General features: G+C 53.5%; 5 protein-coding genes across 25 annotated transcripts; 2 read left to right on the top strand and 3 right to left on the bottom strand.

Annotated features, from left to right (window-relative positions):
* Positions 1–3,161: 3,161 nt before the first annotated feature.
* Positions 3,162–36,620, bottom strand: LLGL2 (LLGL scribble cell polarity complex component 2). Of its 4 annotated transcripts, none has more exons than XM_055329499.1 (26): positions 36,478–36,620; positions 24,705–24,799; positions 16,315–16,412; positions 14,984–15,065; positions 14,574–14,689; positions 14,048–14,206; positions 12,193–12,355; positions 11,914–12,046; positions 11,172–11,226; positions 10,251–10,405; positions 8,827–9,044; positions 8,687–8,754; positions 8,387–8,540; positions 8,193–8,297; positions 7,514–7,806; positions 7,258–7,408; positions 6,778–6,928; positions 6,039–6,155; positions 5,756–5,922; positions 5,091–5,355; positions 4,738–4,891; positions 4,449–4,477; positions 4,160–4,207; positions 3,921–3,963; positions 3,732–3,793; positions 3,162–3,525 (listed from the first exon to the last, which is right to left on the bottom strand). In XM_055329499.1, exons 2-26 carry the CDS (start codon positions 24,777–24,779, stop codon positions 3,518–3,520), a joined length of 3,069 nt encoding a protein of 1,022 aa, XP_055185474.1. In that variant the 5' UTR covers positions 24,780–24,799; positions 36,478–36,620; the 3' UTR covers positions 3,162–3,517. The 4 variants fall into 4 exon arrangements, with proteins under 4 accessions (XP_055185474.1, XP_055185479.1, XP_055185476.1 ...); XM_055329504.1 differs by having other exon boundaries at positions 3,162–3,522; XM_055329501.1 differs by lacking the exon at positions 36,478–36,620 and adding an exon at positions 36,237–36,340.
* A 270-nt stretch (positions 36,621–36,890) lies between these two features.
* Positions 36,891–44,051, top strand: LOC129516023 (uncharacterized). 3 transcript variants are annotated; one of them, XM_055335343.1, is made up of 4 exons: positions 36,891–37,484; positions 39,054–39,206; positions 42,448–42,511; positions 43,799–44,051. In XM_055335343.1, the coding sequence occupies exons 1-4, from the start codon at positions 36,913–36,915 to the stop codon at positions 43,808–43,810; spliced, it is 801 nt and encodes a 266-aa protein (XP_055191318.1). In that variant the 5' UTR covers positions 36,891–36,912; the 3' UTR covers positions 43,811–44,051. The 3 variants fall into 3 exon arrangements, with proteins under 3 accessions (XP_055191318.1, XP_055191309.1, XP_055191325.1); XM_055335334.1 differs by lacking the exon at positions 43,799–44,051 and having other exon boundaries at positions 42,448–42,586; XM_055335350.1 differs by lacking the exons at positions 39,054–39,206; positions 43,799–44,051 and having other exon boundaries at positions 42,448–42,586.
* TSEN54 (tRNA splicing endonuclease subunit 54) lies at positions 37,492–45,644 on the bottom strand. The gene is made up of 11 exons (XM_055335324.1): positions 44,682–45,644; positions 44,402–44,566; positions 44,230–44,293; positions 44,063–44,146; positions 43,657–43,755; positions 42,599–42,651; positions 40,751–40,852; positions 39,888–40,531; positions 39,187–39,247; positions 38,713–38,829; positions 37,492–38,211 (listed from the first exon to the last, which is right to left on the bottom strand). The coding sequence occupies exons 1-11, from the start codon at positions 44,735–44,737 to the stop codon at positions 38,061–38,063; spliced, it is 1,596 nt and encodes a 531-aa protein (XP_055191299.1). The 5' UTR covers positions 44,738–45,644; the 3' UTR covers positions 37,492–38,060.
* Positions 45,645–45,904: 260 nt separating this feature from the next.
* On the top strand, positions 45,905–59,774 carry CASKIN2 (CASK interacting protein 2). 3 transcript variants are annotated; one of them, XM_055321717.1, is made up of 20 exons: positions 45,905–45,990; positions 47,135–47,679; positions 51,803–51,854; positions 52,382–52,479; positions 52,883–53,028; positions 53,130–53,225; positions 53,321–53,451; positions 53,636–53,744; positions 54,064–54,172; positions 54,407–54,501; positions 54,967–55,228; positions 55,348–55,469; positions 55,560–55,620; positions 55,700–55,791; positions 55,973–56,083; positions 56,162–56,263; positions 56,376–56,514; positions 56,679–58,154; positions 58,242–58,464; positions 58,903–59,774. In XM_055321717.1, the coding sequence occupies exons 2-20, from the start codon at positions 47,586–47,588 to the stop codon at positions 58,991–58,993; spliced, it is 3,609 nt and encodes a 1,202-aa protein (XP_055177692.1). In that variant the 5' UTR covers positions 45,905–45,990; positions 47,135–47,585; the 3' UTR covers positions 58,994–59,774. The 3 variants fall into 3 exon arrangements, with proteins under 3 accessions (XP_055177692.1, XP_055177709.1, XP_055177698.1); XM_055321734.1 differs by having other exon boundaries at positions 45,917–45,990; positions 47,566–47,679; XM_055321723.1 differs by having other exon boundaries at positions 45,932–45,990; positions 47,176–47,679.
* Positions 59,775–59,964: 190 nt separating this feature from the next.
* Positions 59,965–96,801, bottom strand: TMEM94 (transmembrane protein 94). 14 transcript variants are annotated; one of them, XM_055321645.1, is made up of 33 exons: positions 95,248–96,801; positions 91,902–92,010; positions 83,663–83,792; positions 73,682–73,801; positions 73,213–73,340; positions 72,803–72,939; positions 71,112–71,314; positions 70,588–70,739; positions 70,052–70,223; positions 69,809–69,895; positions 69,422–69,538; positions 69,021–69,077; positions 68,657–68,761; positions 68,351–68,515; positions 67,917–68,126; positions 67,077–67,386; positions 66,622–66,795; positions 66,163–66,265; positions 65,820–66,037; positions 64,910–65,091; positions 64,682–64,820; positions 64,099–64,214; positions 63,881–63,980; positions 63,448–63,556; positions 63,068–63,257; positions 62,760–62,837; positions 62,424–62,509; positions 62,079–62,160; positions 61,689–61,837; positions 61,503–61,597; positions 61,299–61,392; positions 60,944–61,114; positions 59,965–60,784 (listed from the first exon to the last, which is right to left on the bottom strand). In XM_055321645.1, exons 3-33 carry the CDS (start codon positions 83,684–83,686, stop codon positions 60,712–60,714), a joined length of 4,146 nt encoding a protein of 1,381 aa, XP_055177620.1. In that variant the 5' UTR covers positions 83,687–83,792; positions 91,902–92,010; positions 95,248–96,801; the 3' UTR covers positions 59,965–60,711. The 14 variants fall into 14 exon arrangements, with proteins under 14 accessions (XP_055177620.1, XP_055177616.1, XP_055177657.1 ...); XM_055321641.1 differs by lacking the exon at positions 91,902–92,010; XM_055321682.1 differs by lacking the exon at positions 91,902–92,010 and having other exon boundaries at positions 68,363–68,515; positions 70,121–70,223; positions 95,248–96,800.
* Positions 96,802–124,668: the final 27,867 nt, after the last annotated feature.

Below are 124,668 nucleotides of genomic sequence, written 5' to 3'. Positions count from 1 at the left end.
GTAGGCTCTATGATTATGCTCTGTTTTATAGATGAATAAAACCATAACACAAGAGTGATGTCATCTACCCAAGGTCACACAGTGGGTCACAGGCAAAGTGACACAGTGTTTGGGGACTGGGTCTACCTGCCTGACTTCCAAGTCTAAGTAAGCACTAAGTGTCCCACCTGTCAGTGCGGAAGACCCTCAGATCCCAGTCTCCAGACCACGTGTCCAGCTGCCCTTGGAACACCAGCAAGGCCTTGGAGTCAGCAGTGATCTCTGTCACTCACTCACCTTCTCCATCTGGCAGAGGTCCTTGTCACCTCTACTCTTGGTATCCCCACCTGCTGCTACCATCACCCCTCCCTGGACAGAAGCTGCAAGGACCTCCAGCTTCTCTCTGTGCCAGCCCAGCTTCCATTAATCCACTTTCTAGACAGTGCCAAACCCTTCCGTTTGTGCATGCCTATCAATAAAAATTGGTGATCTCATACTCCTGATAGGGGAAGGTTTTTCTTTTTTTTTTAATTTTTTTTAAATTTTTTTTAAATTTATTTATTTATGATAGTCACAGAGAGAGAGAGAGAGAGGCAGAGACATAGGCAGAGGGATAAGCAGGCTCCATGCACCGGGAGCCCGATATGGGATTCGATCCCGGGTCTCCAGGATCGCGCCCTGAGCCAAAGGCAGGCGCCAAACCGCTGCACCACCCAGGGATCCCGGGGAAGGTTTTTCTAGAACTGAAATAGGTGAGCCACCGACAGTAGCTGATACTTCACAGCACAAAGTACTTAAGGCAAAGCTCAGCCTCAGTGAGCATGGATGTAAATCCATGTTCAGAGTGGATATTTTCAGGTGTGTGTGTGGGGGGGGGCGCTGGGTGGCTTCTGTTCAGTGGAGCTGGATCATTGCTGTGGCTATGAGGCTCTCTGTGCCATGGAAGTGTTTGGGTCTGTTGTTTTCTGACATGTTGGTGCTTGTGTTATTACCATGGTCTTCAATTCTTGGTTTCTTTGGGAGGAAACTTCGTGTCACTTGTCCACTTGTGTGAGTTAATTTAGCTAACTGGACAAAAACAAGCAGTAAGCCCTTCTAAACCAGTAGTCAGAAAAGCACATGAGTCTCCTTAGACTGTGTGTGTGTGTCTGTGTGGCTGTCCAGCTCTCTGGGGTGTCATGTTCTAATTCCCTCCTTGGCACCCACTTTTGGAGCATAACCCTCTGACCTCCAGACTGAGGACCCAGTGCCAACTCTATAAGGTGTAAACAGCAGAGTTTAATTTCTTTTATGATAAAAATAAAGATCCTGTGCAGGGAAGCGGTAACATGCTCTCTCTGACCCTGACAGAGGGTCATGAACCCATGAACCTCGTGGACTCCCTTGAACCTCACAACGGGTCCTGAGCAGGTACTATCATTCCATTCCCCAGAAGCTGGGATGCACAGCAGGTAGGCAATTTGCCTGAGGTCATACGAGTGGAACTCGCTGGGATTTATGCCACGGTGGTCTTTGGAAGCATAAATTTCACAAGGGAAATTCCCTGCTTAAGGGAAGCATCTGAGATGCTTCCAGAGTCTCAGAATCAAGTCCAGACTGTCTGGCTGGGTGTGTAGCAGTCCCCTCCTGTCTGTAGCTTTGTCTCTGTATCTACCCAGAATCCCTTCTCCACTACTTCTGGGACCATGGTCTGGGCCCCTCTTCCTTTTGAGGGACTGTTCCTCCTCATTCCTTGTGGCTTTTGGGACTCAGGAAGCGCCACCCCCACTTCCAAGGAGAACAGGGGGCACTGGAGTGGCCCAAGTTAAACAGCCCAGAGACTTTTGAGCTGCACATGCTTGGCTGGAGGGTGCTGGGGAGGACGTTCCCACAGCGCATCCATCCTGGGACCTGGACCTTGGCTCCTCCTCTGCCTTGTGCACCAATCCATGTCCTTTCTAACAGCCCCAGAGGTGGGCTCCTGTGCCACACAGCAGTGCCCCTGCCCTCACCAGGCTCCGGCGGGGGGTGTGTGTGTGTGTCCCAATCTGGCCCCAGTCACATGGTAGTCTTGTTTTCAGAACACTTCCTGCCCACCCCCTTCAGTTTTTTTTTTTAAAGATTTTATTTATTCATGAGAGACACAGAGAGGCAGAGACACAGGCAGAGGGAGAAGCAGGCTCCATGCAAGGAGCCTGATGTAGGACTTGATGCCAGACCAGGAATCATGCCCTGAGCTTTGGGGCTCAACTGCTGAGCCACCCAGGTGTTCCCACCCCCTACCCCTGCCAGCTCTTGACCGACCAGCTCCCAAGGCAAGCTGTTGGCTCCTCTGTCTTCTGTGGAGCATCCTCTGGTCATGTTCCTGCCCCAGCTTACTGTCACCCCCGGACTGCCTGCATCTTAAGACTTCCTGCCCTTGTTAGGACGGTGAGCCCCACAAGGCAGGGACCCCATGTGCCTGGCGTATAGTAGATGCTCACCAAAGACAGGTAAATGAAGTAGAATCAAGTAGACCAACCCCCGGGGCAGCCCGGATGGCTCAGTGGTTTAGCGCCACCTTCAGCCCAGGGTGTGATCCTGGAGATCCGGGATCAAGTCCCACATTGGGCTCCCTGCATGGAGCCTGCTTCTCCCTCTGCCTGTGTCTCTGCCTCTCTCTCTCTCTCTCTCTCTCTCTCTCATGAATAAAAAAAAAATACATATATATATATATATATATATATATATATATATATAAAAGTAGACCAACCCCCCTGGTTTATAAGGACCAGAACAGCTATCTGATCCAGCTGTTCATCTGAGGGTAAGACCTTTCATCTCTGGGCAGTCTCTGACCTCAGCAGCAGCTCCCAGCCCTTCCCTGAAGTCTGGAAGAAGGCAACAGGTCTGAAAATACGGTGCGAGTCTTCCCCTTCTGACAGCAAGGAAAGGCCAGTCAAACCCTTCTGCCTCGACCCAGGGATGCACAGTCATGCAGACTCGCGATGGTTAACTCTTGCCATTCATTCCCAAACACAGAAGTGTAGTGTCCAGACACAACCAAGCTCAGTTTGCTCTGACTCAAATGTCTTAAAAAAGAGATTCTCTGGAGTACTGGTCTGGTCCAGTAACTGCACCCCAGGGGCAGAGGCAAGGGACTGGCTAACCATTGTTTCCGTAGAAAATTTCTGCATAATTAAAAGAATTAGTCATTGGACCAGTCTGGTGAAGAGGTAATGTGTTTATTAAAAATTATTTTTCCACCCAGAGGCAGTTAAAATTTATAATTTAAAACCCAGCCCACTACAAAACGGGGAGGGAGTAAAAACTGTGCAACATTGACAAAAGAATCAACAGAGACAAGGCCCAGGAGGGGCAGCCCTGTGGCCCTGGGCTCCCGCCTCTCCCGAGGCCAAGAGCAGCAGCAGGAGGGTGGACATGGGGCTCCGCTCCAGCCCTGGGCATGGCCCGGTGTCCAGTCCTCCCTGGGGTGGGGGTGGGGTTTAGGGGAGGGCAGGGCCCCAGGGAGAGCCCTCAGTAGTGTGTGTTCACGGTATAGCTTGGACTCACAACCTGTTCACTCTGCTGTGGAAGGAGATAGAACAATGACAACTCAGGAGTCTCTTGGGTGGGCCCAGAGGCCTCGGTCACCCACCCTGAGCCTAGACACACAGCTTTTCAGGACCCCCGGGGGCATGTGTGGGCTCTTCCTCCTACCCCCTCTCACCCCAGGCCAGCAGGCACACCCTCCCAGTTGCCCCCAGCCCTGTAGTAGTGCCCAGAGCCCCTACCTCCCCCATTGCTGAGGCTGTACCCCACGGTCACTCGCTGAGAACGCCAATCGCCATAGCTCCTGAAGGGCAAAGACAGGGCAGTCACCATCCATGGGGACCACTGGGAGGCCAGACGAGGCCCGTCATATTTCCTGAGATCTCTTGGAGCCCCCGGACCCAGCCCTGCAGGCCCCAGCAGTAACTCACCCTCGGTCTCCCTCCAGCGTGCTCTGGATTTCCTTCAGGACCCCTGCAGGGTTGGGGAACAGAGGCGCTGTGAAGCCCACAGACGCTGAGCCGGACACGAATGTTTCGCCCCCTTTAACTGGCAGGGTGTTGGGCAGGTCTGCCTCCCACAGGGTAAGGGCCCTCAGTTCCACCCTGGCCTTCCAAGCCTCCCTTGGAACATTCCTCAAGCCAGCCCACCAACTCCTGCCCCAACTCACTCTCGTCATTGAGCAGGGCGTGCTCCATCACTGGACCAGGCCTTTTCTCTGAAAGGCAGAGGCTGAGTCAAGCGAGCCTTGGGGCCCCTTCGGCCCCAGCTCCCTCTTTACTGAAGTGGGAGTGCTGGAGCCCAGGGCTCAGGACTGGAGGGGATGCCGTTTCTACGCTTAGCTCGAACACATCTGCAGGCCTGGGGTTCCTTTCCTTCCCCTTCGGTCTGGGTCTGGGCCCAAGTCTCACACTGCCTCTGTCCCCCCACACCCCTGGCCACAGGGAAGCCTGTCTTACCCTCTCCATCACTCTGGCTCCCTGAGTTCCTGTGGGGAGAGAGATGGTGAGGACTGGGGTGAGGGGGGCAGCTAGGCTCCCCCTCCCCCATTCCAGCTCAGAAAGCTCTGATCCCATGAAGAATGAAGTCAACTGACCGGGCCCACCCTGAGCCAACAGCCTGCGGGATGGCAGCTTGCATGGGAGGGGCCTACGAAGGGGGGTAGTGAGCCAGAGCCAGGAGGGTGGGGAGCTCACAGGAGAGGGGGTCTCAGCCAGGCACCCTCAGGCCACCCGCCTTTTTACCAACCTGGCTCGGCCCAAGGCCTTCTCTGGGCCTGATCCGTTGCGGGGGCGGCTGTGGCTCTTGGCTTCTGCTGACTCCACCAGGCAGCGGGGCTCAACCAGCCACTTGGTGGAGAGAGAGAAGCGCTCAAACTCTGAGGGTGAGATCAAGTAGAAACCTGGGGGGAGGAGAGGCCCGGCAGGTGAGGCCAGTCCGCGGCTCCTGGGCCCGGCTGCCGACAGGACTTCCCTCCCAGGAGGAATGGGGGGGCCGGGGCCTCCCTCCAAGTTCTCGGCTGAGGTCAGTCCAGCCTGGCCCTGGCTGCGACAGCCCTGGCCGTCATCGCTGCGGCCCCGCCATGCCTGCCCGGTGCCCACCTTGGCCGTATTTGGTGAAGACGCAGGAGGCGATGCCGCTGACATCTTCCCGGCGGATGCAGCTGTACCGCACCTGGGGCTTGAGCAGGGGCAGCGAGACCACCTGCACGTCGCCCAGGTTGGTGAGGACGGCCAGGTGATGCTCCCCGTAGTCCTCAGCTCGACAGCTGCTGAAGTGGGCCACGCTGACCCGCCGCACCCGCGAGCCCTCCAGAGCGGTCAGCTTCAACTTCAGCCTGGCACTCACCTTGGGCAGCGTGAACACCTGAGGGCACAGGACGGCTTGAACCCTGGCCAGACCACAGCGCCCTGCTTCCCAGCAGATGCCCCTGCCCTGCCCCGATTCCCAGCAAAGTCTGCTCAAGCTCTTTGCCTCTCTCTGCCCAGTGCTCAGCCTCGCACCTGGACTGCGAGGAGGCCTGGGTTACTTCTTTCCATGTCTGTGTTTCTGTCCCTCCTATGGACACGGGTCCTGCTTCAGTTCCTCTGTGCTGACCCCGGGGCCCCGGACTCTACCCCTCTCCCTTTCTGTGCCTTGGTGACATCTCACATCAACTGCAGATCCAACCTCAAGTGGACCCCAGCCACTGTCATTGTGCCCAGGATCTGAGCCCCCCAGATGTCCCCTGGACTCCCCAAGGTTCCTGCCTCTACCCAAGCAACACCTTGAATTGCTCTTCTGACACCACAAGCAGCTGGTGGCTTCCCTGCATGTCGGGGCTCTTTGACAGGTCATGCGCCACCTCCAGGGGCTCAGGAAGGGGCACGCTATGTCCGTCCAGCACCAGGATGCCCACCACGGGTGCTCGGTGCATCAGCTGGATCTCCTTGGCTACAGGGCAAGAGGCAGATGGTGAGTGATAGTCAGGGGGCAAGGCCAGAGATACCACCCCAGCCTGAGCCTCAGCAGATGAACACCCTCTGCTCTCCCCACTGCCCAGCACTCACCCTGCTCTGCCCGCACGGGCTCATCCATTCTCCGCTCGGCGGGGGGCACGCGTAGGGCAAAGGCGTAGACAGTACCCCCATTGGTGCCAGCCCACAGAGAGGGGCAGTGGCGGGAGCCTGCCAGGAGGCAAAAGTTTATATCTAACCCAAGGCTCTGGGGGTCAGGTGGAGCCAGGTGACCTGAGCTTGCATCCTGGCCTCTCCACTCACTACCTGGGTGACTCCGAGGTCAAGCCTCTGTTTCCTCTTCTGTAAGACAGAATGGCTGTGGATCCTGCCTACCCCCCTGGGGTGTAGACAGAAGCCAGGAGGGCTGTCTGACAACCAAGGGCCCCAGGCACAGATGAGCTCAAACCCAGGATAGCTCAACCCTCAAGACACAGCAGTGGATATCCCCACGCCACCCTTGCCCTGGTGGGAGGCCAGCAGGGGAGCTTCTGCAGGGCCCGCTGGATGCCAGCAGGCATTTTGCAGGGGCAGAAGCTGAGACCCAGGTTAAGGGACGTGTCTAAGGTCGCACTTCCAGAGAGTGGGGCAGCCTGAGTATGTAGCTGGGGCAAGCTCCCTTAGAGACCCAGGCAGGGGAAAGAAAGAGGCAGGCGGAGGATCTGGTCTCCCCATGCTCCCAAGCAGAAACCTCTCTTATGGTCCTTTTAGCCAGGCCAGGTGGCAGCCCCCAATATGACCTCAGGCCAAGGAGTGCTCTCCTGGGGCCCCCCACCTCAGGCTGGCCACTCACTGTCCCTCAGATAGGTGTCGGCGAAGTAGAGGGTCCGGACAAAGCCCGTGAAGGAGTCCTCTGCTGAGCGAGCTTCAATTTTCCGCTGCACGGGCGCCAGCTCCATATTCTGTACACCTACCCGCTCGGCCCTGGCGCTCCCCTCCTGCACCTGCAGTGGGTCGGGTGGGGCCTGAGTGGGAGGGGTACTCTGGCCTCCCCTTCCTGGGGATATCAGATTGCCCCACACCAATCCTTCTAGGAGATGATGACAGGCCACTGCCCGTGCCACCACCTGTCCGATGACATTTACTGAAGACTTAACCCTTTACATTTGGGCAAGATGAGGCATAGGTCACTTGGCTGGTGGGCAGTGAGGCAGGACACAAAGCTACTTGGTGGGGCCCAGAGCCTGTCCTGGCAGCCAAAGCAGGTGGGGGATGGAGGCCTAGTCTGGAGCTGCTGCTGGCTGCTCTGAGCTCTCCCCAGGCTCAGCCTCACCTCTCCAGGGGGACCAGCTGGCCGCCGCTTCCGGCTGGACACTCGGCTCCGACGAATCCGGCGGAAGGACTGGCGCAGGGATTTCTTTAGGGACTTCACTCGGGACAGCGGGCCCTCCAAAGCTAGCTGGTCACTGGGGTGCAGCGTGCATCTGGGGGGGGGGCGCATCAGGGCATCAGTGCTGCCAGGGCCCAGGGGTCATCGCCCACTGGCAACCCTAGGTTCAGGCCTCGGCCACCCCGGGCGCGCTGCTTACTTGACAAAGACTTGCCGCCTCTGCTGGTGGTCAAAGAGGCCAAAACCATGGCTTGTGCCGAAGGCCACAAGCCGCCACTCAGAGTGCAAGGCCAAGGAGGTGACCACAGCCGGGGGCTGGCACTGCACCAACACAAAGGGCTGGAAGCCAGGCTCGAAATGCACGGGCCCTGGGCGGGCACACAGGCGCTCGTGCCCCTTCCAGCGGTAGCCCTCCTGGTCCTGCAGCAGGTCGGCCTCCACCTGCTCCACAGCATGCTCTGCTTCCTCGTCATTCAGCTCCAGCACCAGCACCTGGGGGAGACGGCAGGTGGGCTGAGCAACCCCAGCACCAAGGGACAGCAGGACTGCAGGGACCCTGTGCGTGGACAGTAAAGGACCTGGGACCCATGCCAAGTCCCAGGGCCCAAGGAGAGCCAGAAGGCCTCTGCCCCACCCCTGGCCCTTGATCTTGGTTTTTGGAGGAGAAACAATCACCCCACAGGTCTCAGGGGACCAGGCAACCTCTATCCATTGGGAAAAGCCCAGAGCCCACAGGAGCAGGTGATGGTCTGGTGACACCATCAGTGGGTGCTCAGGAGATGGGCCCCTGTCCTTCCTGCTCTACAACCCTGGGCCGCTACCCAAAGTCACCTGACCATTCCTCCTAGCAGCCCCCCCAGCCCAGCCCAGCCTGCTACCTGCCCCGCCGTGCCTGCCACAGCCAGGTAGCCACTGTATTTGCAGAGGAAAATCTTCTGGATGCCCAGCCTGGGATCATCACTGTAGGGGTCGAAGGAGCCCACCTGCCAACGGAGAGGAGGTCCATGGGGGGCTGTAAGTGCCAGATCCAGCCTGTCCTAGCCCATCCTAGTTTCCAGGCTCTTGGCCTTACCTTGCGGAGTGGGGGCCACTCATCCTCACCCTGGGCATTGAGGTTATCGTTGGGGTCTGTGTCGGTGAGGAACACCCGGACCGTGCTCAGTTTGTACAGCAGTCGTAAGCAGACACCAGAGGCGTCCCAGAACCGCACTGTGCCATCCTCGTGCCTGTGGACAGAGTCCACCTGCCAGTCATGAGAGATGCCAGGCCAGGGGTGCCCGAGAGGCCCCGGGCTGGCATGCACCCCTCTGGGCTCTGCTCCCACCCCGTGTATTCTACTCAGCAGAAGGAGAGTGCTGTGAGAGTCGCCTACCCTGTAAGCAGCAGGTCCCTCTGGGGAGGGGCTGGGGCCAGACTGGTGCCACCATCAATGGGCCACTCCTAAAGAATGAGACCAAGAAGTCCATGGGAGAGCTTGGCCCGAGGTGGGGCCAGGGCTGGTGCCGGACCTACCATGGTGGAGAAGTGTGTCTGCTGCTGGTTGCCCGCAGCAACAATCCGCTCCCACAGCTTCAGGGGGATGTTGGAGACGTGGTGGGAGCAGGTGATGGCGGAGCAGTGCAGGGAGGCCAGGTAGGGAGGCTGGACTGGTGGCCAACCAGCCGTCTGCAGGTCGATCACCACCAGCTCCTCCTCGGCCAGCACCACCAGGGCATAGGGGTTGTCAAAGGCTGGGGGGACAGACAGGCAGAGGGTCAGGGGCTGCAGGAGCCACAGTCTGCCCTAGCCCAACCCTGCGGAATCTGAAGCCCTGAGGCTGCAGTCAGGGAACGTGCATCTTAAAAACAAGCTCCAAATCCAGCAATGAACAGAGAAAATTATACACCACGACCAAGCGAGATTTATCCCAGGCGGGTAAGGCTGCCTCAGCATGTGAAAATCAGTTCATGGAACCCAGCACATCAATAGGCTGAAGAAAAGTACGTGATCATATCGATATAGGCAAAGTATTTAACAAAACCTAACACCATTTATGATAAAGGGAAAAAACCCTCAATAAACTAGGAAGAGGAGAACTTCCTCAACTTGGTAAAGACCATGAAGAAGCCACAGCTTGTGTAACTTAACAGTGAGAAATGCGAAGCTTTCCCACTAAGATCAAGAATAAGGCAGGTGCCCCCTCTCTCTGCTTCCTTTTACAAGTCCTGGCTGATGCAGTAAGACAAGGAAATAAAAGGTTTAGATCAGGAAAGAAGAAAGAGCACGGTCTTTGTTCACAGATGATGTGATCAGCTCTGCAGAAAACCTGAAAGTCGATCCTACTCCCAGCATCCTGCATCAGGTGTGAGGAGGGAAGGGGCTGAGACAGGAGGCAAAGCGGGTTTGGAGTCTCCCTCCAAGAGGCCTGTGGTGGTGAGGCTGGGAGAACATGGCCCAGCGTGTCCTGAGCAGGCCCAGCTCGTGTGGAGGGGAGGCCCGCCCTTCTGGAAATCTGCCAGGCCTCCTCTCCAGGTTTCGACATCAGCCCTTTCTGGTCTCGCCTGTCACCAATTTATGAGGCTGACTCAGGGCTTTGCTGTCCTGGCCGGGCTCCAGGAGGCTGGCTCAGAGCCGCCCATGTTGCACCCCCTGCCCCACCCCACAGATGGGAGGGCTTTCCGTGTCCAAGCCCAGACCTCCTTGCCTCAGCTGGTGGCTGTGAAACCCAGATCAGCCCAGGTCTGCCCTCTTTGGGCGATGGCCTATCAGACCTGGGCAAGGAAGAGAGAGCTCAGCGCTGGCGGGAGGTGTGGCCAGCAAAGAAGACACAGGCCGGCAGGGGGAGGACAAGGCACCAAGAGGGGTGCAGTGGGGCGGAGGGACTCAGGCAGTGGCAGGGCTGGGAACAGACTGGGAACAGACGGGCGCATCCCCACAACTCCCCGAAGCCCACCTACCCGCCGCAGGGTCCGCCTCAGTGAGGACCGTGAAGTCGATGATGCGGGAGGTGAAGTCAAAGGCCGTCTGCTGGCCATCGTGGACCACCGAGATGCAGTGGCGGTCCCCGTAGCTGGCCCGTGGCATGCCCCCCTGGAAGATGGTGAAGGGCAACCTGGCAGGCACAGGAGAGCCGTGGGGTGGGCTGGGGCTCCCATCAGAGAACCCCGGGGCTGAGCCAGCAGCTGGGACTTTCCTGTGACCAATGTGGCAGGACCCAGGAGGGAGGCCAGGCTCAGGGTGAGCACCAACTCAAGGCCCCTGGGAGGACGGGGTGGACTGCTCTCACTTCCTAACTGGGGTAACCCAGGAGAACCTGGGGGTGAGGTAGGGGCTCACAGGCTGCGGTTCCTCAGCCTTGGCAGCTACTCCCCTGTGGTGCCCCCACCCGCTCCCACTGCTGCTTGTGAGTTGGGTCTCCCCGTATGCTTCTGTTTGAAGAAACAGGTCTCCTGCTGCAACAAAGTTTGAAACCTGCTGACCACGGGGCACCTGGGTGGCTCAGTAGGTTGAGAGTCTGCCTTTGGCTTAGGTCATGATCCCAGGGTCCTGGGATCGAGCCCCACATCAGGCTTTCTACTCAGCGGGGACTCTGCTTCTCCCTCTCCCTCGGCCCCTCCCTACCCCTCGTTCTTGCTCTCTCTCTCTCTCAAATAAATAAAACATTAAAAAAGAGAAAGTACTCTGCTAATCTGAATCATCTCTCTGAGATGGTGGAGGGAAAGGTCAAGAATGGTCACTTAGGAATTAGCCGTGACAGGTATGAATAGCCCGCTCGCCCTTCACTGGTGTCTAAGACACCGATGGACGGAAAGGCACTCACTCCCCAGACACCCCGGGAAGGCTGTAGCGTGGGGATAGGACAGAGCATGGATACCTACCCCTGCCTGGTGGTCAGCCAGAAGATTTTGGTAATAGCTTTGCAAGGAAAAGGACCTACAAGAAAAGGAACCAGGTTGCAGAAGCTTTTTATAAAGAATCTCAGATTGAACTTTTTTTTTTTTTTAAAGTAGGCCCCAGGATGCCTGAGTGGCTCAGTGGTTGAGCATCTGCCTTCGGTTCAGGGCGTGGTCCCAGAGTCCCGGCATCGAGTCCCGCATCGGGCTCCTTGCATGAAGCCCTGCTTCTCCTGTCTCTGCCTCTCTGTGTCTCTCATGAATAAATAAATATTTTTTAAAAATAAATAAAGTAGGTCCCATACTGAAGCCCAACATGGGGCTTGAACTCACGACCCTGAGATCAAGACCTGAGCTAAGTTGTATGCATAACTGAGCCACCCAGGTGTCTCCCCAAAAAGGAAGCAGCTTGAAGGGGGCCTCCACTCCTGTGTCCACAGGGCACAGACCCCTCACACCCACACCTGCACAGCAGACCTATGCTCAGGAGTCCTGCTCTGAGCAGTCCCCGGAGACAGCCACGACCAGTGTCGAAACCTGCTGCATGGCTTTGGACAAAGCCTTTCACTTCTCGGGGCCCCAGTTTTGCTGCTAGGAGTCGGGCACTTACACCCAAATTTGGGAAAGACAAGACTGGGGACAGAGGACCTTGCTTTGCAAGCGAAAAGGTGGTTCCAAGCAACAGGGCAGGGCCAGGCCCCCCCCGCGAGGCAGGTGGAGAACTGACCGTAAGGCACACAGTTGCGCAGGGGCTCCGGTTGCTGGGCGTCGCTGGACACAGGCCACTGGCAGTAACTGCCGTCGGAATGGCAGCTGACAATTAGGCGGCCGTCCCGCTGCCAGCAGACATTCTCCAGTTGCTTCAGAGGAGGAGAGGCAGAGTGTGCAGGCTGGGATCAGGGTGCTGGTCCTATCACCCGCACCCTCATGTCCCAGCACAGGGGCTGTATGACATGGGAGCTTGGGAGAGCCCTGTGGCACCTGCCACACTCCCGGCATAGCCTACCTGGTTGCTGAGGAAATGGCAGAGTGCGCGGCTGCCCTGCAGGTCCCAGATGACGATGAGGCCCCGGCTGTAGCCGATGAGGATCTGGTTGGGGTCACGGGGGTGCTCCTGCAGAGCTTCCACCATCTCAAACACCCGCCGGTGGCGGGCCTCCTCGGGCAACCTGGCCAAAGGAAGCACTATGAGGCCAGGCTGCCGCCGCCGCCAGGACAGAACAGAGCACCAGGCACAGGCACGCCCGTGGGTGGGGATGTGCCAGGGTGGGAAGATCGCGGGGACACACCGCCAAGGGGGGAGAGAAGCTGTGCGCAGAACAGAATAGTGATATATAGGAACCTAAGGATGCAAACACAGCTGGTGCCACTACAAGGGAAGGCAAGGAAGTGACTTCCAGAAGTTGACGTGGTGGTTATCTCCGGGGAGGGAGAGGGTCGTGACTGGGGAGGGCACGTGGAGGCTCACTTTATAAGAATCCACTAAACTGTACATTTGTATTTAGTGCATTTCTGTATAGAAGTGATATTTCTTAATAAAAACGTTTTTAAAACCCACTAAACAAAGCTCTCTCTGTGAGTTGGCCTGGCCCTGAGCTTTGACCCCCTCCCCCTTCTCTGGGCCTGGAATGCTGATGTGAAGTCTGGAGGTGCTGCAGCCAACAGAGAATGAGGTGGCAGGCGCAGGACCCACAGCCAGCGCCACAGGAGAGTAGGTTATGCAAACAGCCTGGACCTCAGGACACTTCTAGGCACCCAACCAAGTCAAATCTTTCTTTATTTAGAGAGAGGATTTACATAGGTAGGAGGGGGCTCCCAGGACACTCAGGCTGGGGGAGGCCCCCCAACTGGACTCCCATCAGCAGAGTGAGGTGGCACTGGCATGGCCACATGTGAGGAGCAGGTCCTCCCACTGCCCTGCCCACAAACTGGGCGCCCAGGCTGAGAAGCGGCCGAGCCTGCTGACCTACAAACAGCAAACAGTCCTGCTCTGACCATGGCCGCGCTGCCCTGACTCTATCCTGCCGAGCAGGAAAGAGGGAGGCGGTTGTGCTCAGAGGGACCCAGCCCCAAGCAGGAATCCTCTCGACCCAGCTCTGGACAGCGGGCCTGACGGAGTGAGTGCATTGGAAGGTTGGTCCTTTCAGGAACAGTGTCCCACCGGCTAGAGAAGCAGCTCCCGTCCAAGGACCCTGGCCTCCTCTCCAGCCCGTGAAACCCTGGAATATCCCACCACAACTAATTCTTCAGCTCCCCCTCCCTGGGACCCTAGTACCCTCTCTCCACATCCAGTCCTGACCTGACCTATTCTCTGTCACAGACTATCATGGGGCAAAGCCTCCAGAATGATCTGAAGAAGCCTAGAGGGTCGTGGCTGTCCAGGAGTTTGGGCCATGGGGCATGCATGCAAATGAAAACTCAGCAGACTCCAAAGCATAAACCTCCCCAGCATAAACCTCCCCAGAAGTTTGGGGAGAGGTTTGGGCCCCATGTGCCCCACTGCAGAGCCCGGGGGCTGGGAAATTTGTGGTGACAGTGCAAAGGACAGTAGACTAAGAACTGATGACAGTGCAAAATCATTTTGAGTCTCATTTTTCTCACCTTTAAATGAAATGACAAGTTACCCCCAAGACCATTTGAGTGCTATGATGTTAAACACATCATGGGGTCAGAGTCTCTGCTTAGGGGACAGGTGGGGAGCTGAGAATCTCTCCTCCCTATAGATAGATATAGTCTATAGTCCCTATAGACTCCCCAGGAGAGAAATTAGAAGCTCCTGAGGTATTACTGAGACAGACGGGAGGAAGCCAGGCCCAGCTGGAGGGGGTGGCTCCCCGACCGCCAGGGGTCTGCAGGCTCACCACTGCAGCACAGCGTCCGAGCTGATGGTCTGGTCCTCCAGCATGTGGAAGCCCGGCAGCTGCACCACGAAAACGTTGCCGCTCTCAGTGCCCAGGTAGAGGAGCTCGTGGGAGGAATGTGGCAGGACCACGGTGATCTGTGTGGCGCTGGGGGCAGCCCTGAGGATGGGAGTGGCTGCCTGTGAGCTGGCTGCCACCGGGCAGGGAGGCCCCTGGGCTAGGGGCCCCTCGCCAGCCCCAGGAAAGGCCTCGTCCAGGGAAAGCAGACCCATGAGGTCCTTTAATGGGGTCCAATGGGGTAAATACAGGGATTACTTTCTGCCAAGACAGAAGCCAGATGGTGGAGGGCGAGGGCTTGGACGGGGCAGCAGAACCCCTGCCCCCTTTCAGAGCCTCCTATGTAGACGCTGTGTGGGGATGGAAGGAGGCAGAGCCACCAAGGGTTCCACAGGACCTTCCTGATCGACACCCGGAGCTGGGTGTGCATGTCAGGCCGGCTGGGAGACGACGGGCACCAAGTCCTTACCCTGGGGGGCCACGCAGTGTGAAACTCTCATCTTCCTGCAGCTCCGACACACCACCTTTGACTGTCAGTCTCCACAGGTGCAGGCTGTTGTCATCTAGCAGGGTGACCAGCTGGCACTAGGAGGGGAATGGCACCAAAAGCAGGCGGGTGCCGTCTTATTCACTAGGGAGGGTCAGCATTCACTGTGGCCTCTCCCACTGGGGTGGCCCACCCCATGTCATTTGATTTGGGGAGGCCCAGAAGCAAATCCCTGGCTACACTCGGGGTGGCCCATGAACCCAAAGCCAAGGGAAAGGAGTCCCAGGGCCCTCCTATCAGAACCAAACCCAGGGCCGCCAGATGCCCGCCTTACCGTACGTACACCCCTTCTGGGTGGCATGAGAGCAAGAGGGTGTGGAGGGGCCCCTCACCTGGCCAGGTAGGAAATGGATCTGCACCACAGCATTGTTCTCTCGGTGGAGCCCCATGAACTCCACCCCTGGCGCACCATAGCTACGGGCAGCAGGCTCAGGAAAAGCTGCAGAAGGCAGGACACCACCCCCTCCCGCTAAAGGGTCAGGACCTCTAGGCCCACGTGGCAAGAAATATAAGTACCTCATCGACAGGCTCACCCTCCTCCCAGATGGGGCCTGGGGTTGGGAGGAGGCAGCAGTGGCCCTGGCCCGACAACACTTGGCCAGGGGTGATGTGACCCTGAGGGGGAGCCCACTCCAACCAGGGATAGCTTTTCCCAACCAGGCAGGTGGGGTGTCACCCTAGGAGGGTGGAGCCTTATCCTGGCAACTGCGGACTGCTTGCTGCACCCTCACCATGACCCTAGCACCTAAGCTGCAACAGACCCATGAGCTACCACAAGGTGGCACCTGAGAAGAGATAAGGGCACCGCCCCCAGCAGCTATGGCCAGGAGTCTTGGCACGGAGGATTGGTAACCAGGATATGGCCCTGGCCTGGCAATGATTAACCAGCTGAGGGAGTGCTATCCCTCCAGCATAGTCCAGCCTGCTGGAGGCACCCCCACCTCCCCTGTCCATGCTGCAGCAGAGGATTGGGAGGGAGTCACAGCTTCACCGGGTGTGTGTGTGTGTGTGTGTGTGTGTGTGTGTGTGTGTGTTCCAGCTGGGCTCTCCATGGGTGATCTCCATTGGAGCTGAGGGACCACCTTCCAATCCTCCCAGGAGCCACCCTGGCTCACTCTAGGGGCTCAGGTGGGACTTGGGGTTGGGGGAGCTTCTAGACTTGTAGTCCAGGCCAGCCAGAGGACCCAAGCAGTGATCCTCCATCCTGGAACCTGTGGGCTTGCCTCTGAAATAGCCCAGAACCAATGCTCTGGATAGAGGATGACCCTACTGGACCATGTCCAGCCTCTGGCCAGGGAAGGCTATCCATGCCAACCAGGAGCCCATTCTACTTCTGGTGTGCCTGTGTATACGCGGGGGGTATGCGTGCTGGGACAGAATCTGGAAGCTTAGCACTGCTCCTCTGACCCAAGGCCACCCTGCTTTGGATAGCAGCCTGGGACCAGTCTACTAACTGGGAGAAAGGAATTAAAAAAACAACCCCAACCTGCCTCTACTTCCTACATTCAAGGCCAATTCCCAAGAGGATATATAGAACATCCCAGGAACAGGAGGGGTCATCTACAACTTGCCTCAGTTTGGATCCCAACCGTGCCAGGGCTCCCACCCATTCCAGTCCCCCAACCCCCCACCCCGGTGGAAGCTGGGGTAATGGAAAGGATACAGCTTGACGGCTCCAGAGCGGGTGCCAATGGCCAGGATGCGCAGAGACAGGCTGTAGCCAAGGGCGCTGGGCTGGTGTGGGAAGCCATGCTCCACCGTCTGCAATGAGAACCATGTGGGCACAGACCTGCTGACATGTCCCCTCTGCCACGCCACAGCTGGGGAGCCAGTGCCGGACAGAGGAGCTGCAGGACAGAGCCACCCCCAGCAGGAAGGAGCAAGTGAGTCATGTTCAGGTTCCTACCCAGATAGCTGAGTGTGGAGCCGATCCCAGACCCATTTCTGGCCCAGTCCTTGGCCCTGTGGCCATCCCTGGGAGGGAGCACGTTCTCCTTTGACACTACATTGGCCACTTGACGCTCTCCAGGAACTCTACCACCCACACTATGGGTGACCGACCCAGTCCTCCTGCGAGGGTGCAGGGGCAAAGGAAGCTGTGGGGGGCTGGCACAGTGGAGGACCAGATGGCTCAGGAAGCCTGGATGTACCACAGCTCTGGGCCAGTCCCTTGAGGCTGGACAGAACCTGTAGCAGCCTCTCCCGGTTCTGAGCCGTCCAAGGCTCCTCCAGCTCTGAATATCTGTGCCTTTGTTACGGCGAGTTTTCCAGAGAAGCTTCGGGAGTTTTGTTCCAGACACATATTTCTGCTCATTTCTTTCTTATTTTATTCATTCATTCATTCATGACAGACACACACAGAGAGAGGCAGAGGGAGAAGCAGGCTCTTTGCTGGGAGCCTGATGTGGGACTCGATCCAGGGTCTCCGGGATCACACCCTGGGCCGAAGGCAGATGCTCAACCGCTGAGCCACTCAGCGAGCCTCTGCTCATTTCTTATTACAGAAGTAATACACGTTGTAGAAAACTTGGAACATATGAAAGAGTTTGAAAAACAAAACAAAAATCACCTGTACTCCCACAACTAGCGTGATCCTTGCTAACATCTTGGTCAGTCTTTCTCGTGTTGTGATTGTATACTTGTGTGCCTACACGTAACAGAGACCTGACTGAGGTCATGCCACACGGCTATGTGCATACACACATAGCTTTGTAGCCTGTTTGCCCACCTGCAGCCAGCCCAAGTTGTCCAAAGTACTAAAGTGACTTTAAAATGGCTAAGGAGGGGTTCCCCGGTGGCTCAGTCGGTTAAGCATAAACTGATAATATAAGCTCAGGTCATGATCTCAGGATTGTGAGACTGAACCCCACGTCGGGCTCTGCACTCAGAGGGGAGTCAGCTTGGGATTCTCTCCCTATGCCTCTGCCCCCCAATCCCCCCATGTGTGTGAGGGTGCATGCGTGCTCTCTCTCACCCTCTCAAATCTATTTTTTTTAAATAAATAAATCTTTTGGGGATCCCTGGGTGGCTCAGCAGTTTAGCACACCTGCCTTCGGCCCAGGGCGTGATCCTGGAGTCCCAGGATCGAGTCCCGCATCAGGCTCCCTGTGTGGAGCCTGCTTCTCTCTCTGCCTGTGTCTCTGCTTTCTCTCTCTGTCTCTCATAAATAAATAAATAAAAAATCTTAAATGGATATTAAAAAATAAATAAATCTTAAAAAAAAATAAACAGCTAAGAAATGTTCTCTGTGTCAAGGCACCCAAACTTGCCAGGCTTTTGTTGGTGAACATTTTCTGTTTCTACAGGGTTTACAATTGCCAATTGCACTGATGACCTTCCTTGGACTCCTATCTTTGCCTACAACTCAGTATTTCCTTAGGCAGATGTCCCAGTGGTGGAATTACAGGCTTAAAAGGTATGGAAGTAAACACTACAGACTTGAATTGATAAACCATCTCTGGGAAGGTTTTTGGTTGTTTCTTAATCAGTGCTCCCCACCCCCTACCACCCACCCCAGGGGATACCGAACCTGTAGAGCTAGATCACAGCAGGTCAAAAGATACCAGCCTGCTGGTTTACATTTTTTTTTTTTTTTAAAGCAATGTAGACTCTCCTGGCAGAAAAAGATTGCACCAATGAAGCACCTCTCCTTAGGCTCAGGGCTCTCCTCTGGGCTAACCTTGGCTGTCCCTTTAACAAACCCAACTGCTGGCAGCTAGCCTGTCCTGTCCAGTCTAGTGGTTCACGGAAGGAGGTCCTGAGGTGGGTTCAGCCAGAGAGGAGAGCTCCAAAGAATGCTATTCTGGGGACACATAGGTATAAGCCCCCCTAACCCCCCAACCCAGCTTTTTGCCAGGAACTAGTCTGCCCTACAAATGGCTATACCTGGAAGGGACAGCCTGGAGAGCACAAGTGACCCGCAGGAGCCCCCCTGGCCAGACCAGGTCCCTGTTCAGCTATGTAAAAAATGCAGTGCCTGGAAAAGCCTTGGGGAGATAGCACAGTGTCTGGAATGTAAACACTTCCCAGGAAAAGGAGGGCAGGACACGTGATGGTGTGTGCGGGGACCAGCTCCTCCAGGGCTCCTGGTAGGGCTCAGCCAGCCTCAGGTTGCTGGGGCCTCAGGAAGTCAGCAGCCAGGGCCGGAGAAAAGGTTCCTGGGACGGTAGCATTTTCCTATCATCCCGGTCAGCAGCAGCACAGGGCCAAAGCCTCTGGAATTTGGAGGCATCTGGGGAAAGGTCCTGCGGGAAGGAGTCGCATGCCCTGGGTTCCTCAGTGTGACAGCCATGAGCGGTGCAGAGATATCAAGCACTTGCAATGTAGCTGGTGCCACCAAGGACCAGAAATTTTAATTTAAATTTAAGAATGAGGGCTCTGTTCAGTCACTGGAAGACTTTCCAGGTATGCTCTTGAGTTCCAAAGGAACAGGGGGCTGGCAGGCCAGGCTATGAATATCCCTTTTTAGCTACACACCTTTCAAACTACAGATTACGTAGCCCCAGAGAAAATTTTGTGTCTGAATTGAAATATGCTCTAAGTGTAAAATACACTTGGGGGGGGCGGGGCTCCTGGGTGGCTTAGTGGTTGGTTGAGTGTCTGCCTTTGGCTTGGGTCACGATCCCAGGGTCCTGAGATCGAGTCCCACATCAGGCTCCCCAAAGGGAGCCTGTTTCTCCCTCTGCCTGTATCTCTGCCTCTCTCTGTGTCTCTCATGAATAAAAATCTTAAAAAAAAAAATGACATGAAATGAAATCAAACGAAATGAAATAAAATAAAATAAAATGCTTTCGGACTTGGGTGAGCTCCTTTCATATCTGATCAGTGGGATAATACCAAGGACGGCACTGAGTAGGGCCACCCTCAGCTTGAATGTGACCTTCCAGAAGACCACCAGACGGTGGCTGGAATGCTCAGCTCACCCCTCAGAGCACACAGGCCTTGCCCCATGCAGCCTGCCTTCTCAAGTTCTCCATCATTCCCTTGGACTCCTCAGGGCATCTCTCCAGGGGACCATGGCTCCCTCAAGAATGAAATGAGGAGAGGAAATGTCATGGTGCCCTTACCCAGCCAGGGGCCCACAGAGTGGGTACAAATGTAATTAGTGTGAGAACAGGGGATCCCCCAAGTCTAGGGAAGGGTGGGAAGGGGAGGTGGACACGCAAATAACGCCCACAAATCCTCAAATGAGGTGATTATAATCCAATAGGAGGCCACAAACCTCCCTGCAGGCTGAGGGAGGAGGTGTGGGGGCCCCAGGCCAGTTGTGAGAGGCCCGGGGGTCTGGCTGGGAACGGGAAGAAAGGGATTTGGATTTGGGAAGAGGAGAGTGGTCAACAGGGCAGAGCTAGAAACCCAGAGCAGCCTGAGGAAGCGGGAAGGTTCTGCAAGGCACCTCTGTTCTGTGCTTCGGCTGTTCCCCCAACCTCAGACGCCCTCCCCATTCCTTGGCTGTCCCATCCCACAGCTTCTAACAGCCTCTAAAGATTTGGCCTCGACTGCAGTCCCAGGTCCATGTGGGGCACAAGAAGTGCCCCAGGGGCGCCTGCTATGGAACTTCCCAGGCACACAGCAGCCCCGAATCATCATCGCTCCACCCAGGACAGGGGGTGGGACGGGGGCTCAGCCTAGGACGGCAGAGCCTCCAGCTCAGAGGCAAGCTAGGAGGTTGCCCAAGGCCTGACAACCAACCACTGGGACCAACCTCCCCTACCTCCAGAGCTCAGCATCCAGCATCCCTGGCCCTGCCCCCACCATGTTACCTGGCCCAGGTGACCTCTGCCAAGGGAGGAGAGAACAATGAACGCTTTTGACAGGAACTGAGAAAGGAGAGATTTGTAGGAGCCGCCAAACTGCAACATTAGCCTGGTGCGGGAAAGAAAGCCCTGTCTGTCTCACGCTGGTTCCTGGACCCCATTTCAGGTTCTCAGAAGGGAGAGAGCAAAGGTTGTTTGGTCAGAGACAGTGGGGGCCCTTCATCCTGCTCTCAGGGAGGGAGGATGCCAGCCAAGATCCAGGGCTGAGGAGTCCCTAGCCTTCGTTGGGGGGCTGGAAGGCGGCCTGCCTGGGGCCAGAGGGGCCACGCCCAGCCGCTAGGCTGGGTGGCACTGCCCTATACTGGGTGTGGTCAGCTCAGATTCCTGGTGGTGGCAGCAACCTGGCCCTCACTGTGTGCCCGTCACCTGACACCAGGGGCCCAGCCACAAAAAAGCCAAGACAAAACAACCTGGTCCTGGATAGGGGTGGCCAGTCAGGAACGCACTGTTTGCTCGGGGCTTGGGGGGGTGGGGAACATGGGCAGGCCGGACAGGAAGGGCCAGGGACCTTATCAACTGGCTGGTTTCACCAGGGAGGGAGCAGCCGCAAGGGACTTCCAAGGAAGGAGCTTTACTGTGGCAGGAGTTTCTGCCCCTTGAAATCACTCCCTCTCCACTGAGATGGCCAGTGGGTTCCACAGGCCCCTCATCTGGTTCTCACTGGCTCAGAAGACTAGTTCACAGGCAAAGACACTGAGGCTTGGGGGTTGAGGTTACCACCCTCAGACGGGACCGGAAGACCCTGCTCCAGCCACCATATGCTCAGGCTGTGCAAGCCTCAGCGACCTCAGTTTTCCCCATCTGCAGAATGGGAACGCCACCTGGGCGTGAGGCGCCATGGGGACAAGGTGAGGCACCAACTGTGTGTGCCAGGTGCCATTCAAATTTAAGTTTGCCTAGCACACCCACCTGGACATTGATACTATTAGGATGCCCACTTCACAGAGGAGGCAACTGAGGAGTGGAGAGGTTCAATAACTTACTCAGTGAGAAAGCCACAGAGCTGGCATCTAGCTCCTGTGTCCCTATCCCTAACCACGGGACCATCTGGCCCCTTTGCTGTTTGGTGGGGGGGGTTCAGAGAATATGTCTACACACTCAGCTCCTTCCCAGGTACCACAGGTTTGGCCTGGACACCTCTTGCTTCACCAGCTGCGGGCACCCTTCAGAGGGCTGCCCTTCACCTCTGTGTGAATGACACCTACAGACGGGCCAGCAGAGGCTCAGAGCTCCAGCTCTGAATATCCCACAGTCTGCGAGGACCAAGGGTTCCAAGGTTCTCCAAACTCAAATTTGAGGCCCACAGAGCTGTGCTCTGAATCTGTGGCCACCAGCCATGCACTGCCTTTCAACTTAGACCTTAACTCACGTGATCCTCTCACCAACTCTCTGGGGTAGCTCGTATCATCTTATGGAAATGCGTGACTTGCCCAAGGTCACCTCGCTGGTGAACCTTGGCAGTCCTGGGCTTGGCACCACTAACCAACTTCTGGGCCCAACTGCCTCTTGATAAATGATCATCATTGTTGCTGTTCTGTCCAAATCAAGTGCATCACTTTCCCTTTCACCTGCTCCTCACCTCCTTGGGCTTCCCTGCTCCCCAGTACGTGGCACCATTACCTGCTTCGAATGGAGCCCCCCCCCCCAGTCGTGCTGGACAACTATCTCCCTTCCCTGCCCCCTTACTCCTACATCCCCATCTAGCACCAGGCCATATGCCCTAAATAGTTCTTTAATCCAGTGTGGTCCTCAGCCAGGGGCCAGTGGGCAGCATTTGGAAACATTTCTAGTTGGACATGTTGGGGAGGCAGGGTCAGGGATGCTGCTAAACATCCTCACCACAGGGCCAGCCCCAAATGTCAACAGTGAAAAGATTGAGAAGCCCTGTTCTATTCAAGCCCTGCACCCCACCCTACTGCCCCGGGACAGGCCTTGTTCAATAATTGCAATCCTTCCCTTAAAAAAAAAAAAAAAAGTTCTTTTCCAAACTAAATGGGATCACTTACTCCCCTGCTCAAAAGCCACCACAGCTATAGTGTGTCAGGCCCCAGACCCCCAGGTTCCAGGGAAGCCTGGGGTGGGGGAGTAGTTGGCATGGGTGGGACCACCCAGGTTTCGGGCCTCATCTTTCAATCCCAACCCTGCAGGCTGCACATTCACTCAGTGAATCAAGAGATCAAGTGAGATCAAGCAGGCCCACCTCCCTTCCCCTGTCCCCTTCCTCCTTTCTATTCCCAGGAAGTGGCATTTCAGACCATCAGTCCCTTCCCTCCTTCCAGGCTATAAAATGCCTGGAGGGCAAAGATCTTATCAAGATCCCACAGCCCCAGGCCCCGGTTTTCTTTGCAATAGATTATCTATTTATTTATTTATTTACAATAGTCATACAGAGAGGAGAGAGAGGCAGAGACACAGGCAGAGGGAGAAGCAGGCTCCATGCACCGGGAGCCTGACATGGGATTCGATCCCGAGTCTCCAGGATCACGCCCTGGGCCAAAGGCAGGCGCCAAACCGCTGCGCCACCCAGGGATCCCATGCAATAGATGCTTAATGCACGTTTCTAGCAAGTGAATGGAAAGAGGAAGGAATTTCAGGAGCCTCCCCTCCTCCTTTCCCCAGCCAGCCCTGGGGGTGGGGCAGCCGAGTTTGGGGGCGGGGCAGCCGAGTTTGGGGGCGGGGCAGCCGAGTTTGGGGGCCTCCGGTTGTGAGGCATGGTTAGGGGGGAGATATGATTCCTCTGCCCCACCCCGCCCCACCCCACTGCACAGCTGGAACTTGGGGCAGGGGTTCCTCCCTCTGCTGAGCCTGTCTATCCGGTTTCTACTAGAATTGGTGATCTTTTTGGGGTGTGAGATATCTCGGTGTCATCAGGTGCAACGGAGGCACACGGGGTTCACCTAATTCTCCAGGTGGGTGCTGAGGCTCTGAGACTGGCACCCATGGGTCACTTCCCTTGGAACCAAGGTTGTCAGACACCCAGGGGCCTCGAGATCTCCCATTCCCAACACCTGTACCCCATTTCCCGAGGCCCAAAACCGCCCACAGCTTCCTTCTGCCAGTAGAAAGAGGTGCTCATTCAGGGAAGCCCTTGTCCCACAGGTGAGTGGCCTCAGCAAAGCTCCATCACCACACCTGCCACAGGTCAAGAAAATGGCAGGGCACCCCCACCCACCTCAGACAAGCCCCTGGAACTGTCTCTCCCTGGGAGGCAGCTCCTGAGAACAGCAGCTAGAGCTCCTGGACTACAAATCAGCTAACTCCATACAACCCTCAGAACAAGCCTATGTTGGGGGTGACAGGCACAGGGTCACCCAACTTCTAAGTGGCCAAGCTGGATTTGAAGCCCTGTCCATCAGCATGTCCCGGAGGGGGCCCCAGGCCCGAGGAGCAGAGCATCATGATGCTCCATTTCCTGCAGTCCACCTTCTGGGGCAGGAGGAAGCTAGGGCATGCAGGCCATGGGCCTAGATCAAAGCAAATGTGAGAGAGGCTAATTACCCCCGAAACGGCAGCAGATTGCTAGGTGGCTGCAGACCTAATAAACCACATTGTGCTTCTCCTGTTTACAGGCCAGCTCTGGCCTTCTCGGGCACCAGAAGGGCACCACTGTGAGGAAGTTCTGTGGCGCTTCTGGGACCCTCTCTGTGATCTTGGGTGACAGGTTGCTCTGGCTTCAGGAGCCCGAGGAACAGGTTTGGGGCTAGGGTAGCCGAATGCCACCCTTGGCACACTGACCCACTCAGCCGGGCCTAGAGCCTGCCGCAAGGATGCCACAGGAATCAGTGCGTTCTGACTGGAGGGAAAACTGCGTTCTCCTGTGGGGGCAATGTGGGGAGCAAGGGAACAGTGGCCACTGCCCCAGGGACCTGGCATCACTGGAACGTTGCTACCCCTGGCAGGGGTCGGCCCCCTTTCACCTCTCCTGCCCCTGAGCCTCCTCCATGGCCCTGTGAGGAGGTAGGCTGTGCCAGCCTTATTTTACAAGCGGGGAAACTGAGGCTGGAAGAGGGAGTGTTTTTTGCAGGGGTCACACAGCAGGGAGACTCAAGAGAGGGAGTCCTGACGCCTGGAGCTCCCGCTGCCCTTTCCTGAGAAAGCTCGCCAACCAGACCCAAATTCCAAAGTCAAGGGCCGGGAGGCAGGGCCGGCAGCGCCAAGTCGGTAGTTTAACCCAGGTGACGGCCATCGGAGAGCCCCGGCCCGCGGAGGGTGGACGACACAGTGCGGCCCCTCTTACCTTGTTAAACTGGAAGAGGTCCCGCTTGAGCCTCTCCCGCGCAGGGTCATGCCCTGGCCTCAGGAACCGCCGCATGGTGCTGAGTGTGGAGCCCCCTGGAGAAAGAGGAGAAGTCGCGGACCGCCAGCGCCAGGCGGCCGTGCAGCCCCCCAGCGCCCACGCTGGCTCCCAGGCACCTGTCCAGCCGCTCTCCCCGGGTCCAGCAGTGGCTGGTCCTGGCCCAGGCCCTCGGCGGCGTCCCCGCCCACCCTCCTGCGCACCCTCGCCCCATCTGCCAAGTACAGGTGAGGAACCCAGGGACTTCTGTACCTGCAGGCCCGGGGCTGGCGGAAGCTCTAAGCCTTGTTCCAGGCCCCCGTGGCCTTATAAAGCCAGCGGGAGAAGCTGGGGGAGGAAGCCATTTCACCTGGCTTTATAGGAACGGAGGCCCCGAGGTTAATGAGCTTAATTGTTAACCTGTTTTCTGAAAAACCATAAAACCCCGGCTAAACAGAAAGGGAAACTTCACAAGCCTCTTCCCCCAGAGCCGGTTGGGAGGTAGAGATACAAAGCCTCCACCCGGCAGTCCAAGTCCACCGGGGCTCCCAGACCAGAACCCCGACGGGGGAGGGGAAGAGGCCTGGTCTCTGGGCTCAGCACACCCAGGCCCATTCTTCCTGCTGACTGCGGGGAGGGCGCTCCCACCATGGCTGTCAGGAGCCTGAGCGGGTGAGGAGCAGGGTGCAGGGCCAGGGGGTGCTGGCCCTGGGTCCTATGCTGGTACTGGGTCCACCCCATGAGGCTGCTGGGCTTTCTGGAGCTGCAGCTCTGGCCCTGGGTAGCCCCTGCTCTTCTCTGTCTATTCTGGTCCCCGCTCCCCCAGGCTCTGATGGGGTGCGCTGGAGAGACTCCCTTTCCCATGGGCCCAAGTGGAGCCTTATCGAGAGAAGAAATCTGCTCCCAATAAAGAAATCAGCTCAAGGCCCAAAACCTATCCGTCCAAACCATCTGAATGTAGAAAGCTTTCCCAATCCAAGGGGAACTATTTCTGGATCATCCTTGGGGGAAGGGAGGAGGATCATCTTCACTTCAGTTTCCGGCTTCCAGCAGCACAGCCTCCCACTGACCACAGGACACCAAGGCCTGCCCTCAGGAACACAGGCGCTCAGGCCTAGCCAGGCACTATAAAGAGACTAAAGAGACCTGGTCCCCGCCCCAGAGGAGCTTCCTGTGGGCAAGGGCAGAGCGCCCTGCCAGGGAGGCACCAGGCCAGGGTGCGGATTTGGGGAAGCACCTGGTCCAGACGTGCTGGATGTCTGATGGGAGAAGAAGGTATCTGAGACCTGAAAGATGCCCTTCAGTTTCTGGCTTCTAGTGAAGTGACAAAAATTAACCATCAGGCCAGTGCTCTGCATATGAAAGGACTCTGTGTGGTCTAAGACTTGGGGGCTCCCTCTAAGGCATGTGGATGGCAGAAGGGGGGCCATGGTGGCGATGGTCTCTGGCAGAGGGACCAAGGGCTGGCCATGCTGAGAGGGGTGACCCCACTTGGCAGAGACACATATGCTGGGGCAATCCGGATACCATCTCTGCTAGAACAGGTGGAGACTGGCCCTCAGAGTACCATCACCTTCTGGGGGCACTGAAAAGAACCCCCACTTGCAGGAGGGGTGGATGCAAGAGATTTGTGCCTTCACATTTTGGGGGAGCCAGAGCAGATCGGGGGGGGCCCACTTCCCTAAAAGGAATGGCAGGTAGTCGGGAAACTCCTAGGTGCCCACCTGACCCGAGGTCCTGAAGCGGGTCAGGGAAGGAAACCCAGGGAAGTCCTGGAGGCTCCGGTGGACTGTGAGTGAAAACACCCCCTGGGCCTGCTGCAGTGACCTGGGGCTCCCAGACAAACAGCTGAGCCATGGCTCACATTCCAGCTGTGGGGGAGGGCAGCACAGGCCCAAGCTCATAAATCGGCAGCTCCGCTCCGGGCTCCCGGGGGCGTCCACTCTCCCTTCCTGGGCCTAGGTCACTGGGTCAGAAGTCAGAGGAAGCTGGGAGTGGTGCCCTGGAGGAGCAGAGGGGCCTGCAGACTCCCAGGAGAGGGTGATCTGGGCTCTCCCCTGAAGGACCCCCCCACAGGCCGTGGGGTGGGGACAAGCGGGCACAGGGCCATCCTTGCTAAGGACCCACATGGGCTCGAGGGTGACATGGCATAGCCCCCGGGGGAGGAGCTGCAGGCAGGCGGGAGGCAGACCGGACAGACGTGGAGATGGGTGGGAGAAGGGAGGCACTCCATCCACCCACATGCCCCTCAGAGCATCTATAGGCACTATACCAGACCCCTACGTGTTATGTTTACTACTTTTAAAACATTTTGCTGGAGTAAGAATCTCTGCTCACTGTAAAAACAAAACGAAAGAAGAAAAGAAAGAAAGAAAGAAAGAAAGAAAGAAAGAAAGAAAGAAAGAAAGAAAGAAAGAAAGAAAGAAAGAAAGAACAATCCTGAGGAGAAAATCCTCCCTAAATCCCACCACTCGGGAGTAGGCACAGCGGCATGTCGGGACACATCCTGACCCCTCCTCCTTCCCACTCCTGTACAAGGTACACCTAAACCCCGTCCCGGATGTTTGTTCACCCTCCACGAGCCTCCCTGGAAGTTGAGTGGAATATCTCCACTTGGCAGACAAGGAAACGAAGACCACAGAGGCTGGGTAACTTGTCCAAGGTCACTGAGGAGAAACCAGCAGAACTTGGATTCGCCCCCAGGTCTGGTGAACTCCAGATCTAAGGACTCTGGGTGGTGGGGAAGGATGGCCAGGACAGGACCGAGGGTGCCTAATCACACCCTGCAAATAAAAGGCGCGGGCTGGGGCGCACGTGGGCACACAGGCTCCCACAGGCCTTCAGCGCAGGGTCGACCGAGCAGCTCAGGGCCTGGGGTCCGGCCTCTGTCGGCGCGGTGCTGGCAAAGTGCCACTTCCTCCACAGGAGGTGGGGACCTCACGGCCACAGGGTGAGGAAACCACAGCATTGGTTCCTCACCCCCCACCAACCCCTCAGTGTTGCTCCCAATGCTGAAATAACTGCCCAGGTCAAGGTGCAAAAAGTGCCACCCCTTCTTGAAGGGGAACAGATCTGGGAGTGGCTACACAAACCTCTAGGCAAACCCTTAGCTCCACTGACCCCAGGTAAGGGGGTCCTACAGAGAAGCTTCAGGAAGCCAGACGTGGAGCTTCCTGGTATGGAATAGATCCTACCTACTCAACCCACCCCTGAAGGTAGGAAATGAGGCGCGGGGGTCGTAAGGGAAAGAGCCTGGGCTCAGCCACCACAGCTCAGCTCCTCCAAGCTGGGGGGCCTCCCAAGGTAGCTCCCAGAGGCCCAGCGAGCTCGCTTGTAAAGGGCGATGCCCCGGTCCGCTGGCAGGAGTGGGAGCGACGCCAGGTGTCCGGCGTGGAGTAGGCGCTGTCCTAGGACCGGGGACACAACGGTGGAGAAAGACAAGATCCTTTCTTTCACCAAGCTGGCATCTTTGCAGGGGGGTGCGTGATGACTCACGAGGACACAGATCAGTCAGCGGGATGGTTTCAGAGAGACAGCAGGGCCAGCAAGGAAACGAAAGAGGAGGCCAGGGTGTGGTTGGATGGTCTTGGCGAACATTCCCGTGCCTGGGTCCGCGGGCTTGCTGGTCCTTTGCCTGGGATGCTTTTCCTCCAGGTCCCCACCTGCACTCTCTCACCCACCTCTACTCAAATGTCCCTTCTCGGACCTTCTCTTTCCGAACTACTTCCCAGCTTTGCTTTGCTCCTTAGCACTTGGTCACGTTACCCGTGAACCCTTCCCAAGGATGAGCCTTCTCAGTCTTACTCGGGACTGTTACCGCCTTCCTCACTGAGGCACCTGCTGAATGAATGAACACAGGGCAGAAATGTCTCCACCCAGACCTGAATGATAGGAAGTGGTCAGGCGCTAAGATTCAGGGGCAGGGCGTGGCAGGGGAAACGGAACAAGCTTGCGTCTTCCAGCAGGACGAAGACAAGCACAGGGGCCCAGTGCAGGCAACAGGAGCGACGGAATGGGCCAGAAAGGGCGGCCTGGGGGATCCCTGGGTGGCGCAGCAGTTTAGCGCCTGCCTTTGGCCCAGGGCGTGATCCTGGAGACCCGGGATCGAGTCCCACGTCGGGCTCCTGGTGCATGGAGCCTGCTTCTCCCTCTGCCTATGTCTCTGCCTCTCTCTCTCTGTGTGTGACTATCATAAATAAATAAAAATTAAAAAAAAAAAAAAGAAAAAAAAGAAAGGGCGGCCTGTCGGGCCACAGCAGACAGCTTCAGCCCAGGTCCACTGGGAGCACCCCCCTCATACCCCCCGACAGTCCTGACAGGGCCTGCCTTAGTCTGCCCTCTCCTCCCCCACCCCATGTCCCCTGTCTGCTTGGCCGGGTGTTGGCCGGCCCATCTGCAGGGTCCCCACCCCAGGCCCCTTCTACTCCGGTCTCTGCACTTTTATCTGAAATAACCTTCTTGCCCTTCATGCAATACCATCAAAAATCGTCTTCTAGAAAGCAATCTCTTTCTGAACCTAGCCTGACCACTCTCCCCCTTTCCCTCAGGGCTTGACCACACCTTATACTGAAACCACTGCAGACAACAGCACCCATCTAGCTCCTGGAATGTTCTCCCCCGCCTTGTTGTGCAGGTCACCAGGCTATCAGGGAAGATCAGAAGCAACCCAAGTGGCCAACAACAGGGAGCAGGGGAAGGGAGCTCAGTGTTATGATCGAAGGCGTACAGTCATTAGAAGGGCAGAAGACGATGGATCCTGAAGTCAGCGACACTCTATTAAAAATATTTACGTAAGTAGACACCACACTGGCAGGGTTATGGGATTAGTAGAGATTTTTTTTCTTCTTTTGGTTTATCTGCCTCCCAGGCGGGTAGATAAGAGGATCGCATGGGAGAGGGGGTGAAGGCCCAGGCAGCGGCCAGGTATGAAAGTGGCCCCATGCTCAGGGGAGGCAGTCCTGGCGGTGGCATCCCTTCTGCTCTCCTGGGGACTGGGTTCCTCTCCAGCCATGTTAACGTGAATAGGAGAAAAGCCTGCCCCCTGGACACCAAAAGGGCGCAGAGGGAGGAAAGACACAGGTGGGGAGACCGGCTGCATGACCTCGGGCATCAGGGTCCCAGGACCTGGGCGTAAAGGACACTACTACTTTACAGGCCGTGCCTGGGGGGATGCCAAGGAGAGTCTGAGGCAAAGTCACTGGAGAGGTCTAAGAAGCTCTGGGGGGTTCTGGCTTCCTGCACTGGGCAGGCCACCTGGCCAGAGCAAGTCACCTGGCCAGAGCATGACCCCCAAGAGGGGGCTTCCTTGGAAGAAACAGCTTCATCCCCTGAATTCCTAAAGATGGCCCGACGTCAGTCTCAAGCTCCTGCCCACCACACCCTCCGTCCTTGACAGCACCAAACTCCGAGCAGCCCTCCCTGCTCTGCCCTCTGTTCCCTTGGGTGTGGGCACGTGAGACTTGCTGACCAACGGCTGATCTGTGTGGATGTGTGTGGGCAGGGGCGGAGGTAGGAGCTGATTCTTACTGATCTTCCACACAGGTCTGTGCCTTGAGTGTGAAACTAGCCTGTGCGTTCCCTGGAGGCATCTGACCACCCCCACCCCTTGCTGCACCCATCACCCAACACTGCCACCAGCCACCACCCAACACTCTCATGCCACGGGCTAAGACTGGTCTCCCCACACCCTGATGCCCACCCTGGAAAAGAACAGGAGAGCTGCCTGGTTGACAAATTCATGCCCTGGCTTCCCTTCCCATCCCTCTGTGCAGATCCCACCTCGAGAGACGTGCATAGGCCCTGCCCCCCTGCATCTTAGGACCTCAGTAAAGAGACCAGTAGAGGCGGACACCTGACTTGGCTCTCTTTCTTCTCTGAGAAGCAGATCTGATGGTGCTGTGGGGAGGACAAAGGCGGGTCCCAGCCCGGGCTGCTCATCCCACACAGATACTGTTTGTCCCTGACACAGAGGCTCGGCCATGCTGAGCCCGTCTGTCCTGGAGGTGTGTGATGTCTGTCCTGGAGGTGTGTGATGGGCCAGCCACCGAGAATGCTGCTTGATAACCCAGTCAGCCCTGTTGATCTGCCCAGAGAGGGTATGCTTAGTGGCAGGGCTCTAGGCATCTTGGGCCCCACCACACAGCACCTGGCTGGAATCCCGATCTCCAGGAGCATAAACAGCATGAACCAGAGTCCCAAGCTGTCCTCTCCTCTCCCCTGTTTGTGCTCCCCACAGCCCCCTGCTGCTGCAGAGGCTGCCCTCCCTTCCCAACATCCTGTGTGAGGCCTGTGTGTGGCTGTGTCCTTCCGTCTGAGGGGTTTGAGTTCACCCCTGAACCTCCAGAGGAGGGGAGCAGTGGGGCTGGGCTCTCACGGGTGGGGGCAGCCGTGGACCCCTCTGGTATCTGTCTGTGCCAACTCATGATGCTCGAGGTTGCTTTGCAAGCGCCTGTGTGATCCCGGTGAACCCAATCTCCCAGAGGCAGGGGACAGGGCCCTGGCCAGCTGCTTAGCAACCAAACTGTGGCTAAGAGGGCGTGGAGCTGGGTGGGAGGTGGGACCACAAGAAACAGCCAGAGAGGGGGCAGGAACCAGAGGGTTGTCCCTGCTGTCGTTAGGTAATAAAAAGGATTGAGACCAAACTGTGACCAGATGCCACCTGAAGCACTTTCCCCACAGCATCTCATGTAGTTTTATTACTTATGAAATAACCAATTCAGAGAGCTACCAAACCCAAGCTGTTCAGAGTCTGAGCCCCAATCTGAACTCCAAGCTGATTGCAGAGCCCTCTGTCTGCCCAGTGCAGGCCTCTCTCCCAGGACAAAGGGGCTGGCCAGCAGCGGCCTGGATGGGACAACCTGGGTCAGCAGCCAGAGGCTGACTTCACCCTCCCCGGCTGGGCCCAGACCAGAGGCCCCCATCCTAAGGAGCCACAAGCCAGCCCCACAACCCTGGGAGGACCCTACTGCAGGGTTTCCTCCCAAGGCCCCAGAGGATGGAGGGGAGGGGCAGGGAAGGGAGGAGACATGCATGCATTCCCTGAACACATCTCCATTCTGGGGGCCTCAGTCCCCTTTCTGCAGCCCAACTTCAGACTCTCTAGGCAAGTGACAGACTGGATATGGCCAAGTCCAAAGAGCAAAGTCATCCTGGGGAGGAGGTTGGACAACTTGCCTGGGGTGGGAGTGGTGGGTGGCCTGGCCTATCCTATCAGGCCCATTCCACAGCCTCTTACTTGGCTCAACACCTGAAAACCTGACCCAAGGAACTTCCAAAAGATGTCAGTTGGGGGGGGGGGCAGGGGAAAGGGGGAGTACCTGTCCTGTCCATGGTTGTACCCACAGCAGTTAATACCCTGACACATGAGACACACTCGTGTCCGTTGAGGAACCCCGTCACTTCCTGCACGTCTGTACTCAGATGCAGCCTTATCCTTGAGGCCACCCTTCTCAAGCTGCAAATTGCTCCCCACCCCAGGGTCCCCAGCCCCTACTTTGTTTTTATTCTGTGCACCTCGAATCACCTTTTAACACTTTGATTTTATTACTTCCGCTGGTTTCCTGTTACTCACGCTCCCCACTCTTTAGAATGTGAGTCCTGGGGTGACAGAGCTCTGCTTTGTGTAAGGATTTTGCCTAAACCTCGCTGGGCATGTGGAGGCACCAGTAGATACTTTTCGCACGAATGAGTGAACAGCAAGGACTGAATAGAGATCAAGGAGGTAAAGGTCTTCTCTAGTTGGGAACCACTGACCCCGAGGACCCCCGGGCTGGGGCCACTCAGGGAACTTCCTCACCCCCCATCCTCAAGTCTCCAGCCAAGGCCAGGTCATGGAGACATCATGCCTGGCATCCTGCTGGGGATACCTCTGTGGGCCCTGCCTCAGACCAAGGCTCCTGGACACCCTGCTCCTCAGCAAGAAGGATCCAAGAATAATATTATTGACTAGAGTCAAACAGTCCTGTGCCCAGGTGTCCCTCTCAACAAACCCTGGGAACACTGAGTCAGGTGTCTTGAGAGAAGACTCTAGTCTCTGCTGAATTCCTTAGGGGTAGAGTCAGGTACCTAGCAGCTTCCCTGTCCCCACGCCCTGAGGAGCCTCTCCTAGCTCAAGAATTCACTGTGGTTCCTGGGAAGGGGAAGGAGCAGGGTGACTCTTTAAAGTACCAGTTTCCTCTGAGAGGCAGGGCGAGGAGGGAAGGTCACCTCAAAGGGAGCTGGGCAAGGCCCCGTGGTGCCACGGCACTGGGAGGGGAGGGTGTCCCGGGGAACCGGGAGCCAAGGCTGAAGAAGAGCCAGCAGTACCCATGGCCCCACTGGGGGACGCCCCTCTCCTGCCCCATACCCAGCTTCTCCCTGAAAACTGCTCCTAGGTAGGGGAAAACAGCTGCCAAACAGACCTGGCATGCCTCAACCCAGGAGGAGCCCTGAGAGTGATAGAGCCTGAGTGAGATAAGAAGCCTTCTCTGAGCTGAGTACTCAGGATAAGGGAGTCCAGGCGGCCAGCGCTGCTCAAAGCAGCCAGCCCAGCAGTGGGGGCAATGGGCCCCTTGGGCCTCCACTCAGGTGTCTTGATAGCTGCCCCTGATGCTTCTAGAAAGTTGAGGAATCCTTCAGGAAACCCCATAGTGCTCCTGGAGACTCTTGCCCGGGATGCTCAATGTCGCCAATGGGTAGACAAGGGGTCACAGACTGATGGTAGAGGCTCCGGAATTTCCAGCTCCTTGTACCACTTCCCTGGGGTGGGGGGATGGGGAGGGGACACAGGTGCCTGGGGCCAGGAAGTCCTGGCAGGGGAGGATACCTCTTCCCTAAATAAGGTTGAAAAAAAGCACTATGGAGTTCCCAGAAAAGCTCCTTAATGGTAGCAGAGCAGCACAAGAATGTGATCCCCTCCACCCCCAACAGGGTACAGAATGTATACAGCCAAGCCCTCTGCTGAGCAAAAAGCTGAGCGGATTAGATTGTACACCCCCTTCTTCCCAGAAAAGGCCCCCAGCTGGGGTCTGGCCATCAGGACTCACTCCTGGCTCCGCCAAGGAACAAGGCAAGTACCAAGGGCCAAGGGAACAAAAGTGAGGCTGCAAGACGCCACTGTCCTCTACCTCTGCCTCCCTAGTTTCAAGGAACAATATTCACATTTTAAAAGGTCTGACCTCCAGAGGCTTTCAAAAATCAGGACCTCTACGCTAACTTCTGGACAAAGAAGCCAAATTCCCTCATGACCCAGCAAGCATGTCCAAAAGACTCAGGTGTCTGCCCACGGGCCCACAAACGACACTTTTTATGCTTTATGGAGCACGTTAGGCAGCTCACCCACCCCAATGCCTGCTCTATGCCAGGCCACGCGTGTTCATGACATTTTTTCATTCTCCTATCAACAAGGCTCGCTGAGGCTTCGCATGATTAGGTGACTGAGCCAAGGTTATGCAGCAAGAAATCAGCAAGGCATGATTGAAAACTACACCTGATATCTGGAAAGACACTAAAAAACTGAAGAACACCATGTTTAAGGAAAAAGTCTGAGGGGCAAGAGGGAGTCTTGCCTCTATACTTTCTAAAACATTTCACTTTCGCCACTATGGGCGCTTATCACCTTTTTAATTTTTTAAACCAACAAGTCAGTTGGAATTATGGGCCTTTTTCTTCCTTTTTTTTTTTTTAAAGATTTTATTTATTTATTCATGAAAGACACAGAGGGAGAAGCAGAGACATAGAGGGAGAAGCAGGCTCCTCACAGGGAACCCGATGTGGAGACTCAATCCCCAGACCGGGGATCAGGCCCTGAGCCAAAGGCAGAGAGATGTCCAACCGCTGAGCTACCTAGGCATCCCCCCTCTTCTTCTTTTAACGAAACTATTTTAAAAGTTGCTAAGTGCTAAATTATTAAGTAATTAAAATTATATTATTCGGCCACCAAAGAGGCACTCCATTGACTTAAGGAACAGTAGGGATAGCAGACTGGCCTCAGACACTGGAAACACTGTCCAGTGGGCCCCAGAGATTGACCTCTAACTTTGGAGAAGAGGAGTAGTAGTGGTCAGAGCCCCCAGAGCTAGGTTTGCCTCTTGAGTGCCACCAGTGAACACTGTGGGCAGACCACTTAAGAAAACCAAATCTGGGGATACCTGGGTGGATCATGGGATGCCTGGATGGCTCAGTGGTTGAGCATCTGCCTTTGGCTCAGGTTGTGATCCCGGGGTCCTGGGATCGAGTCCCACATCGGGCTCCTCGTGAGGCACCTGTTTCTCTGCCTTTCTCTGTGTGTCTCTCATGAATAAATAAATAACATTTAAAAAAAAGAAGAAAACCAAATCTGGGGTGTCTGAGTGACTCAGTCGGTTGAGCGTCAGACACTTGATTTTGGCTCAGGTCATGATCTCAGGGTCCTAGGATGGAGCTCAGGGTCAGGCTCTGCACCTGAGCTGTGAGTCTGCTTGAGGATTTCTCTTCCTCTGCCCCTCCCACTCCTGCTCATGCCCACACTCTCCCTCTCTCTCTCAAATCCATAAATAACCTCATCATAAAAGAAAATAAAAGAAAACCAAATCTGAGTGCTCGGTGCATAAGATAAGTAGGACCATCTCTCCCGGGACCCTTCCCATGCTTCAGCTCTGGAAGACACAGACTGTCTTCCTCAAAAGCCCTTCTGACCCTGGCTTTCCCCGGGCTAGGCCACAGACAGCTATTCCTACCGCTGCTCTGTTCTTCCCACCTGGGGCTTTTGTCTCCCTAACAGTATCATCCCTCCCAGCTCAGCTCCCAGCTGGCAATCCCCTCTGCAGCCTGACAGAGGACTTTGAGTTGTAAACTCTGCAGAGGATCGATCCCCAGAGCCCACATTAAGACGCCCCGCATCTGGCACATGGATCCCCAGGGGAAGGGGCACGGAGTCTAAGCCCTGCCCCCTCACCCAGAGTTCACCTTGTCTCAGGTGAGAGCCCGAGGCCGCCACACCGCGGTTCTCCTGGTTACAGTCGGGTCCCCCCACAGCTAAAGCTCAGCGCGCCTACAAACTGCCCGGCGAGGGCGAACCAGGGGCAAGCGTTGCACACTTAGTTCAGCAAGACGGTATTTTCCTCTTCTCACCAAGTCCCACCGTATCACAGCGCGACCCCACCCCCGTCGTCGTGGAAAACATACCGGATCTCCATGCCTTCCCTTAAAGGTGTCCAAGGCCGCCCCAGGCGGAGAAAGGCCCAGAGACCGAAGTCCCTCCCGCGGGCTTCCTGCGTCCGGGGATTAGGAGGCACAAAGGGCCGGCAGGGAGCGGGCCCAGATGGCAGGGGCAGGGTCTAAGCCGGCGAGGTAACGCGCTGCGGCCGCCGCTCGCGGAGAGCCGGATACCTGAGCCGCGCGTCGCCAGCACTCGGGCCAGGCGCCCTGCACGTGGGCCCACGGTCCCGGGATCCCACCCCCGCCCGCGGTGACCTCCTGCACTCAGCCAGGCCGGGCACTTGTTTCCCCGTTTCCCCAAACCAACAGTACTAGGCAAACCTGGAGCTCGAATTCAGTAAACGCGGACGGATCTGGCAGGGAAAAGTTCCCAGCCGCGCTTCCTACAGGTGTCTTTCGCCGGGACGAACGGAGCCCCGGGATCCAGGGCGACGCGCGGACCAGCCCTCCCCGCCCCGCCCGGGCAAAGCAGGGGTCCCGGCCCTCTCCCGCCTTCCCGCCCCGAGCGGAGGGCGCTCCGAGGGGGCGGACCCGGCTCGGTGTTTCCGGGCCCGCGCCTCACCTGGAGCCCCAGGCCGGCCCCCGCCCGAGGCCTCGGCGTTCCACGGCCCCCGCCGCCGGCTCCGCTCTCTCCGCAGCCGGGCCACGGGCTGCTGGGCGGCAGACTCCTTCCTGCTCACCTCCGGCGCGGCGAGCAGGGGGCGGAGCCGCCGCTATTTACATAAAGGGCGAGCCGGACGGGCTCGCGGAGCCCCGAGCGCCGGGCCCCAGCGGCCCCGCCCCCGGGCCTGGCCCCGCCTCCCGCAGCTCGGAGCCGACGGGGCGGGCGCGCAGCGAGGGCGCCCTCGGGGGGCGGGCGGCGGCCGCTCTCGGGCCAATCCGCGGTCCCGGGGAGCGCGGGGGCGGGGCCGCGGCCGCCTGAATATGCACGAGGCGCCTAGGGCCCGCCCCTGTCTCACCTGAGCACACCTGGACTCAGGGCGGCGCGCCGCGCCCAATGTCCTGCCGCGTCCGGGAAGAAATAGTCCCTGGGACGCGCGGCAGCCTGGCCCGCCTCCCAGGCCGGACCGCGGAGGGGAGCCGTCCCTCCCCCGCCGGCCCCGAGCGGCCGAGGGAGGGACGTAGCCGGGCCTGCTCTTCCCGAAGACGCACAACCCAATCAGAGCGGGTGACCGGCGGCCACTGGGCCCGGTTTCGGGACCCCACGGCGGGGTGGCTTGGGGACGGGGGCGTTGCCTCCAGGCGCCTCCCCTCGGGGCGGGCCCCGAGCCCTGACCCCAGTCCGCCAAGTTGCTGCGGAGTCAAGAAGGCGCCCGAGGCCCCAAAGGACAACAGTGACCAGTTTTTAGCACAACTGCGGAGCGAGGTGGAGCGACGAGAGGCGGGAGCGGAAGAGGCGCGGAGGCCAGGGGTGCGAATGGCGCGCTCCGAAGCCGCTAGCGTTCAAGCTACGCCGACATGGCGCCTCTCCGCCGCCCTTCTACCCCGAAGCGGGGGAGTTCAGGGAAGGCCCGATGGAGCGCCAGCCTCCTCCCCGTGGACGACCATTGAGAAAGCCAAGCTGATTAGGTCTGTGATTTCCTGTCCCCTGGGCGCAGGGCCTGAGGAAAGTGCGGGGTCGCGTTCTTGCCCTCGCGGGGACCTGGCTCCCGCACCAGAGAAAGCACGGTCTGCGGGTTGGCAAAGGAGGGGTGAGGGCCTGGAGCCTGCTCCACGGACATCGGGACTTGAGGGGTGGTGGCCTGAGGCTCGGGCCGGGGAATTTTGCACCATCTCCAGCCACTGCATTAGAGCGATCTATTTTTTAATGGCTTTGGCTTTATCGCACGAAGCAGGCACCCTCTCGATTAAAGGCACAGAGTCCTCTCTTCTGCCCCACCCCGCTGGGTCTCTGAAATCTAGTCCTGAGTTCCAAAGCATCACAGCAAGACAGCAATCTCAGGCCTGGGACTATGGAAGCCAGGTGGGGGGAGGGGAGGGGCATGGCTTCGTTCTCCTGCAAGCATCAGACACTCAGGGCCAAGGCCCAGACTAGCCCCTGAAGCTACAGGTGAGTCTGGGTATAGGAGGCAGCTGAGATGGTCCCTGAGAATAGACAGTCCAGGTCCCCCAGAGCAGGTCCCATGCCCTGCCAGAGCAGTGTCATTAGTGTTCCAGATCTCTGGGCAGCGTGAAGTCCCTGAAGCTGTAGAAGGAGATGTCGCCATGATCCACCAGGGCAAAGATCAGAGGAACATCCCCACTCTGGTAGGACAGCCGCTTGAGGGTACAGAGGTCTGGAACTGGCTCATCAAATCTGCAGGGATAAAGTTAGACAGAAACGTAGGCATAGGCCGCCCATAAGCTCTGAGACCCCAGCCCTCTCAGGCTACCAGGGAGGGGGGAATTAGACAAGAGTTGGGGGTGCAAGAACCCAAATGGCCTCTGGACTCTCCTGTCTGCAAACTGCATGGTTCTAGTAAGTTCTCCAAGAGTGACCAGAGCCTTGGTTGAGTACCAGGGCTAGGAAGAGTGAGGTTCTTACCACTCATAGCCTGTGAATCCCTCTGATTCCCAACCCTTCTGCTGGGTGAGCCCTGCAGTAAATTGGCACAGGAGAGAGACGCCAGAAATTAGGGCTTAGGACTTGGTATGGTTCCTATAAGTACTGACTGGCTGCGTGGCCTGCATCAATGACAGCTCTCTGGACCTCTGGTTCCTCTCAGATTGGCAAACTGGCTAGGGGTGGGGAGGAGAGGTCCACTTGGTTTACAAGAGAACTGGCAGCAGCCTGGGGGCAGGATCACTGGTCTCGTACCCACTAATGCACATCCGGGCGTAGGGTTTGCCGGGGTTATTTTTTCGGAATGTGGCCACGGCATCGGCCTGATAAATGTCAAAGCTGATCTCCAAGCCCCCAGACTTTTCCAGCAGCCTGTGGACAGAGGAAGAAACTTTAAGAAACAGGGATCTTTCTCCTCCTCTCCCTTTTCTTTCATGCCCCGCTCTTTCCCTCCCACAGTTCCAGGAAGCAGCCTCATCCACAGGGATGCAGGTCCTGCTGTGAGGTGCCACTTGGGCAGGGGGAGGTTTGGCTGCCTACCTCAGAATCCTCAGGCTTAGTCCACCTCTTGCCTCTCATCCCTCCCTCTCCCCTAGACACATGAGTATCAGCCAGGCTGAAGGCTCTGGAATGATCCCCCAGCTCGTGCCCAACTTCAGGAGTCAAGTCCCAGCTGCCAACTGCTGGCAGCCAAGGTACTATGGAGACAGGCACTACCTGGAAACTCACCGGGCACCTCCATCAGCAAGGTGTGTGGTCTGCAGCACAGAGATACGCTGAAGGGCTATGGCTACAAGGACAGTGAAAATAAGGTGTTGGGGAGGGAAGTCAACCATCTGCAGACTCCTCTGATGTTTCTGAACCTGCCATCTAGTTTAGGGTTGCCAGACTTAGCAGGTTAAAAAAAAGTTATAGGTATGTCCCATGCAATATTTGGAATATACTTATGGTGACATCTCCCGTGTTCTCATAAGGATTATAAAGAATCCTAAAACTGTTAATACCAATCTTGCCCTATTAGTTCCATTCTTAAACACACAGGGCATACAGTAAGCCTTCCTTTGATTTGGCCAGGATGACCTCTTGCTCCCCTCTCACAGAGCTACGAGAACAGGGGACCACAGCTAGTCGGTGGCAGAGCTATCCACATGTATCTTGTTTTTATTTTAAGGATGTAGTTGTAGTTTCGTTCCCCCTCGCCTCTCCCTGGACACTGACTTGCCATTTCCACGCCTTCCCACATGGGTCCTTTTGCTGCTTTCCAGGAGAACAGACTGTCCTTATGGGTTCCACTCCCCCGGATAGCTCTCTCTGCCCCATCTTTCTTAAGCCTCAATTGGTTATGGCCAATCCATGCCCCTTTCAAAATCTTTTGATTCCTCAGCTGTCAGGGGCCTGTGGGGTTTTGGCTGGGTGAGGGGGGCGGGTACCTGGGGAGTCTGCCTGGCCAGGACTCAGCAAGGGTCTGACAGGTTGTTCCCACAGGTGCGGGGGGCGGCTCTGGCTCTTCTGCAGACACCTCCTCTGCAGCAGCTGCTTGTACTCCTGCCAGTTGGAGCAGCACTGCACCTCGGGATCTGAATTTACACCCTCCCGGAAGCGCTGGGCCTCTGCTTGTTGCTCCCGTTCCCGCCTCGAGAGCTTCTCCTTCCTTTGGTTCAGCTTCTGGCACCAGGATTCAGCATCTGTCTCCCGCCCAGCGACATTGGCTGGGAGCAGCTCTGGGGCTGGGGCAAGCAGAAGGGTGTGGCGGCTATCTGAAGCCATGTTGGGGAAGGAGATCTGTTCAAAGTTCCAGCGTGGCTTACAAAACCCCTTGACCCTGTTCTCTACTTTGCCACTCTCCGGGCTGCACCCCACCCCCTCGTTAGCCAGGCCAGGCCAGGGCTCCAGGGCTCCCAGAAGCTGAGATGGGCCCATTGGGCCCTTTACAGGGCTTGACTCCTGAGGTTTCTCCTCTGGGCATCGGCTGTTCTGGTTGCAGGGAGGTGGGCTGGAGGCTGTCAGGCTCTCAGGTGTCTCATCCACCCCCTGTGGGGGATTCTCCAGGGCCTTGGCCTTCTTATTAATAGACCTGAGGGACGTGAGGAGGAAATGCAGCACGTCTGCTCTTGATTGCTGAAGTGCACATGTCCCACACATATTATACTGCCTCCAGGATCCTACAAGGGAGCTGCCCAAGCCCAGCTCTTAAGCCAATGAATTCTCCAAGGTCCCCAAACCAGCACTCCCTCAACAGCTCTGCTCCCCAGAACTCCCAGGGGGCAGCGGGTGGCCATGTGGGGAACATTACCGAAAGCTGGAGCTCCTCCTCTTCCTTTTGCCATTCTGATCCTCTAGGCACTGGGCACTGCCATCCAAGTTCAGCTGTCTCTCATAAGGGGACAGGATGGAGCTGTGGAGTGAGAATTGGGTGGGCAACAGACCATCTCCTCAGCCTGGAGTTCCCAGGGGGAATTTGTGAGGGACTGGCCCAGAGGATAAGTTAGGGGGCCAGAGTCAAAGCCAAACCCAAGGGCTAAGTCCCTGGGCAGACCTGCAAGCAGGGTAAATGGGGGCAACCACAGGGGCCTGCCTGCTCATATGTCTCTGCCCAGGCCTCTGGGATCCACCAGTGGCCCCTTTGAACAGAGATTTACTGGAACCGGGGCTCCCACACAGCCAGCAGTAAATGATTAATCATGGGTGAGAAAAATCAAGAGAAACGGACACTTGGAAAATAAGAAAAATAAAAATACTCACTGTAACACTTTTAGTTCTTATAAACACATCCTGTCTCCGTATTTTTTTTTTTCTATCAAAAATGGTATTGTACTGGGGCACCTGGGTGGCTCATTCGGTTAAGCGTCTGCCTTCAGCTCAGGTCATGATCCCAGGGTCTTGGGATCAAACCCCACATCAGGCTCCCTGCTCAGCAGGGAGTCTGCTTCTCCTTCTCCCTCTATACCCCCTTCCAAATTCCTGTACTCCCCCCCACAAATAAATAAAATCTAAAAAAAGAAAAGACATTGTCCTAATATACAACGGTTTAATCTTTTCTTACTCTCGATAATATATTATGGACATAGCCCTTTCTCACTATAGCATTCTTCCCTACCATGATTTTTTTACGATGCTAAGGCTGCACTGTCCAAATGGTATCCACTAAACAGAAGGGGCTATTAAGGTTAAATTTAAACCCATTAAGATTAAACAAAAATTCAGTCTCACAGTTGCACAAGCCACATATATTGGACAGCAGAGGCCTGGAACGTTTTTATCACTGCAGAAAGTTCTACAGGACAGTGCTGGTCTAAGGGATAAACTCTAATTTGTGTGACCATCCCTTCCCCATTGAACTCACAGGATGTTTTCGAGTTTGCCAATTTTGCAAAGTGATGTTTTGTGTAAGCTCCCCACTAAATGCAAGTTCTATAGGGGCAGTGATTTTGCTCTTTGCTATTCCTCAGCAATGAGCACAGTGCCTGGCACCCAGTAAGGGATCAACAGATATTAATGAATGAATGAACATTCTCACAGGTGAACTTATGCATACTTCTGTGACTATTTCCTGAGTATATATCCCACTTTTAGGAACTAAAAGACATACCTGTTCTAGAGCTTTCGTGACATGCTGGGAAACAGTAAAGAGTATACCAGTTTCCACTCTTTAGCTGATGGTCTCTGTGGCTCTTAGCAATGCTGGGCTACTAAGGTGATCATCTTTAGAGGCCCCAGAAGGAAAGAACATCTAACTTAGCAAAAGGAATGTGAGACCCTACTCAACTATTAATTCCTCACTTGGCCCTTCATTCATGCATGCACTTATGAATCTGCTTACACACCTACTAAGGCATCGTCCTGGCACTACAGCTATGTGCCAGTGCACTGTCCTGAGCTGTAAGTGCTCGACTGTTATCTGCGGAGGGAGTGGGCTGAAGATGGGGCTCAATTTGATAACCCAGGATGAGCTGAAATGACTGAGACTTGTCCCAACGTGTCTCTCAATAGGGCACTTCCAACAAAGGCCCCCAGCCCATGCCCAGGAAGCTGCAGCTCCACCGAAGGATTCCAGGTAATGAGAGGCCATTTTCCAATTTGGGGCTAGTCTACCAGGTCCCAGGACTGGAACAAATGGGAGGAAAATGGGATCGGGATTTACCTTGGTTGGAATCGTCGAACCACATAGCCCAGTCTCTTCAGGTGGCTGAAGACCTCAAAGAGAAAAAGTAAAGATCAGAGGTCCACCTTTGAAAATACCAAATAATCCCTCCAAACAGGAGCCACTCCCCACACGCCCCCCCCCCCCCCCCGCTCCTCCTGCACACCCCAATTCCACGCCCTGGGACTGGCTGGACTATATTCTGTTATAAACACCCTCTCCAAACTAAGGTCTGTTTCTGAATTCCTGTCACTTGCCCACCTTACTATGGGCACAAATGACACTGAACAGTTTCTTGATTTAAACGCAAAATCTCAAAAACGCTGATACATGATGAATCAGGAAAAGAACTAGGTGCTAGCATGTTATGATACCAAAGCTGTCGAGAGTGAAGCTCCTGACCACAACATGAACAAGAAAGTGGCAAAAGGTGATAACACACCCCCTGCCCGTGCTACTCCACCCTACACCTCCAGACACAGGCAGGGTAGGAGTGGTCTTTGGTAAAGAACCTGTCCATCCTTGTGTTCTGATACCCACATCAGAGAGATGTAAGCAGGAATGCCCCCATCCTGTTTGATCTCTCAGCAGCCTTCAACACAGCTGACAACTTCCTTCTCTTGGCTCTGTGATACCACCTCTCCTGGTTTTTGTCCAGCGTTGTCAGACGCTCCTTGGTCCCTGTTTCTGGCTCCTTATCTTCTCCCGTACCTCCTCACAACTGAAATGCTCCAGGTCTCAGACACAACCCTCTACTCTGCCCTGTGGTTTTAAACACCATCCATGTGCTCATGATGTCCACATTTATATCTCTAGCCTTATGCTCCTCCCCGGCTTTGTTTTCTTCCCAGCCCTCAGTTCTGTGAAGTCAACCATTCAGTTGGTGCTCACTTATTCCCAATTGCCACCACTAGGATGCAAGCACCATGACAGCAGAGCCCTTGGCTGTCTTGTCCTGGCACATAGCTCTGCGTCCAGCACCTCACGGGTACTCACTGGTGTCTAGCACCTGATTCAATGGATGGGTGGCTCCTCTCCTGGGAGAGGGTGGCAGATACCTGGTACTGCAGAAAAGTCACAGCGTCCTCAGTCAGCAGTAGCTGGTAGGCCTCCTGAATAGACAGTGGCAGGTCTTGGTGGAAAAGTTGGATGGAGCCCTGGAAGTGGGGCCAACCACTCAGCTTGTGTTCCCTCCTGCAGTGGCTCAACTAAAGGAACAACTTCCAGGCGGTGATATATGGGCGCCCCCCCCCCCATCGCCAGCGTCACAACAAGAATGTGGCCAACCACAAAAGGAGGGCACCACCCCCTCATTTGAAGGGAATCCCGGCTCTCTGCACGGTATTCTTGTCTCCCCAGTTGTAGAATCCGGGTTACAAGCTTCTTGAATTTTTCTCCAGTTAAAACACGTCCTTTCAGGTCCTTGCTCCCAACCCTTCCTCACGCTCCAGGGGCCCCACTCACACACTCCAGCAGGTACAAGGCCTCTTCGGGGTGAAGCCGCTGGCGGCCCTGTTCCGAGAAGCCCATGGTCTGCCAGAATTTACCCTGTGCAGGACCCACAGCAAATGTCACCAAGGAGCCTGCAAGGCGGAGAAGGCGGGTCCCCCTCCCTGCGCCCCGCCGCTTACCGCTGGAGACTTCAATTCCACGAAGCCCTCTTCCGGCCTCCACTCGGCAGCCACCAAACTGCCCCTGGCCAAGAGCGGGGAGAGGGTCGGTGTGAGTGTCCCCCCGCCCAGGGGCCGCGGTCCGGCCGCCCCCGCCCCCCCCCCCCGGCCCGCCCCGGCCCGGCCCCCTCACAGGCGCTCCACGCGCTCCTCCGCCAGCAGCTGCCAGAGCTCCTCGCGGCACACGCGCAGCCGCTCCGCCTGGGAGGCCGAGCCGTCGGGGAGGAAGTCCTTGGGCCCATGCGAGCGCTGAGGCAGCTTCTGGGACCGCGAGCGGGCGGCGAGAAGCTCCCGGGCGCTGCGGAAGGAAGGGACGCGGGGTCAGCGCGGCGCCCTGGGGCGCGTCCGGGGTCCCCGCGCCCTCCCCCCACGCCCTCTCCGCGGGCCCCGCGCCTCCGCGGGCCGGACCGCACCTGAGCACGCGCCCGGCGGGAACCTCCACCGCGCCGGGCTCGAGCTCGGGCTCCATCGGGCCGCCGTCTGCGGCTGCGCGCGCACCGCCCCCGGCCCGCCCACCGCCGGAACTCCGCGTGGCCCTAGCGCCCGCGGATCCTCCCGCCGCGCCACGAGCCCCCGGCTCCACCAGCCGGCTTTCCACGACTCCCTGGCCGTCCTAAGCGCCTGCCAACAAGTTTGCGCCGCGATTCCGGGGGCAGAGAGACTGCAGGTGTCTGGATTTGTAGGAGCTCGCCTCTCCTCCCAAGCCCTCCTCCGGGATCCTCTCTAGTAAAAGTCGAGGAGCCCGGCGTCTCAGAGCGGAGTGTGGACACTCAAATGCGTGACCGGCCCCTCCGCAGCCCTGGGCCGCTTAGTCCTCACCACTCAGGCCGGACAAGGGGGAAAGAGGGAGGCTTTAGAGGAGGGAGAGTCATGGGTTCCCGCATTCCAGCTTCGCAGACTGGCCACCGGGGAGTGTCAGATACGGTCTGGGTGGATTCAGACGTCCTCTGGGGCTTCCGCTGGGTTCCTTCCTAGGGGCTCGGAAGCCAGGTTTCGCGGGCCGGGGGGGCGGGAGGAGCTGTCCGGCCCACGATGGTGCTGAAGCGCCACTCCAGCCAGTCACCAGCACCTCCTCGAGGCTGGGGTCCCCGCCGCCGCCACCGTGGGCCGCTCCGACCTGGCCCGCTAGGTGGCACCATTGCTCCAACCAGCGGCTGGTGGCGGCGCCTGTGGCCGCGAGCGGAGGTCGATGTGGGCGTCCCAGGAGGGGCGAGGGGCGAAGAGGAAAGGGGGCTTCCCGAGTGGGGTCCCCAGGTCTCGGCTTCCAGACCCCTTCACATCACGTCTTCTCTCCCACTCAGTCATCAACAGGGCATCTCGCCCTTGGGTCTGAACTCCAGGGCCTCAGGTCCCGGCCGCTCCGCCACTGGGATGCTGGGCGCGCACTCCCGGCCCCACCGCGCCGGTTCACCTGGGCGCATGCGCTGACCCGGCCAGCGTGCCGGGTCCGGACGGACGCAGCGGGGGCGGGGTCTGGTACGGGCAGGGGCGGGGCCGCGGGCGCTGACTGACAGCCCGACTGCGAGGCCGGGACGGTCCCTCCGCTCGCGATCCGGCGGGAGGGAGGGGGGAGGGGCGGGATTTCCTGCGGGAGGCGCCGAGCCGGCCTTGGAAAAGGAGGAGAGGGAGGAGAAAGGGGTAAGGGGGGCAGTGGGAGCCACCGTCCAGAGTGCCAGGGACCGGGCAGGGCCAGCCAGACCCCCGGCGGGGCGGCGGGGAAAGGTGAGACCGCGGGGGCTGCGCGGGGGGTCAGCACCTTTGAGGGCGGGCGCCAACTAACTTTTCTTTCGGGATCGGCGGGCGCCCTCGTCTCTCTGCTCCTTCCGTCCTTCTCGCGCCCCCGTTCCGTCCTCCCGCATCAGTCCCGCCCGCGCTGGGCTCTCCCGGTCGCTCCCGCCGCTTTGTTCCCTGGTCGGCCTGGGTTGGGCTGGGTTGGGGGATTGCGCGGCGCTGGACGGGCATTCCGGGGGGCGGGGGAGCCAGCCCGACCCCAAGCACTGCCGGGGGCGTCCTCCTCCTGTGTTGGCTGCGGGCGAGAGCAGGAGTCCCATCCGTGTCGGGCTTGGGACGTTCTGGGAGTAAGGAGACCCCAGCCAGGGCCCCAGGCCTGCATGGGTCTCATGCCACGGGGCTCGGGCAACAAATTCCTGGCCCCTGAGAACTGACGTAAGCTTTTCTGCAGCGAAGTCGGGGCTCCGGGCCTCAGGTTCAGGCTTGGGGGGCCCCGCAGCCCAGTCTCTCAGCAGTGCCCCCAGCTCCTGTCTCTTCTCTGCCCAGCTGCTTTCCTCTCCCGCGCAAGGGGTGAGGATGGGTCAGCAACAGGTGCTATAAAGCCTCCCTGTCCAGCACTCAGACACCCGCCAGAAATGGGGAGCTGTAAGCTCCCCACTCCACCCTCTGAATTCGTACAGAGCCTGGGGCTAGGGCATCCAGCTATTACAGTAAAGCTTAGATTGGGAGGAGTGTGGGGGCAGGTACTTTCCACAGGGAGTGACCGCTGTGTGTCTGCCTGTGCCTGACCCTTCCAGGCCTCACCTCCTGGCCCACCAGTTGTCTGTGGGTGTCAGAGCCCCGGGCTGTGGAGAACAGGCTGCTGGGCCCAGCCTGCCCCAGTGTGTCGTGTTGCCAGCTGCCCCTCCTGCCTCAGGTTGAGGTGCTGCCAGGTGCCCTGGGGCCTCCATGACTCAGCCTCCCTCTCCCAGAAAGTCACCGCCTCCCCCCAAATACTCCTCTCATGCCTGGCAGCTGTCTCCCTGCTTTGAGTGGCTTGGCCCTTCCTTGACTCAGAAGGGCAGCTAGGGTGGTTTGGGGGCTCCGTGGAAGCCCTGTCCTACTCTTCTGAGCCCCGCTTCTGGGACCCTTTCAGGCCTGGCCCAGCCTTCAGCAGAGGCACTACACCTTTTCCAGACCCCTGAGACTTGTCCACTGCTGCTTCCCGAGGCCCGAGGGAATGCTGACTGCTCTCTGGGTGGGCATTGGTGCTCCTGAGCCACGCTGGGAAGATTGGCGTGCCCAGTCCCAGCCCATCCCTGGGCCGTCAGCCGCGGCAAGCAGCTATCTGTCCGGGTTTCCACACGGCCTCCACCCCCTCAGAGATCGGTTTTCCTGCTTGTGGTGGCTGCTCATGAAACATTTTGAGGGAGTACCCGTCAGTGCGTAACAAGAAGCCCCCTGCTGGGACACCAGACACGCTCCCCCAGGAGACACCTGGCCCTCCAGAGGTCCAAGGCATGGCACCCTGACGCCTTGGCTTAGACCTAAAGTTTTCCTGCCTCTGCCCTGGACTCCTGATCCCAGAGCCCAGCCCAGGGACCGGAATGGGTCGTGAACAGGACCTGATCCTCGCCGTCAAGAACGGAGATGTGACTGGTGTGCAGAAACTTGTGGCTAAGGTCAAGGCCGCAAAGACAAGTGAGTGCTTGGTGGGATGACTGTCTAGCAGAGATCCTGCCCTGAGTGCTCAGGCTGCGGAGAGAGGCTTGTGGGTCTTTGATTTGGGGTCTTGGGGTGGGAGGACTGTTCTGTTCTCTAAGGAGTGACTGTGGGAGAGCCATAGAGGGAGCTGGGTCACCCCTTGCTGTGTATCGTTAGGCAAATCATGTAACCTCTGTGGACCTCAGTTTCCTCACCTATAGAGTGAATGGGTTGAAATGCATTCATTCAAGTTTGTTTGAGTGCCTACTGTGTGCCAGTTTGTTCTAGGCGCTGGGCCATTATGTGGCAGCAGTGAATAAAACAGACCAAAATTCTCAGCCTCATTGGAGTTGCCTTTAGCAGGTGGTTTTTCTGATGTCTTCTTTGGAGGCACGAGTTTTCTGGCAGTGGGCTGGGAAAGACTGACTAGCTGGAGTTCCAACCCCAACCCCCGATTCAGCAAGAGCATTTCTGCATTTATGTTGCCTTAATGGGGATGCCTGTAAGAGCACTTCAGAACAGAGGGCTCTACTGCTTAAAGCAAAGCTCATTGCTTTCTCAGCACTTGCTAAAGCCCCTTCCCCTTGACTTTGCTGCCTGTGTGCCCTGGGAGGGCTGTGGCCAAAGCTAACTTTCTAGAGGTCTCTCCAAAGCCTGGGTCTCTAGTCTTGACAGACTTGTGGGGGCTCTATGCATACCTGAACCCCATCTCTTGGGTACCTCTGTGGTGAGACTCCCCCCCTGCCAAGGAGAGTGGATTTCTGGGCTTCAGGGCAAGCTCTCTCAGCTCTATCCCAGGAGACCCTGGACCTTTCCCTGGAGTTTCTAGACCAGCAGGGGCAGGAGGTAGCTCCTGCCACCAGACTGGGGCTAGGGAGGGAGGATTCCCTCAGAGTGCTGGGTCTCTAGCCCCAAGACATACCTTAGTCCTATGCACAGCCAGCGCCCCCCCCCCCCGCCCCAGACAACATGAAGGCATCTAATTATCCTTACCCACACCTGGGAGTTTGGGGGTGCCAGAAGGTTAAATTTGAAGGGCCTGGGAGTTGTGCAAGTGGGTGTGCACCCACTTGCACACTAGGGCAGGAGCCCCAGGGTATGGGGAGATGGAACTGGGCCAGGGGGGCTGGGGAGCACAGGTAGTGTGATCTCTGTGCCCTGGGGAAGTGGATACCGGGTGAGCACAGTGGGAGGAAGGTGCCAAGGAGGTCCCGGAGTGCCCTGGAGGCCCAAGAGTGGGAGCCCCTCCCCCTCCTCCCCCTCACCTCTGTGTTGTTTTTGGCGACCTGCCCAGTAGGGCTTTGGTTGAGCTGCTGTTGGCCTCCCGGCCTGGGGCCTCAAAGTTAGGCCCTCAGGAGGGCAAGTGGGTGGGGTCGAGAGGCCAGTGGTGGGAACCTCACAGCCAGGCTCCTAGGCTCTGGGAAGGTGCCCTGTGCCCCAGGGGAAATGTCTGGGGGGGGGGGGGGGAAGAGATCCCTTCCCTCAGCTCCAGAGGGGACTTGTACGTTGTATAGGCAGTATGTAGGCACGGGCACAGAGTGACAGAGTCCTGGGACTCCTTGTGAGGCCCTGGCACTGAGCCTCCCCTCCCAATCCTCTGAGAAGCTGGGAAAGCTGGTGCAAGAAGGAGACTCACAAGGCGACATTTGAGGAACCTGTAGGTTATGAAATATTCTAAGCGCTCAATTCCCTGTGAGATGGGTATTTCTATATCTTCTTTACAGATAAGAAAACTGACACTCAGAGAGGATTAGTGATTTGCCCAAGGTCACACAGCCATTTTGTGGCAGATCAGTCAAGTCCCTGTCCTCTCCCCTTGGCTCCTGCCCCTCAGAATTACCTAGTGATTGTTCTGAGAGTGCAGGCTCCCTGTTCTCCCTCAGAATGAGAAGCATCACAGAGACCTGGAGACTGCAAATCAGAAAGTTGTCCGGTGCCTCTAAAGCAGTCTCAGAAGGGAGGCTGGGAACTCCTGCCCCATATCCCAGAAGGGCGAAGGAAACTGACAGAAAGGGAGGTGTCAGGGCTCCCCCTTTTCCTTCTGGTGGGTGGCTAGAGCCTTCTGGTTGGCCACTGGGAGATGCTGTCTCTTTGGCTTCTATTTGCTGTCTGGTCACTGGGGGGTTGGCATTCCCTGCCCACCCAGGTCCTCTTGATGGAGCATGTGGCTGGGAGAAGAAGGTGCCCCTGCCCTGCCCTCCCTCGCTCCCCTACTCCCTTTTCTGAGCTGTCTCCTTCTCTGGCGGGAGGAAATGGAGTGGGCTGAGGGTGGCCCAATGAGCTCACATCCTCTGCCTGAACCTAAATCAGGAGCGACCCTTCCACCCCCAGAGCCAGGCCGGGAAGAAGGTTGCACTGCAGGGGAAGTGCCTGGAGCCACTGCCAGGAACCAGGACCCTCCGCCCTCCAGCCAAGGTCCCTAGCCCAGTCACTCGGAGCCTCCCCCCACAGCCTTTCCGGCCATTGTTCTGGAAAGAACAGAGCCACCCAGCCTGGCCCTGCCCCTGTTCCTGTCTATTCCTCCTGTCACATTGTCCTGCCACTCCCCGGAGGGACTGTATCTCACTACTGGGCTGCCCCATCCTGGGCTGTCCAGGCCAGCAGCAGGTGGAGGGACTTTTCTGTGTCTCCTCCCCGCCAACCTCGTCATCTTCAGTGACTGGCTGGCCAAGGTCGTTCGGCCAGTAAGGGGAGCATTTGAACCACACACTTCCTGCTCCTAAAGCCCCTCTCCTTCGCAGTGCCCTGAGTGGCTCTCTCTGACAAGGACTTTCCAAGGAGGCCAGAGGAAGGCTGGGAGGCCTCTGTTTTTTTTCCAGCGGCCTCCACCCCCTCACCCCTTCTGTCACTGCCCAGCTCTGTATTTACCTTTTCTGCATAGCGTATAGTGTGATTTGGCTTAGCCCTAAACGTGGCCGTCCCCTCTCTCCCCATCCTGTGCTCCTCACTACCGTGTTGATCCCTCCCTGTTGGAATGAGGCCCTGTCTTGCTGGGGTATTCAGGGGCCCACCAGGGCCCGGAGGGCAGGCCTGGACCAGCATGCTTGGCACCCTGCCCAGCCTGGGTTGAGCCAGGCCTCCTTCCCAGCAGGGGTGGGTTCCAGCAGGAGGCAGGGGCCCGCCTGTGACAGACATTCCCCTTCCTCTCCCGAACGCTCATCAAAGACTGTCCCCTCCTGTGCCCTGGCCGGTGCATGGAGCACACCTGCCTGAATCCTATCGCTCTCCCCGATGGGGACCAACCAGTGTCCTGCCCATGCCCCTGGCTCCTTTGGCCACCACCCAGCAGAGAGCCCTCTGCAGGGGTGTGGACATCTCTGCTGGGAGCCTGTGGGTGCAGAATCAGCAGTTACTCCCCTGACAGGAGCCAGTGGGGGACTGTACCAGTTTTGCCAGAGGACAGCATGTGGAGAGTAACAGCTAAGGTGTAAGGAGCTCTGAAGGGTGACGGCCCCCCTCTGTGGTGTGCCGACAAGGGTCAGGCATAATCCTTACAACTGGTGAGCAGGATCTGTGATTGGCCCATTTTACAGATGAGGACACTAAGCCTGACAGGTTAAGTGACTTGCTCAGGATCACACAAGGCAGTACATGGCAGAGCCGGGCCCAGTGCAGGTCTGTCTGATGCCACCTTCTTCACCCCGCTCCACTCAGGGATGTCCCCGAGCTTGAGTCCAGCCCTAGCATCTGCCCTACTACCTCCAGCGTCCAGTGGCCCTCTCCTTTCTCCCCCAGCCCTCTTGGCCCAGTGGGACAATGAGACTCCCCTTGGCCTGCTCAGGCAGGAATGCTAACCATGCACTCGTGGGCCTGTCTGTTGAGGGCATGGCATGCCAGTCTCCCCCTTTCCCGCCCCCTCTGGCTCTATAAACAAGCTGGGGACCCAGGGAAGCCAGGCCCCTGGTGCGGCTACTCCCTGCACTGGGCACTCTCAAGCTGATGAGCCTGTGGGCCAGTGGGGAGCCATAGGGACAGGACAGCCGAAGGGCCATGGGGCAGGTGCTTTCTTGCACACCAAGAGGTCAGCCGGATTCAGCAGCGGAAGGGAAAAGTGGTTGGGATGCAGGTAAGGACAGATCATTCTAGGGTATCCTGATGTCTTCTGCTCTGATCCCCCCAGAGCTCCTCGGCTCCACGAAGAGACTCAACGTCAACTATCAGGATGCTGATGGGTGAGTGTGAGCCCGCATCCCTCTCCAGAGCTGTGGGGTGGGGGAGGGGTAAGGGGAAAGACCTGGGCCCTAGAGTCCCTTCCCCTGTCAAACTTGGCCCTTGAATTATGTTTGCTGAGAGCTCTGGTTCCTGCCCACCCTCCTGCCTGTGGCGCTATCCTCAAGTGAGGGGAGGGAGCCCTAATGCCTCTCTGAGGGGCCTCCTGGGTCAGATTCCTGCTAGGCCCCCTTTTCTCCCCAGAGGGTAGGAGCCCTCGGGCTCCTGCTCCCACGGCCCCCTCCCCTGGGCTGGTGGGGGGGGAGGCCAGACAAACAGGCCTCTCAGCCCAGACACTGAGCCCTTTCATGCCGTAGCCCGGCTGTTCTGCGCTCCCACGGCAGGGCTGGCAGGGTGGGGGGGGGCGAGGGCACAGTGGGCAAGTCACTCAGCCCTGCCAGCCTCCAGGATGAGTCTGGTGTGGACGACCAGGATTTGGGGGGTGGGGGACTGCTCACTCAACACCCCTACTTTGTGTCCCCCACACCAGATTCTCTGCTCTCCATCATGCCGCCTTGGGGGGCAGCCTGGAGCTCATAGCCTTGCTGCTGGAGGCTCAGGCCACTGTTGACATCAAGGACAGCAATGGTGAGACCCCAGTGTGTCCCCTGGCCACACCCTGTGGTCACAGTTTGCTCCTGTGACATCCCAGCAATGCTAATATGGGTTGGTGTAGTTTCTCTGGCTTGCAGATCCTTTACCTCTTTAATCTTCACAGCCTTCTGGGGTGGTGAGTGGTTCTAATACCCTGTTACCCAGATGAGGAGGCTCAGGTTACCTTCCTGTCGTGAGATCCCCCCAGATCACCTATGGTGGGCCAGATGGGATTCTGACTTCAGCCTTGTGAACCAGACATTTCTCTGACCAAACCAGCATCACTCCCCTTGGGTCTGTCTCCCCCTCCAGCTGGGGTGGCTCTGGACTCTGCTGAGCTCCCTCCCCTGACCCCATAGCAGCCCAGGACCTCCTCAGATCCGCTTTCCTCCTGCAGGCATGCGCCCACTGCACTACGCAGCCTGGCAGGGCCGGCTGGAGCCAGTGAGGCTGCTGCTGCGCGCCTCTGCAGCCGTCAATGCCGCCTCGCTGGATGGGCAGATCCCACTGCATCTGGCTGCCCAGTATGGACACTATGAAGTGGTACGTGAACCTGCCCACCTGCCCGCAAGGGGCTCTGGAGCAGTGGAGGGGGTGGGGAGGCTGGCCAGGCCAGACTCCTCACTCAGCTGCCTCCACCCCAGTCAGAAATGCTCCTCCAGCATCAGTCCAACCCATGCCTGGTCAACAAGGCAAAGAAGACACCCCTGGATCTGGCCTGTGAGTTTGGGCGGCTTAAGGTGAGGCCTGCAGCCCTTGGGTACTAGGTCCTGGGCACCTGTGGGGTGAGGGGGGCGTCTCAGGAGGAAGCCCTACTGGGTGCCGCTTGCTACAGGTGGCCCAGCTGCTACTGAACAGTCACTTGTGTGTGGCGCTGCTGGAGGGTGAGGCCAAGGACCCGTGTGACCCCAACTACACCACACCCCTGCACTTGGCTGCCAAGAATGGCCACAGAGAGGTCATCAGGTACCCACTGGGTGCCCCCCCGCCACTTCCTCATCCCCTTCCTGTGGAATGAGTGCTGTCCCCCTCGGCTCCTTGCCCTGCTGCCCTCTTCACCCTTGCTCTGGATCATTCTCCCAGCCCCCAGCAATCTGCTTCCTTTCCTGCCCCCACCCCCATGCCTGTGACTTGCCCCCCATGCCCACAGACAGCTCCTTAGAGCGGGGATCGAGATCAACCGGCAGACCAAGACCGGCACGGCGCTCCACGAAGCCGCACTGTATGGCAAGACGGAGGTGGTACGGCTGCTCCTGGAGGTGGGTGTGGGTGCCTGGCCACCCTGCACACGTGTGCGGAGCCCCCCTGGGTGCCGTGGCCTAGAGCCGCTGTGGAAGCATGCCACAACATGGTGTTTGGATGGGCGGAGAGCAGACCCACCTGGTTCAGGCCCCCAGCTCTGCCTCTCACCGGCTGAATGACCTTGAGCACCTCCACTATCCTATCTCTGAGCTTCCATTCCTTCATCTATAAAACGTAGAAATAGTAGGAACCATTCGCCTCCTGGGCAGCCGTGAGGATTGGGGGAAGTGGCAAGCACAGTGTTTCGTGCACGCTTACACTGCACTGTGCACCCAGGGCGGGGTGGACGTGAACATTCGGAACACGTATAACCAGACAGCACTGGACATCGTGAATCAGTTTACCACCTCCCAGGCCAGCCGAGAAATCAAGCAGTTACTGCGGGGTGAGTGCATGTGAGAGAAGACCCAGCCCAGGGTGGGATCCAGAGCTTCTCTGGTGCGTACTAGGAAGGGGAGCAGGAGCAAGGTCCCAGGAGCAAGATGTCACCTTCTTGAACCCAGCGCTAGTCAGGGGACCGCTGCAACGGGATCCCGGGGGAGGGTTGTGGACGGGACAGGACAGGTGGGAAGACACCCTAAGGACCCTCAGTGGACGCCTACACTGCATCTTCTCTCAGAGGCCTCAGGGATCCTGAAGGTGCGAGCGCTCAAGGATTTCTGGAACCTCCATGATCCCACTGCTCTCAATGTCCGGGCAGGGGATGTCATCACGGTGAGGACCTGGTGCAGGCATCCCTTTGCTAGCACTAGTGATTGCTGTCACTTAACGTGGGCACCTGCTGTGGATCAGGCTCTGTGTAAGGTCTTTAGGTGTACTGTCTCGTTGAGTTCCTCCCATCCAGGTAAGGAAGGTGCTATTTCTATTTCCTTCCCAGAACGACAAAATTGAGTCTTAGAGAAATTAAAATGGTTTGCCTGAGATCATATGGCAAGTAGTAGCATTGGGATTTGAATCCAGGCTGATTCGGGGACCCTTGTTTGTATGCCCTGGAGGCACACAGAGAGGGTTGGGCCTGAGCCGGATGCCGGCAAGTAAGGGCAGCGCTCTGGGTGCTCTTGGACATCAACTTCTTGTGGGAAGAGGAGCTGGACTGGGGGGCTGGCTGGCTGCTCTTGTTTGGTGCAGGAAGTGATTGTTCTCATTGTCACCCCCCCCACACTGCCCCATCTGCCACAGGTGCTTGAGCAGCATCCCGATGGCCGCTGGAAGGGCCACATCCATGAGAGCCAGAGGGGCACGGACCGTGTGGGCTACTTCCCCCCAGGCATCGTGGAGGTGGTCAGCAAGCGGGTGGGCGTCCTCGCACCTCGCCTCCCATCTGCTCCCACCCCCCTGCGCCCAGGCTTCTCTCGGACACCACAGCCCCCTGCCGATGACCCCTTACACCCTTTACCCTATGGCCAGCTTCCTCGGGTGGGCCTCAGCCCAGACAGCCCAGGTACATCCTCCCAGAGGGCAGTGCCAGGCACCAGGGTGGGCATCTGGCCTTGGCAAGCTGCCAGTCAGCTGTTGGCAGGGCCAACTGGGGTTATAACTTCTTTGCTTGTGCCCCTGTAGCAGGTGACAGGAATAGTGTGGGCAGTGAGGGCAGCGTGGGCAGCATCCGCAGTGCCGGCAGCGGGCAGAGTTCCGAGGGCACCAACGGCCATGGCACTGGCCTTCTTATTGAGAACGCCCAGGTAGGAGAGAGGGGGTGTTGGGACCAGGACAGAGCCCTAAACCCTGCAGTCAGCCCCCCACCTGCTGAGTAGACCCTTCCCTGTCTCTAGCCTCTGCCTTCCACGGGAGAGGACCAGGTGCTGCCGGGATTGCACCCACTACCCCTGGCAGGTAGGAAGGGGGTAAATGGTACCTGGGTGGGCATCCCTCCACCGTGCCGCTCCTGATTCCAGTTCTTTCCCTCCCAAAGACAACCTGAACCACCGCCCTCTGGTTCACTACCGCTCTGGGGAACAGCTCTTCACCCAGGACGTGAGGCCGGAGCAGCTGCTGGAGGGGAAGGTGTGACCTCCACTGGGAAGTAGGCTGTGGGTCTCGGGGGGCACAGTGGTGTGGGATGGGTGCCAGTATGGACTCAGGCCAGGTCCCTAGGGGAGGCTGGAACAGGTGGCTGGGCCACGGCCTCGGCTCTTCCTCAGTAGGCTCGGCTCTGTTAACTTCAGCCTCTGCCCCTATGCCACAGGACGCTCAGGCCATTCATAACTGGCTGAGTGAGTTCCAGCTGGAAGGCTACACCGCCCACTTTCTGCAGGCTGGCTATGATGTGCCAACCATCAGCCGTATGACTCCTGAGGTAGGTGCTACAGCAGGAGGGCAGTGGAGGGCCCAGTGGGCGCCGGACGGGGCCTGATGGCACGAGTCTGTGTGGCAGGACCTGACGGCCATCGGGGTGACCAAGCCTGGGCACAGGAAGAAAATCGCCTCAGAGATTGCTCAGCTCAGCATCGCCGAGTGGCTGCCCAACTACATCCCGGTAAGCAGGTGGCTGGCACCGGCTCCCACCCGCAGCCATGGCCGTGTGGGCCCGTCCTGGCTTGGGGGCTGCAGCGGGCCAGGGAGCCAGCTCCCATGGGGTCCTTTTCCAGGCGGACCTGCGGGAGTGGCTGTGTGCGCTAGGGCTGCCGCAGTACCACAAGCAGTTAGTGAGCAGCGGCTACGACTCCATGGGGCTGGTGGCCGACCTCACCTGGGAGGAGCTGCAGGAGATCGGAGTCAACAAGCTCGGTGAGGACTGCCCTGGGGCCTCCTGGCCGGGCCCCCACGTGCCTCCAAGGGTCTCTAAGATGTCCCAGGGTTCAGGCCCAACAGGGAGAACGGGGTCCAGGAGGGGCTAGGGTGGCCCTTTGCAGCCCCGGCTAACCCTGTGGCCTCTACCCGTCCCCTCTCAGGTCATCAAAAGAAGCTGATGCTGGGAGTGAAGCGGCTGGCCGAGCTGCGGCGGGGCCTCCTGCAGGGGGAGGTCCCGGTTGAAGGCGGTGGCCGCCGGCTAGCCAGAGGCCCGGAGCTCATGGCCATCGAGGGGCTGGAGAATGGGGACGGTCCGGCTGCCACCGGCCCACGCCTCCTCACCTTTCAGGGCAGCGAGCTAAGCCCAGAGCTACAGGCAGCCATGGCTGGGGGTGGTCCCGAGCCACTCCCCTTGCCCCCCGCCCGCTCCCCCAGCCAGGAGAGCATTGGAGCACGCTCACGAGGGTCCGGGCACTCACAGGAACAGCCTGCCCCCCAGCCCAGTGGTGGAGACTCCAGCACCCCACAGGAGAGAAACCTTCCAGAGGGCACAGAGCGACCCTCTAAGCTTTGTTCCCCACTTCCTGGCCAAGGGCCTCCCCCTTACGTTTTTATGCATCCCCAGGCCTCACCCTCTAGCCCAGCTCCAGGGCCACCTCCCGGGGCACCCCGTGCCTTCTCCTACTTGGCTGGTCCTCCTGCCACTCCTCCGGACCCACCCCGGCCCAAGCGCCGGTCACACAGCCTGAGCCGTCCGGGCCCTGCGGAGGGGGAAGCAGAGGGGGAGGCCGAGGCGCCAGCGGACAGTGCCTTGGGCAGCTATGCCACCCTCACCCGGCGACCAGGACGCAGTGCCCTAGCGCGGACCAGCCCTAGCCCGACCCCAGCTCGAGGGGCTCCCCGCAGCCAGTCCTTTGCCCTTCGTGCCCGACGCAAAGGCCCGCCACCCCCACCCCCTAAACGTCTCAGCTCGGTTTCTGGCCCCACCACAGAGGCGCCTCCGCTAGATGAAAGCCCGGGGCCTAAGGAGGGGGCCTCTGGGCTCCGAAGGCGAACACTGAGTGAGCCAACCGGACCCTCGGAGCCCCCCAGCCCGCCTGTGCCAGCAGGGCCCGTGTCGGACACAGAGGAGGAGGAGCCGGGGCCTGAGGGGACGCCCCCATCTCGGGGCAGCTCAGGGGAGGGGCTCCCATTTGCAGAGGAGGGGAACCTGACCATCAAACAGCGGCCGAAGCCAGCTGGCCCCCCTCCCCGGGAGGCACCTGTGCCCGCTGGCCTGGATTTCAACCTCACAGAGTCAGACACTGTCAAGCGGAGACCCAAATGCCGGGAGAGAGAGCCGCTGCAGACGGCCCTGCTGGCCTTCGGGGTGGCCAGTGCCACGCCCAGCCCCTCTGCCCCCCTGCCCTCCCAGACCCCCAGCGAGCCCTCCTCAGCTGCTCCCAGCCCTCCCCGGCCGGACCCTAGCAGCCTTCCAACTCAGGGAGCTCCAGCACCCCTTTCTCCCAGCCCCCAAACCCAGCCCTCTGCACCCCCCTGCCCCGGGCCTGCTCTGGAAAGCTCAACAGGTGATTGGCGGCACGGGGAGACAGAGCCCCCAGCTTCCCCCGCTGCCCTCATCAAGGTGCCAGGTGCAGGTATGAGGCAGGGCCTGTGGGAGGGGGCACTGTTGCAAAGGTTGTAGCCGGCCCATTAAGTCACAGCCAACCGTTTTGTCTCTGCAGGAACGGCCCCCAAGCCTGTGTCTGTGGCCTGCACCCAGCTGGCATTTTCAGGCCCGAAGCTGGCTCCCCGGCTTGGCCCCCGCCCCGTGCCTCCTCCAAGGCCAGAGAGCACTGGGACTGTGGGCTCTGGCCGGGCCCAGCAGAGGCTGGAACAGACCAGCTCCTCCCTGGCAGCTGCATTACGGGCCGCAGAGAAGAGCATTGGCGCTGAGGAGCGAGAGGGGTGAGGGGTGCTGGGTGCTGGGTGCAGGGAGGGAAGGGGCTACAGTGGAGGAACAGCTCTTCCTCGATCCTCTTCCCCGGGGTCCTGGGGATGTTGGCAGGGGACAGGAGCAGGGGGGAGGGTGCCCAGACAGATCCTTAGGCTGGGGTGACCCTTACTGGAATGGCCAGAGCCCAGGTTCTGAAACCACCCAGATCTGACCTGTGGGGAATCCTGGTGGCTGGCCCATAGAGGCATGTGAGCTGGAGCACATCCCTTCCTCCTGAGCCCTGTACCCTTGTGAGGGGCCGCAGCTCCTGCTGCCTCGGGAGGCTGAGAAGTAAGATGCACGCAGAGTGCTTGGCATCAGCCAGGAGTTTGGGAACAGCCCCCAGCCCACCCATAGCCCATGGGGTGCAGGCCAGTTTCTGATCAGACCTGGTCCTTCCCCCGCTGCAGCCCTCCCAGCACCTCTGCCAAGCACATTCTGGATGACATCAGCACCATGTTTGATGCCCTGGCTGACCAGCTGGATGCCATGCTAGATTGAGCGCTTCTGGTGGCCTTCGGAAGTGCCCATCGTGACCTGCAGTGTCTGTCGCCTTTGCCCCAGCGCAGAAGCTCTTGCTGCCTGAGCGCGGGCCCTTCTGCTACTCCAAGCCTGTGGCTGTCCACGCAGCAGCTCTGGAGGGCAGTCTCCGTGGGAGGCTGAGGGGACTTGTCAGAAGCTGCTATCTCAGCAGAGCCCCCTCCCAGCGTGTAATCTGACCAGACAGCCCCTCCTCCATGGACAGGGACCCTGGTAAGAGCTTCCTTCCCAGGAAGAAAGGTGGGGGCAGGGCTCCTGCAGTGTTTCCTCTGCCCTCTCCCACCCCCAGGGCCTGTGGACACCTGCTGTGGTATCCTGGCACATTGAGGGGCTGGTGAAGCCTGGGTGTCTCACCAGGTCTGCACAGTGTACACAGGACATGTAAATAAGTGGCCAGGGGCCTGCTCTCTGTGGTGGTGGCAGTACCCAGGCCTGCCCCCCCCTCCCCAGTGAGACAGAGCTGGCACGAATGGAGACAGTGGGATTAACAGATTCCCCAAAATCCAAACTTTTTCAACTTGTAAATGTTATTTTTTAAGCAGAGAGAAATGCATATATTTTAAATGGAATTTATTCTATCTATAACCGCCTGAGAGGACACAGGGGAGGGGGCTTCGGACCACAGCAAGAGTGCACTGCTCGCCTTGGGGCTGGAGCCCAATCTGGTTGGCCCAGGCCCCGGCTCTGTAACCATTAACCTCTTCTCCCAACTAACCCCAATGAAAAGTGTCATTCCCCGTGACTGGGCTGTGTGTTTGGATCTGTGCCACGGACCTCTGAGCCCAGGGTTCTCGCCCGAGCTGGACCCGAGGGCTCCCGCCAGTGTGGAGGGGCAAGGCTTGGGCTCTTCCCTCTCCTCCCCCTTGGGGCTCCCTCACCAGCCGAAGCCTTGGGTGGGACCCTCAGTGGCTGCCTCATGGACCAGCCACAGATTTTTCTTAAGCAATTTACAAGTTTTAATACAAACCAGTCTACATTCATTCCTAAAAGGCTCATTTCCAGTAAAAAATATACACCAGTAAAAACATTCTCACAGGAAAAATAGGGTGAGGGGCCAAAAGGAGCCCTGGGCCATAGCCCCAAGACTGACGCTCAAGGCCAGCGTGGAGGCAGGCACAGGACGAGGTTCCAGGGCAAGGCAGGGGGCTTCTTCATCTTCAGATCTGAGCGTGAGGCTCCCCCACAGAGGAAGGGAGGGAAGTACTTGACCACCTCCAGGCCCCTCTCCCAGGAGGACAGGTGGGGCGCAGGGAGGGTGCACTACCACTGCTGTCGTCAACAGTGGTCTGTCTGGACCCACCACGGTGGCTGCCACTGAGGCCCGGGCCCCATGGTTCTTGGCTCTGCTTGGAGACCCTACAACAGAGGGCCCTGGGTTAAGAGACCCTAAAGGAGGACAGCCTGCAGGTGGAGGAGGCTAAGGTCCCCTATACTAAGTGCATTGGGTCATACATTCAAGACCACACTGTCCTGATGCTGAGGCCATGGCTCACCAACTCCTCCATGGGAAAGCCCTGGCGGTAAGGACAACAGCTGGGTCTGACGTGGAGCCCGGCCTCCAATGCCATGGGGCGTAAGAGGACACCCAGAAATATTCATGATACCAACTCCCCAGACTCAGAAACTGGTCTGCCTGTGGCCCTGGGGCCAGGGCAAATATGACCACAGTGGCCAGTGGCTCAGAAGGGGGAGTTCATGCCCAGCTTAGTTTCAAACTGCAGTTTCTGCCGCTTCTGGTAGCGAACCCGGACCCTGGTGGGGCAGGAAATGAAAAGCACAGGTTAGAGCACAGGGCAGGACCCCAGGGATGGAGGGAAGTACAGGCCGCGGCCAAGTGGGAGAACAATGCCCAGGATGCTACAGGCCTCAAGAATGCGCCCGACCCCAGAGGGAGGTCCGGCCGTGGCTCACCGAATCTCATGCAGCTTCACGATCTCATTAGTGACCACCACAAGGACCAAGGAGAGGCAGCCCAGGAGCCATGTCAGCAGAGGCACGTCCTCCAGGCCAAAGTGGACTTGGCTGTCCCTGTGCGTCCACAGCTGCAAGTCCACTGCTGTCTGGACCACCTGCCCCAGGAGGCTGCAGGGAGAGGTGGCGGCCCACATGAGCCTGGGTCTTCTTGCTTCCTTCCCTGCTTTTCTCAGTTCGAGCAGCTAAAGGAAGGCAGCACTCCACCTCTGGCTTAACTCCTGGAAGCAGGACTTCGAAGCACAGTCCTGCCAAAGCCCCCGCCCCTGCCCCCGCCCCGTCCACAGATACTCACACCACAGGCACCGTCACGGCCCACCAGAGGTTTGTCAAGGGGCTCTTTCTCCACAGGGGCTTGGTGCGATGCACATGGGTGATAGAAATGAAGACTGGAGAAAACAGGGTCAGTGGGGGGCATCAGATGTCCTGCCACCACCGGAGGCCCTGCCCACAGGGCACCCCACCAGCCACCGCTGGCCCCTCCCTGGGGGCCCCTCACCTGTGTGCAGGACGATCAGGGCGGCCGTGAGCTTCTGAGCCGTCAGCAGCCCATTGGCAAAATCATCAAACCAGGCCGGAGCTGTGTCAGCATGGCTGCCAAAGCAAGGGGTGGACTCAGCGCCCCCTGGGCCCCAGGAAAGTGGGCAGGCAGAGGTGTAGGTGGAGGGGTAGGGTCAGGACCCACCTGGGCAGCATGATGGAGGAGCAGTTGGTGAGGTTGCGGGCTCGGGAGCTGTCACAGAAGCTCTGCAGCGTGAAGCCAAAGCAGATGAGGCACGAGCTGATGGTGAGGCTGAATTTGAGCAAGAAGCAAAGGAGGAAGTAGTGCTGGGTCTGCAGAAAGAAGGGAGGCCTGTCACTCCCATGGCGGCAGCCCCTCTGGCACCAGGCTCAGCAGCCTCTTCAGGAAACGGGCAGACCCAGGGCAAGAGGATCCTTCTCAGCTCTGTACCACCACCTCCCTTTTGGTTCAGGGGAGTTCTGATGGAAGCCTCTCTCTCCCCGAAGGCTCGGCCCCCTCCACACCCACAGTCCTCAGGAAAAGCCCAGGCTCACAGGACTCCCCGTTGCTTACCTTCTTAGGAATGGACTGAAGGTTCTTTCCTGTGGCCATAGACATGATGGAACTGTGGGGCGGCTTCCCCAACAGAGAGATGCTGAAAAGGAGGGACTTGGTGAAGGGTGGTGGCTGTGACCCTCTGTCCCCCGATTCCCACTTGGGAAGAAGCCTTTGGGGAATTTTAGGAATGAGGACAGGTCTGAGGGGAGATGTGACAAGACAAGGGAGAGCGCCCCCACCCAGCCCCAGGGCCTCCTGTGCCAGGGGACATGAGCACTGAGTGGAACCTAGGCTCCTGAGGCTGCTCGGGGACATCCCAGCCCTGCCTGCCTGGATATGGATGGGCAGCATGACCCTCACCTGAGCAGAGGGTAGCAAAAGCAGGACAGCCACAGGATGTCGGTGGTGCTCAGCAGTGGTGGCAGCTGAACCAGGCAAGAGAGGAACTAGACCAGGAAAGCCCAGGAAGCAGGATTAGATTCTGGCAAACTTGCCCTATGCCCAGATGGCCAGAGGAGCCAGGGCCGCAGGGGCCACTTCTGCCAATGGGGTCATCTCCTCAAGTCCAGGGGTTCCAGAGGCTAGGGGCCCTCTAGGCTGTGCTGCATCTCCCAGCCTGCCACCTCGGACTTTCAGCCAGCCCTTGAGTGGAGAAGCAGGGAGGGATGGGCAATGCCTGTGCAGACCCCACCTCACCTGGATGACCACGAGAGTCAGCTGGCACTGCAGCAGGAAGAGGAAGCACTTGCGAATGCCGTAGGTGGCGTGCCGAGCCTAGGGACCAGGAGGGACAGATTGTGGCCGGGCCTACAGCCGACAAATCTCAGCCCAGAGCCAGATGCCCCAGATGCTCCTGCTAGGAAAGGGTGGGGGCAAATAAAACTGCCTGGGAAAGCCTCTCTTGGAGGGCAGTCAGCCCTTGGGGGCCCAGATGGATCCCGTGTCACCATTCCCCACTCTGCAGGCTCCCCATCCCTGCCCCCTCCACCTGCTTGAGCCCCTACCTGCTCAATGAGCCGGATGATGCTTATGGTCTCCTCCTGGCGAAAGGTCAGGGAGCAGGGCAGGCTGTTGAGCTGCCCTGAGAGCTGGAGGGGAGAAAGGCCATCCGAGGCCTGGGCCATGCTGGTGCTGGTGGCGTAGCCAAAGGTCTCCCAGGAGCAGCGGGATGGGTACAGAGGATCCAGGGCAATGCTGCTCAGTGCAAGGGGAAAGCACACCCATGAGCTACACTCTGTGAAGACCCCACCTCCCGTGGGACTAGGCAAGCACCTGTCGCCTCTCCTCTCATCGTGCCCAGGCCCCTCATTCCCAGCCATAGCATGATCAGCCATGAAATATGCCCCAGCCTCATGCAAGCCCCAATCTGGGACATCACCCTGACCTGATGTCACTCTGGAGGAAAAGGCAACTGTTCCTCAGGTTGGCAGAGCTGCCCAGGCAGCAGGTCACCTCCCCATATTCCTGCATGATCTTGATCATCTCACACATGGCTGAGGGGGCAGAGTCGGGGGGCACAAGAGTCAGGCAGGTGGAGCCCTGTGTGAGGCTCCGAGCAGAGACCCACAGGACAATAGAACAGGAGACAGGGGAAGGGAGCCCCTTTTTGGGACAGTCCTCCCCTCATCCCAGAATATGAATGTCAAGTGACTGACAGTCACTTCTGAGCCCTAGAATGGGGCACCCACAGTTCCCGCCCCCTATGTTCCCTGGCTCATCCCAGCTCAGGTTTGTTCTGCTCCCAGCATGGTACATCATCTCCTGCGGAGCCCGCCAGGTGCCCGGGTCTCCTCGATCGCCATGGCCACAGTACTCACTCTCAGGGGTACAGTCGGTGAACAGGGGTACTAGCAGGGGCACGTTGTCAATGTTCTGTAGGTGGGGGCGCACCTGGTGGATGCCACGCGGCAGCTTGGCCTGGAGGAAGCACAGATGTCAGTAGCCTCAGGCTGGGGAGGTGGTCCCTGCCCCCCTTCTCTGGACCAGTCATTGGACTACTTCGGGAGACAAAGGGGTGCAGACCGTGCCATCATACCCGGTTGCAGTCCTCCAGGAAGCTGGGGAGGTCGCTGTCCGTAGGCTGGAAGCTAATGAGGTCTGAGTGACCCTCCTCCTCCATTAAGAGGAGTCCTTCCGCATCATCTCGGGACACTGTGGGGATGAAACCCTGTCCTTCACCTTGGAGTCAGCCTTCTTTTTTTTGTTGTTGTTGTTGTTTTTTTAATATTTATTTATTCATGAGAGACACAGAGAAAGAGGCAGAGACACAGGCAGAGGGAGAAGCAGGCTCCCTATGGGGAGCCCGATGTGGGACTCAATCCCAGGACCCTGGGATCATGCCCTGAGCTGAAGTCAGATGCTCAATCACTGAGCCACCCAGGTGTCCCTGGAGTCAGCCTTCTAAGGGCTGTTCCTTGCCCGGAAGAAAGCAAAGAACCTTCTGCTTCCGGGTCTCCTCTCCTCCACTGTCAACTGTTGTTACCACAGGGAGACCAGAGCCATTTTTCAAGGGAATGTACTTATTAGGAGGGATCAATGGAGGCTCTTTCTAGCTATACCTCTAAGGAAGGGGAGCCATCCACAACCCCCTTGACCCCACCGCAAACCTGTGCCATTACCCTGATTCAGGTCATCATGCAAGGAGCCGGCATGGCTAGGGCTGGAAGGGGGGATCTCAGAGCCAGGCATGTCACCATTGGGCGTGAGGGAGATGTGACAGTTCCAGCCTGTCTCCAGGCCCATCTTTTCTGCAAACACCTGCAAAAGGCAGATGGCAACGAACAGATGGTCCCATGCACTCATGGGCGAAAGGGTTGGTGGAGGCAGAGGGGGACGTCTCTCCCCACCTTGCTTTTGAGCTCGTCCTCCAAAGAGAAGTAGACAAAGCGGATGCAGGCATTGACCAGCCCGTCGATGAGGCGCACAATGTCCAGCCGGGCCTGGTACTGAGAGGACACCATGCCCATGAAGATCTGGCCACTCAGGGCCTGCATGCAGTCTTCCTTCTCCAGCACCTCCCCGATCCCTTCTTCAGGTAGGCATGAGGCACAAAGCCCGGCCGGGACACCCAGGAACCAGCAGATTCCAGGAGGCAGCCCAGGCCACACACACAGATGCCACACCCAAGTCAATGAGCATGTGGGCCCCGGGGGACCACACACAGCCACGCGCGCACAAACACACAGCCAAGACGCACAAAGGAACCAACAGACACAGGAGAAAAGACAATGAAAGGTACTCATCAGTCAGGTGATGATGCTAAGAAGTAACAATAGAGCCCAGCCCTGGTCCAGGGCTAGAGGGCTGCCCTCACTCTCAGCAATGGCCTCAATTCATGGTCTTTTGGGCCATAAGACCCTGTGAGTCTGTCTGTTGGGTGGAATGGGGAGGGGTGGAATGGTGAGGGGTGGAATGGGGAGGGGTGGGGTGGTTCTGAGTCCCTCTGTCCCAGCAGGTTTGTAACCAGGCCTTTTATCTGATCAAATAAGGCTAATGTTCTATAAATACAGCTGCTTTATAACTTTCAGAGATAGCTCTTTGCTATCCCACCGGAGGGTCATGAGAAACCGGTGAGAAGGGCAGAGCAGACACCTAGTTACCCATGAGAAAGCTAAGGGACTTGTCCACGTTGCAAGGTGCCATCTTGACGCTCCAGGGCCAGTGCTATGCCCACCGTTCCTTCTACTATGACAGATTCTGTGGCCCTCCAGAAGCCCTCCCCTGTAGGGCCCCCAACGGGACAGGCGTGCACAATACCGTCAGAGCTCCAGCTGTTGCGGCGCGTGCTCAGCTTGAGGGGGATGGTGCTGGGCAGCTCACACATGGTGAAGATGCTGCTCTGGCCAGGCGCCTGCACCAGCTCGATGCACTTGCCATTGAGCTGAGAGGACAGGGCACAGCTCATGGGCTTATAGGCGAAGGCAGAGCAGTAACCAGACAGGCAGGCTCGCTGATAAAAATCCAGCACTTTCTTTCTACCAGAGAAGCAGGGAAGAAGTGAGGCGAGTGGCTCTGAGATGCCCCTAGGCCTGTGAGCCAGGCAGGCAGACGGCCAGGGCCGTGTGCCACCAGCACGAGGGGTGCTTGCTTCCTCACCCACCTGTCAGAACCGGAAAGCGGATAGATGTCCGCCCCATCCCAGAAGTCTGTACAGGCCTCTAAGACCACGTCGGCTGTGCCATGAGACAGCATCTGTTCTGTGCCTGGGGTGGGGAGGGGGAGGACAAGGCCGAATGTTAGTGCCTGCCACTGCTGCCTCTCACTCCCGCCTCAGCTACCACCCTGCTGTCCTCAAGAAGGGTGCCAGGGAGCCCCTGGGGAATAGAATGCCCCAGGTCTATGTGGGCTTGCCACCCTTCAGACGGTCCCCAACCCCTGTGGCCACCACCATCCCAGCACCAGTCCCCAAATCCAATCCCTGCCACATCTGAGGAAGACTAGGAAGCAGTCTAGGGCTCATCTGCCCAGGCCCCCCTAAAAAGGGACACCTAAAAGCAGCCCCGCCCTGCCAAGCTCCAGGAAAGTCTGGCCTAATGCTGGCCAAGTGCGGAAGGCTCACTCGTGGTGGTGTCCTTGATGAAGAGACTAATCATATGGCTGAGGGGGGGACGCCGCTTGGTGACACAGGAGAGCCTCCCCAGTGAGGTCTCCTTCACCATCTCAGCACTGGGGAGGCGGTAGAGTGCAAGGTGATTCTCCTGCTTGAAGAGCTCCTTGGCCCCGGGGGTGAAGCCTGCAGGGGGAGGGATGCCAACTTGGAGTGTCTGGGGGGAAGCGCACAGCACCTGGACCTCCCTCTCTTGCAGGGACAGACAACCCCAGTCAGGCTGGGCTGGTTCCCTCCCCCTATTCATCCCACCATTGGCTATGTCCCCAGACTAGGAAGCACTGTGGAACAGCGCCCAGTTAAAGGGGGTGGTCAGAAGCTGAAAGGGCTGACAGTGCACTTCACGGGCACCAGCCTGCTTGGGGTCAGTGGCGGGCACAGCATGGCCACCCACCCTGCCAGCGTACCTATGAGTCGGGCGAGCTCGCAGAGGCCCCAGGGCACATGCACGGGCAGGACGGCGCTGTGGCTCTCCTGTAGGGCGATGTTGCACAGATGGTCCGAGAACCGGCACAGACGCTCAGTGACGCTGGCGTTACACAGATTCAGTAGCACGTTGAGACCCAGGGGCTTCAGGGAGGTGAGGTGGAGCTGCCAGTTGGAGTCATCGAACTGGATGCAGGAGGGGTTCTGCTGGTCCTGTGACAGGCTCAGCATCTCCAAGTGGTAGTCACACACAAAGTCTTCTGCTTCATAGGGCTCGCCCTCCAGCCCGGGCTGAGTGTCAGGAAAATGTGGCAGATGGGGAGGGGAGCCTCAGACTGGGAGGGTTCCGGGGTGGCCCCGGGAGAAGGCACCCCCTTCCCAGTGAGCAGCATGCTCATGCCCACGCTCTCCTCATCCCTCCCCAAAATCCTCTCCCTGTCCTTGCTGGACTTTGGCTTCTCCTAGGATCGATGCCCAGCAATGGTGGTACCTAAGAAAAGGATGCCCAGAGCAAGGAGGGAACAACAAAAGATCTCTTTCAGACGGGGTTGGGAGTGTATTTTAGAGGGAGCCACCAGCTTTCTGTATTTACGTTATGACGAGAAGGAAGGGCCTTGCCCCAACCAGTTACCACCTGTAAGACCCAGAAAGGGAGAAAGGGCCTACTTCTGGAAGGGCCCCAGGCCCTGGATGAGGCCTCAGGAGGCCAAGCCTGGAGGCCTGAGCATGGAGGCCACGACATCTCAGGATGGGCTGCACCCCTTGGCCCCTGCGGCGGGGAGGCCAGGACACCCTGTGGCTGCTCTCCCCTTTCCTCTCACCTTGCCAGGCTCTTCTTCACCGCCCTCTGTGTCCCTGCTGAAGCTCACGTTGGAGCCAGATGGGTGTTTGTTGCGGCCGTGTGCTTTGTGGTGAGAGTAGAATTCAGGGGGCTTGGGACCATCACCAGGCCAGTCGCCACGTTCCTGCTCATTGGAAAGGTGCAGGGTAGTGTTCAGGGAACCGGCCAGGAGGGCATCTCGTTCGTGGGGCTGAGAAGAACAAGGAACACAGGCCTCGGACCAGGGTCCCGCTGGCTGCCATGGACCGGGGAGACGGGGCAGGTATGCCCTCTCCCTGCCTGCTGTGGTGGCTCTGCCTGAACTGCCCAGAAGCAGATCCTAACGGTGCCTGAGCCTTCCTTCTCCCTCCCAGCCTTGCCCTCCCTGAGGCCACTGGCCGGACCCAGAGCTGGGTCCCCGGGAGCCGGCCGTACCTCCTCCTCTACCTCGGGATGGCAGAAGGAGCGGGTGGACAGGTCATCTGTTAGGTCCTCATGGCTGCTGTGTGGGGGCTCCACTTTCCCACTAAAGAACAGCACAGTCTCTGGGCTGGGGTTGGGCCATGACAGGATCCCCTGTTTGTCCACACAGCACAGGACCTGGAGGGAGAGATGGGGATCGGAAAGAGGGCTTGGCATCCTCCAACCCTTCAGGGTCCACTCCAGCGGCAGACAGGCACCCGGACACAGCCAGGCAGCAGGCCAGCTGAGGCGGGGGTCCTCCCTCAGGGCCCCCCTCACCGTGACGGAGCCCAAGCTGTGCAGCAGGCTGGAGCTATGGCTCAGAGTCGGTGATGTCCCTTGGATCACCCGCAGGAAGTGGCCCCAAATGCATCGTAGCATTTCCTGGTGGGAGAGACAAAGTCCATGTTATTTCCCTAGAGATAGCCTCTGGGGCCGCCAGAGGAAACTGTCCGGGGACACCAGGAAGTTGGGGTGGAGAGGCATTTGTCTGGGCAGAGCACATTGCCCACATGAGACAGGAGGCTCCAAGGCCATGGGGTAGGGGAGGAGTCCCAGGGTTCCAGAAGGGGCAGCCAGCTTGAGAGAGCTCAGGCTGGTGGCTCTGGAGGCCTGGGGCAGATGGTGTCCCAGGTGAGTGTACCTGAGAGGAGACGGCTTCTGTATAGCTGCTGAGAGTATCCTCTGAGAACTTGGCCAGCTGTGCAGAGAAGAGGGTGCCAGCTCAGGGAGGCACCCTCACATAGGCCTCCAAGATGCAAGGGTGAGTGCCCCACCCCCGCAAGGCTCCTGACGCCTTTGGTTTAAGGACACCTGGGCAGTCCCCGAGCCCCCGCATCTGAATGCCAGGATGGATGCTTGCCTGCCTCCCAGGGCCTGGCCTGGGGGCCCTTCCGCATAGAGAGTTGCCCAGGGCTTGCTCGTGTACTGGGCCCAGAGTGGGGCTGGACCTCTGTACCTGTTCACTGGGGCACAGCCAACACCTTTTTGCTCCTGATTTTTGTTCTTTTTGTACTGTCCCCAAGATGCCTTGGAAGAACCTACCAGGGAGCTGGGAGAGGCCTTGCTCATCTGGGCCAGGACTCGAGCTTCTCCACAGGCGGTTGCCAGAACCCAGAGGACTGGAAAGAGCAGGGGAAGGATGGGCAGGACGCCATTCACCTGAGAAAGCACGAACCACACTGAAGGCACCCAAAGAGCTGCTGGCCTGGGAAGAGGGAGGGACAGAAGGGCTTCCCCAGTCCTAAAGCCATCCCCTTAATAGAATGGGACAACTTTCCAGAATGGGAAGAGAAGGGAAGCAGGTATTCCTAAGCTGGAGCTGGAGGGACCCCTGGGCTACAGACAGGGAGGGACAGCCAGGGCATCATGAGGGGACCCAGCCTCCAAGGAAAGAGCAAAGCACAGCAGAGGGGGAAGGGTGGAGGTTACCTGTAGCTGGAGGAGGGTGTACTGCCAGGATGTGATGCCAGGGGCATTCAGCATGAAGCGCAGGGCATTGGTGATAAGGAAGCCAGCCTTTTGGGAACAGCAGAAGTGCAGCCCTATTAGCTCCCCACCCAGAGAAGGACCTAGGCTCTAAGGCTCCCTTTCCTCTGCCCACTCACACCCACCCCCCAACCCCAGCACTGGCATCTCACTCTGGACCACCCCCATCTTCCCTCACACGCTCACCTGAATCTGGCCCTGAGGCTCCCCCATTTCCTGGCCCTCTCCCCTGCCCGCGAGGCCCGCCTCACGCACCAGGACCACAGGCACGGCGTAGTGCAACATCACCGACTGCACCGTGAACCTCTCGTTGTCCAGGGCAGTGACTGGGCGGGACAGGGCCATGTCCAGGCACCATCTGCAGAAAAGGGTGACCCTTTAGTTGGGCAAGCTCTTAGCGGGGGAGGCCAGAAACACGCACGTGCACTGGGCATCGCTGAGTCAGGCAATCTCTCCTATTCCCGGGCCCCAGCAAGTGGCCCCTGAGAGAGGGGTCTGGAGCAGCCTCCTGAGCTGTCCCCTCAGAGTTCCCACAGGGAGAGGAACAATCACCCAGTCTAGTAATTTTCATGAGATGCTAAAATGAAGAACCCACAGAGGTGCCTACCCTAAAGGGGCCTCAGTAGAAACCAGGCTCTCTCCTTGTCACCCTGCCCTCAGCTCATGGAGGCACTCGGGAAGAGCACCCAGGGGCCAGAAGGAAGGCAGGGCAGCGACACTACCTGATATTGTCAATCACTGGGGTCTCGAGGACGCGGAACAACCGGTGCTGCTGGGGGTTCTGCGGCCCTTTCTTTACTTCTCCCCGGGGGGAAGGAGGTGGAGAAAAAGGAGGAAACAGGTCTCCCGGCTCTAAGACGATGTGTTCATCATCCTACCAGAGAGTAAGGGAGAAGGGTGAGGGCAATGAACAGGTTCAATCGGAAGCCACTCTCTCTTATCAATTCCAGCCAAGTGGGGACATCTCATTGGGTTTGAGACCATCAGTTAGCACAGAGTCAGCTGGTGGGGCGCGGGGTGGGAGGGGGTTGCTGTGGAACTAGATTCCTAGCAGCTTAAAGGTCAGAGAAAAGAAAGAACAGGACAAGGAGAAAGACATTCCAGATCTTCTCCATCCTTCCAGAGCTCTTGCCAAGGAGCCTGTGTGCTGGCCAGGAAGCTTCAGGATTTAGCCCTGGGACCCTCCCCCCATTGCTTGTAGATGCTCCCACAGAATTTTCAGGGAAGGAGAAAAGCCTCGAGCTACCTTGATCCCCCTCAGAGAGGCAAATGATTCCTGGCCAGGCCTCAGGGCTATGATGTCTCCTTCTACTAACAGGCTAACTGGCAGGTTGACCAGATGTCCATCTCTGTAGGCCCAGTGCAGAGACCAGGATGGTGCAAAGGGCATGTGGAGGTCTGGGTACATGGCATCGGGCCACTTGATCTCCTTGCCATCCCTGAGTGCATCTGAGAAGGGAAAAAAGGAAACCATCTCACCCACAGCTCCACACATCAGCCATGCAGCACACACCATGAAGCTCTGTGTGCTTTCCTTCCTTCCCCAGAAGGCTTGCAGCAACCCGCACCATTCATCCCAACACCACCCCTCTCTCAAGGTCACCTCCCCGTGAAGCCTTCCCCACTGGGCCAGCCCAGGCACCGCTACCTCCTCTGAACACCTGAAGCTCATATTCTTTGTACCCTCATTCCATTCAAACACATTTCACAAGCGCTGCTGAGGGCTTTGAGGGGGTGCAAAGGTCAAAGGTAAAGATGATACAACCCCTGCCCTCGAGGAGCCGCAACCGAAAAGAGAGATGTATGTGGGCAGATAATACACATCAAGGCAAACACATGCTCAGAGCGTTAGGAAAGAGCCCGGAGCTGCAGGAGATAGCTGATGCGATCAGAGGCGGCTTCGAGGGGAAAGGGAGCACTTAGGATGGGTCTTGAAGGATGGGCAGGATCCGTCAGCTGGAGCTGAGGGAGGGAGAAGCACGCCAGATGGGGACAGCAGGGCAAAGGCACAGAAGCAGGGAAGTCTGTGCAGTGGTTTTAGCACCAGGGAGGAGTTTTGGGGTGAGGATGATGGCAAGAGAACAATCTGGAGAGGGAGGCTAGAGGCTGACTCAGAGGTTCTGGGCTGCTTTGATGAGCAAGAGGAAGCCATTGATGGTTACTGAGCAAGAGACTAGGCTCTCGGAAAGCAGGGCCCATCTTTCTTGGTCACTGTTATACTTTCCCGTGCCTGGCACGTGGCTACAACTAACTGATCATTTCAGAATGAAGCAACCCCTTCTCACCCTAGCTGCCCGGTCGGGTTAGAGAAAGGTCTCAGACACTGAGTATTTCTCTTATGAGACCACAGGCCCTTGGAAAGCAGGAGCCATCATCTCTCAGAAGAGCCTATTTTTCCCAATCCATAGCTGGGGCTTAATAACCACCACCTGAACCAAAGGACAAGCAGAAATCTGAGCAACTCCCTTCTTCAGGAACACAGCTGCTCCGTTGGGGCTCCCGGTTCCGGGCACCCAACCCTGACTCTTGTGGGTTTTAGACTTCTCTGGGCCATCTTCCTACTTGCTGGCCCCACACCACCAGACAGGACAGCCTTGGAAGAGAAAATCTCAACTGTCCTCCTGCCGAGAGAGGGTCTTCTCTGTTAGCCTCCCATCATTAGTGAGCCTGCAAGCTGACCAGGCCTCCGTCAGCCACCCTGCATGCCACACTCGGGCCACTGGCTTCATAGGCCTAGCTGTCCCTGCTCTCACTGTCCTTGCTCAAAAGAGGGCAGGGCAGCCTCCTAATGCTCTTGGTGCCAAGAGCCCCCAGAACACTGACCATTGGCACCGCCATTGTGCTGGGCTCCAGGCTGGGACTCAGGAGGAGAGCTTGTAGGGCTGACACATCATAGGGTACCTTTTCCCACCCACCATGCCTGGCCCTTGGCCTCACCTTGGATTTGGTCAATGATCCCTCGGAGCCTCCGCTCTACCTCCTTACGCTTCAGCCGATCTTGCCGCCCAATGAGGAGGAGGTTGAGAAGCAGCAAGAGGAACAGTGCTGAGGCATTCACCAGCTCCACCCCACGGCTGGTGGAAAGAGGTGAGGGGGTAGTAGCAGGGAGAGGGGCTCCCCGACCCAGCTGACCCGAGGCACCCCACCCCAGTCCCTTTTGAAAAGAGTGTCTTGCTTGGGTGCTGATGGCAGCCAGCAGGGAACTGAGAACCCCTCACCATTCAGGAACCCACTGTGACTATGTGTGTGTGGAGGGGGGTCAGTCCCCGTGGGGTGTTCCCAGGCAGGAGGCTGAGGCAGGAGGGGTGGACCAGCACCCCCAGGATGAGAGGCGGGAGGAAGGTTACCTGCCCGCTGGCTGGCTCCCATGACAGCCGAGCAGCAGCAGCACAGCCAGCAGCATGAGTGAGGCTCCAGGCCAGTGGAAGCAGGAGCAGCGGTTACTGTGGTGCAGGAAGCTGCTTCTCCACAGCTCCTGTGGAGGGGCAGTGGGGAGTGAGGGGCCCGTGGAAGGAGCTGGGAGGCAGCATCCTGCTGGAATCTGGCTGCCTTCCTCCCACACCCGCCTGGCCTGGCCCAGGGCTGCCTCTGTCTTCTCGCTTTGCTCTCAGCTGGGGTCCAGCCGCTTGGGCTCCTGCAGCAAGTGGGGCCAGGACATCACTCCCCAGGCAGCCCAGCTTCCTTCTGATTTTTATAGGGAAGCTTCACTGGGGTCACACCACACAGCATGAGCACAGCTTCCGGGCCGCGCTTGGGCCTCCCACGTCTGTCTGCCCATCCCACCCTGGCTCTGGCTTCCCGGGGAAGAAGCTTCACCTTCCATGTGAGACATTTCTTCCGCTCCTTCAGGTGTCCCTCCAGCACCGCCTCCAGCTGCTCCTTCAGGATGCTGAGGGCCTTCCAGGTAGACAGGCCCAGGGCCAAGGGTGGCTCGCCCTGGGGGGAAGCAGGGGGCACTCAGCATCGCCCTGGAGGCCCCAGGTCACTGCACAGAGAGGCCCTCTGTTGCAGGCCAGGTCATGACCTTGTCATCCCACCCCATGAAACCTCCCCTCCTCTTCCTCCACCAGCCCCAACCTCAACCCTCGGGGCATTTGCTTAAATCTCCAATGTGTTAAAAGTCCCCTACTCCTCAAGGCCAAGCTTAAAACAGAAACAGACACACAACCTTCTCTACTCAGTGTTTCCGAACCCACCTTCCAAGGCCACAGCATCTCCTGGTCCCATGCACTACTCTTGCCCCCTCACCTCTCCATCTACCTCTGCTGCCATCAGTGCATTTCACGGGCCAAAAAATAGTGGGGCTTTTTTTTTGCTTTTTATTTTTTTAAAGTGAGGAAAGGAGAACTAACAAGGAGACAATAGTTCTTCATTATTGCTATGTAAAAACATTAAGGAAAAAACCACCAGAGGCACCTGGATGGCTCAGTGGTTTAAGTGTCTGCCTTTGGCTCAGGGCATGATCCCGGAGTCCTGGGATTAAGTCCCGCATTGGGCTCCCCGCAGGAAGCCTGCTTCTCCCTCTGCCTATGTCTCTGCCTCTCTGTGTCTCTCATGAATAAATAAATAAAATCTTAAAAAAAAAAAAAAAAAAACTACCAAATACTGCTTCCACCATTTCACAGAAGGGAGCACATTGTGACACTCCAGCATCAGGAAGGACACAATATCTAAGACAAGGGATAGGTGCTCCCAGGAAGGCACCTGTGACACTGTACTCTCTGGTCACCAGGGGTGGTGGAACAGGGCATGGATTGGGTGGTCCTGGGCAGCGCTGGGGACCACCCACACTGTCCTGTGCGAGCGGACCCTGGCCTCTCCTTACTGGCAGCCCCACTCCTGGGCTTTACCTCTGTCTTCTTCTGACTGGCTCTTCTTTTCCCTCTACCCTACAGACTATCCCTCGGACATCTTCCAAGACAACCTCAGCCACCACCGTGGAGTCACCCGCCGCCACCAAGCTTACAACTCCTGAAGTTTACCTCCAGGCCTGACCACTGCCCTGAATTCTGACCTGTTTACTCAATGGCTGCCTTGTGGTTTCATAGGCCCCCAGGAGTGGATTCATCCAAAACCCTGGAATGTGGCCCTCCCGGCTGGACATCGTGGCTCCTGCGGTGATCACCTCCCCCTCCCACTCCTCAGTCTCTACCTCTTCCAAACCAACTGCAACATCCAGCCAGAGCAGCGTGCATGTCACATCAACTGACCCCTGCTTATCTTTCCAATCGAGCCCAGACTCCAGAGCAGGGCCTGTGATCCGCCAGCTTCTCCAGCCTCCTCGCCTGCATTTCCTCCATTCCTGCTGCAAGCCGTGCTCTTCTAGCTCATGTGCAAGGACCTCTATGTGTTTTCCTGCCCAGGAACATGCTCCCGGCCCCAGACACCTCTTACTTATTACCCTTCAAGCCTCAGCTCAAACGTCATCCGCTCTGGGAAATTTTCCCAAAACCAAGGGCTGCACTTACAGGGAGAGGTTTGTATTTCAAGAGCACCCTGGGCAACCTGGCTCCCAGTCTGCATTGTGGAGAACCGTCATTATAGATTTACTTGTCTGGCTCTCCCACCAGACTGCCAGTTCCTTGAAAACAGGTACTGAATTCTTCTATCTCCACATCCCTCCGACCAGCTGCTGAGACAGTGCCTGGCACACAGCAGTGGCCCCACAACCACCGGCTGAAGGAATGAAAGAATGAGCACGCACATATCTTCCGTGGTCCCAGTGACATGTTAATCAGGAGCTGTCAACCTGGGATCTATAACAGAAACACCTGGAGCTCCCAAAGGTCCAGGTCTCACCCCAAACTGACCGAATCAAGACTTCTGTAGGTGAGGCCGATGCACACACTGAATCTGATACACAGATCCCTAGGTTGGGGGTCCTGGCAAAAAGAACATCCCCCATGCCCACCCCCCACCACCGCCCCCTGGGAAAAGAGTGCTGGCAAGCTGGGCCATCCCAAGAGCTCTGAGGCGAGCTCCCACCAGAAAAGATTCCTGAGCAAGAGGAGCAAAGCCTTAGACTTGGGGCCCCAAGAAAGGGGCTGGGGTATCTACTGAGTCCTGACCAAGTGTGGCTGAGCTGGTGGCGCCCTGGCTACTCCAGCTCATTGCCCTCCCCTACACTCCCTATACTTTCCCTGGGGCCTGCCCTGGCTTTGCCTACTGACATTCCAGATTTCCTTCTCCATGCCTGTCTGCATATCCACCACCCTCCTTGGCAACCTTGCCCCTCACAGGACACATATCTCTACAACTAGAAGGGACAGGGACAGTATCCCCTGACTGTAGATTCCCCCCCTCCCCCAGTAGGATGCACCTGAGTGGAGCCCCCACACTGGCTCATTGCCAGCTATCTCGGCCTGAAGGATGAGGAAGGGCTCCAGGGTGAGCCTGGCCCCAAGATTTCCCAGATCCAATGCCTAAATCTCCCCTAATCCCTGCTCTCCATGCTGGCTTTGGGGGATTATGAAGATAAGAGCTGCTTCTTCCCAGAGGGGATAACTGGTTATTTCAGCTCAAGAAGATATGGCCCTCTGAGTTAAGGACCTATACCCCAGCATGGTTAAATACTCTACTCCAGAGCATCTACCTCCCTCTGGCAGAAACCCTGGGGCCTTCCTGAGAAGCCATGGCCCAGGACAGATGAGTGTCAGGGAAGGCTAAGATCTGCACATCTGCCTCCCTGATTCCTCACATGGAAGGAAAAAAAGTCTCCTGCATGAGGGTTGGAAGAAAGGAGAAGAGGCCTTCTCAAGTCTCAGGGGCTGGCCTGGGGGGTGACACCTGTTCCACCCAACCTAGGGAAGAAAAGGATTTGCAAGACATAGCCACTGCACACGGGGCCTCCCACACTGTGCCTCCCCACCGCCCCCTTCTCCCTTAGGCTCCACTTTGGGAACCCTCTTTTCACGGGGGGAGATGTGAAGGTTCCTGAGATGGATTTGCCTGGGCCAGGCCTCCAGAAATGCTCCAGTGAGAAAACGTCCTGGAGGCAGGGAAAGGCTGGCCCGTAGAGGTGGAAAGGCTGCCGGCCAAACAGACAAGAGACGGAGATTGGGCAGGAGAGAGGGAGGGCCGGATAAATCTCAGGGGCTGCAGGTCACGAGGAAAGCTGCAGCATCTGGGATGCTGACCATGTTCGAAAGACAGGCAAAGGCTGAAAGGAGCAGCCAGGGAACCAGGGTGATGCCCCCCTTCTAGTGAGGCCTTTAGACTTTGGACATTAGTGACTCCCTTCTGTGCGTCTCGTCGGCATCCTTACATCCACTGCCTCATTCCAGGTGCCCCCCTCTCCACAACCCAGAAATGGATTTACTCTTCCTCTCTGCACCCAGGTTGCTAGAACCTGCACACGACTGCTCTCCAGGTGTGGGAGGTATGGGCCAGAGGGTAGCAGATGCTCCTGGGGCCGGGCCAGCAGAGGCCTGCAGAGCTGACTGAGTGCGTCTGCCCACGCATGTTGTGTCTGGCCAGGAACACCAACCCCAGACTGGCGATTAAAGACAGCGAAGCAGAGGGAAAATAGCCACTCTGTAATCACACGCCTCCTGGAGAAAAATGCCTGCCCATACAGGCAGGCCCTGGGGCAAGGACACAGCCTTCTGGGCCAGCCGGCTCTCCGTGGCCCCAGGCACACTTCTTCAGCTGCCTCCGCCCCTCACGCACACCTCACCCTGTCTCTGGCAGGTAGGCAGGCAGGAGAGTACCAGTTACCGGTAAAATCACGGTTTCTCCTGTTGTGCTCCGCCCCCCCCACCGGGTCCCCTGCAACGTGAGAGCCAAAGATGAGGAACTTGGTGGAACTTCAGCATTTTCAAAGGAAATGAAGAAAGCACCATGGGCGAGAGGGCTCTGCTGGCCTTTCTCAAAACACAAGTTAGGCTGAGCACCAATGGAGAGACCGTGCAAGGATGCGTGTGGTTGGTTTGGGAGGGACCCAACTCTTACACATGCCATCTGAAGGTCTGCTTTTCCTGTCTACAGGGCCAAGAAGGGTGAGAAAAAAACTGCCCCAGCCTTAAGTACCCAGAGGGAGTGAGAGATTCTTCATGCTTCCCAGATGGTCCAAATCTCCCACCCATCCCACTGCCAGACACCTCCCAAGAAGTTCCTGGGGTGAGGAGTGAGAGCTAAGTGCAAGCTCTACAGCAGAGGGGAGGCAGGAGCCTGCATCTCCACTTACACCAATGCTTTGCAGGTAGAACAACGCTAAGGCTCAACTGAACCCAGCAAAGTAACTTGAGGTGCTAGGAAGCCCAGGCCCAGGAGATGCTGGCCACAAATGCCCATCATGAGCTGGGCTTCTCCTCCATCAAAGAGGGACACTGAGGGGGGGGGGGGGCAGCGGTGCCTGGTGGCTCAGTCAGTTAAGAGTCCAACTCTTGATTTCGGCTCAGGTCATGATCAAAGGGTCATGGGACTGAGCCCTGAGACAGGCTCCATGCTCAGCACGGAGTCTGCTTGTCCCTCTTTCTCTGCTTTCCCACCCCCAGCTCTCTCTCTTTCTCTCTCTCTCTCTCAAATAAATTAATTAGGGGCACCTAAGTGGCTCAGTCAGTTAAACATCTACCTTCAGATCAGGTTGTGATCCTGGGGTCCTGGGATCGAGCCCCATGTCAGGTTCCCTGCTCAGTGGGGAGCCTGCTTCTCCCTCTCCCTCTGTCTGCTCCTCCCCATGCTTGTGCTGTCTCTCTCTGTCAAATAAATAAATAAAAATCTTTAAAACAATTTTTTTTTTAAAAAAAAAGGGGACACTGGGAGGGCATGGGGATTGAGAACAGCAGAAGGGTAGGGAAAGAACTCGGTCAAATCAGAACTACAAAAAATCCACTACTGAACAGGACCAGCTCTGTGGGGCCTGATGCTGTGCATCTGGGTCAGTCTAATGTGCCTTTCCAGAGCCAACACCCCTAAGCTGCACCACTTTGGTCAGGTTTCCCAGGTGGCCCAGAGCCAAAAGCACCTGGCCCCCCAGCCCCGGTCCTTTCAGGACCCCTCATAGGTTCTATCCCCACAGCAGTTGTTTACCTTCCCACTCCACCTGCTTGGGGAGCAAAATCTGTTCCCATAGGCTCAGGTAGATAGGTTACAAACTTAGCCCATGACCCCTAGCCCTGATAATAGCCAATAGCTAATCAGAGCTGGCTGGCCCCGGAACCAGATCCCCACCATCCCAGCTTTCTTGGCCAGTGCAGGTGGGGAGGGGACCCAAAGCTGGACTCCACGTCATGCCTAAGTCACTGAAGCTGGGTCTTTTTTAGTAGCCATGATAAATCTCTTCTTAGCTTGGCTAGACACAAATTGAGTCTTTTTTCAGCCAGGCAAATCAAAGCCTCAAGCTTCTTCCTCTTCCGGCCTCCTGCTGACCTTGGCACTTCCACCCATCTTCTTCTTCTTGCAGCCTCCCGACTGAGGAAGAAATCAGCCGGGCCCTGGTTCCTCCCAGCTCAACAACGCATGTGGTCCAACAAAAAACAAAAACAAAAACCCTTCCTAGCCCCAAGGAGGGTTGACATCCAGGCCCAGGGCTTCCCGTTACCCCAGGTCCCAGCATAACTCAACAGGATGCCCCACTGGGACGCTCAGCTCCAGTCTTGCTGTGGGTGACTTGGGAGCCTGGATGGCAGCTCCCTAGACACACGGGCATTGGGATTCCCATTCTTAGCCTTCTTCAATCCTAGCTACCTCATAATCTGAGCTGCCTCCGGTGCAGCACCCATTTTCAAGACTTGTGGCAATTACTATGCCACAAAAGCCTTGCACACAAAGCAGAGAACAAGGCGTTTGCAACAGAAATATAAAACCAAGTTAGCATACTCACTTTGGTGCATTTGCCCTGAAGGGGCATCCATAGCTCTGTCTGCTTAAAGAGCATGTGGTAGAGCCTGAGCCACAAGGAGTCAACTACAGAACTTCCAACACCACCCTCAAGGAGAGAGGAGTAGAGGCAGGAACAGAGGGAGAGAGAAAGGGTGAGAGGAGAGAAAAAGAGGGGAGTGGGCTGGGGAGCGTGGGAGCGAGGAGCCGGAGCCTGTGCCGCAGAGGATCCGTGCAGAGTGAAGCTTCAGTCTGCTGATTAATTCAGCCTATTTCCAGTCACGCTGCAGATTTAGGGAGGGAGGAGGAGGCAGTGCAGCAACGGAGCTGTGGGAGGGAGGGAGAGCCAGAGGGAGGGAGGAGCCGGGTTGAGAGGAGAAAGTTTGTAGATGCTTTGCCAGATGCCCAGGAGCTTGGCCCAGTGATCAGAGGCCACCGAAGGGTGAGCAGGGGGGCGGCTGCAGCCAACAAGGTGTGCGTACACCGGGAGGAGAGGCTGTGCTGAGTGGGCTGCTGGAGCCCAAGGGCTCTCTCCCCAGACCACCCCTCCTTGGCTCCAAGTCACTGGGCAAGGTGGGGGCCTGCCATCCACAAGAGCTTCCCCCAAATCACTCAGAGACTCCCAGTATGGAGCCATGCCAACAATAGCTCTTCCCACAGTTGTAGCTGCAGGAAGGAGGGGAGGGGGGACTTGCCAGTTATTAATAGCAGCACATCCAGCGTGGAAGGGGGAAAGACTGGCAACTGAGAAGCCTGGAGCAGTGACTTCTAGGAGGCAGAGCAGGGGACTGGAAGCCAGCGGAAGAATCCAGTGGAAGAGTCCAGAGAAAGAGGGAAGAGCCAGCAAACAGGAAGGGTTTCTGAGGATTCCAATACCTTCGACCTAACACCTTCCCACTAGATAGCAGGAGTTTGGGGGTACCCCCAACAGCAGAGCTTAGCCAGCAGCTGATAAACATGCAGTCACATTTAGACATACCTGCCAGAGAGCTTCTGGGACAGGAGCCCCCTGCAGACACAGGGCCTTGACTCCCACCCAGGGACCTATGATTCCAGGAGCAGCAAGCAGAGCCTGAGCATCGATCGCTCCGGGACTCTGAATTTGACACACAGGCAGCTCCCTGCACAGACCCCCAAAAGGCCCTGGGAGTAAACCGGAAACATCTCAGCCTATGTCCAGGCCACTCTTAGGAAGGGGCTGCAAAATCCCAAGGGAGAGGAAGCAGCCAACAGGTCCAATAACTAGAGAGTGCAGGCTAGACCCTGAGCACTCCTCTCCAGGGCCCTGTTTCCCAGACAACACCGACAACACCATCTCTACCATCTCCACCATTGCCAGCTGCAAGGAGGGGGAGAGAGAGAGCCTCAGCTGAGTTCAAGCCAGCCTCTCCTCTCCCCCTTCTGAAGCACAGCTCCTTGTCCTCCCACCCCACCCCTGCCAAATCCAGATCTGAACGGGAGCAGAAAAGGAGGCGCCAGGATGTCCAGAAGTTAAGGGTAGGAGGTCTCCCTGAGGAGGAGTCAGCTACACATTGGGCTGCAGCCTTAGCAGACCAAGGAGAGACCAGTGTCCCCCTGTCCCCTGCTCCCAGGACACACTTCCCTCTCACTCCCAACCAAGGCCCTGCTCTGTGGGGGCCATAGCTAAGCAAACATTCTCCCTCCTGTGTGACAGGCCCTAGAAAGAGCAGCTCACGGGGCCTAACCCAGGACTCCGCAGGACTTCCATCCTGTCCCCTTCTTACACATGAAAAGTGGAGCACTGCACCTAAGAAACAAGTCCAGATATTCACCACTACAGCCTGTCCACCACAGGGGACTGGAGCCGAGGAAAGGAGGTTCGGATGGGACACGGAGGACTGCTGGGTCATGAAGGGGTGGGGGAGCAGAAAAGCAGCCAGCAACAGCCAAGCTGATCCTGGGCTACCACCAGGGAATGCCAGGCCCCTCTCGATCAACTTCCGCCACCCAGCTCTCTGCATTCCCACGCCCTCCACCCTCTAAGAAGCCCCGACCTTAGGAGGTCACTGGGGTAATCTTTAGAAACCACGTATACAACTCACAAGCCACTTCCAGTAGAACCTCTGTCCAGTTCTATTTCTTCATTGCTTATACTATTATTTCCTCAGCTGGATCACAAGCCTCTCCAAACTGGAGTGGGGGTGACCCTGCCAGAGCCTAGAGCTCCACCAACCCCAAGTAGGTATTCCATGAATACGGCTAACAATGTTTCTAGTTCAGAACTCATCTCTCCAGAAAGACAAAGAGGATAAAGAAAAATCCTGTAGGCAGAACGGCCCCTAAGAGCGATCCCTCCCAAGCCCTGGAGTGTTCTTGCTCAGGCTTGAGAGAGAAGCCAGCCCGCTGGCTCACAGAACTTTGTTTCCCTGGCTTGCTAGGAAGCAGTGTTTCAGTAACAGGTTGGAACCAGAGGACAATGCTGTCAGCCTTACCCCGGCTGGCCACCACATCACACAACAGCAAAGCTTCTGGGGGCTGCCCCCCGTCACTGAACAATGCACAGCTCTTGTAATTGGATGTGGCGGCCTTGCATTCAGGCTAGGGACAAAGTAAACGTAGCTTTCCCTCTGTGCAATCGTGCATAGGATGGACACCTGCAGAGCAGCCAGGGGCATCTGTAACCAGGAGGCTGCACACAGCTGTTCCAGGTTCAGGCCCACAAGCCTGATCCACAGCCGGCCCAGAGGCATGTGAAGCCTGGAGCTGAATGAGCCAGCGGGCAGGCAGGCACCACCAGGGACCCTGCGTGTGGACCCACTGCTCCTTCTCCAAACCTTCCAAGATCTCTTTGACAGGAAAATTGCCGTCCTTAAGTTCAAACTGATAAATATTCACCAAGCCCTTGCTGCGTGCCAGGCTCTCCACTAGGAGCCAGGGACACTGGGATAGAGTGGGACAGGCAGATTGTTTCAATACAGCGTGGTGGGCACAGTGGTGGAGGTACTACTATGAATCCTGGAAGGAGGGACTTCTGGAGGGGGAAGGAGGACTTATCAGGAGAAGGTAATGGGGCTTGAAATAAAGAAGAGTAGGAGCTTGTCAGGAAAAAAAAAAAAGAGCCTAAATGTGGACAGCGTACCCAAACCCTAAAGCATGCAGAATTACAGGTAAAGGCAAAGTAGGGGAGGCTAGGGACCCAGGGCCAACGGGCAGCAGTGGGATGATGGTGAGCTTTGCCCGTCACATTCAGTGTTTCAGCAGGTGGCGCGGAGCCACTGCAGACTCTTAAGCAGAGGTGATAAAAGCCAGCTCTGCATTTTGGACACCTTTCTCTTACAGCAAGTGGGGAAAGGAGATGAGAGAAAGGGGACCTGTAGGATGCTGTGCCAGAAGTCCAGGAAAGAGACAGAAGGACCTCCCCTGGGGCAGTCTTTGTCACAGGGGAAGGATACTCCAATTGCCAAAAAATCCACTGCCTATGGAAGGCAGTATACAGAGGCTGGGAGGTGTACCTGCATCAGGCTGGGAGGAGGGGGCCGACCTTGCGGGTGCCTGGGCCTCCTGGCTCCTTGCCTCCAGCTGGTTATGCAGCTGTGTTTGGAGTCTGACTGAGGAGCTCTTCCCTAACCACAGAGAGGGTGCCCAACAGTACTCAACATCGCTCAGCAGGTTGGGGCAGAGCCCTAGCAAAGAGCAAACAAATGAAATTACACACCCCTGGGCAAGAGGTGGAAGACTGGCTCAGAGCCAACCCAAATCAGAAACCTGCTCCCAGGCCAGCATGCTAACTGGTCCCCACCCTCTGGTCTGTGCTCCCAGCTCCCTGAGTGCTTCCCAGCCCAGTAATAGCACTGTCTCAGGGGGGACCGCCATCCCACACCCCAATCCTGAGAGCCAAAGCCCCCTCTCTCACTTTTGGTTTAAAGCCCCCAAAAGAGGAACTCCCAGGCAACGCAAGTAGGGAGAGTCCAACAGAGACACATAGATAATACCCATCAGGTCACAAACGTGGCCTACCGTGCGCTTCTCCTTCACATCCATGGGCCCAGAGTACTGCAGGCATGCCCAGATGAATGCGGTCACCCCCAAAAGGAAGGCTCCTCCCCGGCATGTACAAGGACCAATGACTCTGTCACTGTCACAGCATCTGGCAAGAAGGAAGGGAGAGACCCCATCAGTCCAGGGTGTTGCATGGGCAGCTAGTGAGAAACAGGATGGTATATACACAACAGAGAGGCTCGTGGAAAAGACTGGAACCCTGGACGCCCGGGCCCAGCCAGCACAGTTTCCCCAGGTATTCAGCTGTGCGTGGATTGCACCCTGAGGCTGGGAAGGAGAAGGCAGCACAGGGCTTTCTGGAAGTCCGAAGCTTCCCCTCTATGAACCCTCATTTTCGGACGCATGCTATATGTTGCTCCATGTGCACTCTGGCTCACTGACTTGCAGCAAGCAGGAGAAACCTTGGCTTCTCAGCTTTTTTAAAAAATAAAGACTAGGGGCACCTGGGTAACTCTGGTTGGACGTCTGTCTTTGGCTCAGGGCATAATCCCAGATCAATCGATCATTTGATTCAATCATCGAATCCCGTGTCAGGCTCCCCACAGGGAGCCTGCTTCTCCCTCTGCCTATGTCTCTGCCTCTCTCTGTGTGTCTCTCATGAATAAATGAATAAAATATTTTAAATAAATAAATAAAAAATAAAGACTAGGGGTGCCCATCTGGCTCAGGTGTATATTGGAGCCCCACATTGGGTGTGGAGATGACTTAAATAAATAAAAACTTAAAAAAAAAAGTAGAGATTAGGAAAAACAATGAATTAATTAATTTTAAAAATAAAGAAAGGTAAGCATTAAGGTAAACTGGAACCCACCCACATGTGCCCACAAACATGCCCACATGCACATGCCCGCACACATGTGCCCGCACATGCACACCCAGACACATATGCCCACACACACACATGCCCACATGCCATACAGCTGAGCTTCTTGTGTGCTTTGCTGACAGGGCAGTGCTCCACAGGCACCTGGGCAGATACCTACCAGGATGGGTGATCCAATCTGACAACCATCTGGAAAATGAAGACTAGTCCTATCTCCCCACACAACCCCTGATCCTCACCCACCCATCCTGGCAACCAACACACTTTAATAATTTCACACTGGGGAGTGTTTGGGTAGAGTGCCACTGAGTAATCTGGTTCGGTGCCCGGTGACTACTTGTGGAGAAAGCATTAACCTGCTGACTAGGGCAGTTCTTTCTGGGGCCTATAGCAAAGCCTCATGAAGTGGAGCTTGTCAGAAGCCCAGAAGAATTGATCCAGAAAAGAGCTGTCTAGAAACAATAAAAAAGCTGCACCCAGAGAGCCCAGCCAGGAGGCCTCAGCTCTGCAGCCACCAACTCCACTCCAAAACCCCGTGTGATTCCTTGCAAGATGGCACTAGTGCTGACCTGACAGGCCTGTGCTTCCACGTCTCTCCCTATCCCTGCCCTTTGCAACCAAGGCTTTCAGAGCTGAGTGAGCTAGCCCCAGAGGGTCAGAGACAGATGGTGACACTGGAAGCAGCCTCTCAATGCAGTGACATTTGGTCTTTGGCAGCCAACTGAAATGGGATCCTGAGAGGTTGAATCCATGTCTCCCCAAGGCCGCTCTGACTCACACAGCCCAGTCCCTGTTTACAAGTACAGCTCAAGGTCCCCATGCACCCCATCCCAGCAGGGCCTGGATGAGGTAGTCGCCACACAGGGCAAGGCACCAGAAGCCAGATGGGGATTGTGCTTGGCTCCTTCTGCCAACACAACAGGAGTGAAATAACTCTGCGGCCAGCTGGAACCACAGCATTCAGAGAGGGCAGCCAGGAGCAGGACATTTTTCTAAGAGTCTCTGTTTTCCCATCACTCTATATGTGGGATTCTGGGAAAGAACGGTCCTCACTGTCTAATCTGAAACCAGCAGCTAGATCCTTAAAGGGCCAGTTCTACCTCTGGTCCGTTGTGAAAAAACGCACAGGCCTCGAAGCCACATACCCCTGGTTCAAATCCTGGCTCTAACATGTATCAAGCGCCAAGTGCCCTCGGCAAATTACTTGTCTCTCTGAGCTTCAGTATCCTCGTTCATAGAAAGATGCCTATTTCACGAAGAAGCAATAAAAATTATATAAAATATTATATGCAGAGGGTCTAGTACTATATTTAGCTTATAGTAAGTCTTAATAAACACTTGCCATTACTATAACCAGGAAACAAGAAATATGAACAAAGTGCCACCTAGGTGAAGAATAAACTCAAAAGTAAGAAGAGGGTAACTGGCTGGCTCAGTAGGTAGAATATGGAACTTTTTTTTTTAAGATTTTATTTATTTATTCATGAGAGACACAGAAAGAGAGGCAGAGACACAGGCAGAGGGAGAAGCAGGCTCCATGCAGGTAGCCCGATGTGGGACTCGATCCTGGGTTTCTGGGATTATGCCCTGAGCTGAAGGCACACGCAAAACCACTAAGCCATCCAGGTGTGCCAGAACATGGTACTCTTGATCTCAGGGTCATGAGTTCGGCCCTGCACTGGGCCTACAGCTTACTTTAAAAAAGGCGGGGGGGCAGCCCCAGTGGCCCAGTGATTTAGCGCTGCCGCCTTCAGCCCCAGGTGTGATCCTTCGAGACCAGGATGGAGTCCCACATTGGGCTCCCTGCATGGAGCCTGCTTCTCCCTCTGCCTCTCTCTCTCTCTCTCTCTCTCTCTCTCTCTCTCTCTCTGTGTCTCTCTTGAATAAATAAAATATTTTTTAAAAAAGTAAGGGGAAGAAGAAAACGAAAGGCCTAAAGACTATAAAATATGTAAAACTCTTTATTTGCAAAAGACTCGATCGTATAGGAAAAATTCTAAGGGATAGAACAAGTTAAGTGTGTAAGTTTACAAGATACAAGGTCAAAATACAAAATGCAAATATAGATTAAATTCCTATATGTTATAAGGAAATATAGTGAATACTTAGGGATGACTTTTAAAAATATATATGTAAGGCCGCTATGCTATTGAGAGAAATTCAAGACCTAAATAAATGGAGAGATATGCCATGTTCATGAGTTAGAAGATTCAATATTAATATGAAATGTTTAAATAATTAAATTAGGGATCCCTGGGTGGCGCAGTGGTTTGGCGCCTACCTTTGGCCCAGGGCGCGATTCTGGAGACCCCGGATCGAATCCCACGTTAGGCTCCCGGTGCATGGAGCCTGCTTCTCCCTCTGCCTATGTCTCTGCCTCTTTCTCTCTCTCTCTCTCTGTGTGACTATCATAAAATAAATAAAAATTTAAAAAAAATTTATTAAAAAAAATAATAATTAAATTAAATGCTAACATTTATATTAATATATTCATCCCATAACCCTGAGATCATGACCTGAGCCAAAATCAAGAACCAGATGCTTAACTTACTGAGCCACCTAGGTGTCCCCAATATTAATACATACGCACTTGAATGGCTATAATGAAAAAGAATGACAATATTTAGTGTTGATGAGGATACAAGCTCATAAACTGCTGGTGGGAATGTCGCGTGGTACAACCACTCTGGAAGACATTTTGGCAGTTTCTGATAAAGTTGAGTATCCAGGGCCACCTGGGTGGCTCAGCGTTGAGCGTCTGCCTTCACCACAAGGGCTTGATCCCAGATCCAGGGATCAAGTGAGCATCAGGCTCCCTGTGGGGAGCCTACTTCTCCCTCTGTGTCTCTGTCTCTCCTCCTCTCTGTATCTCTCATGAATAAGTAAAATCTTAAAAGAAAAAAAAAAGGAAAGAAAGTTGAGTATCCACTCACCATACTTCCCAGTGATGAAAACATACTTCCTCAAAAAGAACTGTCTACAAATGTTCATAGCATCTTTATTTAAAATGGCCAAAAGCTGGAAACAATCCAAACGTCCATTCACACGTGAATGAACTGTGGTATATCCATACAATGGAATTCTGTGCAGCAACCAAAGGGAGTGAGCTACCGATACAATGCAACAATGTGGCTGAATCTCAAAAACATTTGCTGAGCGAAAGGAGCACAAAAGAGGGCATAGCATATGATCTCATTTCCATAAAATTTAGAACAGGCAAAATTAATCTATAGTGACAATTGGGCAGCCCAGGTGGCTCAGTGGTTTAGCACCACCTTCAGCCCAGGGCCTGATCCTGGAGACCCAGGATCAAGTCCCATGTCAGGCTCCCTGCATGAAGCTTGCTTCTCCCTCTGCCTGTGTCTCTGCCTCTCTCTCTGTCTGTCTCTCACGAATAAATAAATAAAATCCTTTTTAAAAATTTAAAATTTATACTGACAATAAGCAGGTGAGGGGTTACCTGGGGTTACAAGGAGGGAAAAACTGTAAAGAGCACAGGAGCCTTTAGTTCAATATCTGGACTGTGGGTGGTGGTTACAAGGGTGTATATATTTGTCAAAACTCTTTGAACTCTATACTTAAACAGGTGCATTTTATCATATGGAAAAAATGCCTCAGTAGATACAGCTGACTTCTAAAAAGTAAGGTGGGATCTAAGTTCCAACTAAATTAGCTCTACCAACCTCTAAAAATGTCTAGCACATGCAAAGTTTGGTGGATATGAAGAAGGGTTGGGTGCCTGGTGGCTCATTCAGTTAAGCATCTGCCTTTGGCTCAGGTCATGATCCCAGGGTCCTGGAATTAAGTCCCACATCCCCAACTGGACTATCTGCTCATTGGGGAGCCTGCTTCTCCTTCTCCCTCTGGCATTCCCCCTGCTTGTGCTCTCTGGCTCTCTCTAGCTCTCTGTAAAATAAATAGAATCTAAATAAATAAATGAATGAATGAATGAATGAATGAATGAATGAATGAGAAGGGTTGATGAAGGAAACATTTATCCAGTGCCTACTGTGTGTAATAACCATATATATTTACTCAATGTAAGGAATAGTCTTATTTTCACAAAAGTATAAGATATGGTCCCTTCACAACAGGGATTTATAATACAGCCAGGCTTTGAATATTCTGAGAAAATATAACTGATATTTAATTTGGCGTTGAGATACCAAATGAGAATTGAAACAGGGGTGTGGGGGCCAGGAATCCCTTGCTGAAAGAAGCCAAGGCCCAGGGCACCTGCATGGCTCAGTTCGTTGAGCAGCTAGCTGACTCTTGATTTTGGTTCAGGTCATGATCTCAGGATTGTGGGATCGAGCCCAGCTTCAGGCTCCATGTTCACCATGGAATCTGCTTTAGATTTTTTCTCCCTCTCCTTCTGCTTCCCCCCAGCTCACATTCTAAATAAATAAATAAATAAATTCTTTAAAAAATAATAAAAAGAAGCCAAGGCTCAAGCAGTGCACTTAGGAAAGCTTAAGAATGAGAAGAGTGGGCAGCCCTAAGTGGCTCAGCGGTTTAGCGCCGCCGCCTTCAGCCCAGGGTGTGATCCTGGAGACCCGGGATCGAGTCCTGGAGACCTGGGATCGAGTCCCACATCAGGCTCCCTGCATGGAGCCTGCTTCTCCCTCTGCCTGTGTCTCTGCCTCTCTCTCTCTCTCTGTGTGTGTGTGTCTCTCATGAATAAATAAATAAAATCTTAAAAAAAAAAAAAAGAACGAGAAGAGTAAGAACAATCCAAGCAAGAACTAGAAGTCTCAACAAAGGCATCAAGGAAGAAAAGCATGGAGCCCTTTAGAAATATGGTGATCTGGGGTGCTGGGTGGCTCAGTAGTAGGTTAAGTGTCCCACTCTTGATCTCAGCTCAGATTTTGATCTCAGGGTCGTGAGTACAAGCCCTGTTGGGCTCCATGCTGGGTGTGGGACATACTAAAAAAACAGGGGAGGGGGAAAGAAAAATGGTGATCCGATCTGTTCAATTAGAGCAGAGGATCTAAGAAAGAGAGAAGAAATAAAGGACTATATTGAGCAGGGAATCAGGGGCCAAAATGCACAGGTGCATAAACGCCAAACCAAAATAACCCTGGGGAGTCACTGAAGGTTCTGAGCGGGTCCCAGTATTTTGAGAGGGTAGAGAATGGATCAGAAAGGGAAGGAAGGGGATCCCTGGGTGGCTTAACGGCTGGGTGTCTGTCTTCGGCTCAGGATGTGATCCCAGGATCCGAGATTGAGTCCCACATCAGGCTTTCTGAGAGGAGCCTGCTTCTCCCTCTGCCTATGTCTCTGCCTCTCTCTGTGTGTGTCTCTCATGAATAAATAAATAAATCTTTAAAAAAAGGGAGGGAAGGGAAAGAAATTACAGGCAGAAGAAGTAGATGAAAATTATAATAATCTTGGTTTGCCAGGATGAGTATCTAGACAAAGGCAGCATAGTAGCCATGGAAACAAAGGGATGGACGCTTCCTGCTGCCAAGTTCAGAACCACCTCACAAAGAGCTAAGTAGGTGCCCAAGATTCAGGTTGAGGGCAAGCTGAGGAATTGACTGTTCTTCTAATTCCTTCCAACACAACCTTCATTAACTACACTTATATTCTAACCATAACCAAAACACCGAAAACACAATGGGGTGGACTGGTATTCAGTTGAGTAGCTGTGCCCAAAGGGTACTAACTGATGGACTGATATTCAGTTGTGGGTAGGTTTTTAATAACAAGCCTCAGGGTTCTATCCTTGGTAGTGTCCTAATCAATATTTTTATCAATGACCTACTCTGAGGGGGTGTTTGGGGGGGGACCCAACATGAGTGGTATCTTTTATATAACTAGAACCGCATAAAAAATGGAATAAAAAAAGAAGGAAACAAAACAAAAAAAATGGAACAGGGACACCTGGGTGGCTCAGTGGTTGAGCGTCTGCCTTCAGCTCAGGTCGTGATTCTGGAGTCCTGGGAACGAGTCCCACATCAGGCTCCCTGCACAGAGCCCCTGCTTCTCCCTCTGTCTATGTCTCTGCCTCTCTCTGTGTGTCTCTCATGAATAAATAAATAAAATCTTTTTTTTTTTTTAAAGGAACAGGCTTCCCTGAGAGACAATGAATTCCCCAGCATCAGAAGGATCCAAGCAGAGGCTGGAAAATTATGAAGATAATAATACATCAAGTAAGTAAAAGATAACCTTTTATGATGTCTTCTAACCCTGAGAGACAAAAGAGATCAAGAAATCCAGTAGCTTCTGCACATGAAAAGATGCTCAGTTCCACTTGTAACAAGAGACGTTCACGTTAGACCCCAAGAGAACAAAGTTTGGAAGGCTTTCACCACCAGACTTCAAGGTTTTTAAAGCCACAGTAATTAAGGCAATGTGGTATTGACCTGGTAATAGAATATCCAAAAATAGATCCAGATATATATGGTCAATTGATTTTTTGAGAAGTCTGCAAAAGTGGAGAAAAGGTAGTCTTTTCAACACACTGCACTGGAAAAATCTGAACATTCAGATTAAGAGAAAAGAAGAACTTGGAAATACAGCCTGCACTATACACAAAAATGGATCTGATATCTAAATGTAAAATTATAAGATAGGAGAAAATCTTTGTGATTTTGGTTTAGATTTCTTAAGTACCAAAAGCACAGCTCACAAAAGAAAAAATTATTAAGTTGGAACGGAGTGGCTGTGGACAAGAGTGGGAGGGGAGGAATCTGACTGTACATATATTTATACCTTTCAATTTTCAAACCATGTGAAAATTTAGAAAATTAGCAATAATTCTGGATACAAGCCCCAAAGAAGTAAAAAACAGAGACTCCAACAAGTATTTGTATACTCAAGTACCTAGCAGCCTTATTCATGGTAGCCAAAAGGTGGGTGCAAGCCAAGTGTCCATCAACAGATGAATGGGTAAATCAAATGTGATCTATACATACAATGGAATATTACTGAGCCTTAAAAAATAAGAATAGTCTATCATATGCTACGACATGGATAAACTCTAGTGACCTTACACTAAGGACAAATGCTATATGATGATTCCTCTTATTTGAAGTTCCTGGCGTAAGCAAACTCCTACAGACAGCAAGGAGAATGGTGATCACTGGACACTGGGGGCAGGAGGGGACATGAGGAGTTAGTGCTAAGGAGGACAGAATTTTGATTTGGGCAGAAGAAGTTCTGGAGATGGATGGTGGGGATGTTTGCACAACAGTGTCAATGCACTTCATGCTACTGAATTGGTTCAAATGGTCAATTTTATGTTATGTATATTTTACCATGATAACCAAAAAATCACTAACTTCTGACTCTGATTTTGCAATTAGCTCTGGCTTATGTTACAAAGCAATACTCTTCCCTTTAAGGATATATATGCTCTTTTAAACTCACCTTTGACATTCTCTCTAGTGTATATCCTTTCCAAGTATTTCCCAGTATTTTTCTGTTCGCCTTTCTATGAAGGAATATTCCTGTCACAAATCTCTTTCTCAAAAGGATCCTGAAATTAAAAAACTGGGTTCATATAACTATACTGAGGTTTCTGGTTTCCCAAAGGCCACTGTAAGCCCTTGAAAGGGTCTCCATCCCTTGAGCACCCCTGGTTCCCCCACCACTTGGGTCTCTGGAACTAGGGAAGCCCAAAGCAATCAGTGTGAGATGTGCCCAGCTTGAGGCAGGCATCTTGGCGGGTCTAAATCTGGCCCTTACCCTACTTGCCATACCATGTGACCAATACTGTTTACTACCGTCTCAGCAGCCAGAAGCAAAGATTATTATTACACAAACCCCTGATCACCAAACCACACATTCTGGTTGGCGGGTCAGTTCCGGCAGAAGAACATTCCTGCTACAGCTTTGGCTTACCCTTGAGTTCACCTGTGCTACTGGACACAAATGCAGGCTTAGAAACCAGGGTTCAAACAACATTTTTTTTTCAAACAATATTTTTAAAGGAGGCTATCTTTTAGGTAAAGAAAGACACTCTCAAGGAAACAACACTGACACAATAACAAGATAAATATTGACATACATGTAGGAGTGGAGAAGTGCCAACCATGACCTAGAAACTTCTCACTTGAACATCAGGAATGGATTTAGAGTCTTTGTGTCTTTCCAACTGGGGAGGTTTATAAGAGTTCATCCTGGACTCACCAGGTAAGGTTCAATAAAGCCTCAAGTGTAGGTAGTATTTACATTAGCACTCCTCCCCTTCTCTACAGAAATTGTTTCCCAAGCTCAACATTAGGGAAAGAGCATTGAGGAAGAACCAAAGGATCGTGACCTTCACTTCTCATTAGTTGGGCAGGAGTTAAGCTTTCCAAAAGGCTGATTCTCAACACTTGGAGCTGGCACTCCCTAGCAACTTCTCAAAATAGAAATGTGAAGGGCTTTCTGTTTTCCTCCATTTCACCGCCCAACCCTGGCTCTCTCCATCTAATCTTCTGATGTCGGGTCACCACAAACAAGGGACAGGGTAAGGCTGGTGGGGGGGAGTTCAAGGGCAGTTAACTCTCAATTATTTGACGGCTGATTATCAAGGGGATGGTTTGTACTTCACCTCCCTGGCCCAGGAACTGTTCCACGGTACCCACCAGTTTCTCTATTTGAAGTTCTAACACAAAGAACTAGTGAACAAGGAAGTTAGAGCTAACACAGCAGCTAAAATAAGACTTCAGAGAATTTGTGGATTTTATTTGAACATGCTGCCCCTGTTCCAGGGTTAATAATAGGCTATGTTCTGATGTGTTCTGATCTTTAGAGTGATTTTCAAACTTTTTTACTCCATGGAACATTTTTATTTTATTCTAGATGATGAACCTTACTTGTGCCATTGCTTTAAAAAAAAAAATTAAAACTACCTGTTAGAATACTAAGATTGGCCGATCTCTTGCCAAGATTACCATGAAGACATACCATAGTGATACTTCTTTTCTCCGTGGTTCTCAAGTGTTTTCTGCCTCTACACTGTTCTTACACAAAACACATCCCCATTAATAAACACTACAATTGTTCTCCCAAAAAACAGACAGCCTACCTTGCTCTGACTCCATCCTTTCCTGCCCTCTCAGCTGAGAATCACTGAAATCATTTCACCTCAAAATATTTATAAAGACTACAATAAATATTAATACAAGAAATCAGCCAGGGAACTACCTGTTGGTTACTTACAAATAATGAATGCAAAAATGTATTATGAACTTAGTAAGTGGGTGGCCTAGTAAGTGGGTGGCTCAGCGGTTGAGCGTCTGCCTTTGGCTCAGGGCATGATCCCGGGATCCAGGGATCGAGTCCTGCATCAGGCTCCCCACGGGGAACCTGCTTCTCTCTCTGCCTAAGTCTCTGCCTTTCTCTCTGTGTCTCTCCTGAATAAATAAATAAGATCCTTAAAAAAAAAAAAAAATCTAGTGCTAGTGCTCATGCCATATATACCTATAGATAGAGATCCTCCACATACTATCTCTAACGCAAGCAATTACTCTGCAAGAAGCTCAGAAAAGTTAAGGAACTTTATTTCTCAATCACACCTAGCAGACAACTGGTCTGGTGGATAAAGAACTTCAGACTCTTAGACTTCAGAGTGCCAGTCCTGGCTCCAGGTGACCCTGCCCCTGCCCCTTTGCCTCTCCCAAAAGTTACTCTCCGCATTTGTAAAGTTAAAGCGTTAAAACTCCTCCCTCCCACTTCCACCGTCCTAGAGTGTCTAAGAGTACCCAGGGAATAGCTGAAGTACGTCGCTAAAGCGGAGTGTGTTGGACAAAGCAGGAGAAAACCATCAGCTCCTCTGATGCAAAAATCACAGGCTTGCAGGAAAACAGGCTCGGTGCAAACCTCCCTCCTTTTTTTCCCCTGGAGCCACACACACACAAAAAAAAGAGAGGGTGGGATGTGGCAGCACGTGACCAAATCAAGGAACACGCCAAAGTGCAGCCCGTGGTTCCACACCAATGAAAGAAGGGCAGGGTTTCCCTGGCACTTGGCACCGGGCACCCGGCAGGGGCTCCCACCGCGCACGCGAGGGACTGCGAGCTGGACTTCAGGGCTGTGCGGCAGGGGAAGGAGGGCGCGGCGGCAAGCACAGCAGTCGGTTTGCAGGATGGCAAGTATTACGTTCCTATGGTTGCTTCTAAGGAGTCTTTAAACGCTTCTGTAAAGACGGAAAGAAAAAAGAAGAAGAAAAAAAAAAAAAAGGCAGGGCACGCTCCAACTGCACCGTCACCGGGCCGCTCGGGGTCAAGGCCCTCGGGGTCAAGGCCCTCGGGCTCCATCCACCTCGGGCTCCATCCACCTGGACACGGACGTGGTCAGCACGAGGGCCCAGGTGGCAGCTGAGAGCGCGCGCAGCGGGGACAACGGTCTGAACCGGGGGCTGGGGGCGCGGGTCCCCAGGGGCCCGTCAATACAGCGCAGCCCCCTGAGCCGGGGCCCAGACACCGCCACCCTGGGGCCGGGATTCATTGTTGGCAGGAGGCTCCCATCGGACGCGGGACCCCCAAGGGGCCGAGCCAGGGCCGAGGGCAAGTGTGAGCACCCGGAGAAAGGAAGCGGCCGGGAGCTGGAGGCAAGAGCCGGTCCCCGGACTCCGCCTCCGAAGAGATCCCCCGAGGCCATTTCTTGGGTGCAGACCCCAGACTCCTCTCTCCCTGGCCAAGAATCCAGAGGGCGTGGAAGGCCGAGCCCCACGCCCCCTTGCTTCCCTGCTCCCCTTGCCTCGGGCCACCGGCCTCCTGGTACTTACCGGGGCCCGGGGGGCTGTCCTCCTCGCCCGCGTCCTCTTCCCTCCCTGCCCCCTCCTCACTTCGCTTCCCCTCCTCCAGGGGCCGCGGCCATGTCCGGTGCTGGCAACTCTAAGGGGGCTTGCCTCCCTTCTCGGACAACCGAGGCGCCGCTAGCAGGCCAAAGTGCTGGACGCCGATTGGTGAAAACCCGAGATGGGCGGAGAGTCCTGGTTTCTTATTGGCTGCAGAGCGCGCTAGACTGTAGCTGAAACAGTCCCTCTGGGAGCCTGGCGGAATTAAAGGCCGAGCGCTGCCGGCGGGAGAGTAGGGACCCGCTGTCCACCTGTGGGTGTGTGGCTCTGACGCTTTCAGGTCCAGAGGTCCTGACCAGAGGCGAGGGCACGGCTTCCACCTCAATTACTTTTCCTATGTATATCCTAAAAAGATAGAGCCCCACCCAAGCCGCCTTTTTTTTTTTTAATCAGCCCTTTTGTAGAACGCCAGGATCTGCTATTTCTTCTAAGCTCCCCTCTTGTTGCTGTGAGCAAATGCCTAGAGACACCTGGCTTAGAGACCTCGGAGAGAGTCCCTCGGAGACTAATACTGCAACCGAACCAAAGCTGGAGAACCTAAGGCAAGACTTCAGTTTTCCCTTCAGCTCAGCTGTACCCTAAAGGGAAAAAACAAGCTTAAAAAAAATTTTTTTTTTCTTGGATAATTAGAGAAATCGCCTGGGAGAGCTCTCTTGGGAAAACAAAGCAAGCCTGTGTCAGTATTTACTTCAGTTTTCCCAGAGATGGAAGTCTGGACACTTGTTTTTTTGTGTTTTGCTTCTCTGTCTGTTTATAAAATTAAAAGAGGGTCATGGCTGGCCTTGGGAAGTAAGAGTCCCCTTCCCCCATTAATGAATTTAATTATATAATTAAAATCTCTCTTCTCAGCTGAACAAGAAGATATTTTGGTATCTACTCTTATATGTTTCAACTGTTCTAGCCCTGGCTTAAAACATCATGTTACCTTTCTGCACACAACAATCTTCTGCAGTTGATCTTTTGCAAATAGATACCACTCTATACAGGGAGATCTCTGTATCTCTCTTCCTGACATTCAAGGCCCCTTATAAATCAACTCAGACATATGTTTCCAGGCTAATTCCCCACAGGCCAAACTATTCCTGCAGCCGCATAGATTCGCCATCCTCTAAATGCATCTGGGACCCTCCCACCTCTGCTCTTTTTCCCAAGAGGTTCCCTACCCTTTGAAGATTCCTTCCTAACCAATAAAGCCAACCTTCAAATACACACCCATCCTGAAAATTCACCTCTAATGCTCCCTGCCCCAAAGCCATCCCTGACTTTGAGTCATTGAAATTCTCACTCTCTAGTGCTGTGTTTCTGTTGCCGCCTTTATGGAAGTAATACTTTGTAAAGTATTATTTTTGTAAGACCTGGAACTCCCAAAAGGCAGCTGGCTTATCCTGGCAGCCCCCACAGCACCTTACTCAGAACCTGCACCCGGTAAATGTTTGTTGAACCGATCTAGCCAATCGCCTGTGCCTTATGTCATTCTACTTCATCTCAGAAGGTTTATGTGGCCAACAAATGTATCATAGTCATCCTGCCCTGCTCCACCTTGAACCTCAAGTCACCTCTGGCTGCACTTGTTTCTCTGCTCCACTGGGTTTTATGAATATCACTCAATAAACTTAAACTGTGTGTCTACCAGTTTAAGGAGCTGTGCTACAATCCTTCACCCCCCCGACCATCCCCAAAGTCATAAAACTTTGCTGAAGAAGTAAATCGAATAAAGCTAAAACGCGAGGGGGGTGGTCCTGGGTCGCTCAGTTGGCTAAGTGTCTGCCTTTGGCTTAGGTCATGATCCTGGGATGGTCCTGGGATGGAGTCCTGCATCAGGCTCCCTGCTCAACAGGGAGTCTGCTTCTCCCTCTCCCTCTGGCCCTCTCCCTGCTTGTGTGTGCTCGCTCGCTCTCATAAAATTTTTTAGGTGATTAAAAAAAATCAAGCCAAAACATGCCAGTGCACCCAGTCTAAGTTCACCCTCGCAAGACTTTTTGCATCTCTGGGATCCCTGTGGCCATGTCTTGATGTCTATCTAGCAATACCAGGCACCTGTACCAATCCTTCATTTTTCTGGAGCCTCATCTGTCTCCATATCAAAATAACCTTGAATAAAAAAAGAAAAATAATAATAAAAAAACCTTGATTGTGAGGGACTCCTGGGTGGCTCAGTTGGTTCAACAGCCAACTCTTGATTTCGACTCAGGTCATGATCTCAGCATCGTGGAATCGAGCCCAAATCAGGCTCTGCTTTCAAGGGGGAGTCTGCTTGAGATTCTCTCTCTCTCCTCTCTCTCTCTCTCTCTCTCGAAATAAATCTTAAGGGAAAAAAAAAAAGCTTTATGTGGAAACCAAAGCCTTCTAGTGGATATTCCTCATCTACTATTTCTTTTTTTCAACATTCCTCCAAAAAAGAGAAATCCCTCTTCCCTTCCCCATCTGTATTCTTAGTCCCTTCCCCTACCCCAGCCTCACATGCTATATCCCATCCCTAGGACTCAGCTTATCCTGTTCCTGGGACTGAAATGCCTCTCAACTCCTTTCTTCCTGGATAACTCCCTCTCATCCTCTCTCATCCTCTCTGTTTGCCTCAGATAACTATCACTTCACTTAACACATTGTTTTCTGTCTTTGACAGGAAGATAATAATGCATTACTATATACTCTTCAATTACTATATATTCAACTATATATTCTTCAATTTAAGGGACACCTAAGTGGTTCAGTTGGTTAAGCATCCAGACTCCTGATTTCAGCTCAGGTCATGATCTCAGAGTCATGGGCTCAAGCTCCATGTCAGGCTCTGGGCTCCACACAGATTCTGCTTGAGATTTCCCTCTCTCTCTCTCCCTCTGCAACTCCCTGCCTTCTCAAATAAATTAATTACTTTTTAATCTTTACAATTTCTTAGAAGATTTTATTTATTCCATGAGAGACACAGAGAAAGGCAGAGACATAGGCAGAGGGAGAAGCAGGCTTCCTGTGGGGACCTCGATGTGGGACTTGATCCCAGGACCCTGGGAAACCTGAGCCAAAAGCAGACGCTAAACCACTGAGCCATGCAGGTGTCCCAAATTAATTATTTTTAAAAAATAAAAATAAGGGTGCCTGGGTGACTCAGTCAGTTGAGCATCTGCCTTCTGCTCAGGTCATGATCTTGGGATCCTGAGATCAAGCCCCGAATCAGGCTCCCCCCCTCAACAGTCTGCTTGTCTCTCTCCCTCTGCTGCTTATGCACACTCTCTCTCTCTCAAAATCTTTTTATAAATAAATAAATAAATAAATAAATAAATAAATAAATAAATAAATAAAATTACAATAAAATTGAAACACCTAGACACCTGGCTGGCTAAGTCGGTAGAGCATGTGACTTTTTTTTTTAAGATTTTAATTATTTATTCATGAAAAACATAGAGAGAGAGGCAGAGACATAGGCAGAGGGAGAAGCAGGCCTCATGCAAGGAGCCCGATGTGGAATTCAATCCCGGATTCCGGGATCATGCCCTGAGCCGAAGGCTGACGCCCAAACATTAAGCCACCCAGGCATCCTGAGCATGTGACTCTTGATCTCAGGGCTATGAGTTCGAGCCCCACACTGGGTGTAAGGATTACTTAAATACAATATTTTTTAAAAATTACAATAAAGAAGACCTATCATATAAATAATAATAGGAATAGTAATAATTAAAAAGGAATAGTAATAATAATCATCTCTGAATATCTACAGTCTCCTTCTCTCCTCTTACTTCTTAAGGAAGATTCTGTGCCTGTTAGGTTCCCAGATCATTGGAATAATAGGGGAAAGGTAGGCCTGAGAAGGGCAGAGTCTTGAATGATTTAGTTTACTTTGGGTAGGATGAGGAATTACCAGCTGGTGAGAGCAGATGGGTTTTAAAAGAGCATAGGAGTGGGGCACCTGGGTGGGTTAGTTAAGTTCTGCCTTAAGCTAGGGTCATGATCTCAAGGTCCTGGGATGGAGCCCAGCATCGCTGCATCTGCTGCATCAGGATCCTTGCTCAGCTGAGAGTCTGCTTCTCCCTCTCCTTCTGTCCTTCCCCCCACTCATGCTTATTCATGATCTCGTTCTCAAATAAAAGAGCACAGGAGGAAGCAAGGAGAAGAGTCAAGATGGTATGGATTCAAGAAGAGGTGGAGGAAGTTTGGAGCAACAGGAGAGAGAAGCTATAGGGCAGGGGGAGAAATTCCTTGGTTGAATAGGTGAAATACCTTTTCCCTATTATTCTGATATTGTATGATGATCAGTGATCAGGGAACCTAGCAGGTAGAGATAGAATCCTCAACAGTCAGGAGAAGGGAAAGAAAAAAAAAAAAAGGAGAAGGGAAAGAGAAATGAACAATGGGATTTTAAGAAGGTTTCTTTTTTTTTTTAAGATTTTTTTATTTATTCATGAAAGACGGAGAGAGAGAGAGAGGCAGAGACAGAGGCAGAGGGAGAAGCAGGCTCCATGCAGGGAACCCAATGTGGGACTCGATCCCCGGTCTCCAGGATCACACCCCGGGCTGAAGGCAGGCGCCAAACCACTGAGCCACCCAGGGATCCCCAAGAAGGTTTCTTATAAATCATGTAATTCCCCCCCTTTGGCATTTGTCTTGAGACTACAAAAAGATTTGAAGTTGCTTTGGGATTATTTTTGGATGCCAACTTACATTTCCTTTTTTTTTTTTCTTAAGATTTTATTTATTCATGAGAGACACAAAGAGAAAGAGACATAAAGGGAGAAGCAGGCTCCCTGCGAGGATCCTGATGCGGGACTTGATCCCAGGATCCCGGGATCATGACCTGAGCCAAAGGCAGGCACTCAAACACTGAGCCACCCAGGTGCCTCCCTTGTATAGGATTCTGTATAGACACTGGACATATCTATCTCTAGGCACTATATAGTTAATAGCATTACCTGTTTATGTGTCATTTCTCTTTCTGTGAGTCCCTCAGAGTCCAAGGACTGTGTCTTATTCATCTTTGTGTCACTATTGATTAACAAAGTGCCTAGCACACCATAGATGTCTAATGTTTATTGAATAAATGAACTAGGGTCCAGTTATCCCCTTTCTGTAGCATCTTCAGTTACTTCTTTTCCATCAGCTCTTTTCCCCCAGCTTCTCATAGGTCTCTCATAAACACTCATAGGTCTCTCCTGAAAACAAAAGGAGAGGGATAGTAGAGGGAAAAGAGAAGAAGAAGGGGAGGCCCTCTCACACTAAATGTGATGTTCCTCTGCCAGATGGCTCATGGATCTGCCATAAAGAAGCTCCCTCTCTAAAAAAAAAAAAAAAAAGAAAGAAAAAAAAAAAAAAGAAAAGCTCCCTCTCCTTCCTCAGTGTAATGTCTCTGTTATACTAGCCAGTGTATAACACCTACTGACTTCACCTTAGCTCCAGCCAACAGACAACCACTGCTTCATTTGTTTTGGGGCCCCGTGGAGTATTTGAGAGATATAGCTGAATCTGTCCATGTAGAATGACTTTAAGAAACATGTTTCAAATGTTGTAAAATCAGCCTGGAATAAATCCCTCTGGAACTGACCAATAACGTCATACTATGTTGGCCTACCTGCCAATTGGTCAGCACACGTTTACTGAGCCCCTTGTATGCGCCAGGCCCAGGACTGGATGCTGGGCATACAGTGGTGAACAAAACTGAGAGGATCCCCAACTTCACGCCACTATATTCTAATGGAGGAGACAAGGCATTAAACAAATACATAATTACATCATCAGAAGTGTGCAAGGGGTACCTGGGTGGCTCAGTGGCTGAGCATCTGCCTTTGGCTCAGGTCGTGATGCCGAGGTTCTGGAATCAAGTCCCACACTGGGCTCCCCACAGGGATCCTGCTACTGCCACTGCCTATATCTCTGCCTCTTTTTGTGTCTTTCATGAATAATAAAATCTTTTTTAAAAGAAGAAGTGTGCAAACAAGCATCTTTAGTGGAATCCTGGAGTTCTTGGGTGGCTGGGGTAGGCTTTCCTGAAGAAGTAACATTTAAGCTGAAATATGAAGAATAATTACAAGGTGGCCAGACAGGGGCATCTGGGTGGCTCAGACAGTTAAGCATCTGCCTTCGGCTCAGGTCATGATCCCAGGGTCTTGGGCTTGAGTCCCACATCAGGCTCCCAGCTCACTGGGGAGTCTGCTTTTCCCTCTGCTATTCCCCCTGCTTGTGATTTCTTTGTCTCTCCCTCAAATGAATAAATAAAATCTTAAAAAAAAAAAAGTTAGCCAGACAAAGGGAATGAAAACAAGCCCTGCAAGGAGAGAAGGCATGTGTAAAGGCCCTGAGGAAGGAAGATATGAGACCAAGGAACTGAAGGAGATTCCCACATGAGTGGATCAGAGATGGGGAGAGCAGAGTGGTGGAGACAAAGCCAGAAGCAGGGTGTAGGGGTTTGGGGGTGGGGCAGCTCATGAGGGGTCCTCTGCAACACCTTGCAAGTATTGAGGCTCTATTCTGAGGGCACTGAAAAGCTCTTGGAAGGTTTTGTTTTGTTTTTGTAAGTAACCTCTATACTCAACATGGGGCTCAAACTTATGACCTTGAGATCAAGAATCGCCGGTTCTACCCACTGAGCCAGCCAGGCACCTCTCTTGGAGGGTTTTAAACAACAGAATACCAGGGTCTATTTGGCACTTATAGAAATACTCATTTTGACTCCTGAGTGGGAAATGGATTGTAGAGAAGCAAGAGCAGCTTGCAGAAGCCCAGAGAGAAGGCTTGGCCATAATCTGCTCAACATAGCCCCTGTACTGAGATGACAGCAGCCCAAGTGGCAAGAAGTAGATGTATTCAAGGGATATTTAGCCGGTGGACTAGGCAAAAGGTAGTGAAGGATGGGATGTAAGGTCCGGGGAGAAAGAGGGAGGGATGACTCCAGGTTTCTACATGCTGGACCTCATATAGGGTCAGTTCTAATGGCAAGGTACTTCTGCTCAGCAACAGATACCTCTATATGGCCAATTTAGAGCAAAACACGAATATAGCATCATCCAGAAAACTCGACTGTTATGAGACTTCACTTCTTCTGGATGCAGATCTGAGACATGAATCAGAGACCCTGAGTAACTCCACAGGACTGATGCATGTTTTAAACAAGCTCTGGCCCCTGCACTAGAGCATCCCCCTCCTATCCCTAGCCTCTATACCTAATCATCTGTTTAAAGTCCGAAGGATGAGGAGCTCCTGGGTGGCTCAGTTGGTTGAGCATCTGATTCTTGATTTCAGCTCAGGTCTTGATCTCAGAGCCCTGAGATCGAGCCCTGCATCAGCCTACCTGCTCACTGTGGAGTCTGCTTGTCCCTCTCCCTCCGTTCCTCCCCCTTTTCCTCACTCTCTCTCAAAATCTTTTTTTTAAAAAAAGATTTTATTTATTTATTTGAGAGAAAGAAAGAGAGCACAGGCAGGGGGAGGGGCAGAGAGAGAGGGAGAGGAAGAAGCAGGCTCGTTGCTGAGTAGGGAGCCCAACATGGGCCTCAATACTAGGACCTTGGGATCACCACTCAAGCCAAGCCCAAGGCAGACGCTTAACCAACTGAGCCACCCAGGTGTGCCTCAAATAAAATCTTGAAAAAGGAAAAATAGGCCACCCAGTGGCCCAGCGGTTTAGCGCCACCTTCAGCCCAGGGCGTGATCCTGGAAACCTAGGATCAAGTCCCAGGACGGGCTCCCTGCATGGAGCCTGCTTCTCCCTCTGCCTGTGTCTCTGCCTCTCTCTGTGTGTCTGTCATGAATGAATAAATGAAATCTTTAAAAAAAAAAAAAAGAAAAAGAAAAAGAAAAAATAAAGGTGGCAGGATGAAATGGTGATCGTTGAAGATCCCTGAGCTGAAATTCTTTCAATTCAACTGAACACTGCAATCAGAATTAGAGTCCCTTGCCAAAAATCAGTGTTGGGATCCATATCCTGCCAATGGCTGAGTATCTCTATTGTGCCAAAGTTCCAGCACTTCCAGGCTCTTTGGAAGGATAACCAAAGAATCAAAGGACATAAGCAGACAGTTCACACAAGAAGAAATTAAATATTAGGAATAAGTTTTTTGGGGGAGGGATGCCTGGAAAGCTCAGTTGATTAAGCATCTGCCTTTGGCTCAGGTCATGATCCCGGGGTCCTGGGATCAAGCCCCACATGGGGCTCCCTATTCATCAGGGAGCCTGCTTCTCCCTCTGCCTGCTACTCCCCCTGCTTGTGCTCTCTTTCTGTCAAATAAATAAAATATTTTTTTAAAAAGGTTTTTTTTTTGTGGAAAGGGTTCAATCTCACTATTAAAGAATATTAAATTAAAACTTACACAGAGGGACTCCTGGGTGGCTCAGCGGTTGAGCATCTGCCTTTGGCCCAGGGTGTAATCCTGGAATTCCGGGATCAAGTCCCACATCAGGCTCCTTCAAGGAGTCTGCTTCTCCCTGTGTCTCCCATGAATAAATAAATAAAACATTTTAAAAAATAAAATAAAACTGACACAGAGGTGCATTTTTCACCTATTCATTAGATAAGAAAATTTAATAATGCTGAGGCTGTAGTGAAACTTGTATGTTTATACAGTATATTTTCTTATTGCAATGTGTATTGTTACAATATCTTTGCTAGCCAACCTGACCATGAAATGATCAACTCTCTGTTTTGATTCTCTCTTTCTCTGGTAATACAATTTCAGGAAATATTTCCAAAGCTGTGTGTGAGTGGGCACACCTTAAACTTACCCAATGTTATATGCCAATTATATCTCAATTTTTTTAAAGGGGAAAAAGAAAAAGAAAGGCTAGGGTGCCTGGGTGGCTCAGTGGTTGAGCATCTGCCTTCAACTTAAGTTGTGATCCGGGCTCCTTGGATCGAGTCCCGCACAGGGAGCCTGCTTCTCCCTCTGCCTGTGTCTCTGCCTCTCTGTGTCTCTCATGAATAAATAAAATCTTTAAAAAAAACAAAAGAAAGAATAGGCTAAACTATTGGGTGGGGTATCTATACAGGGTCATGGTAGAACTTCGAACAAACTATAAGATGTGTGGTCACAGGGATCCCTGGGTGGCGCAGTGGTTTAGCGCCTGCCTTTGGCCCAGGGCGTGATCCTGGAGACCCAGGATCGAATCCCACGTCGGGCTCCCGGTGCATGGAGCCAGCTTCTCCCTCTGCCTATGTCTCTGCCTCTCTCCCTCTCTCTCCCTCTCTCTCTCTCTCTCTCTCTCTCTCTCTCTCTCTCTCTGTGACTATCATAAATAAATAAAAATTAAAAAAAATTAAAAAAAAAAAAAGATGTGTGGTCACAGATTATGGCCAGATGGCATGCACCCCAAAAAGGAATTTTCAGGAGGAAGAAAGGGAAATGGTCTGGAAGCAGGCACAAAAGCAGGGAAAACCATGCTGCTGCTTCTCAATCCCAAGGTACTTGGGTTTGAGAGAAATACTCCCTCTCCTCAAAGGCTACAGGAGAAGTGGTCTCTTTACGGGAAAGCCACTCCTCAGGGCAAGGAAAGGGATGGTAAGAGAATCAATTTGAAGATCTTGAGGCTGTTGGAGATTTTCCTCACAAAGAAACCAGGGCTTCCAAACCAGGGTTGGAGGGAGACAGCAGGGGAAGAAGCCATGAGGAAATGGCCCAGAGGAGGGAGGGAGATAGATAAGCATTTAGGATACTAGGAACTGGAAATTGAAGATCCGTGAAATCACTTGAGCTGTTGATTCTTTGTATTTTATTTATTTTATTTATTTTTAAGATTTTATTTATTTATTTGAGAGAGAGAGAAATAGCCACAGAGAGAGCAAGAGAGAGCATGAGCCAGGGAGGAAAGGGAGATGCAGGCTCTCTGCTAAGCAAGGAGACCAACGAGGGGCTCTATCCCAGGACCCTGGGATCATGACCTGACTCAAAGGCAGACACTTAACTGACTGAGCCATCCAGGCACCCCGATTCTGTTTTTTTTTTTTTTTCCGATTCTGGGTTTTTTAAATATTTTTTCTATGTTTTTTTTTTTAAAGTAGGTTCCATGCTACAACATGAGGCTTAAATTCACCACCCTGAGATCAAGGGTCTCATTCTCTACTGACAGAGCCAGCCAGGTGCCTCTAAAGTTTTATTTTTAACTTCTCTCTACATCCGATGTGAATCTTGAAACCACAATGTCGAGATCAAGAGTCTTGTGCTCCACTGACTGAGCCAGAGTCAGCCGGGCACCCCAGAGCTGTCCATTCTTTCCTGGGTAGTTCCTACTGCCCTCAGCCTCCTTGGTTCTCAAGAGCCTTTCGCCTTTAAGTTGTGAGTGACATTTTTAGAAGAAGGTGCTCCTTTAATATCTGCAACAACTCAGAGTTATGTCTCACTGATGAGGAGGGCCTTTTCTTGAGCCCTTTGAGTCACTCAAATGGTCCAAGGGAGAACTATGTTAAAAATATGTAGAACAGGGGATCCCTGGGTGGCGCAGCGGTTTGGCGCCTGCCTTTGGCCCAGGGCACGATCCTGGAGACCCGGGATCGAATCCCACGTCGGGCTCCTGGTGCATGGAGCCTGCTTCTCTCTCTGCCTGTGTCTCTGCCTCTCTCTCTCTCTCTCTGTGTGTGACTATCATAAATAAATAAAAATTTAAAAAAAATATGGAGAACAGGGCAGTCCAGGTGGCTCAGCGGTTTAGCACCGCTTTCAGCCCAGGGTGTGATCCTGGAGTCCCGGGATCGAGTCCCACGTTGGGCTCCCTGCATGGAGCCTGCTTCTCCCTCTGCCTGTGTCTCTGCCTCTCTCTCTCTATGTCTATCATAAATAAATAAATCTTTTTTAAAAATGGAGAAAAAGCAATTCTGAAACTTGTTTGTCCTGCTAAAAGATGGTCACAAGGTGACCAACTTTCCAACACAGCATGAGCATCTGGCTGCATTCCCTTTGAAATACACAAATCTTGGGGTGATAATAGCCCAACCATCAGCAGGAGAATGGGTGGACAAAGTGGCATATCCATACAAGGGAACACCACACAACACCAAAAAAAAATGAACCACTGAATACCCATCACAATATGAATGAATCCCAAAACAGTATGCTGAAGGGAAGAAGTCAGACATAAGAGATCACACACAGACTCCATTTACATGAACTTCTAGGACAGGGATGGGCGGGGGGGGGGGGGGGGTCGTGAGGACTGATTTCAAAGAGGCATGAGGAAGGCAATGAAGGAAAGGTTCTATATCTTGATCAGAGTGATTTAATGGATTTATAATTTATCAAAACCCATCAAACTACAGGGGCACCTGGCTGGCTCAATCAGTAGAGCGTACAACTCTTGATCTTGCGGCCATTGAGTTCCAGCCCCACGTTAGGTGTAGGGATTACTAAGTAAATAAATAAACTCTTAAAAAAAAACTCATCAAATTATACAGTTAAAATCTGTATGTTTTACAGTGACTTTACAGGTAACACAGTGGCACTAAATTCCTATCTTTCAATAGTTACTCTGAATGTAAATGGGCTAAATCCCCCAATCAAAAGACACAGGGTATCAGATTGGATAAAAAACCAAGACTCATTGATATACTGTCTGCAAGAGACTCATTTTAGGCCCAAAGACAGCTCCAGATTGAAAGTGAGGAGGTGGAAAACCATTTACCATGCTAATTGACATCAAAAGAAAGCTAGGGTAATAATCCTTACACCAGACATAATAGATTTTAAACTGTAATAAGGCAGCCCCAGTGGCTCAGCGGTTTAGTGCTGCCTTCAGCCCAGGGCATGATCCTGGAGACCCGGGATCGAGTCCCACGTCAGGCTCCCTGCATGGAACCTGCTTCTCCCTCTGCCTGTGTCTCTGCCTTTCTCTCTCTCTCTCTCTCTGTCTCTCTCTCTGTCTCTCATGAATAAATAAATAAAGTCTTTAAAATATATATAAATAAATAAATAAACCGTAATAAGCCCTCTTATCTTAGTCACCTGGGTGACTCAGTGGTTGAGTGTCTGCCTTCAGCTCAGGGCATGATCCTGGGGTCCTGGGATCGCATTCACATCGGGCTCCCTTCAAGGAGCCTGCTTCTCCCTCTGCCTATGTCTCTGCCTCTCTCTGTGTGTCTCTCATGAATAAATAAATAAAATCTTTAAAAAAATAAAGACTGGAATAAGAGATGAAAAAGGTCACTGTGTTATAATTAAAGAGTATCCAACAGGAAGACCTAACAATTGTAAATATTTAGCCCCTAACACGGGAGCAGCCAATTAATAAAAAAATTAAAGAAACACATCGATAATAATATATTAATAGTAGGGGACTTTAACACCCCACTCACTGCAATGGACAGATCATCTAAGCAGGAGATCAACAAGGAAACAAGGGCTTTGACTGACACACTGGACTAGATGGACTTCACAGATATACTCAGAGCGTTCCATCCTAAAGCAAAAGAATACACATTCTTCTTGAGTGCACATGGAACATTCTCCAGAAGAGATCACATACTGGGTCAGAAATCAGATCTCAGCCAGTACCAAAAGATTGGGATCATTCTCTGCATATTTTCAGACCACAGTGCTTTGAAACTGGAACTCAATCACAAGAGGAAATTTGGAAAGAACTCAAATACATGGAGGTTAAAGAGCAACCTACTAAAGAAGGAAACTAAAGAAGGAAACTAAATAAGAATTTTTAAATTTCATGGAAACAAATGAAAATACAACTGTTTAAAACCTTTGGGATGCAGCAAAGGCAGTCCTAAGAGGGAAGTTTATAGCAATATAAACTAGAAAGGTCTCAAATATACAACCTAACCTTACATTTAAAGGAACTAGAGAAAGAACAGCAAATAAAGCCTAAACCCAGCAAGAGAAGAGAATTAATGAAGATTAGAGCAGAAACCAATGAAATAGAAACCAAAAGAATGGTAGAACAGATCAATGAAACTAGCAGTGTTCTTTGAAAGAATTAATAAGATCAATAAACCCCTGGGAAGACTTATCAAAAAGAAAAAAGAAAGGACCCAAATAAATAAAATCATGAATGAAAGAAGAGCGATCACAATCAACACCAAAGAAACACAAACAATTATGAAAACATATTATGAGCAGCTATATGCCAACAATCTGGAAGAAATGGATACATTCCTAGAAATGTATAAGCTACCAAAACTGAGACAGGAAGAAATAGAAAACCTGAACAGACCCATAACCAGCAAGGAAATTGAAACAGTAATTAGAAATCTCCCAACAAACAAGAATCCAGGGCCAGCTGGCTTCCCAGCAGAATTCTACCAAACATTTAAAGAAGAATGAATACTTATTCTTCTGAAGCTATTTCAAAAATTAGAAATGGAAGGAAAACTTCCAAACTCTTTCTATGGGGCCAGCACTACCTTGATCCCAAAACCAGACAAAGACCCCACCAAAATGGAGAATTACAGACCAATATCTTTGATAAACATGAACGCAAAAATTCTCACCAAGATACTAGCCAATAAGATCCAACAGTACATTAAAAGGATTATTTACCACAACCAAGTGGGATTTATTCCTGGGCTGCCAGGGTTGTTCAACATCTGCAAATCAATGTGATACACTACATTTGTAAAAGAAAGGACAAGAACCATATGATCTTCTCGATAGATGCAGAAAAAACATCTGACAAAGTAGAACAAACTTTCCTGAATAAAACTCTTCACAGTGTAGGAAAAGAGGGAACATACCTCAATATCATAAAAGCCATATACAAAAAGCCCAAAACAAATATCATTCTCAATGGGGAAAAACTGAGAGCTTTTCTTCTAAGGTCAGGAACATGGCAGGGATGTCCACTCTCACTACTGTTGTTCAACATAGTACTAGAAGTCCTAGCCTCAGCAATCAGACAACAGAGAGAAATAAAAGGCATCTGAACTGACAAAGAAGTCAAACTCTCACTCTTCACAGATGACATGATACTGTATGTGAAAAATCCAAAAGACTCCACCCCAAAATTGCTAGAACTCATACAGAAATTTGACAAAGTGGCAGGATATAAAATCAGTGCAAAGAAATCAATTGCATTTCTATACACTAACGATGAGACAGAAGAAAGAGAAATTAAGGAGTTGATTTCATTTACAATTGCACCAAAAGCCATAAGATACCTAGGAATAAAATTAACCAAAGAGGCAAAGGATCTGTATTCTGAAAACTATAGAACACTCATGAAAGAAATTGAAGAAGGGGCACCTGGGGCGGTTCAATGGTTGAGTGTCTGCCTTTGGCTCAGGTGGTAATCCTGGGGTCCAGTCCTGCATCAGGCTCCCTGCAAGGACCCTGCTTCTCTCTCTGCCTATGTTTCTGCCTCTCTCTCTCTCTCTCTCTCTCATAAATAAATAAAATCTTTTAAAAAACAAAAAGAAAGAAAAATTGAAGAAGACACAAAGAAATGGAAAAATATTCTATCCTCATGGATTGGAAGAACAAATATCATTAAAATGTCTACCCTACCTAGAGTAATCTATATATTCAATGCAATCTCTATCTAAATACCATCAACTAATTTCATGGAGCTGGAAAAAATAATGCTAAAATTTGTATGGAACCAGAAAAGACCTTGAATAGCCAAAGGAATGTTGAAAAAGAAAACCAAAGCTGATGGCATCCCAATTCCAGACTTCAAGCTATATTACAAAGCTATAATCATCAAGATAGTATGGTACTGGCACAAAAACAGACACACATATCAACGGAACATAATAGAGAACCCAAAAATGAACCCTCAACTGTATGGTCAACTAATCTTTGACAAAATAGGAAAGAAAATGTAATGGAAAAAAAAGACAATCCCCTCAACAAATGGTGTTGGGAAAATCGGACAGCCACATGTAGATTTTATTTATTTATTTGACAGAGAGAGAGCACAAGCAGGGGGAGCAGCAAAAGGAGAAGGAGAAGCAGGTTCTCCCTGCTGAGCAGGGAGCCTGATGCAGGGCTGGATCCCAGGACCCCAGGCTCATGACCTGAGCCAAAAGGCAGACGCTTAACCAACTGAGCCAACCAAGCAACCCCTCTTTTTTTTTTTTTTTTTTTACAATTTTATTTATTTATTTATTTGAGAGAGAGCACAAGTGAGGGTGGAGGGGGCCGGGCACGGGGAGATGGGGAGGGAGAGGGCTTCATCCCAGGACCTGGAGATCACTCCCTGAGCTGAAGGCAGCCACTAAAGCATCTGAGCCACCCAGGCTCTCAGAACATGTGACTCTTGATCTGAGGGTCATGGGTTTGAGCCTCATGTCAGGTGTAGAAGCTTACTTAAAATAATAAAATAAATAAAACTTTTTAAAAAAGACAGTCAGGTTTGGGGAGAAGAAAGCTAAATTAATGGAAAATAAACTAGAAAGGGAGCCCATGGAGACAGGAAGCCAGCAGAGACGGGTCCAGGTGCCAGCTGGCGAGGCAGCCAGCCATCCTCACCTCCCACTCCAACCTCAGGAACCCTTCTCCAGCACTTTATTCCCCAAACACCAACTCCAGACTTCTCTGTCTGGCATCCCGTACTCATTTTCACACTTTGGGTGTAAATACCATTTCATTAACTACATTGACGCTCTCTGGGAGCAGAGACAACGCCCTCCTGCCTTTAGTTCCTCCCAGATCATCAGAGCGGTTGTTTACACACACATTTGTGTCCTAATGGTGGCACAGAAAATGACAGGAAGGACACTGTTTAGGAAAAGACTCTGTAAGTCTTTTGAAGAAAGACGAGGCCCCAAACCCCTAGGTCTGCAAGCACCAAAGCGGTAAGAGATCGCACCCAAATGCTCTACACTGGAAACTGAACCAAAAATTTGGAGCTGGGGGGCACCTGGGTGGCTCACTCGGTTGACCATCTGACTCTTGGTTTTGGATCAGGTCATCTCGGGGTCCAGGTCCCTGGGTCCTGGGATCCAGCCCCTGCATCAGGCTCCCTGCTCAGCAGGGGCGGGGGGGGGGTCTGCTTCTCCCTCTGCCCCTCACCTCACTTGTGCTCTCTCCCTCTCTCTCTCCCTCACAAATAAATAAATAAAATCTTGAAAATAAATAAATAAATAAATAAATAAATAAATAAATAAATAAATAAATAAATTTCCTCCCAAGGAAATTTTTTTTTTCCTGAAAGTACCCTGGTGTTTCCACGGTTCAGTCTCCAATGTCCCTCACCTCGTTCAGCCTTCCTCTCTGCTCTTTCTTCTCTTTCTTGTCCAGCTCCAAATTACTGGGTTTTTTTGTTAGCTCCAAATTATTGATTGATTGATTTGCGATAAGGAGAGAGGCAGCGAGAGAGCACAAGCAGGGGGCAGGGAGAAGCAGGCTCCCCGCTGAACAGGGAGCCCAATGCCGGGCTCGAACCCTGGACTCTGAGATCCTGACCACACTGGAAGGCAGATCCTTAACTGACTGAGGCCCCCAGGCGCCCCACCCGGTAGGAATTTGAAGTTCTACAGTGTAAATGCCTGCACCTCCCCACTCCTCAGTGGCGCCATCTGCAGGCATAGATGCTTGTGTGAGTGGTTGGTTTAGTGAGGATTCAAGGGCAAGAGTCAGTGCGGTCCCATGAGGCACCACCCCAGTGGGACTGTGGGAGAATCCCTAACACAAACCAGTCCACCCAGAGACCCCCAGAAGGGACCATGAGGGGGCTACGTGGGTTAAACAGAATGGGAAGCATTGAAGAAAGCCACAAACCTCCTGCAGAGGAGTGCTCTTTGCCAGTGCGCAGTCGGGGCCCTGCGGGGTGACAGACACACTTGCTGAAACATAAACAGTACTCCTGGCCCACTCCTCACCCTCCTAGAAAGACTTGCCCTCCTTGGGCCTCTGGGTCACCACTCTGTTCTGGTTCCTGTCCCACTCACTGCTTACCCCTTCCCTGTACCCTCCGCCCCATGCTGGCTCCTCCGCTGATCAGCCCCTGGGTATCAGAGGGAGGAGGGTCTCCTCTCTTCTCCACTGCAGACTTTCTCTAGGCCCCTGGTCCTAAATACCTGATTCATTCTGACGACTCTCACATTTATATCTGTCTAAGTCTCTCCCCTAAACTCGGGAGGCCCTGACTGAGCCAATTGCTTACTTGACACCTCCACCTGGCTTGTCTAATAAGCATCTCGAACTTAAAACACCCAAAACAAACTCATGGCCTCTCCCCTGCAACAACATCCTTCTCTCACTCCTCCCCTCTGCAGTAAATGGCGCTAGCAAACCCCCAGCTCCTCCAGCACAACCCATCGGGTGTGATTCCTTTCTGTTCCTCACTATCCAAATTCAACTATCCACAAGTCCTATGGGCTCTAACTCCAAATTACTGCCCTAATCTGTCCACTTCTCTCACTTCCTACTCTACCACCCCAGTGGAGACCACTACCAAACACCTGCGTCCGGCGGCCGTGGCTTACAGCCAAACCAGGCCCCTGCTTCTTCTCCAGCTCACCTCCACACAGTATCTGCATGTTAGCCACGGGGACCTTCTCATGACATATGTGAGATCAAGTCACTCTCCTGCTGGAACTGAAATGGCCTTGTGTACAGGAAATTGTATCTATTTTTTTTTAAGATTTTATTTATTTATTCACGAGCGACACAGAGAGAGACAGAGACAGAGGGAGAAGCAGGCTCCCTGTGGGGAGCCCCATGCAGGACCCAATCCTGGGACTCCAAGACCACACCCTGGGCCGAAGGCAAGGGCCAAACCGCTGAGCCACCCAGGCTGCCCGGAAATTGTATCTATTTTGATCATTACTATCTTCTCAGCACCCAGCCCGCGTTCATAGGACTTTGACAAATGAGTGAATGAGGGCTTTCCAAAGTCTGATGAATATCCCACAAGAATATCCGCCTGCTTCTGAGTTCATGCTTTCTAAGCATCCTTCTGATTCAGCTCCTTAGTACCTCAAAACCAGCTAGGGGGTGTCCTGGGAGACATGATGTGATTAATAATAATGTCAGTAATCGTTAACCTTTATGTGGGGTTTACTATGTACTCTGCACTGTTCTAAATGCTTTGCATAACTCATAATAACCCTATGAGGATAGAAATTCTATCATTCCCATGTCAGAGATGAGAAAAATGAGGCCCCTAGGGTCCAAGTAACTTGCCACAGGGTGCACAGCTAGTAAATGGTAGAGCAAGATTCAAGCCAGGCAGTCTGGCTCCAGAGGCTGAGTTCGTTGTTTTATTTCTTTCCTTCTTTCTTTCTTTCCTTTTTTTTTTTTTTAATTTATTCATGAGAGACACAGAGAGAGACAGAGAGAGAGAGAGAGGTGCAGAGACACAGGCAGAGGGAGAAACAGGCTCCATACAGGGAGCCAGATGTGGGACTCGATGTGGGACTCGATGTGGAACTCGATCCCGGGTCTCCAGGATCACGCCCTGGGCTGAAGGCGGCACCAAACCACTGAGCCACCCGGGCTGCTCCCTTCCTTCCTTTCTTTAAACAGCTTTATTGAGATGTAATTCACATGCCATACATTCACCCATTTATTTTTTTTTTTACACATTTAAAAATTTATTTGTGAGAGACACACAGAGAGAGGCAGAGATGCAGGTAGAGGGAGAAACAGGCTCCCTGTGGGGAGTCTGATGCGGAACTTGATCCCAGACCCTGGGATCATGACCTGAGCCAAAGGCAGACAGACGCTCAACCACTGAGCCACCCAGGTGCCCCCACCCATTTAAAATATATCATTCAATGGCCTTTAGTATATTCACAGAGTTGTGCAACCATCACAACAACCAATTACAGAACATTTTTGGGATCCAGAAAAGAAACCCCAGCCTCCCTAGCAGTCATGCGCATTTTCCCCCTACCTCTGCCCCAAGCCTCAGGCAACCACTAATCTACTTTCTATTTTATAGACTGTATATTCTGGACATTTCATATAAAAGGAATAATATAATACAGGATCTTTTGTGACTGGCTTATTAGTTCATTTAGCACAATGTTTTCAAGGTCATCCACATCATAACATGTATCAGTACATCATTCCTTTTCGTTTTTATTTTATTTATTTTATTTTATTTTAGGTAAACTACACACCCAGCATGGAGCCCAACACAGAGCCTCAACTCATAATCCTGAGATCAAGATCTGACCTGAGGGACCTGGGTGGCTCAGAGGCTTAGCGCCTACCTTCAGCCCAGGGCATGGTCCTGGAGTCCCGGGATTGAGTCCCACATTGGGCTCCCTACATGGAGCCTGCTTCTCCCTCTGCCTGTGTCTTTGCCTCTCTCTCTTTCTCTGTCTCTCATGAATAAATAAATAAAATCTTAAAAAAAAGAAAAAGATCTGAGCTGATATCAAAAGTCACAGGCTCAACCAACTGAGCCACCCACATGCCCCTTCATTCCTTTTAATTACTATTAATATTCTATTATTTGGATAGACTGCATTTTTTAATCCATTCATCCACTGATGGGCATTTGAGTTGTTTCCACTTTCTGTGGCTGTTATAAATAATGCTGCTATGATCATTTGTGCATAAGTTTCTGCATGGATGTGTGTTTTCATTTTTCTTGGGTATTACCTAGGAATGAAACTGCTGGGTCATGTGAGATACAGAGACAAGTTTCTTTTCTTTTTAAGATTTCATTTATTTATTTGAGACAGACAGAGAGCACACATGATTGGGGGAAGGGCAGAGGGAGAGGGACAAGCAGACTCCCCACTGAGCAGGGAGCCTGATGCAGGGCTCTAGCCAGGACTGTGAAATCATGACTTGAGCAGAAATCAAGAGTTGGACACTTAATCAACTGAGCCACCAAGGCGCCCTAGACTTCTTAACATTTTTATTTAAATTCAATTTAGTTAACAGAGACAAGTTTATTAAATGCCTCCCTATGTAGCCTCCTGTAGTGAAGGCTACTATGAACCAAATGACAGGTTTGGTGTTTATATCAGTATTGAGATTCCTAGTTAATACAGTTGACACCTGCCTGGCCTCCCGGGGGACCTAAAACCCAAGAGGTGAAGAGTCGCCTCTGAGAATAGCAAAAAAACGTCCCCAGAGGAAAAACTTGCCAGTTGCAGATTCCTTATGTCAGGTCATTCCCTGACAAGATTGATGTTACTTCCTTTTCTGAAGGGAGAAATGGGTTTGTATTAGTTTACCTGCACCTTTTCATCCATGGTCCTTTCTGATCAAGGGCATAATTTTTTTTTTTACGATTTTATTTGTTTATTCATGAGAGACACATAGAGATAGAGGCAGTTTCCCCCACTGAGCAGGGAGCCTGATGTAGAACTTGATCCCAAAACCCCGGACCACAACCTGAGCCAAAGGCAGATGCTCAACCACTGAGCCACCCAGGTGCCCCCAAGGGCAGAAATTTGCAAAGGCCCTGGTTAGTGTCTGTGTGTGCTGTCAATAGAATAGGAAAATAATAGAATATTCCTATTTTTAAAAATTGGTCATTATAGGGACCAAGGGTAACAGAAACCTCCTCAGTACATTTCCAGCCCTTTAGCCCATGCTCACACCCTCTTCCCAGCCCCTCAGAAGCGAGGCTGCGTCCACTCAGAGTGATGGGTCTTTCTCCCTCAGGGAGCTTGTCTCAGCTTCCAGGATCAGGATGTGCAGATGGGTGGAAGGTAGCTATGGCATCTGCATGACCAGCAAGCCTCCAACAAGGAACAGAAACACTGGAGGGGGGGGTGCTTTGGGTCTTGCCCGAGGGCAGCACTTGAGACTTCTTCTTCACATGTCTCTGCTCAGCTCTGGACAGTCCCTTGCCTGGGTGGTGATATTGGATGCCTCAGTGTCACCTCTCCTTCATTGCCATCTTCCCCACGTCAGGGGGCCAGCCTCGGGGGCCTGTTGGTGCAGTAATAGCTGTGTGATCCATGTCAGCTAATAAACACAGGAGCCTCCCTGGGAAAACATTCTGCCGGGGCTCAGAAGACAGCCCTGCGGCTGAGCAGTTCCTCCTGGGTGTAAAGGCCAACCAACACAGGTTGTTGCCTTGGTTTTGTTTTGATTTTATCATGGGTGCGGTTAGTGTATTGTTCAGCGCCAAACGAACTTTTGTAGTCTCTCAATGTCTTTACTGGACTGAAGTTCAGAGCTGTTTGCACTTCTCATAATAAAGCCTTGAATGAACTCACTGCCTTTTCTTTGGGGTCCTCGCAGAGCTTTTTACTGATGACCTCCTTTCTGCCTAGGACATCTCAGTGAGATGGGCTGCAGTCAGTAAGATCATATCCATATTCTCGAAGGCAGAAAAGTAGGACAACCAGGCTAAGAGGTTTTGCTCAGGATCACACAATAAATGGGCTGTGGGTTGAAGCTGAAAATAAGCTCTAAGCTTGTCATTCATTGCACCCTTCTCTCAGTGGGGAACCTTAAGCTGCCTCTGCTGCAGGCTGAGTTTTTGAGGGAGGGATCACGTCATGTAGGGAGCAGATGCCTGCTGCACATACCCCCAGGGATCCCAACCGATTGGAACGTGCCCTTCCAGCTTCTAGACTAGAAGGGAAAATCCGGGCTTAACTTGAAGGGTACAGTATGTAGCTTTGTTTTCTTTATCCTTGATAAACCACCAGGCTATTCCAGGCTATTTCAGGGTTGCAGAGTGGCAATTTGGCCAAAGCTGTTGATCTGTAAGCTGCAGATTTGAGAACTGAAAAAGTGATTAAGTTCAAATTTACCTAATGGGGAGAAAGAAAGAAAGAAAGAAAGAAAGAAAGAAAGAAAGAAAGAAAGAAAGAAAGAAAATTCAGACAAAAAATATACAAACAGAATTTATTTTCTATTCAGCATTGTAATACTAGTTGCTTGGTATAGCTCATAATTTTCGGTTAAGAGTAATGCATAAGTGGCCATCTAGGGAAAAAAATACGTTCCTAAAAGATAAACTTTGAATTTCCTCTTTGCAATGCATTCTCGATGTGGATAATATTGCCCCTAAAGGGGAAAAGAGGAAATTGGTTCTTGGAAGATGAAAGAAATCTCATGTATTATAACTGTTTGTGGACTTCTAAAGCTCAGCTCTGCCCAACGAAGTCTTGTTTCTTAGTTTTTAATTTCCAACACCAAGAAGAATTTGAATTCAATTTACTTTTTCCTCTTTTGGGGGGAAATAATGAAATTTTGGAAAGGTTTATAATACCACTTAATGGAAAGCTTGGCTTTCTCCTGCAAAATCTCCATCAGCCATGGCCTACCGTTAGCTCTTATCTTCTCTAGAAGTCATAACTATTAATTGAGAGTCAAACTCCCAGGGTCATGTCAGTGGAATTACAACAGTCAACCTTGCATAATCCGGAAGTCAGCATCCTGTTGGGATCTGCTGGGCAGAGATGCTGAGCACTGGGAAAGGACATGTCTTGGTGGCTCAGGCTGTGTCTATCTGTATTTCTCAGTCACATGGCTTACTCAGGTGGTGGCTTATACTTGCCAGTGATTAATTTAAAGAATGTCATAAATGCAAACTTCGAAAAGGAAGGTGGGTGAAATCTCGTAAGTTTTTTTTTTTTTTAAGATTTTATTCATTTATTCATGAGAGACACACAGAGAGAGAGGCAGAGACACAGGCAGAGGGAGAAGCAGGCTCCCGGGTCTCCAGGATCATGCCCTGGGCCGAAGGTGGCGCTAAACCCCTGAGCCACCAGGGCTGCCCAGTTTGTTTGTTTGTTTTAAGATTTTATTAATTCCTTTGAGAGAGAGCACATGAGCTGCGGGTAGGGGGGTGGGGCGCAGAGGGAGAGAGAGAAGGAGGCTCCCCGCTGAGCAGGGAGCCCAACATGGAGCTGGATCCCAGGATCCTCAGATCATAACCTGAACCCAAGCAGATGGTTAACCCACTGAGCCACCCAGAGCCTCCTCTCTAAAGTTCCGGTTGTCAACACTCAGTCACCACCGTGAGCCTCATTGTTGAAAAGCAAATTTGTAGGGCAGTCCCGGTGGCCCAGCGGTTTAGCACCGCCTTCCTCCTGGGGCCTGATCCTGGAGACCCAGGATCGAGTCTCTCATTGGGCTCCCTGCGTGGAGCCTGCTTCTCCCTCTGCCTGTGTCTCTGCCTCTCTGTGTGTGTGTGTGTCTCTCATGAATAAATAAAATCTTAAAAAAAGGAAAAATAAGTTTGTGTCTCCAAATACTGGACCATATTCAGAACCTGCAGACTTTGAACCTTGCTTGCTGCTGCTTCCTGGGGTCTGCTATTCTAAGGCAGCATATCCCATGTGCCTCGGGTGGTTGCTTGGTGGGGGTAGGTGTAGAGACAGAGGTTGGTGACCTCCAGGACAAGGAGGATGAGGACTCTTGCCTGATCACATGAGATAATGTATGTGAAGATGTTTTTGAACTGCAAAGTATATAATGTATATCATAAATCCTCCTCCTTTTTTTTTAAGATTTTATTCATCATGCGGGACTTGACCCCAGGACCCCAGAATCACAACCTGAGCCAAAGGCAGATGCTCAACCACTGGGCCACCCAGATGGCCCCATAAGCCCTCCTTCTAACTGTGTCAGTAAGCTACACGAGGGAAGGCAGGTTTATTTAAGGACGACGACCAGATCCTTGCCTTGATTTTTACCACAGAAAGTTGAAATAATTGATGGCTGTTTATAAAACCCTTTTTCTATCTTTGGGCGACTGTGCCTTCAAGAGAGCGTGTGATATATTATCAGCTGTCATTCCACCTGGCCTTCTGCAGCCTTGTCTCGAATTGCTGGCTGCTTACTTATTTTTCATTGGAATCCTGTCCTTTCTTCTTGTGTCCATAGAAACTGCCAGTAATGCAGAGGCTTGTCTTTCATGGGGCCTCTAAGATTCTCTCAGCTTAGCTCTGAGCCCCAAAGCCTTCCCCCCTAAGCCAGAAATAGAGCTGGTGTAATCATTGGTAGTGTCTTCTAACTCAAACCAAAAGTGTTCCCTTTTCCATCTGAATACCACTTACCACAGGTCCTGCTGAGAGGGACCTCACTGAGGGTTTGGTTCTGGGGGATCAGAGGCCTGACACTTTTTAATAAGCTGGCTAGTCAGTCATTGTGGCACAGAATGATCTATGCTCCAATGTGAAAAAGCACATGTACTGAAAAACCCAGCTTTGCTATCAGGCTAAGAATGCGCATGAAATGGTGTGTGTGTGTGTGTGTGTGTGTGTGTGTTTAAGATTTTATTTACTTATTTATTCATGAAAGACACAGAGAGAGAAAGGGAGAGACATAGGCAGATAAAAAAAGCAGGCTCCCTGTGAGGAGCCTGATGCAGAACTTGATCTCAGGACCCCGGGATCACGACCTGAGCTGAAGGCAGAAGCTCAAGCACTGAGTCACCTAGGCGCCCCCCCTGAAATGTTTTTCAACACGTCCATGCCTTTTAAGGTCTTGGCTGACAAAGGAATTTGTGAGAAAGTTCTTAATATATTTGATGCACTTAGCACTTCCGTGTTCTAACTGTTCCTGAGGAAGAAGGTTTGGGGTTAGGTGGGGCCCAGCCAGATAAAACCAAGTTTGCATCACAGATTTGATTCTTGCTGGTTATGGGACCTAAGCCCTGGTTTCCTCAACTATAGAAGTTGGAAAACCATGGAAGCTTGTCACTGGCTTGCTAAATGAGACCATGAGGTAATGGACAGGAGATCTTGAGCACAGCCCCTATCACGTAGTTAGTGGGTGGTAGGAGGTTGCGGTTGTGACTCTCAGTGAAATGGGAAGCTGAATAAGAAAGGGAAAAAGCCTGCTTTGGAAGACAAGGAGCAAGTTAAATTCCACATGGAATTTTACAAACCTGGGGATAGGGGTGGGGGGACGGGGTAACTGGGTGACAAGCATCAAGGAGGGCATGTGATGGAATGAGCACTGGGTGATAATATGCAACTGATGAATCATTAAACTTTTCCTCTACTTACTATCATACTCTACTTACAATGCACTGTATGTTAATTAATTGAATATAAATTTAAAAAAAAAGAATTTTACAAACCTTACGTTGAAAAAAATGATTGCATTTATTTTTGAATAGGTAATACATACACATAAATAATCCCAAGGCAACAAAAGGATATACAATGAGAAATAGGTCCCTTCCCAGCCCAGTCCCCTACCTACCAGGTTCCCTCGGGAAGAAACTAATATGTAAATTTCCTAAGTATCCTCCCAAAAATTTTCGTTATTGAAAAAGCTACTCATTGGGGTGCCTGGGTAGCTCAGTTGGTTATGTATCTGCTCTTGGCTCAGGTCATGATCCCAGGGTCCTGGGATCAAGTTCTGAGATCCAGCCCCGCGTCAGGCTCCCTGCTCAGCGAGGAGTTGGCTTCCCCCTCTCCCGCTCTGTGCTCTCTCTCTCTCTCACTCCCAAGTAAATAAATAAATAAATCTTTTTAAAAATAAAGAAAAAGCTACTTGTGAGGAAAATTCAGGGTTTTTTGCTTGTTTGTTTTCAATAACTTTTTTAAAAACCAGCTTCCATGTTGTAGAACCCAATGTTGGACTTGAACTCAGAACACTGAGATCAAGACCTGAGCTGAGACCAAGAGTCAGATGCTTAACCCACGAGCCAGCCACCCAGGCACCTCCTCAGATTTTGATTTCTTTTAAGTAACTTCTACACCTAACATGGGGCTCAATCTCAAAACCCTGAGATCAAGAGTTGCATGCTCCACCAACTGAGCCAGCCAGGTGCCCCGTGTGAGGGAAATTCATTTTGATGAGTACTGTGATGGGATGACTTGCTAAACATCAGATAGAACTACTTGATAATCAAGACAGCTGTTGGATCTTGAGCTTAAGGATAAACTTAAGCTAGTCCTCTGCAGCCTGAGCTAGACAGGATAATGTCTTTCCTGCTAGAATAAGACACATGGGCTCAGAAAAGCAATATGATTCAGAAGCAGGATTCATAGCTCCCAAAGCAGAGAGCCCCTCATTTGTGATGGAGGATGTCAGGGCAGGGCAAAGCCACACTGTGAGATCTGAACTCTGGACTGTGGGCTCATTCTCAACATTCCCCATTTGCCAAGCCCACATTGCCAACATTCCCGCCTGACTTAGGTTCTCAGCTTTCCTCCTAGGCACAGATCCTTGAGGTCGCATAGCTTCGGCCTCAGCTGCTAGAGGGTCCGAAGGACAGGTCAGAGAAGACAATGAGGAGAGGCCGTGTGAGATGAGCCAGGGAATCCCTTCCTACATTCTCTCCCTGGGCTGCTGGAGTCCAGTGTCTATTCCATAAAATCCACAGATTTTATATTTATCCACTATCGACTTGGGAAATTTAAAGCTGCCCAAGTCCTCAGATGCACCTGTTTATTGGATAAACAGGGCTATTTGTTGTCACACTGTTAGCAGGGTAACTATGTGTATATATAGAGCTAAGAGAGCTCACTCACTTGCCTTCAATCTTATGTCAAACAAATGGGTATTTAATCACCCCAATTGAAAGAGATTCTGCGACCTCAGTAACACATTCCAGTACTCAACTCTATGTCAGAAAGTGGGAAGTTGGATCCAACCTTAATTCACGGAGCTAGAATTTGTCTGGTATCCACTAACTAAGGAAAATGGTGGTGATCATCTTCCTGGTACCTGAAGATAGGAGCCTTTGTCCCTTTAACACTAAATGAAAGCCCATCCGGGTTCTTTCATCTTCCATTTACATTGAGTTTCTTTCTTTTTTTTTTTTCTTTTAAGATTTTATTTTATTCATGAGTGACCAGAGAGAGGCAGAGACATAGGCAGAGACAGAAGCAGGCTCCATGCAGGGAGCCCGATGTGGGACTCAACCCAGGGATTCCAGGATCACGCCCTGGGTCGAAGGCAGATGTCCAACCGCTGAGCCACCCAGGCGTCCCTTACATTGAGTTTCTAATCCTTCAGTTACTCCTGTGGTTCGGGTCTGCTTGCTCTTCTTTTCATGACCTCTGAAACAGGCCAGAGGCTCATGAAGAGTTTTCCCTGCACAGACCATCAGCATCTTTTACTCTGTTTTTCATTTTTCACGTGCATCCTACAAGCCTTGGAGCCGCCTGCCTGATTCATCTTCAGCCTGTGTGTATATGAGCACAGTTTCACAAAGGCAAAAGATTTTCCCCATCTGACATTTCTAAATATCAGAGTGAGTGAATAAAGATGCTGCCTTCTGGTCTCTAGGCAATTCTGATATTTATATTGATCTGAGCTCATCATGATGCTTGCAGAGATTTCATTTTCCGAAAGTCCAAATGCTCTTGCTAACTTGGGAGTGGATTCTTGAACAGAGTCAAAGACTCAGGAGCTCAGGAGTTGATTCCTAACCCCAGAAAGTCTGCCAGCAAGACTTTGAAGCGAGTCGCTTGATTTCTTTGGCGCTCAGAGCAGGAGAACAGAGATGGCATTAATAAACTTCCCCGCGTTTTATGACAGGTTGAAGTCTCATAAAACACTCAGCTAGACAAAGAAGAAAGAGGAGGAGGTGGCGGAGGGGAGAGGGGAGGGAAGAGGGGGTTGGAGGCAAAACTGGAAAAACAAAAAGCATTAGAATTAATTTACAAGCAAGCCTATCTAATTTTTCGGACAAAATGAGCCTAAAGAAAGCAAGAAAATGTACATGACCCACCAGTCCTCACAACACCCTATCGTTATTTCAATGGGCTCTGAAACATCGTAGGATGAGGTAAATTGTGCCAGGTGCCTAGCACAGGGTCCTAAAACATAGTCGGCACTCACTTCAAATCAGTTATTTTGGATCCCTGGGTGGCGCAGCGGTTTGGCGCCTGCCTTTGTCCCAGGGCACGATCCTGGAGACCCGGGATCGAGTCCCACGTCGGGCTCCCTGCATGGAGCCTGCTTCTCCCTCTACCTGTGTCTCTGCCCCTCTCTCTCTCTCTCTGTGACTATCATAAATAAATAAAAATTAAAAAAAAATCAGTTATTTTCCTGATTACGCTGCTCATAACAAGAAGTGTTAGAGGAGCTATAGAGTTGACATTTTAGTTGCCAATGAAAACCCTTAGCTGTATCGTCATATAAAACACAGCCAGTAAAAGGCAACTGTGGTCAGACTGCCCAGGGAGAGTTGCTCTTGGTGACAGTCTGGTTCAGGTTGTCTGGCCACCTTGGGAGCAGCTTTGGGGGACAATGAATCCCTGCAACCAGTCTTGTTCCCCTCGGTCCTGACCCACAATTACCTTAATGCCATGGTCCAGATGCCATAATAACAGTAATAATAATAACATCAAACATTTCTTAAGAGCTTACTGAGGGCCAGGCTCTGACTTAAACACACTACATGCATTATTACATTTAGACTCCTACTAAAGACAAAATGTTCAGACGTTGAGGATCCTTGCCAGAAGGGAGGACGCCACAAACCTTGCAGCTGAAACATCTAAATCTGAAAAGGTTTGAGAAGAGAGTAAGTTCCATAACGTTCTACCCTCAGGCCATAAAACCAGAAGAATAATCTAGCAGAGACTGAAGAAGTGTTTCACACAAGAAGGCAGGGAAAGTGCAGCTTTGGGGTTTATTAAATAAATGGGAAAATATTACTTCTGGGCTTCGGTAACCACAAAGAGTTGAAACTTATGGTTAAAGATTTGGGGGTTAGGAAGAGTGAGAGGGGAGGGGAGTCTTGCTCATTCCTGATTCCTCTTTTGGTTCCAGGGATATAGGGCTTCTATTGCATGGGGTGCAACTGGATATTTCCTCCACTCTCCATCGCTGGGACCTGGCAAGCGACATTTCCTGGCACTCAAGAGCAGCCAGTCCCGGCAGCAGCGAGGTCAAATCCATTTTTGGAGCCAAACACCAGCATTCCTTTACAGTTAGTTAGTGCTGCAACCTCAGGGGAAGCTCTTGCCTGTCTAGATGGACCTCTACTGGCAACCAGAGGGAGTTGCCCAATTTTCTAGCCTATGGAAGAAATCACTGGACCGGTTGGGACTCCTTCCTTGTTCCAACAGAAGCCTCTTGCTTCTTTCGCTAATTGCCCTGTGGTTGATGATGACAGGTCAGGTTGACAACATGAGCAAGCTGAAGTTATTCTACTTGCTAATTAAAGCTGTGAAGTATGCTTTCACATAAAACATGAAACCGCTGGATATTTGGATGTGCCCAACCTCCTGGCCTTGGCAGCGATGGTCTTGAATTGGAACGAGACACTTTTCTATCTAGGGGGATAACCTGCCCAGCTATGGGGGGGCAGTGGGATGTTTCCTCTCTAGAGGAGCCTTAAGGCTTTGTGGGAGAAACTGTACACTGGTGCTCACTTATAAAAGGATGTCCTGGGGGCACTTGGGTGGCTCAGTCGGTTAAGCACCTGCATTCGGCTCAGGTCGTGATCTCCGGGTCCTGGAATCGAGTCCCACATTGGGCTCTCTGCTCAGCAGGGAGTCTGCTTCTCCCTCTCCCTCTGTCCCTCCCTCTAATCATGCTCTCTCTCTCTCTCTCTCTCTCTCTCTCTCTAATAAATACAAAATCTTTAAAAAGAAAA

Source organism: Nyctereutes procyonoides, unplaced genomic scaffold (genome assembly GCF_905146905.1).
Source record: "Nyctereutes procyonoides isolate TBG_1078 unplaced genomic scaffold, NYPRO_anot_genome, whole genome shotgun sequence".
In the NCBI taxonomy this organism is placed as follows: Eukaryota; Metazoa; Chordata; class Mammalia; order Carnivora; family Canidae; genus Nyctereutes; species Nyctereutes procyonoides.
The sequence above is the reverse complement of the archived record's forward strand: the minus strand, read 5'-3'. Positions and strand labels throughout refer to the sequence as shown.

What these genes read in the sequence shown, in the direction of transcription:
- LLGL2 (XM_055329499.1), bottom strand. Translation starts at nt 24,779, where the DNA reads ATGCGGCGGTTCCTGAGGCCAGGGCATGACCCTGCGCGGGAGAGGCTC. An exon ending in TGGCTGACCACCAGGCAGGG is followed by an intron (nt 10,406 to 11,171) that starts GTAGGTATCCAT and finishes TGTGCCTGCCAG; the next exon opens with GTTGCCCTTCACCATCTTCC. An exon ending in AAGGCCTTGGGCCGAGCCAG is followed by an intron (nt 4,478 to 4,737) that starts GTTGGTAAAAAG and finishes CTCTCCCCACAG; the next exon opens with GAACTCAGGGAGCCAGAGTG.
- LOC129516023 (XM_055335334.1), top strand. Translation starts at nt 36,913, where the DNA reads ATGTCCTGCCGCGTCCGGGAAGAAATAGTCCCTGGGACGCGCGGCAGC. An exon ending in GAGAAAGCCAAGCTGATTAG is followed by an intron (nt 37,485 to 39,053) that starts GTCTGTGATTTC and finishes CCTCTCCCCTAG; the next exon opens with ACACATGAGTATCAGCCAGG. An exon ending in CGGGCACCTCCATCAGCAAG is followed by an intron (nt 39,207 to 42,447) that starts GTGTGTGGTCTG and finishes GTCTCTCAATAG; the next exon opens with GGCACTTCCAACAAAGGCCC.
- TSEN54 (XM_055335324.1), bottom strand. Translation starts at nt 44,737, where the DNA reads ATGGAGCCCGAGCTCGAGCCCGGCGCGGTGGAGGTTCCCGCCGGGCGC. An exon ending in GTTCGACGATTCCAACCAAG is followed by an intron (nt 40,853 to 42,598) that starts GTAAATCCCGAT and finishes CTCACTCCACAG; the next exon opens with CTCCATCCTGTCCCCTTATG. An exon ending in CTTGCTGATGGAGGTGCCCG is followed by an intron (nt 38,830 to 39,186) that starts GTGAGTTTCCAG and finishes CTCTGTCCACAG; the next exon opens with GCTGCTGGAAAAGTCTGGGG.
- CASKIN2 (XM_055321717.1), top strand. Translation starts at nt 47,586, where the DNA reads ATGGGTCGTGAACAGGACCTGATCCTCGCCGTCAAGAACGGAGATGTG. An exon ending in GGTCAAGGCCGCAAAGACAA is followed by an intron (nt 47,680 to 51,802) that starts GTGAGTGCTTGG and finishes TGATCCCCCCAG; the next exon opens with AGCTCCTCGGCTCCACGAAG. An exon ending in AACTATCAGGATGCTGATGG is followed by an intron (nt 51,855 to 52,381) that starts GTGAGTGTGAGC and finishes CCCCCACACCAG; the next exon opens with ATTCTCTGCTCTCCATCATG.
- TMEM94 (XM_055321626.1), bottom strand. Translation starts at nt 79,742, where the DNA reads ATGCTCTTTAAGCAGACAGAGCTATGGATGCCCCTTCAGGGCAAATGC. An exon ending in CCAGTGATTGACAATATCAG is followed by an intron (nt 70,224 to 70,587) that starts GTAGTGTCGCTG and finishes CCTTTTCTGCAG; the next exon opens with ATGGTGCCTGGACATGGCCC. An exon ending in CAGAAGCCGTCTCCTCTCAG is followed by an intron (nt 68,762 to 69,020) that starts GTACACTCACCT and finishes CTCTCCCACCAG; the next exon opens with GAAATGCTACGATGCATTTG.